The sequence below is a fragment of the Sciurus vulgaris genome (genome assembly GCF_902686455.1).
Source record: "Sciurus vulgaris genome assembly, chromosome: 12".
In the NCBI taxonomy this organism is placed as follows: domain Eukaryota; kingdom Metazoa; phylum Chordata; class Mammalia; order Rodentia; family Sciuridae; genus Sciurus; species Sciurus vulgaris.
Window position 1 is genome coordinate 261,538 of NC_136473.1, and position 131,700 is coordinate 393,237.

At 54.0% G+C, this 131,700-nt stretch overlaps 3 protein-coding genes and 1 pseudogene across 14 annotated transcripts; 1 reads left to right on the top strand and 3 right to left on the bottom strand.

Moving 5' to 3' along the window:
• Positions 1-6,117: 6,117 nt before the first annotated feature.
• On the bottom strand, positions 6,118-30,982 carry ABCB10 (ATP binding cassette subfamily B member 10). The gene is made up of 13 exons (XM_079107775.1): positions 30,356-30,982; positions 22,580-22,780; positions 21,491-21,693; positions 19,072-19,206; positions 18,261-18,407; positions 17,354-17,489; positions 15,894-15,989; positions 14,767-14,976; positions 12,769-12,848; positions 11,661-11,841; positions 9,445-9,488; positions 7,939-7,973; positions 6,118-7,571 (listed from the first exon to the last, which is right to left on the bottom strand). The coding sequence occupies exons 1-13, from the start codon at positions 30,840-30,842 to the stop codon at positions 7,340-7,342; spliced, it is 2,187 nt and encodes a 728-aa protein (XP_078963901.1). The 5' UTR covers positions 30,843-30,982; the 3' UTR covers positions 6,118-7,339.
• Positions 30,983-48,863: 17,881 nt separating this feature from the next.
• Positions 48,864-67,933, bottom strand: TAF5L (TATA-box binding protein associated factor 5 like). Of its 5 annotated transcripts, XM_079107769.1 has the most exons (6): positions 67,792-67,933; positions 67,122-67,164; positions 60,617-60,761; positions 59,286-59,390; positions 55,407-56,128; positions 48,864-50,736 (listed from the first exon to the last, which is right to left on the bottom strand). In XM_079107769.1, the coding sequence occupies exons 3-6, from the start codon at positions 60,756-60,758 to the stop codon at positions 49,939-49,941; spliced, it is 1,767 nt and encodes a 588-aa protein (XP_078963895.1). In that variant the 5' UTR covers positions 60,759-60,761; positions 67,122-67,164; positions 67,792-67,933; the 3' UTR covers positions 48,864-49,938. The 5 variants fall into 5 exon arrangements, with proteins under 5 accessions (XP_078963895.1, XP_078963893.1, XP_078963894.1 ...); XM_079107767.1 differs by lacking the exon at positions 67,122-67,164 and having other exon boundaries at positions 67,792-67,925; XM_079107768.1 differs by lacking the exons at positions 67,122-67,164; positions 67,792-67,933 and adding an exon at positions 67,582-67,737.
• Positions 67,934-67,987: 54 nt separating this feature from the next.
• Positions 67,988-90,414, top strand: URB2 (URB2 ribosome biogenesis homolog). Of its 7 annotated transcripts, XM_079107766.1 has the most exons (10): positions 68,784-68,896; positions 69,681-69,819; positions 71,277-71,453; positions 73,283-76,604; positions 79,607-79,767; positions 81,161-81,271; positions 82,391-82,633; positions 84,905-84,992; positions 87,353-87,492; positions 89,646-90,414. In XM_079107766.1, exons 2-10 carry the CDS (start codon positions 69,694-69,696, stop codon positions 89,841-89,843), a joined length of 4,566 nt encoding a protein of 1,521 aa, XP_078963892.1. In that variant the 5' UTR covers positions 68,784-68,896; positions 69,681-69,693; the 3' UTR covers positions 89,844-90,414. The 7 variants fall into 7 exon arrangements, with proteins under 7 accessions (XP_078963887.1, XP_078963892.1, XP_078963886.1 ...); XM_079107761.1 differs by lacking the exons at positions 68,784-68,896; positions 81,161-81,271 and adding an exon at positions 67,988-68,105; XM_079107760.1 differs by lacking the exon at positions 81,161-81,271.
• A 2,226-nt stretch (positions 90,415-92,640) lies between these two features.
• LOC306642192 (ORM1-like protein 1) lies at positions 92,641-93,137 on the bottom strand (annotated as a pseudogene). Its single transcript has one exon. The product of its transcript is annotated as an ORM1-like protein 1 (transcript).
• Positions 93,138-131,700: the final 38,563 nt, after the last annotated feature.

The following is a 131,700-nucleotide window of genomic DNA, read 5'->3' on the forward strand; positions in this document are numbered from 1 at the left end:
CAAGAACTATGGGACACCATGAAAAGACCAAATTTAAGAATTATTGGGATTGAGGAAGGCACAGAGATACAAACCAAAGGAATGAACAACCTATTCAATGAAACAACATCAGAAAATTTCCCAAACCTGAAGAATCAAATGGAAAATCAAATGCAAGAGGCTTACAGAACACCAAATTCACAAAATCACAACAGGTCCACGCGAAGGCACATTATAATGAAAATGCCTAACATTCAAAATAAAGATAGGATTTTGAAAGCCGCAAGAGAAAAGCATCAGATTACATATAGGGAGACACTAATACAGATAGCAGCCGACTTCTCAACCCAGACTCTAACAGCTAGAGGGCCTGGAACAACGTATTTCAAGCTCTGAAAGAACATGGTTGCCAACCAAGAATCCTATACCCAGCAAAACTAACCTTCAGATTTGAAGATGAAATAAAATCCTTCCATGATAAACAAAAGTTAAAAGAATTTACAAATAGAAAGCCTGCACTACAGAATGTTCTCAACAAAATATTCCATGAGGAGGAAATGAAAAACAACAACGTAGGTCAGCAAAGGGAGGAACTACCTTAGAGAAAAACCACTCAAAGGAGAAACTGAGCCAAGTTAAAAACCAAAAATAAGCCCAAATGACTGGGAATATGAATCATATCTCAATAATAACCCTGAATGTTAATGACCTAAACTCATCAATCAAAAGACATAGACTGGCAGAATGGATTAAAAAGAAAGACCCAACTATATGCTGCCTGCACGAGACTCATCTCATAGAAAAAGACATCCACAGACTAAAGGTGAAAGGATGGGAAAAAACCTACCATGCACATGGACTCAGTAAAAAAGTGGGGGTTTCCATCCTTATATCAGATAAAGTGGACTTCAAGCCAAAGTTAGTCAGAAGGGATAAAGAAGGACATTTCATACTGCTTACGGGAACCATAATCAGGAAGAGATAACAATAGTAAATATTTATGCCCCAAACAATGGTGCATCCCTGTACGTCAAACAAATCCTTCACAATTTCAGGAATCACATAGACCACAACACAGTAATTCTGGGTGACTTTAACACACTGTTGTCACCACTCGATAGATCTTCCAAACAAAAACCAACCAAAGAAACCATAGAACTCAATAACACAATCAATAACCTAGACTTAATAGATATATATAGAATATTCCATCCATCAAAGAGCAGATTCACTTTCTTCTCACCAACACATGAAACCTTCTCGAAAATAGACCATATGTTAAGCCACAAAGCAGCCCTTAGGAAATGCAAAAAAATAGAGATACTGCCTTGTGTTCTATCAGATCATAATGGACTGAGAGTAGAAATCAATGACAAAATAAAAAATAGAAATTACTCCAACACCTGGAGACTAAATAATATGCTATTGAATGAAACATAGATAACAGAAAACATCAGGAAGAAGATAAAAAAATTCTTAGAGGTCAATGAGAACGACGATACAACATATCAAAATCTCTGGGACACTGCGAAAGCGGTACTAAGAGGAAAATTCATTGCATGGAGCGCATTCCAGAAAAGAATGAAAAGTCAACAACTAAATGACCTAACATTACAGCTCAAAGCCCTAGAAAAAGAAGAACAGAATAACAGCAAAAGTAGTAGAAGACAGGAAACAATTAAAATCAGAGCTGAAATCAATGAAATTGAAACAAACAATTCAAAAAATTGACAAAACAAAAAGTTGGTTCTTTGAAAAAGTGAACAAAATAGACAAACCCTTAGCCACACTAACAAAGAGACAGAGAAAACTCAAATTACTAAAATTCATGATAAAAAGGAAATATCACGACAGACACCACTGAGATACATAACATAATGAGAAGCTATTTTGAAAATCTGTATTCCAACAAAATAGAAACTACCGAAGACATTGACAAATTTCTAGAGACATATGCTCCTTCCAAACTGAACCAGGAGGACATACACAATTTAAACAGATCAATATCAAGCAATGAAATAGAAGAAGCCATTAAAAATGAATAAATAAAGGTATTACATCCATCTACAACTAAGAATATATTTTAAAAATAGTACATGCAGTGATGGGATTCAGGATACTCTTCCCAAAAATGTGGCACCTTGGCATTTAAGAAGACAGCAAGCACCAGGCGCAGTGGCACATGCCTGTAATCCCTACAACTCAGGAGGCTGAGGCAGGAGGATTGCAAGTTGAAGGTCAGCCTCAGCAACTAATCACGGCCCTAATCAACTAAGTGAGACTCTATCTCAAAAAAAGGACTGAGGATGTGGCACAGTGCTTAAGTACCTTAGAGTTCAAAGCACAGTACCAGAAAAGAGAGAACACACGAAGCAAGAAGAGAAGAAGCGGACAGTCACTCTGATCCCTGAGGCAGGTTGGATCCTCTTGTGAGAGGTGCCCTTATGTACCTGAAGAAAAGGATCATCCATATCCCTGAAGACGGGGCACAGGGAAGACTGGACCAAGAGGGCTTGTCGAGCACCCCTGGTCCCCACTTCATTGTGTCCCTTTGCCCAGCATGCTCATCAAACCCAAGCATAAGAACACACAAGTTCCCATGTCTTTGGGTATTTCCTGGGGCTCCCAGGTCACGAAAGTTTGAATTAAATAAACATATATGCTTTTCTCTTGTAAATTGCCGGGGACCAGCCCTAGCAGCAGAGTCCAGGGATCCTCAATGGCCTGAAATGTAAAAGCCCCCGAAAGATTAGGCGGCGCAGCGTCGGCGATGGACAGCAAACCACACGGACTCGGGTCAGTGTTGGAATGCTGACAACTTTATTGAACTCCTTTACAGCTTATATACCCTTGCTCCCACCACCCAAAATATCTTGTGATCAAACATAAAGAAAGCACTTCTTTAGAAGTTTCAATAGATAACAGAAGTTAGGTTGTAAAGTCAGCTAACTGGCGCCATCTGGCATATCTATCTCACTTAACATTTCTCCACAATGGGCTCTTCTTGACCCGAAACCTACAGAACGCACATTTTTCTTTAAAATTTAACCTTTACCCAGTCTCCTGTTACTGTGATAAACCATGACCTCCAGTAACCTTCTACTATGACCCTAATCACATGCCTAAGCTATAGTAAATCACACAATACTATTAAGAGCTAGGCCATTAACTTTAAAACAAAATCTCTATCTTTAAAAGAACTAAGGCTTTTCTATTAGAACTAAATATAGTGTACTTCTATTGAAAGGTTATTACTTTATAGAGGGAACTAAATGTAACAGGTATTTAAATCATAGAGACTAGAGAAAATCACTTACGGGTAACTAGATAATTGGAAGTCTTGTAAAAGCTAACAAAAATATCACAAGACATGTTGCTTCAGAATGTTCACCGTTCCCCATAGGAAAATTAGTGTTTAGTGTAATCAATTGAACTTATTTTGTTGGAAATGATTTGACTCCTGTGAATTGTTTGTGTTCCTACCATCCCTCAACTGAGAAGCTTTATTGAGCATAATCACTCACTGTAGCAAGGTGAGTTTCCATTAGAAAAACAAGAAAGGGAAAAAGTCAATATTTTGAAGAAGGGGCTCCGGCTTTACTCAACTTACGACGAGTCCTTGCCAGCGTCTTCCAGGGAAAGCCTTAGCAGAGCCCAACTTACGACGAGTCCTTGCCAACATCTTCCAGAGGAAGTTTCCAACCTCTGGCATGGACTGTTATCCGCTAGGCACATTCCCTTGGCATGAGTTCTATACGCCAGGCGCCCCCGCAGTAAATCAGTCTTTTTTTATAAGGGCCTCAGCCATGAGCCTAGGATGGGAAGAAAACGTGCAGTCTATGCCACTTTGATTCTATTAAGAGAAATGTGCCTCATCCGTTCAGACAGCCCTGTGTGTGGGCCCAACCTCAGCTTCCATGCAGATGTCCCTCCCCTTTGTGCCTTTGCAATTAAGACCAAACATCGATTCATGTGGCACTGGTCACTGCATCGACAACAAGGACGCAGCCAGAACTGTTTTCTGCAGGCAGGTAGAACTGTCAGGTCCCAGCCTCAGCAGGCTGGTAACAGATGCTGGAATGGAAAGGCAGGAGATCGTCCACGTCCAGATGTTTGCAGGCATTCACCTGACCCTCACTGACTGCAGTAAAACCCAGTGGCTGGATTTCAGTGTGGAAGTCCTTCCAGTAGTGCAGAACACATACTCTCCACTAGGTCTGGGGGCAGCATCTCCACCTGCAGGCCCAACAGTCTCATGGCCACTCCCTTCTGCAATTGTAGGGCAAAAGAGCTGTGAATGACTCCTACATGGACAGGTACAGCTGTGCTCCAGTAAGACTTTACTTATGGGCACTAAAATTTGAATTTCTTATATGTTTAATGTATTGTGAAATATTATTCTTTTGATTTTTTTCAACCTTTCGAAACTAAGATCCATCCTTAATTTGCAGGTCATAAAAACACAGGTGGCAGGGCAGCTTGCTGACCCCAGCTCTGGCTCTGAGAGGTGGGTGCAGGCAGCATGGGGCACAGGCCCAACCAAGGGGGCACTCAGGGTTTGCCAAATGGACTCTCGGTGCCTCAGATGCAGAAGCACACCCCAAAGGAACATAGATATTGTCGTTCTCATAATCCTTCATTTATATACTTAACTGCTTTGTAACATTTACATTTGTTTTTATTTATTTTTTTATCAGCTTGGCATTTTTTGGGAACAAAATAGATTTTCCCAAATGGAGCCCTGCTCTATAAAAAGTCTACCTCCAGGGGTTTGGCTGACTGTATGATGGTCTAACTTGTGATTATTTCCTAGGAACTTGAGGGCCCAAGGTCAGGGGAGAGCCTGCCCAAAGAGATGAGCCCTGGAGGTCGTGCAAGACGCAAGCTCAGCAGGGTGAAATTCTCACTGTGCCTGTCAGAGCTCAGATGACATTCGCTTTCTTTTCTAAACTGGTTCCACGTCCTCCAAGCACTCTGCAAGCATGTGGGATGAAAGGTAAGGCGTCCAGCAGGCTTGAACGCACACGTGGCCAGCTGCTGCTGCTTGGGCACTGTGCGTCCCCATGCTGCCCGAGACTGTGCACTCCTACAACACTACATTGATTCACGGCCTGCCATGCTCGTCTGCCGCTCTGGGATGGGGGACAACAGGCGACCGTCTCACCTGCAGGACTGCCAGAGCGTTGCTTCTGGAGATGTGCATACACCCTGGGGGAAACGTGGTACCCAGGCATTGGTAACTCATCGTGCCCACAGGTCCTGACGGGGCACAGGACTCTCACTGAACTGAAGCAAGTAGACAAAATATTTATAAGTAGCACAGAAGTGACAACATTAACAGTCTTCAGTAAGGAAGGAAGGAAAGGGATTGTGTGTGCTTTCAATTCACATTATGACTTGCCTTTCTACATTTGTTAAATTTTTATTTATTCCTGAATCTCCATAGCAAGTTTTAGTAAGAAACTTCATGCGGTACAAAGTTATAGAAGTGACAGATAAAGTTCACTACATATTTTAATATGATATTAATCATATTAAATGTTACTGAGAGACATGAACAAGGGCTGGGGCTGTGGCTCAGGGGCAGACACTTGCCTAGCATGTGTGAGGCACTGGGTTTGATCCTCAGCACCACATAAAAATAAATAAATAAAACAAAGGTATTGTGTTCGTCTACAACTGAGAAAAAAGAGACATGAACAAGCTAGGTGCAGCAGTGCACCTCTGTATCCACAGGACTTGGAGACAGAGGCAGGAGGATGGCAAGTTTGAAGCCAGCTTCAGCAACTCAGCAAGTCTCTGTCTCAAAATAAAAAATAAAAATCGCTGGTGGTACACCCTGGGTTCAATACAAAAAAAAAAAAAAAAAGTTAAAAAAACGCCAAACATTCTATATTAGAAAGCAAAAATAATCATCAAACTCAATCTTGTAAATACCTATGTGGAGCAAAGAGAGTCCCCCGCACCTGAGCTAGGCTTGTGTTCCGTCTGTCTTCTGGGAACAACACTGAAAAAGCAAACTGCAGAGAATACACACGAAGCTTACTAAATGACTGTCACAGAGGCACTGTTTATTAACTCAAAAACACCACATTCACTCATCCTTTGAATCCACTGTATTCATCATTAAATTCCCTGCCTCTGCTGAAACGGGCAGCTTCTTCTAGGAGGACAGGGACTGAGGCACGTCGGGGCACAGGGAGCTTCCAATTCATGCCAGCTCAACGACTCAGCCTCCACGTCACTGATGCAGCAAAAGCATTTTTTCTTGAGGCAACCACAAGTTACCAGGGCAAATCAGAACATGGCAAACTCGGTGGCTGCTGCTTTGTTTCAGGAACTGAGACATTCCGGTGAACAAAAAACTATGCCCATAAATATGGGAAGCGGACCTGTGGTGTCCTCCCAGGACAGTGCCACCATAGAAGATTCCTGGTTCTGCAGAGCAGCAGGGCTTTCGAACTTTCTTCAAACATCTTACGGCTGAAAATTACAGCCATGTTATTCAGATTTTAGCTGTATTCATGAAATTTCAAAAGTATTATAAAAACTATAAATTTTAGTTTGGGGATCATAAGCTTTTGACAGATAATTTTCAAATGTATGTCTCATCCAACTGAAGTGTGAAGCTCGCCTTCATCCCTCTTCCTTGGTGGTACCCGGCAGGCCGTGCCTTGCCCAAGAGTACTCAGAGAAACGCGTGAACAAAGAACTCGAAGCATTCCCATTCGAGGAACAGCTTCCTTCCCTTCTTAAAACTAGTCAGGCCTCCAGGTGCCAAGATGTTGGAAACCACACACGTGCAGACGTTCACTCCAGGATCACACGTGCGGGAACTCCCGCCTCTGAAGCGGGCCGCCGGCGAGCCTTCCTCTCCTCTCCTCTACCCCACGCTCACCGCCGCTGTCTGCCAGGAGCTCTGCTTCTCTGTTCCAGACACAGTGAAGGCCCAGAGTTTTGCTGCCCTGCCCAGTGAGAGGAGGCCTGGGTCACGGTGTGTTCTAAACTGGTCCACAGTCATGGCTCTTCATTCATAATTCCCTTCAGAAGCCGTCTTTCCCAACGGCATGACTCTAGAAGGCAGGCAAAGGAACACGAGGCGCTGGGTGACCCTGAGCACAGCACCGCGACAGAAGGAGAGTCGGAGCCGGGAGAAGGCCCGGCGTGGTGGACACTGAGAAGGTCACTCACTAAGACGCTGACGAGCAGTCTTGAGGACAGGGACATTTCAAAACAACATTCTACGAACTTTGGGGAAACAGACATACTTCAAGTATCCTGAAGTGCAGGTTGCAGATTTCATCAGTCTCTCGTTCCCTCTGCACAGAGTCCCTGGGCTTGGTGCCCCGGGCGCTGCGTCTCAGGCTGCAGAGAAGCTCTGTCTGTCCATTAGTCTTCTGTACATCCCATTTGGCCTTGAAAGCAGTTCTTCATGCTTCCCATGCTCGGCGATTTTTCCATGGTCAAGAACAGCGACAACATCAGCATTCTTGATGGTAGACAGGCGGTGAGCAATGACTAACACCGTCCTGCCCTCCATCAGTCGATCCAGAGCCTCCTGCACAAGGTGCTCATTCTCTGCATCCAGCGCGCTGGTTCAGGGCAGTGGGAGCAAGTAGAGACGTTAGTGCCATGGGCACACGCAGCCCCGGGGCCCCGGACAGGGAACTTCTACTCTGACCCGAGGACACAGCAGGAGGCGGGCAGGACCCCCCCTCGGGAACCACACCACATCCAAGCAGAACCGTGGCCCCCAGGAGCCGACCACGGGGGCCAGGGCCCAACCCGGGCTGTCTGAGCAGAGTGGGGCGCCCACTCCTGCCTCTCTGCCCTGGCCTCTCGACTGGCATTGCTGGCTCAGACTGTGTCACTTCACGGTGCAGGGTCCCCTCCTGCGGTGGGACAGCCTGGGGTACAGGAATGTGCAGAACACAGCCCCACACATGCATTCATCCTCACCTGGTCGCTTCATCCAGGAGAAGAATTTTGGGGTTCTGAAGGAAAAATATTTAAAAGAAAAGAAAAAATGGTTTTAGTAGAAACTACAAGCTCTCAGTAACAAAACAGAGCCACACCTGACAAGTGCCACAACGTGGGTGGACCTTGGAGCTTCACGCTCAGGAAGGGACCACACTGGCATGGTTCCACCCACGGGCAATGTCCAGGACAGATGCACGGAGGACAGGGGCAGATCAGTGGAGGGAGAGAGGAGGGGTGTGCACAGCGGAGGTGTGAGGAGCACCATCTAGGACAATGAGAAGCTCTAAAATCCACTGTGGTGACAGATGCACAGCTCTGGAAACCACCAAGTCAACTGTAAGTGCATAAACTGGGCAGCATGTGGGCACAGACTCCAGTGTCTGGGTAGCTGGTGACAAGGAAGCTGTAGATCAGCTCAAGCCAGGGCCACGGTCATCACCAGACTGAACTGCCCACACCAGATTTACCCTGCCGGAAACAGAGTGAGGCGGGGGACCCAACATGAGTGAGGTGTGGTCTGCGCTCTCCAGATCCTGCCAGCAGCAGCTAGGAACACCAGCCCACACAGAACAGGCGCGTGAGCAGACCGAGGCACAGCACACGGGGGTCTAGCTTTGCCAAGAGTCTGTCTGCAGGATGGGAAAAGGCAGTGCCACTTGCTACATGACCCAAACTTGCCCAAAGGGGAAAAGACCCCAAGTCAGGTAAGGCAACAGACCAAGCGGGAAAAGACCCCAAATCAGATAGGACAAATCAGAGTTAGCAACAGAAGGGAACCGGCTCTGAATGGGCGACACTGGGAGGGACCTCTCAGTCACTGTGGGTCAAAGCAGCCACGCTGAAGCCACGAGCTCTCTGATGTCATTGTCCTGAATGTCCAGAAGATCAAGTCCAGACACACGGAAGTGGATCCGGGTGTCCGGGGACTGGGGGTGGGCAGGGTGACAGCAGCTGTGCAGCAGGGACTCCCAGTGACAGAAACGCTCTGAAGTGGGCTTTGGTGTTGAACCAACTAAATTTACCAAGTCCCTGAGAAGTACAGTGGGATGGAGATAGTGCTTCAGCGAAGCTGCCTTTAAAACTCGCCATACGCTGAGGAGAATCTGTCCTCCAGGGCAGCTAGCTGAGCTGTAGCCAGCGTGGCCCTTCCCTGTCTGAGGTCACCTGGACCTCAGCTCTGCACCGCTGGACATGGACTCAACATGTGCTGGGTGCCCTGAGTGAGGCTCACTGTGCAGATGCGTCTTGAGGAAGCCATGTGCTGCTCTGCTCTCCCTGACAGCCCCACATCCAGGCCGGCTCCCAGCAGCCAGGAAGCCCATGTTGAGCCTGGACATGGCCTGCTTGCCCTCCATGAGAATGTTCAGCCACATACCCACCCTCCCCATAAGCATAAAAGTAAGGAAGAAAAATGGTGAACCACAAACTGCAAGGTGTACAGTTAAAACCAGCCACCAAAACCCAGTCAGGTGGCTTCAAGCTTACCTTAAGCAGGGCCCGGGCAATAGCAATCCGCTGTTTCTGTCCACCTGGCCCAAAACAAAACAAAACAAAACAAAAAAAATCTTAACAAAAACTCTAAGACTGCACTTTCCTGATGAGGCTGGTGGCTGGGTGGAGGTGACTTCTCCAGCCAGCCGCAGCTGGGGTAGAGGGGAGAAGAGAGACCTGTTTTTAAAATAGCTTGTCTTCCCATCAGTCTCAGGATTACTAGCAATGACTTTTATCACAGCTGTCCCTGAGGACCCCCACCCACCAGGCATCTTCTAAACGCGTCACCTTACAAGGTGGACCCCACGTCACTCCCACTTTACAGAGGAAAGACTGAGGCACAGGTAGGACCAGGTCTCAGGGTCAGTAGGCAGCAGGCCCAGGCCTGACCAGCACAGTGGGGATGGCTCTGCTCCCTAGCAGGACAGGGCTCCAATGGGTGAGGCTTCTGGATGGCACTGGAAATGTCTGCAGTGAAGGGCAGCTGCGCCCCACGGCTCCAGCCGTCACTGGCCCTCACTCTCTGGTCCCTTGGCCTCCCTACCCTCGCACACGTGGGCAGCAGTGGGAGAGGCTGAAGGCTACGTGCCCCTCAAAGTTCAAACTGCACTCAGAGTAGGGTGCACATGGTGGATGTGGGAGGGGTGGGCTGGAGGTCTGGCCATCCCCTGCCTGTCTGCCTTCCTCCAGGACTCCTTCCCACCTGGTGCTCACAAACCCCAGGACTCTCCTCCCGACGTGGGTACTGGCTTTTGGTAACAAGAGCACTCCTTTCTGGCTGACTCTGAGGAGCGGACCACCTCATCCAGAATTTCACCACCAGTAACCGACACCATGGTGGCCCTGGACCCGGCCCCTCATTGAGGCCAGTACTCAAGGACACCAGGATGGCCCTCTCTTGACCAGGGCCAGTCCCTGGAGCAGCTGGCTGTGGGCTACCTGTGCTCGGAGGTGTCCTGGGTACAGTCAGTGTGCAGGTGCCCACTGCTGGGCGTCCCGTCCTCCCAGGACACAGGGTGGGCTGGAGTCAGGGCTTATTGTGTTATAAAGTAGAGCTTAGAACCTGCAGGAGGGATGGTCATGCAGAAGCTGGTCCCAGGAGCAGGTGACTGGTGTGTGGGTCGAGCTTCACATCCCCCTGCTGGGCCACGCCTCCCTGTGCAGCTGAAACTTTTAAACCAGCCCAGGGAAGGTTTCAGAGCCCTGGATGGCAGCTGGTCATTGTCACAAGGCAAGGTGTGATTTTACCCTGGAAAGTCCAAAACCCACCTGCTCACTCGTGCCTTTGGTTACAGGAGTCACGCACGGTACACTGACTTTCATTTTTGGTGCTCTGTGGCCCCTCTTCCAGCCAATGTTTAGAGAAGGACAGGACCACTGCCCTGGCCTAGCCTGAGGCTGCACACCCGGGGGCCTGGGCGCTCCCAGCAGGGAGCTCAGCACTTCTGGAGAAGACTTGCTTGGATATTTGTGATGAGAGGAAAAAAAACTTTTGTTTATCCAAAAACTTTATTGCCCTTTCAGTTGTACTCACGGGTCCTTCTTCTGCATTCTAAAGCAACACAGAACAAATTATCTTTCTCTCCTGGAATGTGGCGCTGACATACCTCGGGGTGCTGGATAGGTCTGGGCCCACAGGGATGGGCCAGCGCTGCCTGCAGGCTGGGGGCTGTCAGGCAGGCCCACAGGCCAGTCTGCACTGGGCCTGTGTTTACACAGCCCTCAGTTGAGTGCTTTTCCAGTTTGAAAAGGGTTATTCAAAAAAGCCAAAGCAGGAAAACATGAACAGGTTGATGTGTAGCCCATGAAACCTGAACCGCTTGCTCTGAGGTCGATTATGGAAGGTTCCTCAGCCCCTGGTCTCATCTCCAGGGCACAAGCTGGGGAGTAAGAGCGCTTCCCATGCCAGCTTTGCATCTCTACGTCTGCGGGCAGACCACCTGCCCACCTCACGGCTGCCCTGCTTCCTGCAGTTCTGAGTCTCCAGCTGCAAACATCTTTTCTCAGATGAGAAGAAAGCTTACGGGGCTGAGCACTGTCCAACTGCTGCTGGGACAACTCCGGGGCACAAGGAGAGGGAGACTGTGAAGTGAGAGGCCACGAGGTTCTGCCCATGGCTCTGAAGAGGCCACCTGGCCCATGACAGTGACGCAGTCTGAGGCCAGGGAGCAGGGCACCTGTGAGGCCAACGCGCAAAACAGCAGGCCCACCTGACAGCAGCACGCCCTTCTCCCCCACCACAGTGTGGAAGGCTTGAGGGAAGTTCCGAATGAAGGACGCAGCATTGGCGGCCTCCGCAGCCCTCTCCACCTGCTCCACCGTCACCAAGGAAGGGCAGTCGGCGCCATAAGCGATGTTCTCAGCGATAGAGCAAGAAAACAAAACTGGCTCCTACAAGTTGGAACAAAGTGTTTGTCACAAATCCCAAGGCAGACTTCAAACACGCCCAAGTGCAGTGGACTCTGCACAGCAGTTAGAGCCAAGGCGTGGCTCTCGGGCACAGAGGACAGGGCTCTCCTCTTGCCCACGTCCTCTTTCTGCTCGAGCTCCCCAGCACTCTGCAAGCTCCCTGAACCGGCCTGACCTGAGCACCTGCAGTCCTCACCATGCTGCAGATGAGACCCCACCACAAGAGCCTGCAGCCGCCATCCCTGGGCCACCCAACCCTGGAGGATCCAGTCCACGCACTCCCAGCTGCTCCCACTGAGGGCAGAGGGGCGCCTCCTCCTCCCAGGAGCACATCCTGGCAGTGAGTGGAGGGGTCCAAAAGAGAGGCTGCCTGTGGCTTCTCTCCAGTGCCCACCACCCGGGCTGGCACCCATCACTGGGCCACCTGCCCCAGCCCAGAGCAGGCAGAAATAGGCACAGGTGCGTCTGTGGAGCCCACGACATGGCACACAACCCCCTTGGCCAAATGTCCCTGTCCCAAACAGCCATGGGAGAAACTCATCCAAGGGGCAATACCACAGTCATGTCTGCTGTGGAACCTGAGCTTCTCACGAGGGGCCTTTGCCTGCTTATCCCGGAAACCCGTCACACAGAGAGACTAGTTGGCGATGACGTGGGGCTTGGGGATGAGCCCCTGAGAGCATCTGCATCACGCTGCATCCTCCAGACTGTGCACGTTCCAGAGAAGCGCCAGCCCACGCCTGGATGAGGCCACTGCTTCAACAGGCCGCGCCCGGGAGGCAGCAGCAAGTGCCGCAGGACGAGCCCGGCAGCCTGGAAGCTTGTCCTCTCTCGAGAGCTGCGAGGTCCAGAAAAAGCGGGGCAGAAGCAGCTTCAAAGGGCGAGGGATGGACAGAGGCCTCTTCTCACCTGACTGACTGTCCCAATCTTGGATCTCAGCCAGGCCGGGTTTAGCTGGCGGATGTCATGGCCATCGAGAAGGACAGCTCCTTGCAGGGGGAGAACAAAGTCACTCAGCAACGGGCAGCCGACGGCTAAAGCACAGATGGTGCCCGGTGGGAGTTCCAGGTGCAGCTTTGCAAAGCTCAACAACAGTCCTGAGTGGAGCCCAACCAGCACGCAAATCTCAGATCTAAGAGGGCCTTCTGGGTGGCCAAGTCTAGGGCTCCCTCCCAGTGGGCAAAGAGCCAGGCCAGTTCACCCTACTGGGCCCACCTGGCCGGTAGCTCCTCCGGGCCTGGTGACTTGAGGCCCCACAATCAGGCACCCAAGGAGGGGCCTTGAGTCAAAAGAGATCTGCAGGGCAGAGGGCAGGCTCGTCCACTGCTGACCCACAGTGAGCAGGGACGCAGTGCTGACAGTAGCGCCTGGTCCCAGAGCCTCCTGACCTGCCAGCACCTGCAGTGGCCTTGAGCCTCCCCTGGTTCTGAGGCAGAGATACCAGAGTCCTGGAAATGCAGCCCAGAATCTGTTCTGCCAGCCCTGCCAGTGACTTTTGAGCTCTTATTGCTTCTTAAAATGTCCCCTCTGCATAAACCTGGTGGAGGGGAATCTGCTGCCACTAAGAGCCTGACCCACACCACAGCAGAGATCTTGCACGATCAGAGGCCCACCCCAGCCCTCACTAGCAGAAGTCACTCCATGCACTGAGGGTGCTCAGTGCTGACTCCTAATGACACGGAACACAGTTCCTCCTCAGTAGAGCTGTGGAGCTTGGGCCAGCTGGAAACCCAGGGGTGCTTGTGCACACGCAGGACAAGGGCTGGGAGAGGCTCAGGCGCAGTTCCCTCAACTGTGATCTATTTACTCTGGCAAGAAACCAGAGCCTCAACCAATTTTGATTTGATTTGCATCTACTTGGCTAGGACTGCTTAAACTCAGAACTTTCTAGCAAGTCAAGAGGGAACCCCAATAGCGGCTCTGGAGGCAAACAGTGCGATTCCCCCAGGGCAGGAGGTGCTTCTCCAGCCAGGATCTGCCCGCCAAGTGTGCACCCAGCACCTCACTGGCTGCACGCAGCTTAAACAAAAGTGCTAGACAAGGAACTCTTGGTGAAGTCGAGAAACTCTTGGTGAGGTCCTGACTCTGCTCACTGACACTCGTTTACTTGTAGACAAACATTTTTTCAATCCAAATCCAAAGAGAAACACACTGATTATTGAATCTGGGAAGGATGTAAAAAAGTAGAATCATGTGCTTTTGCTCTTAAAGATGTTCTAATTCAGTCAAAAGTAAAATTAAAACCAGAATGACAAGCCAGGTATGGTGGCACATGCCTGTAATCCCAGTGGCTCAGGAGGCTGAGGCAGGAGGATCTGGAGTTCAAAGCCAGTCTCAGCAACTTAGTGAGGCCCTAAGAAACTCAGTGAGACCCGGTCTCTAAATAAAAATACAGAAAGGGATGGGGGTGTGGCTCAGTGGTTAAGTGCCACTAAGTTCAATCCCTGGTAACCAAAAACAAACAAAAATCCAATAAGAAAATCCCTCCTAGTTCAAAACATTTCAACAGGGCTGTCAGATGGGTGTGAATCACCGATCGCCAAGCCAAGCCTTTTCCCCTGACCAATGCACACCCACAGGCAGGAGCATCCTGAGGCCTCTGGGGCTCCCTGGGCTCCTGTGCCCAGCACGCATGGAAGAGAAGTGCAGCTGTGAGGGGCGCCTGCAGCCCCCAGGGGTCTTCCCTGGCTGTGGGCACCGCCTCTCCTGCCTCCCCATCTGCTCCTAGGGGAGGGTACATGGGGAGCCGGTGGAGTTCAGGGCTTGAAAAGGGGAAACGAAACCTGGACAACCAAGAATGCCTCCTGCTTGAGGGAGCTCTTGCCTAGAAGGAGCTGCTGGCATGGAGCACCTGGGCCTCTGCATGGTCAGGAGGGTGCCCTTGCCCACTGCACGGTGGCCACTTACCAGAAAGGGGGTCATACAGTCGCAGGAGGAGCGAGACCACGGTCGATTTGCCAGAACCACTTGGGCCAACCAGAGCTGTGACAGAGCCTGCTGGGATGGAAAGGCTGAAGTCCTGAAATATGGGCACCTCTGGACGAGCCGGATAGGCAAAGTGCACATTCTTAAACTGCAAGGCACCTTGGAAGCTCTTCTCATGTAAAGTGACCCCCTCTGAAACACAGGAGGGACACAGGTACTTCAGCAAAACCAAACTTGTCTGAAGATGGACAGGGGATGGGGGACCTTCCACAGCCGCCTGGGGGACACACCCAGGGCACAAAGGTGCAGGCCTGCCTCCAAGGTTGGCCTCATGTCCACCTGCACCAGCTACGAATGTGACCCCATGTGTATATAGGCTCGTTTGATCTATGGCCGAGAGTTCAACTTTTCTGAGGTCTTGGGGCCACACAGGGCAGCCTGCCTGGGCCAGCAGTGTGAGTTGAGATCTAGCGTCTCAGCAGTCTGCTTTAGACCTACTGGCCTTGCCCAGCCTGCTGCTCCTGCTGCACAGTGTCACCTCCACCCTGAATCGACACCCTGCACAACATGGGTCGGAGGTCTGCTCTGCCGGCGACACTAGCCCTGGCGGGGAGACTGGGCTCAGCCTCTCGTGGGGTGCGTGTCTGGCTCTCACACTGGAGAGCACCCGACTTGCTGGACCTGCCCACGCCACGGTGCCCAGGAGCCCACGAGAGTGGAGAGTGATCCTCTGACAAGTCTGCTGAGTCTGTGAGCTGGTCCAGGCCCAAGGCCACAGGAACTGCCCACAAGGAAGGCGGAGGCTCCAGCTGCTCAGAGGCAGGTCCCCAAGAACCAAGAAGTGCGGTCTTTTAAATGTTAGGTCTGGCCTGTTCCCCCAACCCCAGCACTCACGTCCACCTGGTGACCTGTCTGGGGCCCTTCTACTGAGGTCAGCGGCCACACATCCAGGGATGGTGCCCTGCAGTGGCCATCTTTCCTTGTCCCCTGCATATGAAGCCTGACCCTCCCCCTGCTGTGCATAGGGACCGTGTCCTAGTGGTGGTGCTGGACCATCTAAAGCCAGACTGGCTCAACCCCAACAGAGAGCAGGCTGGTTCCACACCCACCGTCAACAGGGAGCTGGGGCCGCCTCTCCAGGAGCTCCCAGAGTCGGCTGCCGGCACCCAGGCCCTTCATCAGCTCCGAGTAGAAAGAGCTCAGACCTGCAGGAGAGAAGCGCCCATCAGCACGGGAGGGCCACTGCTGCTCTGTCCAGGTGAAGCCTGCCACCCCTCCTGGGGCAGGGGTACGGGCCTCCTCACCATCCCCTCACACCAGCTCTCTGGCCTCTCCTCCAGTTTGCTGGTTTCTTTTTCTTTCTTTTTTCTTTTTTCAGTTATTTTATTTCTTATGTGGTGCTGAGTACGGAACCCAGGGCCTCGCGTGTGCCAGGGAGCGCTCTCCACTGAGCCCAGCCCAGCCCTGGCTTCACTGATTTCTAAGACGGATTTAAAGTTTGGTCGGGGATTCACAGATACACCCAGCCACACTAATCACCCCGAGGGGCAGCCCTTGTAGGCAGGGGAACTGCTCCGTCGGACAAGGCTCCAGAGGAACACGAGTTCACCCCACCAGGGGGATGCGAAGCAGGCAGCTTGAAGACAGCCCACAGCCTCACTTCAAGCCTGACAGCTGGAAGGAGTCTCCGCGTGCCCACCATCTTGCCAGTTCCATTTCTAGTCATCTCTGAATCACAACCTAGCTAATGGCTTCAACTCCAAGTTCAGCGGTCTGTGTCGAATATGAGAACGTGTCTTTACAGCCTTTTTCCTCAGTAAGGATGCTGAAAAAATGCAATGTGAATATTCTGCCTGTGGTGTTTGGATGTTTGTGTAAGACACCGGAGGCTGTAACCTTCGGGTGCATTAAAAGTGCACCAGGCCAAAGCAGACCCCACAAGCACAGTTAACCTGTTTGTGAGAAAGAAACTCGGGCCACACGATGCAGACCCAATGGCTGCATGTCACACAGCCTCTTCAGGCAGAAGCCAGGGCAGGGAGAGGCCTCGCACCCTTCTTGAGATCAGAATGAACCACAGACCTAAGTGCAGAATGCAGAATCGGACTCCTAGAAGTATGGGCCCTGCGTGGGGGCTCTGAGGGAGCAGCAAAGGTGCAGGCCACTTCTGCTCTGCCAGGTCACTGCCAGCAGAGTAGGACAAGCTGCAGACTTGGGCGGAAACCCTGTGAAGACTCATGGGACAAAGTACTGTTGTCCAAAACACAGCCTGCCCGACTGAATGACAACTTCACTCAGGGTGCTTTTACGCTGGTGCCAAAGTGACACACGTTCACACACATGCAGGACAGACAGACTGATCTTTTCCTAGGCTAGCAATTTGTGGGATGGTGCTCTCTCCCAAGGCTGGGCAGCAGCAGCCCCCATGGGCAGGCATATAGAGGGGCAATGACCCCACACTGCCGGGTAGTGCCCTAAGGCTGGTGTGACTTGCATCTTAGGGTATTTCCCAGTTTTGGTGAAAGTCTGATTTTCAATTCGTAAATCCCCAATTATTTAACTTACGTACCTCCAATGCTCAGTCCAACCCAGAAGGCATACATGAGGAAGGAAGAGAGCTCCCCCACCGTCATGTGGGCGGCCCCCATCAGCAGTCCTCCCTTGTACAGGACAGACAGCACGATCAGGTTCCCAGACAGCCCTGTCTTCCGGAGGAGGAGACAGAGTCAGGGACAACCAAGGGCTTCTTTGGGAGCCAAAGGCAGGGACCAGGCCTCTGATTCCCTTTCCAGACTTTAAATTTCATCTGGGTTTCAAACAAAACAATGTTTCAAATATGGAAACAATATTGACAACAAAAACCCAGGTGCTGAGTCAGTCACCTGGCTCCCGTTCCACTCCATCTGCTCAGCTTGCCAGGGAAGGCCAAGGACCCCTCCCTCACCCCTGCATCTGATGCAGGGTCTCTGCACTGCGGCTGGCCCTGGTGCTCTGCTTGACCCTCATGCGGTGCGGGCTCTCTGACAAGGGTGGCCTTCTCTGGGCCCTGTTTCCATGTCAACTGTGGCAATCACCAAATCACCCCTGAAGTTCTTTCCAGTTTGGACACACGCCTGGAATGAGTTCATGGCAACTGAGTTCTCACACTTCCTGCTGGAACGGCACTGAGGTTTTCTGGGTCAATCCTTAGTAGATCTCAAATTCACCTGCATCAGAATGACCCGGAGCCTGTTCAAACAGATTGCTGGCCCAGCCCAGGCCCAGGTCTGGAGAATGAGGAGCCACAGAGCAGGGGTGCCTGGGTGGGGCTCACCCTGAGAACCAGCCGGACCTGCCCAGGCCACCTCCTCCTAACAGTATTTACCCGTTTTCCTGATAGTGACTAAATATGTTCTACTGTGTCAAGAGCCACAGAATAAACATCTCTCACAATCCTACCACCTGCCTTCCCACTCCTTCCAGAATGATCCACTTACTGCTCCGAAGAAGCCAGCCCGAGCGAAGGCCTCCTTCCTTGCCAACTGCATGACGCGGTCCACCCTGTGGGAGTATTTCTCCACCTCAGTCAGCTCTTTCCCAAAGGCTCGCACGGTTCTGATGTTGCCAATGCGCTCCTCGGCCAGCTGCAAGGACACAGGCACGTTACAGAGAGAGGGGCACACTGCAGTCTGGAAGCAAACCAAAATGGATTCTCATTTAAACACTATCAACAGGAGTCTTATTTAAAACATCATCACTCATGAAACCCAGCTGGGCCGGGAGAAGACTACAGGACCAAGCACAGAAACCACCCCAGACAGATGGACAGACAGAGCCAGATGACTGACAGGACAGCAGGGCAGCACAGACAGGAAAAGAGACAGACTTCAAAACACTGATGGCATCAACCCTGAAGCAGGGTCACCCACACTTTTCTCTTTCCTCAGTGTATTTTCACATTCTTCCAACGATAAGCAAGCATGGCTTCATAACATGAAAACTTAAGCCATTTTTATTTTTTACAAACATGGTTGTGCACGGCACTGCAGAGCTAGCTTATTGACTTAATGAAGTGTATGGTGTCATCTAGAAACTATTTCCAGAACACGACTAGCTTTTTGGTCCTGTCAGGGACACCAATGGCAAGACGTGAGAGGCTCAGCAGCGTCAGGTCAAGCTGGACACTTCAACGTTGGGGGGTGACCACAGAGGCCGATGGCTATATCTGGGACGGGGTCTGACGTGAGGAAAGGAAGAGCTCTGCCCTCTGGCTCCTTGCTGGACACCACAGCATGGGCAGGCCATTACCTGTGTGGCTTGCGCCAGAGAGTCCTGTGTGGCTTTGGACAGGCTCCTCAGGTATCGCCCATAAGCCACCGCAAGGATGGACATCGGAGGCACCACGCTCAGGACAAAGGTGGCCAGGGCAGGCGAGACGAAAAACTGGGGAAATGCAGGAGATGCCTGTTAGGCGCAGCCACAGTCCTCTCCCCGACCCTGTGCCAGGGAAGCCGCTTGACTGCTGGCCCCAGGCCGGCCACCTGTTTGGGGAGAGCTTTGCAGACATCTTTAATCTTCATGAAGCCCCACGAATGTCACACAGAAGTGATGTGGCAGAGAGCTGATGGAGAAAGACAGGAAGCTCATCCTCAGGCCAACCCCAAGCACGTCCACCCAGCAGTGGGGACACGATGGCTGGATCTGCCGTGCACAGCTGTTTTTGCACCCGGAACTCCTAACTCCACCCTCCAACGCCAACTCCTGCTGGGCACCCACACAGCGAGCACCATCCAGCACCGGGCAGACGCCTGGCCGGCAAGGTGGAGCTGGGCGAGGAGGTAGAGGGGCACACGCAGAGGCCACCTGGGCTCAGGAGCCCCACCCACCCAGAGGCGAGCAGGACACAGGCCTTGAGGAGGAGCAGCATGCTCAAGGTCCCCCAGACACCCACAGGCTCGGGAACAGCTCACATCCTGTGTGTCCTCCGGGGGGGGAGGCACAGGCCACAGGAGTCCCCAGGACTGGGGTGAGCCAGGACCACCCTTGGGCCTTGCTCTGCGTCCAGGCTTAATAAATGTCCTGATGACTAACCAGGGTCCCAGCACTGGAAAGGGGCATTTGCCAAGGCAGAGCAGAGAGAAAACGGCAGGGTGATGTGGGCAATATCTGCTCCCATGGGGTGACCTACCTAGGGGACCCCAGTCCCGTTCAGGGGGAACAAAGCCCACTGCTCCTCCAGACCTGAGCACAGATCTGGACAATGCCCTGCGAGAGGCCCACTGAGGTTGGAAGTTTGCGTCCACCCCAAACTCCTGGGTGGGAGCCCTAACCCCCAGGTAGCTGGGTGGGGATGGGGCTTAGGGAAGTAACCAGGCCCGAAGAGGCCTGGGGTGGCGCCCAGGCTGGGGCAGCATGCTTGCTGGGAGGGGCAGCTCTCTCCTGTGAACACATAGCAAGATGCTGGCCACCGAAGGCCCGGGGAAGAAGCCTCAGAATGACCCTGGAATCACAGCTTCCAGACCCTGAGGTTCTAGAAGCTCACTAAGCCTGTGGAGCTCAGCTGTGGCACCCGGGGACCAGTCAGGCCCTTCACGCAGGCCGCTTGCTGCACGGACTCGCCCTCGAGGTTCAGAGCCTCCCCAGCTGCCATCCCCCAGCCCCAGGACTACCCGAGGCACCTGGGAAGGGGCGTCTTACCCAGGTCTGTTTCTCTTTAACTGTAAAACCACGACATTTCAAAGCTGTTTTCCACCCCACAAGTCTGATCTAGCAGGTCGGCTCCAGCAACAGCTCTGACCGCTCCCTGATGCCACGTGGTACAGAAGAAGACCAAAACTGTTCTTTCTGTGATAAAGTGTTACAGGGTGTGGCCCTCAGACCCCCACTGGGGAACTGCCATCAAAGCGAGAGCCTCAGGCGGCACTGGGCTCGTGACCTGCGGCGGGTGTGACGAGGAAACCCAACTGCTGGTTCCACTGAGGGTGACTTGATTTAAGTTATCGGCAAGCTTTCAAGTACGTGTGCAAACCTGGGGCCTGTGAAACTATTTCCATGGCAAGTTTTAGGAAATCTAAAGCTGGATCAGGCATCACCAAGGGAAATTTTGCATCCATATGGAATTGTTCCTTAGGTGTAAAATACACATGGATTTTGGAGTCATAATATGAAAAAAGCAAAATAAAGTTAGTGATTGTGATCTGAACTACATACTGAAGTGATAAGACTCATTCACACTGGGTTAAACAACAAGGTCACAATCCGCCCTATTTCCTTCGGCTTTCTGAGTGAGGCCAGAACACTAAGGCCAGAACACTAAGATCACAGGCGAGGCTTATGCTCGGCCCTCAGGCCAGCAGCACTGGTCTGAGCACAAACTCTGCCTGGCAGCGAGGGGAGCCAGTCACCCAGGGCAGGAAGGCCAGGGTGCAGAGGCCCCTGGCAAGAGCACAGCGGCTCACGTGCAGAAGCCGGGATCTCCCCGTGCCAGTCCCGGCTCCCCTGCCTCCCGCTGCTGGGCTGCCAGGGCTGCCGAGTTCTCAGACAATCCAGCAACATCAAGAGAGGCTGTTCTGCAGATGCTTCTGGAAAGATGCAGGCGGAACCCAGCAGGGAGAGGCATCCCTGCCTCTGCAGCCTCCAGGACAGCTCGCCTCCACCTCCTCGTGCTGGAGAGGCCTGGCCCAGACAAGCCCAACCAGCCAGCAGGTCCCAGGAGGAGCCCACGCACCATCATGCCAACGCCCACCGAGGCCTGGGCTCCAGCCCTGAGCCCGTCCGAGAGGTTTTCCGTCACTGAGCGCCCCAGTAGTGCAGTGTCCGAGGAGAGGCGGTTGATCAACTCTCCTGTTCGAGTCTTGTCAAAGAAAGCAATCTCCTGCCTCAGAACAGAGGAGAACAGCGAGGTGCGCAGCCTGTTCACAATACGCTGACCTGCAAAGCAAGTGAAGGGCTCTCAGCGGTACTGCTGTCGCCAGGAGGGCACTAGCTACGGTGGTGTGCAGGCCTTCACTGACTTCCTCCCAGGACGGGCTGCCGGTGCTGACGAGGGGCAGGGATACCAAGACCACCACAAACAGGAGGCGCATGGTGGTCTCGTGAGGAAGCTCGAGGACGTTGAATTTCTCGCTTTCTCTTATTTATTTTTTGGTACCGATGGTTGAACCCAGGGGCACTTTACCACTGAGCTACGTCCCCATCATTTGAATTTTTTTCATTTTGAGTCAGGGTCTCATTAAGTTGCTGAGGCTGGCCTTGAACTCTCGAGGCTCCTGCCTCGGTCTCCCCAGGTGCTGTGTTTACAGGTGTGCGCCACCAGCCCCAGTGATTACACTGATTTCTGAAAGCTAATTTTGCTCCTTCCTGGCAACCCTTTCCAGAGTTTCCCAGTGTGAGAACTAGTTAATTATCCACGCGGTGTTCTATTAACTGAGCGGAGCAACAGCCCTGGAGGGGGTGCCCTGGCGTCAGTGTTGGGGTGCTTTCCTGCCTGCTAGCAACTTGACTTCTCAGAAGAAATACAGTGAAGTTGCCACCCCAGCTGATACACAGCACAGAGCAGAAGGCAGGGTGCAGTCCTTGAAGCCCAGGGCACCAACCTGCCACCGAGGGCCTTGTCCTCCAGCCTCCTGTAAGACCCCCATGGCGTTTCCCTTCGTGCTGAGCCCAACTAGGCAGAGAGAAGGAGGAGAGCCTGGGGCTCTGGCTGACGCTGGGATCTGCTGCCCGGGGAGGAGGGGGGGACGCTGGCAGAGGGAAGAGCCGGGCTGGCCCGGTGGGCGCCTGGCCTCCTCCGGAAGACACGCTGCCTGCGACCTACCGGAAGCCTGCATGAGGTAGACGCGGACGGCGTTGGCAGCAGCACCACACAGAAACACGCAGGTCAGCCCGAGGCAGAGGTCGGTCAGGCTGGCACTGTGGTCCACGGTGGGGCCGGCATAGATGACGTCAATGACCTTCCCCAGGAAGAAAGGGGCGGACATGGTGACCACGCTGGACACGGCCAGGAACCCAACGGCGGCTGGAAGACAGAAGCTCAGCTCAGCGGGCAGGCTGGCTGCTGGGGCTCCTTCCCAATGTCCAGACTGAGGGCGAGCCCAGGGGCCAGGCTGCTCCCTTTCACCACTTGGCACCGCCTCACAGGAAGGACCAAAAGACTCCAGGCTGAGGACCAGCAAAGCAGCCACAGGGAGCCAGCCATGGGAGCCAGCCACAGAGAGACAGTCATGGGAGGTGGCCACGGGGAACCAGCCATGGGGAGCCAGCCACAGGGGCCAGCCATGGGGAGCCGGCCATGGGGAGCCAGCCACAGGGGCCAGCCATGGGGAGCCAGCCACGGGGAGCCAGCCACGGGGGCCAGCCATGGGAGCCAGTCACAGAGAGACAGTCATGGGAGGCAGCCATGGAGAGCCAGCCACAGGGGCCAGTCATGGGAGCCAGCCATGGGAGCCAGCCATGGGAGCCGGCCATGGGGAGCCAGCCACGGGGAGCCGGCCATGGGGAGCCAACCACGGGGGCCAGCCATGGAGCCAGTCACAGAGAGACAGTCATGGGAGGCGGCCACGGAGAGCCAGCCATGGGAGCCAGCCACAGAGAGTCAGTCATGGGAGGCGGCCACGGAGAGCCAGCCATGGGAGCCAGCCACAGAGAGTCAGTCATGGGAGGCGGCCACGGAGAGCCAGCCATGGGAGCCAGTCACAGAGAGTCAGTCATGGGAGGTGGCCATGGGGAGCTGGCCATGGGGAGTCGGCCACGGAGAGCCAGCCATGTGAGGCAGCCAAGGGGAGCTGGCCATGGGGAGCCGGCCATGGGGAGCCGGCCGGGGAGGCAGCACTGTTCACAGACAGGAGTTTCTGGTCTGCTCCTTCCTTCCTCACCAGGATAGCTGAGAGCCAACCAGGACATGCAGGACACTGTCCTGGCCTCCCCCACCCTGGCCTTTGTGCTCGTCTCAGGCTGTGCTTCTGCTGCAGCTGAGGACGCCTATTTCTTCCTAGGTATCCTCTGTACCTCAGCTAGGGTTGGGGTCTCTCAGGAAGGGCGGTGAAGCCTGGACCAGAGACCTGCCACTGCGGCCAAGGCCAGAGGGCATGCCAGCCAAGCTGGGAGGGGCAGGAGTGAGGCCCTCCCACTGCTGGGAATGCAATTGGCCCGATCTCGATGGACAGGAGCCTGACCTGCAGCCCTCAGAGCGCAAGTGCACTGTGCCTTTGACCCACAATGCCAGCTCTGGGACACACTACACACTACAGACACACTTCCACACTAGGCAAAAAGATGAAGACTCAGCGGTGCAGGGGTGCCTGCCTGAAATCACAGACACTCGGGAGGCCGAGCAAGAGGATGGCAAGCTCGAGGCCAGCCTCAGCAACTTAGTGAGGCTCTAGGTAACTTAGCAAGGCTCTGTCTCAAAAAATAAAAAGGATCAGGGATGCGGCTCAGTGGTGAAGCACCCCTGGTTTCAATCCCCAGGGCCAAAATTAAAAAAAAAAAAAGAAGATTCAAAAGTGTTCACTAAGGCACTGCTCACACCAGCAGAAGAATAAAAACATCCTAATCCTCAGTCAGCGGGGAGCAAATGAGATCTACTTCAGAGCAGTTATCTCATGAATGATGAGTGCAGTGCAGCGGTCAGAGGATGAGGCCTCTTGGCAGGGATGGAGAGGGACCTCCACCGGGATCAGTGCTGGCCGGGCAGGTCCAGGACACAGACGCCCGAGCGTGCGCAGCTCCACCCACGTTCCTCGCTGGTCCTGCAGTTGTACATGACGACGGATCTGTCATGACACAGTCACACACACGTACAGCTTTTTCACTTCTCCACCTTTCAAGTTCACACGCAGGACGCCGCAGAAGGGTAGTATGGAACAGCCTCCAGGTTCCATCCAAGAGCAGCCCTTGGCAGGTGGGTGCGGGGGGGGCTTCCTGTCCGCCGGTGCCTCAGGCTTGGCGCTCCGCGTGCACGTCACCCTTAAGGAACCTACTAGGGCCTGCGGGTCCCTGGCAAGAATGCTGGTGGACACAGAGCCACAGGGCCCTGGGAAGAGGAGCCCAAGCACCCAGCTGACGTTGCTGGCTGGCAGCTGGTGCTCACGGGTCACAGGGCTCATGGAGAGTGGTGGGCAGACCCCGGGCAGCTGGTGTGCAGGAAAAATTCGTGCCTCTGAAGCAGGGCGCCCTGGCCCAGGGATGTCACCTAAGGTCCCCTCCGCGGGCCTGCTCTGCTGCCCCACTGCTGCCTCCTCCTGCCTCTGGTCCCCACGTCTGCCCCCTGCTGGCGTTCTGAGTGTGCCCTGGCTTGCTGTCCGTCCACCAGGACATAACAACTTTGGCCTGTCCTGCACCCCGCTATCCCTGCCCCCACTGCAGGGACGGGCACAAAACGAAAGCTCACCAACACCTGTTGAGTGAATGAGCCAACTGACCTTTGGCAAAGGAGGCAGCGAACTCTCATCAGACCGAAGTTGTCCTGCGCCTCGCCAAAAACATGAGGACTGGTTTAAAAACCAGCCGCAGTCTAGCTGGCTGCCGTGATGCTGGCCAAGGCCGGTTCACCTTGACATAAGGCCAGGTGTCCTTTCAAAGCACCACGCACCTGGCAACAGTGCCCAGCAGGGCTACAAGTGCAAAGAGCAGGCCTACCTTGGCCCAGCCTGGGAAGAGCCGTCCTGGAGCCCAGGACCAGTGCAGAACCCCCCAGAACTACCGCACGGTGCCACCAAGGTCAGTCTCCCCCACCACTCTGGCTTCTCACTTGCAGTGAGCATCTGCACTTCCTGAATGGAGTGCCCGGGGCTGGACTGAGTTCTCCCTGTCGTGGGTCAACACAGAGGAAGGAGAGAGGCTGAAGTCAAGCCCACTGGAGGGTCGCACACCCTCAGGCTTGCTTTTGATTCATTTGAAAAGATCTCTTTGGTGTGTGTGATCAGCTTGAGATCAGGCCTCACTATGCTGCCCAGGCTGGTCCTGCACTCCTGGGTTCCAGCCATCCTCCTGCCTCAGCCCTCCGAGTGACCAGGACCACAGGAGCATGCCACGCACCGGGCCTGGAATACGCAGCAGCACCCGTCACTGCTGCCTGCCTCGTTCTATCACAAGTCAAACGTAAGGGAAGTGAAAGATTTCTCCAGCTTTGGGCTGGCGGGATCCTGTGATGGTGGCAGGGTGTCACTGTCTCCGACACTGACAATCTAACTGGCATCCCAGGCCCTTGTGAAACTCCTCCATTGGCCTCTCCTTCCCCAGCCCTGCCTGAGAGAGCTCCTGCCTCTCCCAGGGTGCCCCTGGGGTCCTCTCCTGTTCCCTCTGCAGCACGGCATTCGAAGACAAAAGGAAAGAGCCTTCGGGACAGAGGGGGAAGCAGCGTGGACGCAGGCGGACCCAGCTCTCAGGAGAACAGGATTTGGAGCCAGGGAGGGTCAGCAGGATCCCGGACCTGGCTCTCCCCTGAGTCATCCGACTCTGCACCGGCCGCTCAACTCCTCTGTGCCTCAGTTTCTCTTTCTGTAAACGGCAATACAAATAACACCTTCCCGGGAACTGCTGAGAGGAACAGTCTAGACAGATTTGGGAAGCCTCTGGCCCAGGGCGCGGCCTCCAGCAAACAAACTGGGCTATTACCTTTAGCAGTGTCAGAGCAAGAATGGCCCCACCAGGCCTGGGCCTGGCACACGGCAGTGCCCGGCTGAGACCGGGCTGGCGGGGAGGGCAGCTGGGGAGGGAGCCACTCTGGTTTTCAGGCTGTTGGGAGACTGCGTGGACGGGGTGAGTATGGAGGAGCACAGGGTGGAAGCCAGGGTCCTGCCTGCGGGAGGGAAGGGAAGGCACGAGGGGCCAGAGGACAGACAGCAGGTGAGCGGAGGCCTCAGCAGACTCCGCAGGTTCCTGGAGGGATCTGCAGATGAGCCCCGGTGCGCCTGCTGCCTGTGCCCATGCTGATGTCCTGCTCACAGAGGACAGACCTGCCCCAAGAACAGCATGGGGCCACCAGGCAGACCATGGGAGCATCCGCATAACAGTTTCCTAGTCGCAATTAAAAAAAGGAATAGGATGTGCATCTGTAATTCTGGTGGCTCCGGAGGCTGAGGCAGGAGGATCATGAGTTCAAAGCCAGACTCAGCAACCTAGGGAGACCCTAAACAAGTTACCGAAACCCTGTCTCAAAAGAAAAAATACAAAGGGCTGGGGATGTGGCTCAGTGGTAAAGTTCTCCACGGTTCAACTCCTAGCACCCCGCCCCTCCAAAAAGAGAAACAGGGCCAGGGCCACAGCTCTGGGCTCCATCCCCAGCACCATAGAATAATAATGATATCTAAAAATAGATAAAGTCAAATAGCACTTCAGTTAACCCAATATATGTAAAACATCATTTGCATGCAATTGACGTAAACAATTAGTGAGATGCTTTACGATCTTCTCTGTCCTTTCAGAACCTGACAGGTATTTTACACTTTGGTCAACGCCAGTCACATAGCTCACAGCTCTGCTATGGAAGACCAGCATTTTCTCTGAAATGGGTTTCTGTGACCCTGGAAGGTGCCCCATGTGGATGGCTCGCCCTCCCTGTCCTCGAGCCCTGTCCTGGGTGGAACCTGCCCTGTCTGGACTCCAGGAAGCAGTGCCCTGAGCACTCCCTGTCCTCCCCTGGCTCCATGCCCAGTGGCGTGGCCAGTGTTCACTGTGCTCGCTGCAGCAGTGGCTCACCAGTGGCCCCCTCTCCCACCTCACAGCCCCTTATAATTCAGGGAGAAGTGGCCCTGAGCTCTCCAGACAGGCACCACCTGAACACACAGGGGCCACCAGGAGCGTGTCCCCGAGGGAGGCAGGTGGTCTCCAAGGGCAGAGGCTGCACAGGAAGCCCTCCAGGCCAGAAGTGCCTCTGGCAGCACAGCACCCGAGGCCACACTCACCGCAGGACTGAGCCGGGGCTCCCCATCTGCCAGGCATGCAGGAGGCCCCTATCTGGTAGCACACAGCCTCTCCTCCTGGGCTCCACGCCCCCCGAAGCTCCTTGTGGCCAAGGCGATAACAGGAAGAGTTATCAGTGCAGAAGGCTCAGCACCTCTCTGCCAAGTGACAGAGATGGCAGCAGCAGAGCAAGTCAGGGGCCAGCAGTTCCCCTGGAGGAGTAGAGACAGCTAACCCTGCCCAGCAAGCACCTGCAACCATCTCGGGGGCAGGCCCTGGTGCTCCAGCTCCTGACACAAACGGCTAGCACCAAAGCCTCCTTACCACACAGCAGAAGCAAGCTGGGCAAGCTGCTGAAGGTGCCTGGCAGGGTTTCTACGCAAATACGAACCGACTTCTGGTGTGCGTGGTGCTGGGATGGAACCCAGGGCTTGAATGCGTGAGGCAGGCACTCTGCTACTGAGCTTCAGTCCCAGTCAAACCTACACTTTTGAATAGGGATTTTTAATTTTTTCCCCTAAAATTAAGAAATTCACATCGGAATTCCTTCTTTTCATCTTGGCTTGCTTGTTCTCTCAACTTGAAGACCATAACTGCTCCACACCCAAGGTACTCAGATGGCCTACATCCCAGGGTGTGCTTAGGGAAATCAGCAAGCCCCACTGACCCCAAACACCAACCGCAGATGGGCCCAGACACGTTAGGGCTGGCACTGTCTGAGGAAACCCTGCGGTCTAACGAGGGCTTCCCATGATTCCTCATGACGTAAAACAGGCTGTTTGAGAACACTGGTGTGCAGACCACGGGTTACTTCTGAGATCGCCCGTTCAGCATTTCAGCAAGGCCAACCACAAGGCTCTTACAGGAAGGAGGCGGCCCTTGCTTCTCCACAGCACTCCTCACAACTTGCCAGCAGACAGGTGGGGACCGTGGGAGTGACAGGGCGGTCACAGGACAGACAGGGCTGGCCCAGGGGGCACCAGCACACTCCATACTTGAAAACCCCGACAACTGATGTTTTGGAAATAGAGCAAAACTGGATTTCCCTACTTACCCTCAGCTGCTTACAGGAGCTCTGGGCAGACCCAGGGACCCTCGCGTTTCTGATGCCCCAAGGGGCCTGGGTCATTTGGTCCTCCATTTGGTCCTAAGGTGCTGCTTCTTGGCCCAACATGATAAGAGCTGAACACAGCTGCCTGTGGGACAGCTCAGCCCAGAGAGACCTCCTGTCTCAAAACTCATTTAAAACTGGGCATGGTGGGCATGCCTGTAATCCCAGAGGCTGGGAAGGCTGAGGTAGGAGGATGGTGAGTTCAAAGCCAGTCTCGCAAAAATGAGGTGCTAAGCAACTCAGTGAGACCCAGTCTCTAAATAAAATACAAAACAGGGCTGGGGATGTGGCTATGTGGTCAAGTACCCCTGCATTTAATCCTCAGTATCAAAAAAAAAGAAGGCTCTTTTCCATCAAATTCTACAACAATCAACTGAACTCTGAAATAACTCTTCATACTTAAGCACACCAAGAACCCTCTAGACGTTCAAGTGGGTGGCAGATGAGAGGTGGCACCTGCCTGCTCCCTTCTAGTGCAAGTCTGACCTGAACCCCAACTCTGCCCCCAGGAGGGCACTTTTCACAGCAAGGAACTGCCAGAAAGGAATTTTGTGGCAGGGACAACCTCACAGGCCCTTCTCTCCGATCATGAAGATGTCCTCCCCTGTCTCTTCCCACTAAGCTGGAAGTCCCAGCAGGGGCAGGGCCCTCCATCTCTGCCTGCCAGTTGTGTCTAGACATCCCTCTAACCATGGCTATAAAGGAGCCACAGAGAACTGTTAACACAAGCGGAGGCTGATCAGTAATCTCAGCCACTCCAGAGGCTGAGGAAGGAGGGAGGCTGAGGCAGGAGGACAGAAGTTTAATGCCAGCCTGGGCAACTTGGTGAGACCCTGTCTCAAAATTAAAATAAAAAGGGCTGGCGATGTACTTCAGCAAAAGAGCACCTCTGGGTTCAATCCTCACCTCCACAAAAATAAATGATAAATTAAATGTCAATTTGCATGTTGTTTCTAAAACCATTAACTTTTGATTTCTGTTTGTTTTTTTTTAAACCGCTGGATCTCAGTTCAGTGGAATAAGGTCCAGTTTCTCGGCCAGAGTCACCTGGGAATCCTGGCCAGGTGGTCACCACTCACCACTCAGGGCGACCCCGAGGTGTGTGGGGTTCCCTGGGCTGAGTGCGTGCTAAGCAAGTCCAGTCCGGGTCACGTTTTCAAAATGCTAAAAATGCTGCTAGTACAAAGCAGGTATATTTTTGGCAGAATTATTTTATTAAATTCTTTCTTCTAATACTTTTTAGTTGTAAATGGACACAATACCTGTTATTTTTATGCGGTGCTGGGATCGAACCCAGTGCCTCACACGTGCTAGGAAAGCGCGCTACCACTGAGCCACAGCTCCAGCTCCAGAATTAACTTTTTAAAAAGAGGGAAACCCCAGCTCTTTTGGAGAAGGTACCAAAGAAGAAGCTTCCAAGAAGTCGGTGGCGGAGAGGGCGCGCCAGGCCGCGGAGAGCCCAGAGCAAGCCCTCCAACAGGCGCCGCCACCTGCGAGGCTCCGCCGCCCCGACGGAGTCCCGCCCAGCCGGCCGGTCCCCGAACGAGCGCAGCGGCCCCTCCTGGCGCGGCTCCCTACCTGCCAGCCTCCCGCGCTCCGGGCGCACCAGCCCCACCAGCTTCCGGATCTCCGAGCGCCCGGTCACAGCGGGACGCGTCCGCCAGTCGTCCCCCGGGCTCTCCGCCGGTCGGTGCCGCCCAGCTTCGGCCCTTGCTGGTGCCGCCGCTGCGGGGCCGCCCTGGAGCCCGGCGCCCTGGGAGCCGGCCCAGCGCCCCGGGACCCGAGTAAGGCCCGCTCCGCCCGGCAGCCCCGGCCGCGCCGACAGGAGACCAGGGGCGCGGGCGGCCTGGGTCCGCTCCTGGGCCGACGACGTCCATGCGCGCGCGGCCGGGGTCCACACGCGGGCAGCCCGGGTCCACTCATGGGCCGACGCTGTCCAGGTGCCTGCGGCCGGGGTCCACGCCCGGGCGGCCCGGGTCCACTGGTGGGCCGATGACGTCCGCGCGCGGGCGGCCGGGCCCCGCCGCGTGAGCAGCAGCAGCGGCCAGGCAAGGGGGCCACGCATGGCGCCGCGTCCGACCCGAGTGCCTCACTCGCCCGCCCCGCCGCGCGCCGGAGGACCCCTCCGGCCGGAGCGAAGGGCGTGGACGCGGCGCCGCCCGCCCCTCCCCGGCCGCTGTCACCCGCCCCATCGGGCCGGCGCCCCCAGGCCGCGCCTGCCTCCGCCTCCGCTGCCGCAGCACGGCCCACCCCCGGGCGGCCCCGGCCCGAGTCACCCCGAGCGCCCCCGCTGGGCAGCCAGCGCCGCGCACCGGCCGCGCGACTGGGCGCCTGCGCCTGCGCACTACAAGGAACCCCCGTCGCGCCTCCGCGTCCTTCGCGTGTGGCCCCGGGGCGGCGCGGGCTCGTTTTTAGGCCAGCGACCTGGGGAGCGCACAGGCGAGGCGCACGCTGCCCTGCGTTGGGGTCTGGCGGAGCGGGACAGGGGACGTGGCGGGGAACCGAGGCGTGAGCAGGCGGCTCACCCTGAGCGGTGCAGAGCCCTGACGGAGGCGCGGAAGCCGCCGGGAGGACGCGGCTTGGGCGGCGTGGAGGAGTGAAACTGGGATGACCTGGCCGAGGGTCACTGAGCCGCCTGAAAACCGTCGGTAGGTCCCACGCGCTCAGAGAGGAGGTGCCCTGGAGACTTTGCGGGCTTCTGCCCCAGCACCGCCGGCGACCTTCTGGCCCTGTCGTGGGAGCGGACGGAGTCGGGGCAGTGCAGAGTTCTGTGGACTCCTCGGTATTTTCACTGGACGGATGAAGTACAGGTGAAGGAGGGAGGACTCTCCTCAGTTGGCTCACAAACCAAAAGCACGCAAAAACTTCAATAATCAAGGTAAATATTTTAGTGCAATATTTTAAGAAATCAAAAGAAATGCAAAAAATGTCCATAATGAACAAAAGTTCGAAATTTCAAATATAGGACCCAACCCCATTCACTTTCCCATCTCTTGCTACCCTAATCCCAGCCCTGGAAGCTTCACTTACAAAAACAGGTAATTAGCAGCTGACCTGTAATCTGCCATCTGATATTTTAAAACTTTGCATTAAAATAATTTTTGCATTGCTTGATTACTGAGATACAAGGGGTGGAAGAGGGAAGGGGCAGTAATAGGAAGGCAGTGTGGGCTTAGGGATTAAGTCTTGGCTTGAACTTCCTATCAAGGGGGAAGTAAAGTCCTCTGAAATCCAGTCCCTCAGACCCAGGGGGTTGCAGAGTCCTCCCCTGTGGCTACAACTTAGGCTAGGCTCTCAGGGGTGCAGAAATCCTAGAATCCAGGACTTGAGGTGAAGTTGACTCCTCTGATCTGTGAGGAGGCAGTTCCTGCTGAGGTTGATTTTACATCCTGCCTCCTTCAGCCCTCCCAGAGGGAGAGAAAGTGGCCACCTCAGCCCTAGTCCAAGTTTCCTCTTTCTCTTTCCCACTTTTCAGAAAACACCTGCTGCAGAGGGCCAGGGAATGAGGGCCTGGCCTCAGACTCCTGCCTTCCCCAACCTGGAGTCGGCCCTGCCTTCTCAGCCAGTGCCCACTGGGACCTGGACTGCAAGGAAAGTAGTCCAGTATAGCTGATTAACAACACAAAGCGCTCCGTGTTGTTCACATTTCTAAAACTTAGTTGGGGACGTAATCTGAACACAGTTATCCCCAACGAAAATGTCAGGCTTAAAAAAAAAATCCCAGCCAGCTAGCCATATGAACATACAAAGCCGGCATTCCTTAGTAGCACAGAATACCGGAAATGTCCCTGGTTTTTTAGAAAGTAGTGGGAGTGCAGCAGAGAATGCGTGCAGCAGAAGGGGGCCCTGGACCTGTCCCCAGCACTCCCAGGGGCAGGCACACCCTACCTACACACTGGTCAGAGTGCATGGGCCTCTGCAAAGGCAAGAATGCCCAGGTGCATGGGGAAGACCACACTGCTTAGAGGTGGGTTGCTGATAGCACTCAACACAGCCACTGGAGCTAAAGTCCAGCTCCTGACCTCAGGACAAGGGCACGTGGTGGAGGTGTGGCTGACCTGAGACAAAATCTGACCCTCAGTGAACAGGTTCAGGAGGCGTAGTGCCTGACAGGTATGAATTCAGAAGGGAGCTCTTCTGAGGAAATCCGACAGGATTACTTCAAGGGCAGACCTCCAGGGTGCCTGCCACCACAGAGGACAGCAAAGTGGAAGCCCAAGTGGACAGCGGGAGCTGACCCTCGGGCGCTGGAAGCCTAAAGCTGCTCCCTAGCTTGCAGACTGACCATGGGTCATGTGATCCTGCCCAGTGCATTTCTTTGCCCATAACTCAAGCTCTCTGTGTGTGGCAGGCAGGGTGGCAGGGCGTTGCCTGGCAGAGGACTCAGCGTGGTACACCCCAGCAATGGTGTGAACCCACTCTGCCTGGTGCGCTTGTGGGATGCCGTGGCTGCAGGATCGCCCCTCGGTGCTGCTGCAGGAGGCCGGCGCAGTTTGTGGGAGGGTTCAGCATCATTAGCTTTCAGTATCCCCCGCCTCCGCTGGGTCCTGGAAGTTAAACCCAGGGGCTCCACCACTGAGCTGCATCCCCTGCCCTTCTTTTGTTTTTGCAAAGCTGGGGATCAAACCCAGACCCTCACGCACGCTAGACAAGCACTCTTCTGCTGAGCAACATCCCCAGTCCTTTTCATTTTTTGTTTTGAGAACAAGTCTCACTAAGTAGCCGAGGCTGGTCTCAAACTTGGCATACTCCCGCGTCAGCCTCCTTAGTCGCCAGGATTACAGGTGCGCACCACGGTGCCCAGTGCTTTTACGTTCTTTTTCTCACTTCCCCAAAGAAATGTCGTTATGGATTGACATACATATTTGTATCCCTCAGATATGTATGTTGAAGTTCTGACCCCCAGCGCCTCTGAATGTGACCTTTCTTGGGCCACTGCAGGCGTCATTGGTTAACTTAAGATGAAGTCACATTAGTGTCCTTGTAAGAAGACAGCTGTGTGAAGACAGAAACGCGGGGAGATTCCACGGGCTGACAAAGGCAGAGCTGCAAGTCACCCCGCTGCAAGCCAAGGGCAGCTGACAACAGCCAGTGAATGGAGGGACCCCCTGTGGGATCCAGAGGGACGCAGCCCTGCGTACCAGCCTGCAGAATTCTGAGACAGTGACTACTGTTAAAAGCCACCCAGGTGGTGATACTTTGTCATGACTGTGTGCAGCAGCGTATGCCCACAAGTTCAAGGCCAGCCTGGGCCGTCCCACAAGACCCTGTCTCTAAAACCAAAAGCAGCGTAAATGAGATGAGACGGAATCTGATTCTCAACTTTTTACGACGTTGAGGTGCAGCATTTTTTATTGACAGCCTGGGGTTAGACAGAGTTGCAAGGAAAGATTATCCATACCATGTCACTCTTTGGTTTTTTAGTTAAAGTTACTTGAGCTGGGTGCTTGCTATGTTGCCCAGGCTGGTTTCAAACTCCTGGGATCAACCCATCTGCCCTCCTCAGCCTCCTGGGTACTGGCATCACACCCAGCTAATGCTGTTTTTAACTGACAGGTTTTGATGGTGTGTGTTCACGGGCGCAGTGTGATGTTCTGACAGACGTGAGCAGTGTGAACTGGCTGAATCAAGCTGATTAACATCAATAGGCTCCCTTACTTTTGTGGCTAGACATTTGAAACTCTCTTGGCTGTTTGGAAAAACATGATACATCATTGTCACTCTGCTGAGCAATAGTATTCAGAAACTCCTTCCTCCTTAGCTAGAACCCTGTGCCCTGTGACCAGCATCTCTAAGCCCTGGCTCCTACCCATCCCGGCCATGGTCAACAACATTCAGTTCTCTGCATTCGACTTTCAGGTCCACACAGAGGTGGAACCACGCCATATTCCTGCAACTCCTCCAGCTGCTTCGTCTGTTGTAGTCAAGAACAGAGTTTTCTCCTGTCTTCGGGCTGAAGAGAGCTGTGTTGTGAGCATGCAACCACACTTTCTCATCTGTCCACCCGGGCACGGAGGAGCATGGCAGCGTGTGGACTCGCACTCCTGGGGCACACCCAGGTAGCGCCCTGTCACCTCTCTGTTCGGATTTTGCCTCCACCCGGAGATGCAAGGTTGACCCTGAAGTCTACATCAACTCTATTTGACCCCTTGGTTTGACAGAGAATTTCAACGCTTGTTCCCAGCCCCATGCGTGTTTTTCTAACTATGAAAGTATGTGCTTCATCTTGACTTTCCCACACGTGTGTCAAAATATCTGGTACTCCTGGGGCTGGAGAGATAGCTCAGTCGGTAGAGTGCTTGCCTTGTAAACACAAGGCCCTGGGTTCAATCCCAGCCCCCCCCCCCCCCCAAAAAAATCACGTACTCCAAAACTAAGTATAATTATTATGATTGTCAATTAGGAATAAAAATGTGTGCAGACCCCATAGAAAATGTGCAAAACCAAAACAAAACAAAAACGCAGTTCACCCTGAAGCAACTCAAAGTCTCAAACGTATTAAAAGGAAAAAAAAAAAAAAAGAGTTGTTCTAACTTATAGCAGGAAGCCTGCAAGTTAGATCACACGCTGACATCTTTCCCTCTGCTGGTGTGGCAGGATGAAGGCCGGCTGCGGCCTGTGGGTGGGGAAGAGTGTAAAACCAGCTCCGCAGACAACCACGTGAACAGTGCAGTCCTGGTGGCCAGCTGACCTGCAGTGTCACTTCTAGAATTCTCTTCGTAGACTGCCTTCAGAGTAGTTTTAGGTTCACAGAAAAAATGAGAGAGAAGAACCAGGAGTTCCCACACAGCCCTGCCCCTCCCTCACCCTCTCAGCTCCCTGTCCCAGTGTGGCCCACAGCCCATGCTCCAGTCCCTGGTGCGCGGAGGGAGGGTTCGCGCTGTTCTGTTTGTTTTTGGAAAGTGCTGATGGCATCCGGGGCTTTTGGAGCAGTATGCCCAGCCTGGGGTCCGCTCCTGGTCCTGACAGCTGACCATAGCTTCAGGGTAGTGCAGTTCCTGTGACCCTAATGTTCACTGGTCTTTTCCAAACAGTCTCCAAAAACAAAGAACGTCTCTCTTTAAATTAAAAGAAAAAAAAGGCTGCGTGTGGTGGCCACACCTGTAACCTCAGCGACTCAGGAGGCTGAGGCAGGAGGATTACAAGCTCATGGCCAGCCTCAGCAACTTAGGGAGGCCCTGTCTCAAAATAAAACACAAAAAGTGCTGGGGTCGTGGCTCAGAGGTTAAGCACCCCTGGGTTCAGTCTTCAGTACCAACCAACCAACCATCAACTAAAACCACCCTTACATAGGTGTATTCTACTTTACTTAATAAAGAATGTTGGCTCTTTGTGAAAAGAAAGGTAACCTAGCATCACCGAACACTGAGACTTTATTTCCGGAGTACCCCCTTTCCCTCTGATCCAATTGCCTTGGTGTTACCACTTCATTTTCTAGACATCTCCAAAACCATAAAGTTACATGTTAAAATATAATCCTAAAAATGAGGAGAATCAATATAGTATTAATTCTAGAATCATAAACCTCATTTATTGAATAATCCCACTGCTAATGTGATGTCAAATCCTGGCTTTTAAATTGTTTTGTTTATATAACAAGGCTATGTGATTGATTCATTTAGAATCTCACTTTCTGTCAGATTGCTCCAAATACCTCACACACACACATGCAGCACACACACACACGCAGCACGCACAGTTCAGACTGGACTGGTGAGACCCTCGGCCTCCGCTGCCCTCCCCTCCGATGTGTGTGGAGGGAGGGGTAAGCCCAGTTCTCAAATGCATGTCCAAAGCAAGAGTGTGAATGAGGCACCAAGTTCTGAATCCACTACCTCAAAGTCATCAAGATGATCGGTGAACTAACTACACACGCACCTTGAAAAATATATTCATGATGACATTTTTTAAATGCACAAAGTTACAGTTTTTACACGAAAGTAAGCAAGATACCAGCGACCACTGAATTTCTTACTGCTCGTGTTTAGGTGTAAGGAAATAAATGAACATTACAATTCAAGAGTGACTGTATGGTCATTTCCTAAAAACTTGATTATTGCTGTTGTTATGACCAAGATATTTATCGACAGCGACAGTCTAAAGGGTCAAGCAACTGTAATTGTGCTCGAATCACCCAAATTTGGATATGATCTCAATAAACATGAGTTAACATGGATTTGAATGTAAAAATATTTTCACATATTTAAAACTTAGGTTCTCAAATTTCAAATTTCTCTATTAAAATTAAAATATAAATTATGAATTTATACTGAAATTTAAAACAAAATTTTTGCTGGGGAGATAGCTCAGTTGGTAGAGGGCTTGCCTTGCAAGCACTAAATAAAGCCCTGGGTTCGATCCCCAGCACAGCAAAAAAAAAAAAAAAACAAAAAAAACCTTTTAATGAATTCTTAAAAACCTTACTATTCCTACATGTGCAGTGCTGTGCCTGCCACCAGCTCAGTGCGGACACACCCAGCAAGTGAGTTAAGAGTCCTGTCTGCCTCAGGCAAACAGAAAATCCAGAGGTGACAAGATTGACCTGCAGGCCTTGACTGGCAGGTGGACGGGCAGGAGGGGACTGCTCAAGGGGCAGGGGAGGGGCAGGAGTCACGGCTGATTGGGAGGAATGTGGCACCAAAGACACAAAGCTGGCTGATTCCCACAGGAGCAGATGGGATGGCCTGTGAAGTCACCTCTAAGACAAGTGCCCCTTCTCTCTCCTCCAGCCCCTCTCCCTCGAGCTGTGAATGCCCTGATCAGCAACACCAGCAGGCAGGCGGGCAGAGGCCCCCATCAAGCCTGCAAGATGGAGTCCCCCAGACAGCTCCCAGCAGCCCTCTGCCCGTCTCCCAGCTGAGGGCAGTTCTTAGAAAGAGCAGGTTGGGCAGGTTTACCTGCCCGCGTCCTTGGAGAGCAGGTCGCTGTGCATGCTGCTAGCTCTTGAACACTCGGAGCTCAGTTTTGTGTCGGCCCTGCTCCCGGGGTTGGCTGAGCTGGGAGCCTCTCCCCTCTCCTGGCAGAGACACATGCAGGCGCAGGCTGTATCAGCTGTGGTCCTACGTTGGCACCAAATCTCGGCCCCTGTCTCTGCCACTGTTTCTCCTGCCCTCCCGTCCCCACTGTGGCCCAGGGCTGGAGAGCAGGAGCAGGAGGCGTTGCAGCAGAAAGGCTCCTGCCTGAGCTGGTGCTGCCTGCAGCTGTACTCCCAGCTGGGCGGACGTCCAGAACTGGCTCGCCAGATGTCTTGGGTACCTGGGGATCGTGGAGAGTCCAGCCAGGATCTAGGCGGTGCGCCCACACTCAGGACACCTCCTGGGCCCTCTTTCTGGCCACCAGGAAGCCAGTTTTGGCCTTCAGCATCTTGCAAGTGGGTCTGCTCCAGCTCTCCTGGTGTCTGTACGGCCGGCCACCACCACACATGGCAGGGTCCTCTCCACTCACCGCAGCACTGCTGCTCCTTGCCCTGCACTCTGCCAGTGCAGGCCGAGCCCAGCACAGCCACCACTGCCTGAGCACACAGCCTTTGACACCTCAGAGGAGGGGCAGGGCTGCTCTCCCCATCACCCCATGCACAGCAGGCTTCCTGGGTCAGTGCAGATGGACTGCAGCTGCCTCCAGAGCCCACTAAGGCTTCCTGGCAAGGGACTTACCTGCTCCTTGGCAGGAGTACCCCAGGCAGCTCCGGCAGCTCCCCCAAACACTGTCCTGATGAGGCAAGTTCCTGATCTCTGGACCTCCACAGCACCTGCTGCACAGAGGCCAGTGTGGGCTACACATCTTCACCTGCCTTCCCCGTCTCTCTCTCCTCCACCTGCCTCCCCCATCTCCCTCCCCCATGTCCCTCCCCCACCTCCCTCTACCTCCTCCCCCCTGAAATGGTCTTATGATGTTAAGGGTCTTGCTTTAAACAAACTTGTTGGCTTTTCCATGTTATAGAAGAGATGCTGGGCAACTCTGGTAGCACCAGCTGACGGTTGAAAGGTAACCCCTCCAGTGCTCCTTCAATTCCCCACTTCCTCTGAATTTAAATCCAGCCCCAAGCACCAGGGACTGACCCAGGGCCTTGGCGTGCTAGGCAAGCACTCTGCCACTGAGCTACATCCCAGTCCTTTTAAATTTTTCTTTTGAGACAGGGTCTCACTGAACTGCAGAACTTGAAATCCTCCTACCTCGGTCTCCTGAGTTGCTGGGATGACGGACGTGCACCACCGTGCCCAGCTGAATACACTAGGGAGGCAGAGGAAGGTCGTTTTGTTCTTTTTAAAATAAATTTTCACTGTGAAATATAAAATATAACACAAAATTGACTATTTTAACCATTTTTCCTTATTTTTATTTCCAATGCCAGCGATTGAACCCAGGGCCTCGTCCATTTTTCCTGTGAACATGTTACTTTGTTTCATGTCTCGTGCGGTTTCTCAGATGCCTCCTCCTTCTCCCACTCCGAGGAGTGGTTTCCACATCAAGGGATGGGAAGGGTGAACGGATGGAGGCCCAGCTCAGGCAGAGACCAGACCTGGTCTGCCCTGAGTTGTGTCCAGAGTGCCTGATGTGTGCTGCTCTGGTTCAGCTGACGGGCAGCGGGGATAGACAGGCAGGAGGGACTCCAATGCCCAGCAGGCTGCACTTCCTCCTGCATTGCTCCAGGGTGGCCTTGATGGGCAGCAGGCGCACAAGGGCTCAGCGTGGCCATTGTGGGCTGCACACCTCAGGCCATCGATTTTGCCAGCAAACCCGCAGACAGGTGCATGTCCACTTTCACCAACAGCCAACTTAGATCCAGGCACACCTGGGACTAGAGTCAAGAGCACCTGCTCTCCAGGCCTGGCCTCTGCCCTCTGCAGACAAATGGAGGGCCTCACCCGCACCAACCTGCGTGCAGCAAGCCAGTTAAAGTGCTCAGCCTTCCCCCAGTCTCCAGAGTTCTTTCTTGCAGGCGTGTGCATTTCATGAAGTCCAAACTGAGTGTCTGTGCGCTGCAGAGAGACAACTGCATCCAGCTCCTCCTGGAACCAGGAGGGCAGGTGGTGGGAACATCAGCCCCAAGCTGAGGGCTCGAAAGTACTGTGATGTTCCACAGTGGCACCAGCTGAGCGCTCCGGAGACCCTAGGCTTGGGAAGGCTGTTGTTAAAGCTGAGTGCTGTAAACCAAGTCCAAGGAGCAAATGCTAATCCAGGTGAACCAAAGACAATACTGGGTCAAGTCGTCTTTCTGCCTGACCGCTCAGGCCCTCCCTTTCCTTCTTCCTGCTGGTGGCACTAGCAAGGGCCCCGGCCACCCCCAGATGTCAGACACAGCCCCCTCCCTGGCCATCATCCTCAGCCAGCTCCTGTACCACACTGGAACATGGACACTTGCTGGCATTCAGAAGGGCTTCGTGGCACTTGGCACCTGCGGAGGAGGGTCTCGTTAGTGGCCACAAAACTGAGCAGGGAGTGACCAATGTTAAATGACACACGCCGCAGGCAGGTGTAGCTCAGTGCAGAGTGTGTGCCCAGCACAGGTGAGGCTCAGCAGATAGACAAATGAAACTTTTAAAGAAGTCACACATCACCCAGAAATGCTGTCAGTTTTTACCTTTGCAGAGGCTCAGATGATCTAAAACATTTTGCTGGGTGGGGTGGCCCACGCCTGTAATCCAGTCGCTTGGGAAGCTGAGTCAGGAGGATTGCAGGTTCGAAGCCAGCAACTTAGCGAGACCATCAGCAACCCAATGAGACCCTGTCTCAAAATAAAATAAAAAAGGGCTGGTGTGTGGCTCAGTGGTCAAGAGCCCTCAGATTCAATCCCTGGGGATTACCCCCCTTTGGCATTCCTGGATGGCCAGCGTCAGCGCCTTACCAGGGTGGCTGTGGTGTGACATGGTTTCTAGTGGAGGTGGCAGCCAGCGCCACTGCCACGCCTGCACAGGAGCAGAACACCCGGGCTCAGGCTGAGGGAGTGAGGCCTGTGTTGCAGAGCCAGCAGGACACCTGCTGTGGGACACCAGCACAGGGATCTCACTTCATTGTGAAACCCTGTATGTGATTCTGAGACAGCTGCCAGCATGAGGCAAAGCTAAGCAAGCAGGAAGCATCCTCACCTTCTGAGCCTCTTCTGGGAAGACGGCACATACATGACAACCTATCTCCTGATCAAAGGCAGCTGTTGGCAAGACACGCATGTGCACCGGCACCAGGGACGGGCACCATTCCAGGCCGAGGTCCCTGGTCCAAGACGTGCCTTGGAACAGAGCCACCAAGACTGCAGGTGTGGGCTGCTCCTCCTGCGCGCTGGGACTGACACAGGCCTCCACCGTGGGGAGGCCCTGCCCAGGCCCCACCCACCACAATCCTTCCTTCTATTTCTTCTTTTTATTTTTTAGAATTTTGTGTGTGGTGCTGGGGATGAACCCAGAAATACACCACCACTGAGCCACGTCCTCGGCTCCTTAACAGGCACGTTATCGGTTCATTATAATATTTATGTCAGGTCCCACATGACATGGTCCATACCTGCATGTAACGCCATCTAGTCAATTCCACCCGTGACCTCCTCCCCTGCCCTGCACAGGGGTGCTTCACCCACGCTCTTTTTTTATTCTTCATTTTTCTTTTTAAATCTGAAGTGCACTTTTTTATTTAGAATATTACAAAAATGTAGTTGCTTATTTAAAAAGTTCAGTGATTATTTCAGACTAAAAGTATGTCATAAATTGAATTAATTTTCATATATATAGAATCAATATATAAAGAATAGCATATTTATAACATTTAAGGTTCTTTTGCATTTTAGGGTATAGATCATGTGTTTTTGAAAAACAAAATTAGCCATTATAAATACAAACTGTAAGACCCAAGTGGACCTGGAGGATCAAGAACTTAAATCTAGAAATCTCAAATTTGATTCATACTTATTCTCAGAAAAAGAAGCAAAGTTTCAAATTAACATTTAGTATTTTGTTTTGCTAATGTATACATTTTGACAATATGGAAGTAATATGATCACTTTTTTTCCTAAAACAGTAAGGTAAAACAAAATTACATACAACTAATGATTGAACTTGTACTGGTGTCCCTAGGTTAAGGCTATAAAACCAATGGATTTATATTAAAGGAAATGAATTTAAAAACCTCTCTTCTTGCTCTTTTGAAATATATAACATATTTGATTTATGATGTTAGTGTCATGCCAGATTTCTTAGCAAACTTACAGAATCGATGTACCTTAAATAACATATTCTTCATTTTGAGGCAGGGTTTCGCTAAGTTGCTGAGGCTGGTCTCAAAGTTGCAATCCTCCTGCCTCAGCCTCCCATGCTGATGGAATTACAGGTGTCTGCCGCCATGCCAGGCCATCTGTATTTCTCCTTTTGAGAAATGTCTGTTTAGTTCATTTGTCCATTTATTGATTGGGTTATTTGTTTTTCCTGATCTTAAGTTTTTTGAGTTCTTTACATATTCTGGATATTAATCCTCTGCTGGAATAGTAGCTGTCAAAGATTTTTTTTAGAATTGACTTTATAGCATGTAATGAGGTGGGTTCAAGCTCATTTTTTCCCTTACAGATAACTAGTTATCTTAGCGACTGTCCTTAACAAGTCTGACCTTTTTCTCCTTTCTGAAGGGGTCTCACTGGGCTGGCCAGGCTGGCCTCGAACTCCTGGGTTCCCTGGGCTCTGCCTCAAGGGACTTGGAACAAAGTCATCTCCTGTGCTACTGTGTCACCTGTCACAAATGACGTGTCTGTGCTGGGGGTGCCATTGCCTTTCCACTTGCCCACCCAGCCCAGGACTCGCCCCACTCTCCACTGCAGATGGCCAGTCCCAGATTCAAGGGACACTCCTGTCCCCCTCAGGTGCATGCTGAGCAGAGCAGCCCAGGACAAGGCTGGCTGAAGTGCAGCTCCGACTTCCTTCCTTGTAGCCTGCCCCTTCTCACCCCTGCAACTTGGAAGTCTTCCGGAACAGCCAGGGTCGCCTCACCCCTGCACCTTGGAGAGATTCCAACACAGGCTCACCTCACCCCTACACCTTGGGGATATTCCAGCACAGCCAGGCTCGCCTCACCCCTGCACCTTGGAGAGCTTCCAGCACAGCCAGGCTCACCTCACCCCTGCACCTAGGAGAGATTCCAGCACAGCCAGGCTCACCTCACCCCTACACCTTGGAGAGATTCCAGCAGAGCCAGGCTCACCTCACCCCTACACCTTGGAGAGATTCCAGCATAGCCAGGCTCGCCTCACCCCTAACCTTGGAGAGATTCCAACACAGGCTCGCCTCACCCCTGCACCTTGGAGAGATTCCAGCACAGGCTCACCTCACCCCTGTACCTTGGAGAGCTTCCAGCACAGCCAGGCTCACCTCACCCCTGCACCTTGGAGAGATTCCTAAACAGCCAGGCTCACCTCACCTCTACACCTTGGAGAGCTTCCCGAACAGCCAGGCTCTCCTCACCCCTACACCTTGGAGAGCTTCCAGCACAGCCAGGCTCACCTCACCCTGCACCTTGGAGAGATTCCAACACAGGCTCACCCCACCCCTGCACCTTGGAGAGATTCCAGCACAGCCAGGCTCGCCTCACCCCTGCACCTTGGAGAGAATCCAGCAGAGCCAGGCTGGCCTCACCCCTGCACCTTGGAGAGATTCCAAAACAGCCAGGCTCACCTCACCCCTGCACCTTGGAGAGATTCCAGCACAGCCAGGCTCACCTCACCCCTGCACCTTGGAGAGCTTCCAGCAGAGCCAGGCTGGCCTCACCCCTGCACCTTGGAGAGATTCCAGCACAGTCAGGCTCACCTCACCCCTACACCTTGGAGAGCTTCCAGAACAGCCAGGCTCTACTCACCCCTACACCTTGGAGAGCTTCCAGCACAGCCAGGCTCGCCTCACCCCTGCACCTTGGTGAGATTCCAGCACAGCCAGGCTCACCTGATCCCTGCACCTTGGAGAGATTCCAAAACAGCCAGGCTCACCTCACCCCTGCACCTTGGAGAGCTTCCAGCACAGCCAGGCTCACCTCACCCCTGCACCTAGGAGAGATTCCAGCACAGCCAGGCTCACCTCACCCCTACACCTTGGAGAGATTCCAGCAGAGCCAGGCTCACCTCACCCCTACACCTTGGAGAGATTCCAGCATAGCCAGGCTCGCCTCACCCCTAACCTTGGAGAGATTCCAACACAGGCTCGCCTCACCCCTGCACCTTGGAGAGATTCCAGCACAGGCTCACCTCACCCCTGTACCTTGGAGAGCTTCCAGCACAGCCAGGCTCACCTCACCCCTGCACCTTGGAGAGATTCCAACACAGGCTCACCTCACCCCTACACCTTGGAGAGCTTCCCGAACAGCCAGGCTCTCCTCACCCCTACACCTTGGAGAGCTTCCAGCACAGCCAGGCTCACCTCACCCTGCACCTTGGAGAGATTCCAACACAGGCTCACCCCACCCCTGCACCTTGGAGAGATTCCAGCACAGCCAGGCTCGCCTCACCCCTGCACCTTGGAGAGAATCCAGCAGAGCCAGGCTGGCCTCACCCCTGCACCTTGGAGAGATTCCAAAACAGCCAGGCTCACCTCACCCCTGCACCTTGGAGAGATTCCAGCACAGCCAGGCTCACCTCACCCCTGCACCTTGGAGAGCTTCCAGCAGAGCCAGGCTGGCCTCACCCCTGCACCTTGGAGAGATTCCAAAACAGTCAGGCTCACCTCACCCCTACACCTTGGAGAGCTTCCAGAACAGCCAGGCTCTACTCACCCCTACACCTTGGAGAGCTTCCAGCACAGCCAGGCTCGCCTCACCCCTGCACCTTGGTGAGATTCCAGCACAGCCAGGCTCACCTGATCCCTGCACCTTGGAGAGATTCCAAAACAGCCAGGCTCACCTCACCCCTGCACCTTGGAGAGCTTCCAGCACAGCCAGGCTCACCTCACCCCTGCACCTAGGAGAGATTCCAGCACAGCCAGGCTCACCTCAACCCTGCACCTTGGAGAGATTCCAGCAGAACCAGGCTCGCCTCACCCCTGCACCTTGGAGAGATTCCAGCACAGCCAGGCTCGCCTCACCCCTGCATTTTGGAGACATTCCAACACAGGCTCACCCCACCCCTGCACCTTGGAGAGCTTCCAGCAGAGCCAGGCTTGCCTCACCCCTGCACCTTGGAGAGATTCCAGCACAGCCAGGCTCACCTCACCCCTGCACCCTGGAGAGCTTCCAGCAGAGCCAGGCTCGCCTCACCCCTGCACCTTGGAGAGCTTATGCACAGCCAGGCTCACCTCACCCCTCCACCTTGCAGAGCTTCCAGCACTGCCATGCTCACCTCACCTCTGCACCTTGGAGAGATTCTCGCACAGCTAGGCTCACCTGACCCCTGCACCTTGGAGAGCTTCCAGCACAGACAGGTCACCTCACCCTGCACCTTGGAGAGATTCCAGCACAGACTCACCTGACCCATGCTCTTATCATCAGTCACATTCATTTACAAGGCTTCCAAATCCAAGGGCTTCCGGCACCTCTGTAGCGACTCACTCTTCACCTTCCCAACTAGGCCATCACTGCTTCTGGGCGGCTCTGATGGGCAGGCCTAAATTGCAGGAGCCTGAGTATCTTTGGGAGGTGCTCTGGGCTCCAGGAGCGAGGAAGGGGATGGCAGTGCCCATTGGCACTGGCCATGGGGAAGGGTGTCTTCCTGAGGTGGTCCCAGGTGCCCTCTTGCGACTGTGGGCCAAGCCAGCCACAGAGCACAGAGCTACTGCAGAACAGGAGAGCCCTGGAAACCATCTTGGCTGCCAGACTTGCCATTACGTGACCAGTAACATCCCCCTTGGAGCTGGGTTCCATCCGGCCTCCTGAAGCTCCAGGCACCTCTACCCAGCTGCTCGTGGGATGTTTGCTACGTTCTCTCCCAAGTTCCTCCAGTGGAGGAGGCCAAGACTGACTCGGCTGGACCCAGTGCAACGCACCTGCAGAACCAGCCACCTGCCAGGACGAGGTGGAGGGGCTCTCAGACACGTGAAGTGGGCTGGAGCGTGGTCTGTGGTAAAGCACCAGGGCCAGCCCCCAGGACAGACGGACGAAACCCCAGACAAACACCCCGCCAGAGAACCCCCCACCAAACACACCACCGGACTCTGGACTCTTCCCGAAGTCCTCTTCCTCTCCCTCTAGCGCACGTCGGACAAGGGGTACAGGGTGCAGCCTAGTGGAGTGCTCAGCACACACAGGCCCTGTCTCCACCACTGGCCTCAAAACCGAACACAGATGGGGGCTCGTCCAGTCCACGGTTCCTCTTCCTCCCCCCCTGCTGTCGTGTACACCAGGTCCAATAAGCCTGTCCCTGGAGTGTGGGTCCATCGTGGGTCTACTGTGGTCGGCCACCTGTTGGCACCCCCTGCCCTCCACCTAGGTCCCTTACAGCAGAGATTTCAGACAAGCATCAACCCTTTTATTTCCTGGAGAGTGGCCGTGAGGCAGGGTGGGTGGGGCGTTGTGCACTGTAGCAGGAGTCACCCCAAAGCTCTGTGGCCTGACAGTCCTCAGCTCAGTCTCTCTGGGCAGGAGCTGGGCCCTCTGCTCAGTCCGCCTCAAGGCCCCTCTTGGGCTACGGAGGCAGCCAGGGTCTCAGGCTTGCTGGAGGCTCCCTGGGTAGCACCCACACCCGTGCCTCCCTGGGCTGCAGGATTCTCTTTGTGGGCTGTTGGTCGGACCCCTACCAGCTGTGCGGAGGGCTTGGTTCTGCCGGGCTTAGGTACACTCGCGAGCCATCCCCATGCTGCAGCAGGATCCCAGTGCTCAACATGCTGCTCTCTGGCCTTGCCAGGGTGGAGACTGGACAGCACTAGGCCCTGTCCCACACCGTGGCAGCCTCGTCCCAAGGACAACAGGCAGACTCCTTCTCCTGGCCTGCACTTGGCTTGCTCCCAGCTGCCCTCGGCCCCCCGCCAACTGTGCCTCCCCGAGGCCTCTCCAGATCCGTGGTCTTCTGGTCAGCTCGCACTCAAGGAGCCAGGTTCCTGCGGGCACTGCAAGCACAGGCCACCTGGCTTGGCTGACCTCTGCATGGCTGGCAGAAACTCACAACCACACAGCCCGTTCTCTGAGGAAACGTCACCCACAGTAACAGCTAAGCTGTCTTCAGCGAGTCACCCAGACAAGGAACAGGCGCATTCCATGTTCTGCGATGGAAACCTGACTCCCACCATCGGTTTCGGTTGTCAGGGACACGGGTGTTGAGGAGGCTGCCTGGTGGGTCCCACAGGGAGGCCTCTGGAGCAGAGCCGTGGCCGGCACCGATGTGCCTGTGAATCTCCACGCGTAGGAAGGAGAGGGCACAAGAGGTCACGCCTGTGCCTCTCGCCCCCCGACGCCGGTTCCTCGTGGGCAGTCTTCTGCTCGGTTAAAGCAGCACTCCGAGTTTGTCATCCTGACACTGCTGGCACACACTGCAGAGCTGCGTCACATTGACAGGTGAACTCTCTTCGCAGTGCTTTCAAGTTTCATTTGTTCCTCCTGGGGATTGAACCCAAGAGTACTCGACCACTGCATCTCCAGCCCTTTTTGTTTTTTGAGACAGGTACTTACTAAGTTGCTGAGGCTGGCCTCGAACTTGCAATCCTCCTGCCTCAGCCTCCTAAGGCTCTGGGATCACAGGCTTGGGCCATCACACCCAGCTTAAAGAGCTTGTATTTCTACCTCCCAAGCTATCCTCCTTAGATCACCACAACAGGATATAACATAATCATAACAGCTCTTGAGCGCTTCTCCCAGGGTGCTGCTCTGAGGGAGAGGGCAAGCTCCGGAGGGTGACCTTGTGTAGGCACCCAAGGTTGCAGACACAACACATACCCTTTGAATACTGGAACAAGTGTGGGGAAGTTATGATGGGCAGTCTGTAAAGCCAATCACCTGTGACACCCTAAGACGAGTTCACTGGACAAGGGAACCAGGCTGACTCTGCAGGTCCCAAGAACCCACACCGATCGCAGGACCGGCAGTGCTGGCGACAAGAAGCCCGACCAGCCCAGTGGCTGCCATGCTTGACCGGGGGATCAGCATTGGTAACATCATGCACAACCTTCCCAAATCCTCCCAGAGCCATACCTCACCTCTGGGGGTAATTCAGCACAGACACTCTTGAGCTCCGTCACCCAGCCTGCTGGAGCTGGAGGCACTCCCCGCAGAGCACACGAGAGCGACCTGCAGGCTGGGCTGTCAGAAAGCTCGCTGTGTCTCAGACAGACCTGCTTCAGGAGTGAGAGCACTTCCGGTTGTTAGCACTGCAGGCTCAGATTAAAAAACAGGAGTAACATTCTAGTGTTCCCACTTGACTTTTTGACAATTCTTAGTGTTGGTGCCAGAAAACTGTTTCAAAGTACACTACTTTTATAAAAAATGAAAACAGCCTTCCAGTTTTACTTATCTGTGCTTGTCTTTTAAAAAGCATTCTCTTGGGCTGGGATCGTGGCTCAGTGGTAGAGTGCTCGTCTCGCACATACGAGGCACTGGGTTCGATCCTCAGCACCACATTAAAAAAAAAAAAAAAAAAAAAAAAAAAAGGCGTTCTCTTTTAGACCTTTGTTTACTTTTACGTGGTGCTGAGGATCGAACCCAGTGCCTCACACGTGCGAGGCCTGAGCCCCAGCACAGCCCCTTATCTGTGCTATTTTATGACGGTTTCAACGTAGGAATCCTGTCTCCAGGTACGCCATCGTTCTCTACCAAATGAGGGTGCTGATTTAAGAGACAACTCTAGGCAACAGATCTCCAGCCTCTGACCACGGGGAATCTGCTCCACCATGCCTTACTGGCATCGGTTCTAATTTGGGCATCATTTAGAAACCTCCGAGTCCACAGTTTTAGTATATGAAATAACCCAGTTCTTGTGCTCCTTACAGATCTTCAGTGGGACCAGACTCCACAGGTGGCAGAATATTTGTCTGCCTCCCGGCATGTGGACAATATGGAATGCCACCAGCAATCCAGGCGAATGCCAAGAGCAATCACAACCTGAAGTACATCTGACAGAACCCAAGAACATGAAATCAAGTCCTGGGGTCGTCCTGGCTACGGCCTTGGAGAGCGACCGGAGGAGACGCAGATGCCATGCGGACACTGCTTGTTGAAACTAAATACATTTTAATAGAAAACAAAATACAAAATAACTCTTTTCAGAAAACAGAAATATTTAACCCTTTTCCCAGAACTTGCTCTGCCCTCAGCACAGCTGGACACAGTGTGCCCACGGAGCGGGCGCTGCAGGAGGAAGACGCTGAGGGCTACTGCCACAGACAGTCCTTTGGAGACTCCACGTCTTGTGACTTATTCCAAGTTATCTTTTGTCATAATCTTTTTAAATTTGGTGCTGGGGACTGAACCCAGGGCCTTGCGCCTGCTAGGCAAGCGGTCTGCAGCCGGGTCACACCCAGCCCACCATAATCTTCTCTTCAGGGGAGAGAATCACTGACAAAGTGCAGCCGAGAAAAGACGTGCCCTCCCAGGGCCTCCGGAGCCAGTGCCCAGTGCCCCCACCCGCGTCCAGGAACAGCCTGGCACATCAGGCTGCGGAGACTTCCCTTCTCCCGACACTGTGCTGCCACCTTCTCTGAGTTCCCTGAACCTTAAAAATTCCCAGTATCAGCCTGTGCCAGGAGCCAAACCTGAAAGATAAAAGCAGAGAAGGTCCCTCTGCCAGTGCTCGTTTCCTCTTCTCAATAATAATAATAATAATTATAATAACAATAATAAAAATCCTGGTTCTCTGTCATCAAGGAAAAGGAAAGACTGCCAGGATCACCCTCTTTCCCAGGCCCCATCCCCCACCCCTCCACCAAGAGGAGCTCCCTGTGAGGGTGGCCCAGCAACACTGTCCCCGGCTGCTGCAGGGCACTCTGGGACCGTCCTCAGGCAAGGAGGAGAAGGCAGGCCAGACAGGAAGGCGAGGGCAGCAGGCGGTCCAGAGGGTGCTCGGAACCGACAGCCGACCTGGGGACGGGCCGTTCTTAGCTCTCATGCAGGCACCAGGGCTCTGCCTGCCCCACGAGCCCCACGGGCCTGCAGCAGAGTTGGGGCCCAGCAGGGAGGGAGGGGCTCTTTCACAGTCCATCAGTGATTCGGTCTCCACGTGTCCAGGACTGTAGCAAGAGGCCTTCTGCCACGGCCCAGTTCACTTCAACCAAGGTAAGAACTTAGTGCTCCTGATTCTCCTGCGTGATCCCTGTCACCAGGAGGAGGTTGCAGGCCATGAACTGCACACCCAGAACGCTGCTCATGGGCCCCGTGTACACACCCACCAGCTCGCTGGAGGAGCCGTCCGCGGGTGCACTGCTGCAGGCGCTCCTGATGTCCCAGACGCGCACCGAGTTGTCCATGGAGGCCGAGGCGACCAGGCCGCTGTCCGGGCTGAAGGCGAGGCTGGTGATGCTGTCCGTGTGGCCTCTCAGCTCCTTGAACAGGGTCCCGGAGGCCAGGTCCCACAGCTTCAGCCGCTGGTCCTCACCCGCAGAGGCCAGGTACTTCCCACTGGGCGAGAAGGCGAGGGCCAGCACCGGGCCGCGGTGGCCCGTGAAGAGCCGCACCGAGTTGCCCTGCTGGGCACTCCACAGCCGCACAGTCTTGTCGGTCGAGCCCGTGGCCAAGTAGTTAGAATTCGGGTGGAACTTGACGCAGTCCACGTCTGCCAGGTGACCCGCGTATATCCTCAGCGGGTACGTCCGATCCAGCGACCACAGCCTGGCGGTGCGGTCGTGGGACCCGCTGGCAAAGTAGAGGCTGTACGGGCTGACGTCCAAGTCCCACACAGGGTAGGCGTGCCCCTGGTACAACACGGTGTTACTGAAACTGCCCAGGTCCCAGTACCGGATGGACATGTCTTCCGAGCAGGAGAGCAGCCCTGAGCCGTCCGCGAGGAACCGCGTGCTGTACACGGGTCCACAGTGTCCCCGCAGCGTCTTCATCTCTGTGCCGGCGCTGTCGTCCTCGGCATCCTGGGGGCGGGGGTGGGGAAGGAAACACATCAGAGGGCGATCAGTGGTGTCGCAGGGCACCGGTCAGGATGGGAAAGGCAGAGGGCAGGGCCTCCTGGGAAAGGCAATGTGACCCTGGAGGGCAGCCAGGGAACAGGACAGTGGGCTGCTCTCACCACGCACCACCTGCTTCCCTTAATTGGTCTTGTAGCCAGAGTGCAGGTCCCTGGGTGAGGGCAGTGGCCACTTCAGTGCCCAATCCAGAGGCAGCCTGTGGCAGCGCACATGGCTGACGGAAGGATCACTGGTGCATTCAGGTGAGCCCACAGGTCTCCTCCATGCACAGCCTCCCCAGCAGCCCTGGGGGCTTCACGCCCCACCCTCCACGTCCTGCTTCCACTGGAGTCAGTGACCAGGCAGCGACCAGGAGCTGGCCAGGCCTTGCTTCAGCGCTCACACACAACTCAGGAGGCTTTAGCCCAAATGGAGCCTGGCCGTGTGAGGCAGCAGAGGTCAGCGGCCAGCATCAGGCCCTCCTCTGACCCCCCACAGCCAGTGGCTCAGGAGAAACCAAGGCGGGGTCTGACACCCACTTCCTGGAAGGCCCCCCAAGAGACCGCCTGGCACAGCCCAGCACCTGGACTCCTGGCTCACGGACGGAGGAGACGGCCACCCTGATGCTCAGGAGGACAGTCCGCCCTCCTCAAGCACGACTGCATCTGTCCTGGAACTCCTGACCCCAGTGGACTCTTAACTGACCAAAGGCGAGACGGGAACACCAGCCAGTTGGCTCTGGCTCCTGGGTAGGAGAGGCATGTTTTTTTTTTTTTTCTCAGAAGGCTCTTTTTCCTACTTGAAAGTGAAAGTAAATGTCTCCAACGTGTACAATTTTATGGAGTTAAAAGAAAACACTGGTGTCCGAGAATGCTCCAAATAGCGACTGTACACATGCCACATTAAAAACACACCAGCTTTTGGAAGCTCAGCGTTTTACCAAGGGCTGCCCAGAATATCAGCAATCTTCCTCTCTAAAGCAGTCACAGCAACACTTAAAAGTTCCAAGCTCGACTCACTGCCCTGCACTGGGAAGTCACTAAGGACCACAGAAGCACTGGCCCTGGGCACGGGAACAAAGATCCAGCAAAACTGACCCCGGGCATGTGAACAAAGAAACAGCAAAACTAACCCCGGGCATGTGAACGAAGAAACAGCAAAACTGACCCCGGGCACGTGAACAAAGGTCCTTGGGCATGGGCTGAAGGCTGTCTGAGCACAGGGACCTCACCTTCCCAGCACTGAGCATCTGCCTGGAGGAGAGAGAGGCAGTGCACAGGCCTGGTCAGCCCTCCCAGCCGTTCTGAGCTGTCCCAGGCCTGGAGAAGTGTCCGCCTGACTGCAGAGCTCAGGAACTGGGGCACCAGAACACTCCTGCTGGCTGTCACCATTGGCCCTCTGCCAGGACCACAGCCCCAGGGCTCTCGCTCCATCCATGCTGACACGGGACCCCACGGTGACTGGCATGCATCCTGGACACCAAGGTCGGCTGGTGAGCTACCCACACAATCATCAGCTATGCTGTGCACACCGGGCACACATAGCAGATGGAGAAGGGACCACGTGGGGTGGGGCCTCACACTGTCTCAGGGTCTGGGGCGGGGGTCGCTGCGGTGTGCTAGTCCCACCTGGGCCACGGGGTCCCCCAAGCTCCAGCTGCCAAGGCTGCCTGCTCCTCCACTGGCAGTGGGCTGTGGCTTACACACTTCTCCCAGGGCCAGAGGCACTCCGGGGTCTGCCCTGCAGCTGGCAGTGTCACCTGTGGTGGGGCCTGCAGGGTCGAGACAGGGCAAGCCCCACCCAGGGAGAGTCCACAGCTGCCCGACCCGAGGCACCACGCACCTGCGGGTGCCCGTGGCTTCAGGCTTCTGAGGCTTAGGATGGGAGGAGACTCACTGTTACTTTGATGCTCATATGATGAGAGGATGACATTCTGTCCACACTGCATCACATGGAACACACTGTTAAAACTGATTCTGACGTTTCCGCCCTTTTCTGAAGTGGCTACTAGAAAGTTTAACTTAGGTATGGGGCTCACATCGTGCCCACTGCAGACTCTTTACTTTTCAAATCCAAGGACCGTGGGCTGGGACAGGAGTCACCAGGCCTGAACAGATTGGCCACAGGGAGGGCCGGCAGCCAAGAGCACGGATGGAGGGGAGGTCTGACCCTCAGCACCTGGCCCTGGGGGAGCAGGCACTGCCTGGCCGATCAGTCTCACCGTCTGCCTCTCCCGGCATTGCTGGGCAGGAAACGATGGAACAGGACAGCACTGAAGTCCTCGGCCAGACCTTGCTGGCCTAGCTCAGAGACAATTTTACACCCACGTAGGACCTTTTGGTTACTGTCTTCTGCGCTGATCACTATTTAAAATTTTCTTGTGGTACTAGGGTTTGAAGCCAGGGCCTTCCACTTATTGGGCAGGCACCTGGCACCAGGCCATACCCGGGCCCTGCTATCATCTTCTACACTGAGATGAAACTCACAGACTGTCGGAGCCACACTTCTGAGGGACAGAGCGCCAGGTCAGTGCACATGCTGTGCCTCATCGCCACTGTCTGCCAAGACCACCACGGCCTCACCTAGAACCCACCCAGCAGGGTCACCGCATGCTGTGAGTGCCAGCAGCCCTGGGCAACATCTCTGGTGCGATTACTAAGCTCCAAACGCCCATCACAGGGAGGTGGGAATGTGCTTCTCCCCATAGACCGCTCTTGCACACAGCCTGAGTTTTCTAGGCTGATTGTGTTGGTGGACGCCGTGCCCTGGCTTCCCTGCGCTAAGGGCAGGCCAGTTTGTGTTTGACGACGTTCAGGCTGCGGTCTCCTTTCTGGGCCGCCGTGAACAATGCTGTGAAGGTTCTTATGCCAGTTCTCCTGGGGACTTACGTCGTCACCTCTCCTGGCACACACAGAAGTGGAATTGCTGGGCTGTTGTCAGAACCTTGAGTTGGCTGATTTACGTAATGACCGCTTCAGAAGAGTGAAGCAGCAGCTGCACGCTGGCCCTTTCACTTGGCTTCCGTGCTCCTCCCTTGCCTCCTATCACCTGCCTGCAGCGCCCAGGGCTTCACCTTGACTTTCATCTGTTGGCATCCCAGGACAAGTGAGCTGGTGGCCCTGGCAGTAAGAGCCTCCCTTTAGCTGTAAATTCTACAGGGAAAAATCCAAGTCCAAGTTCTCACCAGAGAACACTAAAAACCAACTACTGGGCTGGGGAGACGGCTCAGCCGGTAGAGTGCTTGCCTCACATGCACAGGGCCTTGGGTTCAACCCCAGCACCACCAAAACAACAACAAATAAAACACCAACTATCAGAATAAAATCATTCTTGGCTTCTCCCAAGATGCTCCTTGTTAGAAACCAGAGACACTTCCCCAAACCAAAACTCCAACAGGAAGTCCCTCAGCAACCAGGGCCTCAGTGTCAGCTCTCGGGCAGGAGCAGCATCCGCAGCACCTTCAGGATGGGGACATGGGCAGTGTGTCCACTGTGTCCCCCCTGCCTCGCCTATCACCTGACCACCGGGCTCTGCTCCACGCCACCTTTCTGTGGTTGCTGCCTGGTCGAAGCTACCAGGACTCGGGAGGGACGTGGCCATTCCTGCTCCTGATCTCCCAGCTGCAGCCATGCGCCAGGCCTGTCTGTTTCTGGAGTCCCTCGTGCTAACCCTAAACCCAGACCTCAGACACACCTCCACTGACACCTAAGAATCACCCGCCATCACCCTTCAGTTAATTTCCAACACCAGCCTCTCTTCAAAGCCGGCGTCACCTGCTAACAGGCTCTCAGGAATGTTTTTCCTTCTCCATTACAGAAAACAGAGTCACGGAGGGCAGTGGCCTCGGCCTAGGGGAGCAGCAGCTGGAATCGCTCCGGCTCGGAGAGAGGCTTGAGAATTCAAACTCGAGCACAGAAAGCAAGGAGAGGGCTGCAGAGGCAGGAAGCAGCGTGGCGAGCACCTCCAGGGCGAGGCCTGGTGCGGCCGCAGGACCTCCGGGTGGCGGGGCTCGGGCAGAGAAGCAGCCCGGCCCCTGGGCACCTGCGGGGCTCAGAGTGACTTCCCTCCCACATTTTGCCACTCTGTGCAAGCGCCCACCCCAGACACCTCAAGGCTGCGTCCCCTGGGTGTCAGAGGTGACAGGACAAGAACACCCTGTCCCATACTCTACTGAGGCGTAACGCTGGTTACCAGGACCCTGGCGCCAGGCCCTTCACTGCCAACCCACTGCAGTCACAGGTTGGCCACGGCTGCCACCCTGACTGAGGGGCACGAGACTGCCTGGGTCAGAGGGCAGACCCCTCACGCCCGGTCCTGCTGCGCTGGCCCGCAGCTCACAGCTCAGGGCCCACTGCACCTTCACACACCTGGGGTCACCTGGCCAAGCCGACTGTGAGGGCAGTCTTCAGGGACACTCAGCGCTGGTAACGACCTTCTGGACTGGGGTAGGTACTGACCTTGGTTAGCAGAGCTAAGCAATGCTGTGAGAAACAGCTTCCAACCCTGGGCTGGGCATGGCGCAGGACGCAGCAGCTAAGGCACGCAGCATGACTGGCTCTGGGGCCCCGGGGGAGCTCTGCCAGGTGTGGGAGGGCAGCTAGTGGTTGGGAAGGATGCTGGGGCAGTGGCACGCCTACCTCCTCCTCCAGAGTGTCACAAGCCAGGCGGATGCGCGATGTGTCCACCTGGTGGGGCTCCGACCTCAGCTTCTTGGACCGCAGGCTCCAGAGCTTGACGCAGGAGTTGTCAAAGCCAGCGGCCAGCAGCCTGCTGTCGGGCGAGACCTCCGCCGTGTTGAGCAGCTGCTCCGTGTTGTAGAAGGCATAGAAGCAGATGGTAGTGAGGGAGGGAGGCCCGTCCTTCACGCGCTTGATGCTGTCTTGCAGGACCTCCAGGGCTGCCTCGTTCTGCAGCAGTGGGCTGGGCACGTCGGGGGGCTCCAGGCCGCCGCTCTCGCCGCGGGAGCCGCTGCTGGCATAGAGCTGGTAGTCGGTCCTCTTGGCGGGCTGCACGTCCAGGTGGATGTGCACGGCCAGCACCCTGCAGAGGGCGGCGTTGTTGTCGCTCTGCAGGTAGCGCACCAGGTAGTTGTAGCTGTCCTCCTGCAGGCGCACCACGTACTTGTTGTCCAGGAAGGCACGGAGCCTGAAGTTGGACAGGATGTCCTGCACCGTCTGTGTGGTCTGCAGCTGCTCCACAACGTCCTTCTGGCCCGCATTCTGCAGGAACATGCCATGGAAGCGGCTGTAGAAACTCTCCACCGTGCTCTTGGGGCTGTTCTGGACCAGGTTGAGGTGGAGGTAGACGAAGAGGGGGTAGAGGAGGGGCATCACCTCGTGGCTATGCTGGGAGTCGGAATCTGCAACGAGAGGGGAGGGGCTTCAGGAAGCGGTGCTCGGGACAAGGCGGCGGCTGGGAGGCCTGCCACACAGCGCTCCTCCGCCCTCGGACTCCAGAGTCTTTCTGTGGAGGAAGGAAAGCATGTGCCCTGGGCCTGGCCCAGCCAAGAGCGTGAGGACGTGCCTGGCCAGGCACGTCCCCCAGAGGCCAGCATCTCTGAGAGAAACTCCAGGTGTGAGGGCCCTGAAGGTATTGTGGGAGACGGAATTCTAACTGGATGGCGACCACCTTAAAAGCAACGAACGCAAGGACACCCAACACTCGTGTGGCTATGTGGCGAGCAGTTCTGATCCTCTTCCCCAAGCACCTGGCTGCACCAGCTGCATGAGCCAGAGCTCACCCAGTGGGTGACCAGCATGCCCACTGTCTGGGCGCAGGTGTTCCAACACTGAACTGACAACCCACACCCCAAACTGCCTGCCCGCATCCTCACATAGACTCTGTGGGTTAAAAATGTCGTTTTCCTTTTTTTTTCTTTGGCACTAGGAATTGAACCCAGGGTGCTTGAGCCCAGCCCTTTTTATTTATTTTGAGACAAGGTCTCACTAAGATGCTGAGGCTGCCTTTGAACTCGCAATCCTCCTGCCCAGCCTCCGGAGTCACTGGGATGTGTGCCACAAACTATAAAACTTCTGCAGTGACAATTTACAAACGAGACGCTCTGGTGCCAGTTAAACCACACTAGCAATCTGAGACTTTACTACTGGGACACTTTGTGACAAACAATATTAAAGAAACTTTCCAGCTTTAATTGTCACAGGTTAATGAGACGGAAAGTGTGAGACACCTCAGTGCTTGTGCTGGCCTCCAGGACACTGTGCAGTGCTGGGTGTACTCTGAGCTCTGCTGACTCCCTGGCTCCTCATCCTCATCTGCGGTGTGCTTGGGTTTGCACGGACACAGGTAGCACGAGGGTCACGGGTGGCACAGCATCTGCACGTGTTTCAACAGGTCACACAGGGCTCCAGAGCAGGAGGACCTGCCTCCTCACACAGACAGCCGTCCCTGTCCACAGGAGCCGCTCTGCCATCTGGGCGAGACGCCTGGACCACCACGGGTGCTTGCACCAGCCTCTGGCTGGTCGAGGACAGCCCCACTGCCCAGGGTAGCCGGACAGCTGCTCCGCCTGGGCAAGGAAGAGTGCGTGGCTTATCGTGGCTCTGTGTCTCAGTGCGGCGTCCAAGAGCCCACGAGAACCAACCCAGGCAGGCGGGCGCGTGCTTGGCCAGGCCCTCTAGGGGGCAGCCAGCTGCAGGTGTGTGGCCGTCACTGCCCCCAGTCCTCCCTACTTGGCTCTGAGTAGGGAGGAGAGTGTGTGGAGGCCACCCACAGGACACAGGTGAAAGGTGGAGTGCGTGCTGCCCTCACCCGTGTGAGGCAAGGGGGGAAGGAGGGGCTGAAGGACAGGTGACGAGGTGGTTCAGCCCATGACTGATTCTGTGTGTCCAACTGGCTGAGCCATGGCACCTAGATGTTTGTTTGGTCAGAGTGATTCTAGATGTGGCTGTGGAGGTATTCTTCGCATGCAAGTAGCATCTAAGTCAGCTGGCTTAACGGTTCCCCAGACTTGAAGCAACGGCCCTCCACAATGCGGCAGGCCTCGTTCAATCAGTTGAAGGTCTCAACAGAAAAAGACCCAGGTGCTCAAGGAAGGAATTCTGACCCCAGCGCTGCCCAAGACAACTCCTCAGACCTCTCACACTCCGTTGGGTCTACTACTCTGGGAACCCAGGTGGAGCAGACTCTGATGCGTCTTTAAATATCGTGATTTGCTGGACGATTGCTAAATAACAGTTTCAGAAACAGAAGGATGAACCCTGCCCAGACTCCCAGCACTTCCTGTGGGGATGCAGGCTGTTGCCTCCAGAGAATCCTAGTTTCAGGCTTACTTTCAAACAAGAGGGGACGGACGACCTAGTTGCCACCACTGACACGCACTGCTGCCTCTGTTCCCTCTGGACACAAGCACGTGCTCAGACACACCACCCCCCAGGGCCTGGAGGAGCGTGGGCCTCACGCTGCTCCTGCAGCCTCACTCCAAAGCGCCCCTCAGCAGGGGGTTCCCACCCCGACCAGCCTGTACTTCTTTCCATCTCTCCACAGAGGAGGCTGCTGACTGCAGAGGCCAGGTTGGGCCCATGGCAGGCATGTGGGGACAGAAGGTGCTTAGTTGGGGTCATCAGAGGAGCCTGCCCAGGGCAGGTGGCATTCACACCAGCATCCACAGGACACGCCAAGGAGGAGGTGGAGCTTTGGGACAAGAGAGCATGGGGCATGGGGGCAGAGGTGGTGGCCAGCTATGCTGGCCCCAGGGCTTCAGGGCCACAGGTAAGTGGACCAAAAAACGAGGATAATCTTAGGTGTGTGTATGTCTGGGAATATTTTTTATCTGCTGGTCTCCTCAAATGCACCTTACCATTAAAAATCATTAACCTGTGGATCGTTCAAACGAAAATAAAAGAATCTCTGAGTTTTACACCGAGGGCTTCCCACCAGGAGCTCTGCACAGAGGGCATGCAGCAGGCGGTGTGCACAGCTCGTCGCCCACTTTCCCTGCTGCCGCCTCTCCCAGCACCTCCACTGCAATGAGGCACCAAGGCTGTGGGGGACGGTGGGTTCAGCCTTCGACAGCCTTCACCCGGACACCAGGACCCTAGGCCCCAGAGAGGTTAAGTGACTTGTTTTTCACCAGCGATGCACTGAGTGAGCCTCACAGTAATAAAGGAGAGGGTGGAATGCATTTCAGCGGTCATTTGTCCTCGTGAGTGTCCAGCCTCTGCTAATCCAGGAGACTGAAGTCTCCCACTTTTGGAACACAAGGCAGAGACTACCTTGGGATGTGCTGTGACTGGCAAGAAACGGAGGGGCGTCTTCACATGCTGTCCTGCTTCCATCTACTCAGTGCACATCACATCCCTGTGCTGAAGGCCGTGGCAGGAGAGAATGAGCCCAGGGCTCTCTTCTGGCCTGTGCACTTTAACCTCACAATTTAACTCTCCCGCCAATTCCATGAGGCCTGTCTGCACACAGTCCCAACACTGTGCCCAGGATACAACAAGCACCAAGGGAATTTGCATTGCTCTAGCTTAGAAAAAGTTCCAGCACTGAGTACTCACCAGTGAGAAAATTGCGCAGTCGTCCAAACTGTACTTCGTACTGCTGGGGCTCTGCCTGGCAGGGGGCTGCAGACACTATGTTGGCACAACCAGATTCCGACTGGACTGAGGAGAAAGAGAGAGAAAGGTGGGAAGGCAATCAATAGCAGGATGGGGGAGGGCCGGGGGAGGGTGTGGGCTGCCCCAGCGGCATGGACAGTGCACGAGTGGTCACGTGTGCTCTGCCTCTCCCTCCTGACACGCTAACGCCAGGGCAGAGGAGTGGAAAGGCAGGAAGCACGGACCTGCGAGGCAGACAAGGACAGTCTGTCACCCTGCCACACCACTAAGGCACATCTAGAAGCACTGGCCCTGAGGTCCCTGTGCTACAGCACGTAGCGGTGCAGGCACAGAGAAAGGCCGACTGTCCAAGACACCCCCACAGTGCTTTTCCCGGGGGGATCCTGTGAGACCCCCATGCTCCACGTCTCGGGCTTGCTGCGCTCCGGAAGGTTGCTGGGACTCGCACTCCTCCTCACTACCACGTGTTTCGTTCTCTACTCTCTCCCCAAACGGCATTCTCTTCTCATCTCAAGGCTAGAATGGCGCTGAACTTTCTGCTCCTCTTCACCTGCCTTGCACAAGAGACATGTTCCTTCAAGGGCCCAATGCACAGCTACGGGCCAGGGCAGCTCAGGAGCGGCTCCAGGAGACAAAGCACGTTCACTATGCCACGCCAGCACCTGGCCTTGTCCTGCCCAGGACGGCAGTCTGAAGGTCCCCGTGCCTGCAGGGCCTCAGGAGCCGGAGCCTGTGGAGGGTGTGCTTGGGCTGCACCATCCCACCTCCTTCCGGCAGCAGTTAACCCGCCCTCGCAGCAGGGAGGGCCCCAGACGCTGATGGCAGTGTGAGGGAGCAGGAGACTGGGATGGCGGGGGGCGGGTGTGTGGCAGAGCAGCAGCTCAGGAACAGGGAGGAGAAGGCGCCAGCAGGGCCGAGCCCCACCTCCACGCAGACACGGGCCCTGGCGCGCACATGAGCACTGCAGAGACTCAGCCAAGAAAGGCCCGTCCCAGAGAGGCCTGGACTCAGAACGGCTGAGGAATGACCACTTGCTATTCCAGATGGAGGACAGACAGGTTTTTCCACAGAACCTACCTTCAAAACAGTGACAACAGAAAATAACTTTAAAACACCAGTCTTCTCAGAGTCTCATTCACCCTGCAAACCCGGCCTCCATGGCGAGGTTTCTTGCCAGCCAAGGGGACCTGCCCCTCAGAATCTTGGGGGGCGAAGATGCTGCAGGGACTACCAGGTACAGATAAGACAAGAGGCTGAGGAGCCAGTGTTACCTGAGAGGTTGGCCGCCATCTCCTCGGCACTCTGTGACAGCCGCAGGCCCTGCTTCAGGGGGCCATCGGAGTCCACGTACTGCCGGCGTTTGAGGTAGCACGACACTGCCGTCTGGAGCTGCTCCGTGCGCACACGTTTCATGACCTGCAGAGAGGAAGCACAGGAGGGGCCGTAAGGGCGACAGGTGGCTGCAGCAGAGGCCAGCCAAGGCCAGGAAGACTGGCTGTGCCGCACATGAGCAGCCCAGGCCGACTGCTTGCCGCCCACCACAGGCTTGTCCACCTCATCTGGCTCCCATGACCACAACGTGGAAGTGGGAACAGCACGCACAACAGACCTGCAGGCCACCCCAAACACCAAGACACCAGCCAGCAGGCTGGCCAGGCCAGGGCAGGTTTCCTTCCCTTCCCGCCGAGAGGCGTTCATCAGCGGCAAACCCATCAACATGTGGGCAGAGGCCGCGCAGAACCCAAGACCCAAAACCTGTAAACTGGGAACCAGGACCCCGCGGAGCCGCCAGCTCCACAGCATGTGTTCCTGAAAAGGGGTCGTTTCTGTGCAGATGGCTGGAGCCATAGGCACAGAAGAGTACCCAGCACTGAGGGCAACGAGCGTGCTGCAAGGGTCTCCTCAGGCAGAGAAGTGGCAGCAAACGAACCAACGGGACAGGCTGTTTTTAACGATTCAAACTAATTCCAGGGTTCACAAACACACACAAAATAAAGACAGGAGAGGAATCATTTCCCTTCAGCAGTAAATCCACCATCAAGAGGGAAAGGAAACTCCAGCATTGCCGTGGCCACAAATGCTCCTTGGAGAGAAGTGGAGAAACCACCGTGCCCACGACCCCTGAGAACAGGCCAGCTCCCCAGGTTCACCGTCAGAGCTGCCTCCTCCCAGGACCAGAGCGTGGGCCACTGCAGTGCCCCACAGCGGGCTCCTGGGAAGGGGCTGCAGGAGCGCACGGACGGCCTGAGCCATGCCCTGGGTTCAGCCTCCAGGCGAGCTGCAGCAGTCTTCTCCCAAGTGCTCCAGGACTGGGAGATCTAAAACCCTACCTCTTCCAAAAGTTGCCATTTCCTAGTGCATGGCTTGTGGCAAATAGCCAAGGCTGTACCTGGCTCCCCAGGTCCCCTGGGACACTTCCCTCCCTCCACGGTGGCTGGGCAGGGCAGAGGCTGGAGACACGCCTGCACCCGGTCTGTGCAGCATGAGGACAGTGCCACCTGGCACTCCACCTCCAGACCACAAGGAACACAAACCACGTTAGAGAGGAGCAGCATGCAGCCAGGGGCTGGGCTCACAGCACAGGAGACGGATGAAGTGCAGAGGCCTTCCCATCGTGGGGCTCGCCCTTCTGCCCAAAAGGGTGCCACTCTGCTGCTGTGCCAATGCCCACTTGACACCAATGTTCCTTCTAACTACTGACAAGGGGGTCTGACGCCCTTGGAGTGACCTGCTCCCAGCGTCACCTGTCCACCATGAAGACAGAGTGCTAGTTGCTACGCCTGGATGCGCGATGCTGCTGCGTCAGGGTCGGTGCCTGTGGTTCTCCACGGCTCCTTCGCGGCTGTGTAAGCCTCCTGGAGCGTGAGCGCCAGCGAGGCCAGCCCTGACCGGGACTCTGACTTGGAGTCACGTGGGACCTGCGGGTGCTGCTCTCCAGCTGTCCACACCAGCCCGCTGCTGACACCCAGCTTTGTCCCCGAGCACTCCAGTCAGACCCCTGGGCAGGAAAAATCTGCCGTGAGAGATGCAGCAAGGACCAACCAGTGGGAGGCCAGACCCTGCAAGGACACAGCATCGATGTGGCGTGACATGGGACCTCTGAGGAGGAGGAAGGCCAGAGGTTCTCAAGGTGCAACAGAAGCCCCGCCATCGCACAGCCTGGCTGCATTCAGGACTGCACGGAGTCAGTGTGCAACTCCGATCCTTGTGAACACACCCACCAACTGCCCCAAGGGCACCCCGCCCAACCACACCGGGACCCGGGATGAGGATCCTCTCTGTGGTGGCATGGCTCCTCACACCCGGAGCCCAGGGCCCAGGAGCAGCCGCCTCAGCTGGTGTGATGTCCAGGCCATAGCTAGACAGCAATGAATGAGAAGGTTCCTCAGAGAACAGCCCCGGCTGAGGTCCACAGGGGGTGCCCGCAGATGAGAACCTCCTTACAACACCTGCCACCTGAGACTCAGAACCAGACCAGCGCTGTGCTCTCCACACTGTCCACCTCTTGCTTCCTGGAGCCATGGACCCTTTCAGTGGACATGAAGTTTGGACATAACTACACCCTCCTTGTTAAAATTTCAAATTTCTTATATTTTCAATTTATATAAGTACCGTAATCCTTAAAGGCAAAACGTAGGTCAAGACCTGTCTCTTCAGGTGTTTCCCATTTCTGGAAATCAGACACACGTCTCTTTCTCCTACTGCTCCACCTACACTCCACACTGCCCCAGGGCGCTCCAGCACGATGACCTCACTGAAGCAATGGCTGGCTCTGAGCCACCTCCACAGAGACGGGGCGCAGAATCCTGGACCCAGGCCGGCCACACACGGCATGCCAACCCCTCCTACCAGGTCCACATGCGAGTGGCTGACGGAAGGGGTCTGGGAGGAACCACCAGGCAGTCCCTGAAATGCAAAACGATGTCACGTGGGGACCTGTCCTTCACAAACGATGTCACATGGGGACCTGTCCTTCACAAGGCGGCAGCTTTGAGCAGGGTGAGTCTGTAGTAAACCCAGCAAACCTCACCACACAACCCTCAACTCAGCTCCCCAGGAGTCTCTGACCATCAGCTAGTGGGTGTTTTTTCTGTTGTTGTTGAGTAAATATATTTCCCAACTGTAAATTTATGCTTAAAAACAGATGAAAAGTTGCTTTGTACTTGTGCTGGATGAAATGTGAAGTGCCTGCGAGGTGCTCAACACTGGTTCTCTACTGAGTAGTCTGCCCAGCGGCATTCTAGGTAGGACCTGAGCATGGAGCTCTGTGCTGTGGCTGGAGGAAGTGTGTTCACCTAGCTAAACACCACCGCTGAGGCAAGGACCCCTTCTGCCAGGTGACAGCCACAACTGACCGGCGAACTGTGCTCCTATTCACTGCGTACATGGGCAAAGGCAGAGAACCACAGCAGCTGCTGCTAGAAACCCACTGGCTGGGACTGCCATGATGCTCTGCACCACACCCCAGCTGCTCTGAACAGCTGCCAGTGACCTCACCTGGCTGATGGCCCCGCCTGGCTGCAGGGGACTGCTGACTGAGATTCTGACTCCTTGACTCTCGGCCAACCCAAGTCACCTTTCAGCAGTGTCCTGTCTTTGGTGGTCTCGAGGCTGACAGGACTGCTGGGCACATCTCCTCCCTCAAACTCTCCTGGTCACTCCCTCCGAGCTTGTCCTCTGTTGTCCGCCTCCATTCCTCACATTCCCGCATCACACCACCCTCAGGGGTCTTCAGTCAGGCCCCCTCCTGAGCAAGAGTTCCATGTGGATGATGCAGATGCAGACTCACAGGCACCCACAGCACATCCTCCCTTCAGACCTCCCTGCCCAGAGCTCCACGAGCAGAGCCTGGCTGGCGTCCCGCCTTCTCTTCCTTCCCTCCCTCACTTCTAAGGTAACCCACGCGTCTTCTGCCTCCCCGCTCTCTGCCAACAGCACAGGCCCTTCCCAACTGGGTGACCCTGGTGTTCTCCCACCCTGAGTCTCCTCTGGGGCATCCCAGTGAACACCAGTGCCATCTCTGCCCCACCCCTGGCAGCCACTCTTGCCCCGCCTGCTCTTCCCTCTCCCTGAGCAGGCGGAGCACCCTGGGGACAGGTTCTTCTCCCCCTAATACTACCAGAGCACATCCAGCTTCTGCTGGGAATTCCTGACAGCTCATTTTAGCTTGTGGTCTTTGGGGATTTCTGTAAACTGAGAAGGCCGCGTATTTTTTATTCCTCCTTTAATATCAATTCCACAGCACAGAAAAGCTGACCCATACAAAGCCTCGTTACCACAGTGGCCAGCAAGGTCTGCGCAGGGCATCTGTACACCTCTGCCTACGTTCTGCCACAGAATGAAATGCTTATGTGTGCTGTTACCGCTGCAGGCAGGAGAAACAGGATGCTGGGCTCTCCGAGAACAGGGCAGCGTGCTTCCTGTGCTCACCACTGCTCCCAAAGCCAAATTAAATGCCGCATGTGTGGTTTCAGAGGACTTGGTGACATTAGGACGTCCACAAGAGTGAGCCTCAGAACAGGATGGTCCTCAGGTGTTCATCCTCAGTCCACACAGGTCATCACAGCAGGCGCCAGCCACACGGGTTCTGAGCAAGCATGGCCACTGCAGCTGAGGAGCTGTGTCTGAATTGCAGCAGCCACATATGGCTGACCACCGCCCTCCAGGCCAGCAAGCTCTGAGGCACCCACTTTGTGAAACAAAAGCATCACATCAGAGCTTGAACGTGCAGGCTCACAAGGTTCCACACAACACTTCTAATTGCAAAATTTCTCAAAGTTGGCATTTTGATTGTAAAAACAGAGCTATCTTTACCCTTGCTGAACACCACGGGGTCATTAAGACAGAAACTTCAACATGTCTAACAGGAAGGACACCCAGGCAAAAGGCAGGCTCAACCTACGTTACTCTTACAAACAGGAAGTGGACAAGAAATCTCTATAGTCTACTGAAAATATAGTAATAAGAGCTTTATGAATTGTAGATGAAGAATAAATACCTAGTCTTTGTCTCTAATTTACTAGCTTACATGTATTTAAAAATACCGATGGCAACATACTAACTCATAAGAAACTTTTACTGTAACCATTCACAAGCATCTCAAGCACTACAACCAGTGAAGCCACTTTGAACACCAAATTCCACTTTTCAAAGCACCTCACCTTCATAGGCACCAAATCACTTACCACAGAAACTTCCTGAATCCACACATGATGCTCTTACTGGAAATCTTGACCCAAGCCATCAAACCCACAGGTTCCTGGAACAAACTGCTGCTGCATGCAGCATGTCACTGAGTGTCTCCTACACTACCAAGAGCTCACACTTATTGAATACACAACACTGGTGTTTTGCAGACCATCTCCTCTATGCTTGTGACAACTCTACGAGGCAGGCAACCTTCTTCAGATGGAAAGCTGAGGTCCAAAGAACTCAGAAAATTTGCCCAAGGCCACTCAGTTCCTACATGGCCACTCAGTTCCTACACGGGTGGACAGAACTTTTCTCGTTTATCACTTACTGTATCGATCCCCTTGCACCCCATCTGTACAAGCTGTCCAATGGCACCTAACACTTGCGCTGTGAGACACAAAGCAGCAATCACTGAACCCTCCCTGGTTCTTTCTTCACACCACTGATTGGGTAAGACTGAATAACTGAGCCCCCAATCTGGGGCGGCGTCCTCTTCGGAGGGGGACTTCTGTGGGCAGTCATCAGGCAGGCATGACATGCACCAGAATGTACTCTTCGGGAGGAGAGGCTGCCTGGATCACCAGCAATTGCTCTGTGCCTTCTGTTAGTGCTCTCTAAGCTTCCAGATGGTTTCAAAAGCCCGACTATGGAGGCTGTCATTTCCTCTCAGACTCATAGACAGATGCAAAGCTGCCAGAACAAGTAACTGTGGTCTTCACCACTTCCAACCCAAGGCCAAGCTACTGTAGGCACTACCTTTCTGAAAGGTTAATCTCCACTGCAGCGGAGAATAAGAAATCCTGTTTTGACTGAGTCATTTCAGGCTCTACCCTCATGGATAGACCCTTAGTTCTCTCTCTAGGAGGCCCACACATCTTCTCATTCTAGAGGTCCAGGGACCTTCACACTGGCACTCCAACTGGGTTAAGTCCTACTGAGGTGTAACAGTTAAGCCTAGCCACCTTTTCTCTACACACTTATTGAATACACAACACTGGTGTTTTGCAGATCATCTCCTCTAAGCTTGTGACAACTCTACGAGGCAGGCAACCTTCTTCAGATGGAAAGCTGAGGCCCAAAGAACTCAGAAAATTTGCCCAAGGCCACTCAGTTCCTACACGGGCACTGGGACTACCTGGCTGCAGGGTCTGGGCCCCAGCCCTTTGCAAAACCCTGCAGCTCCACAGATCTCACATGGGACCATAGGCTTCCTGGGAGAGCAAGACTGAGGAACGCACAGCAGATGATTGCTAAGAGAGCAGCACAATCCTACAGGGGCTTTTAATGTGACAGCCAGTACCGTGCACTGGACAGGCTAGCTCAACATCTGACTCCTAGGCTCCTCCCAGCCAATGCCAATCAAGAAGAAATGACTTTCTCCTGAAATGTCTTCACAGGTGGGAAACACCGACTACAGAAACAAAATCACCTACCAAGTAGTCAGGAGAGGCCTCTACCTAACTTCACAACGACAGACCACACCCAAACCTCACGGTCAGAGGCAGGGACATGGCAAGAACGAGGCCTTCCCGAGATACCTAACCCAGTCTTTGATGGCAAAGAAGAACGCTCACGTGAGCCCACCTTTTGGTGTCCTGGGTTAACAGTGACGTTCAAGGCAGGACGGCTTCATAATAAACAGAAAGGAAAAAAAAAGTCAGCATGTTTGACATTCAACACAAGAAAATCAAGCCTACCAGGAACCTAGAAGGTACTTAGCCAAAAAGGAAGTCACAGCAGCTCCTAAGAGTGCTTCTGCGCGCCAGGCATTTTCGCGTGCACCCTCTTCTGGGTACCTTCGAAAGGTCCAGGCGAGTTACCGTCCTGGTTCACACAGGAGGAAACCAGGACCGGGAGAGGCTACGCCACCGCCTGCCGGCTACAAGGTTGCAATCCCGGTGCCCGGGTCCGTCCGCCACCGGGGCCTCCCGGGCTTCTCGGCGCAGAGCGTGGCCGGAGCTCGCCCGCGGCCCGTGCCCCTGTTCCGCGCACGTGTCGCCGGCCGAGCGCGGCGGCCGCGGCCCTCGCCCGCCCCGGGACTCACCTCCCGCCGCCGGAACCTCCGCGCCCGCGAGGTCCGCGCCGCCGCCCACTTCCGCCGGCCGAGCGCGGCCCAGCGCGCAGCCGCCTCCCGCCGCGCCCCGGTGCCCGCCGCCCGCGCCGCGCAGGCGCCCCGCCGCCACGTGCGGCCCCCGCCGCGGGGACCCGGCCGCGCAGGTGCCGCCCCGGGAGCCCGCCCCCCGCCCGCGCTCACTGAGCATGCCAGGCGGCCGCGGCTGCCCCGCTGCCCGCGACCGGCCGCCTCCGCCGCAGCGCCTCGCTCCGCCGCCGCTAGCCCGGGCCACGCGCCACGCGCCCCGCCGCGCCTGCGGCTCTGCGCGGCCGCCCCATGACCGCCGGAGGGAGCGGGCGCGCCGGGCTGGGCCGCCGACGCCGCGGCCAGGGCGCACTCGGCGCTCTGCTGGCGATGCCTGCGCGCCCGCTAGCCCCGCCCCGCGCCGTCGGCGTCGCGTCAGCGTCGGCCGGAAGCTCCCGCCGCGCGTGGGGCGCGGAGCGGCGGAGAGTCAGGTGAGCGCCTCGCGGCTGCCGGCCGACCCGGGCTGGCCCTGCGGATGGGGCGGGGCGACTGGGCTCGGGGAGCCCGGCCCGCGATGAGCCCCCCAAGGGATGAGCCCCTGGCCAGGGCTACGGGGTGCGCCCCGCCTTGATGAACCCCCCAAGGCTGCACCTCCCCCGGGGTAGCCCCCCAAGGGATGAGTCCCGGGCCAGGGCCACGGGGTGCGCCCCGCCTTGATGAACCCCCGAAGGCTGCACCTCCCCCGGAGTAGCCCCCAAAGGGATGAGTCCCGGGCCAGGGCCACGGGGTGCGCCCCGCCTTGATGAACCCCTCAAGGCTGAACCTCCCCCGGGATAGCCCCCCAAGGGATGAGTCCCGGGCCAGGGCCACGGGGTGCGCCCCGCCTTGATGAGCCCCCCAAGGCTGAACCTCCCCCAGGGATGAGACCCCCAAGGGATGAACTTCTCCCAGGGATGTGCCCCGCCAAGGAAAGAGCCCTGCCTTGATGATAGCCCCAAGGGATGAACCTCCCCCAGGGATGAGCCCGCAAGGAATGAATTTCCCCAAGCCATGAGTTCCCTAAGGAACTCATGGGGGATAGCTATCTATCCCCCATGAAGCCCCTAAAGGGTGAACTCCCTTGCCCCGTTTGAGTCTTCACCCAGGGCTGGGCCCCATCAGGGGGAGCACCCCCCTTCAGGGGGAGCACTGATGCAGGGAGCATCACCTGCACTCCTTCCTTCTGCCCTTGGGCCAGCTTGGAGGCTGGGAGGTGCCACAACTGTGAGGGAAGCTGCAGCAGGTATCTTGGTCCTCAGGGTAGATGTTTCTTTGCTTTGACCCAAAGTTAAAAGTCCCTGCAATCTTTTTTCAGTTCTTGTGTTAGTCTGTTTTGTTTTTATTTATGACAACTATTTGTGTGGTTTATTGGAAGCATTTTTTTTAGCTTAGTTGATCATTTTTTTAATGATGAAAACGACTTAGCATTTTAATTATGACTTAAGAAACCCTAAGCTGCTTGCCTCAGTTTTGTATTAACCCTGGTTGTATCTTTTGTAGTCTTTTCTGCATGTGTGTATGAGTGTGTGGGAGGGGAAAAGTTTCTACATGAGTAAGTACTAGCTTTAGAGTGGGGAGTTACTGTTGCAGCAGAAATAACAGTGTTTCTGTTGGGATGAGTTAATGCTCTCTCTTTTCCCTGGAGAAACATTACGTTTTCTAAATACCGTATTGCATATTTCTTTCTTTGCCTGTTTAATAGAACTCATGCTAGCAGGTGATATATATTATGCTTTAGAGCTGGGTGAAGAAAGGATGACTCTTTCCCCCAGTGATCTAAGCAGGGATTTTTTTGCCTTGTTGAGTACTTGCACACTCACCTCTGGGGAATGTGTTCACAGCAAAAAATGTTTGCAATCCATCTCCTGCACACTTTTGTCTGAATTTCCCCTAGAAAATTCATTGTTGGTGTGTTTTTATTCATTAGAATGTTTAGTAATACACAATAAGACACCTGCTGTTCCTTGTCTGGTGCCTGTTCAGTTTGATGTTATCATAATACAACTTTGCATTGTTTTTGATTGTAGATAACGTGGGGCAATGGCTGCCATATATTCTGGAATTTCCCTTAAGCTTAAAAGCAAGAAGACTTCCTGGGAAGATAAACTAAAACTTGCTCACTTTGCTTGGGTTTCCCATCAGTGCTTCCTTCCAAATAAAGAACAAGTAAGTCTAATATGAAACTTATAGTTTTATGATTTAAACTAAATACTATACAACGTGCATATTGATATTTATTTAAGAAAAAAGATCAGAAAAGTTGGGAAAGAAACTTTGTTGGAGATTAAAAGTAATGTCAGTGAAAAAAGTAGTCAGATCTTTTTGACTTCTTTTAGGTTGAAGGTTGGGAAATGGAGAAGTGTTGGTATTAAGCCATTCGAGAAGGGGTGGAGATATAGCTTAGTGGCAGAGTGCTTGCCTAGTACTGGGTTTAATCTCCATTACTGCTGGTGGGGGGTGCTGGGAGCTGTGCTAGAAAGAGTTTGGCCCTAAGGACATTGCTTTTTGCTTATTTGGCTAAAAATGGGTTAACAGTAGGATGACAGGCTCAAGAAATTGGATTGACACACATCTGATACTGGTGCTAAAGGAGGCGGCGTGAGACATCAGAGATGGATCATGTTATGGAGCACCTGTCCTGCCTACACCTGGCTAAACATGGAATCATCCTCGCAGCTTGGTGGTCGCCTGGCCAGCACTGCCCAGAGTGGCCTGGCAGCTGGTGATCTTACCTTTGCTGTCCTTACCTTGAGAGTTTTTCCCTTTTGGCATGTGCCCCTCCTCCTCCTCTTGCTGACTGCTGTGAGAGTTCTGGCACACAGAGCAGAGGCCTCTCCGCAGTCATGGCGGCACACATGCGCATCCCTTCTTGTCCAGCCCTATGTCTCAGTCCACTCCACTGTCTCCGGCTGTGCTGCAGGTGGGCTGGGAGGTTCTGACTCCTCTTGCCCTTGTCTTAGTGTGTGATTCACCCATGGCTGCCTTCCACACAGTCATGCCTCTACCTCTTGAAACGCAGATGACATGGCACAGCTTGGGAAAGAGGGTACTGTTTTAGAGTGTCACCTGGAACCTTATGTTTGTGGGGGGGGGCACACTGGGGATTGAACCAGGCGCACTCGGCCACTGAGCCATGTCCCCAGCCTTGTTTTGTATTTTATTTAGAGACAGGGTCTCACTGTGAACTTGTGATCCTCCTGCCTCAGCCTCCCAAGCTGCTGGGTCACCTGGAATTTCTAATTGGTCCCAGGTAAAGACAAAGTTGGCAGTTTTTCCCTTTTTTTTTTGCTCTTTGTGTTTTGGACCCAGGTACACTTTAACACTGAGCTATATCTTCAGATCCTTGTTTTTTGATGTTTTGAGACTGTTTTCAAAGTTGGGATCCCCCTACCTCAGTTCCCTAGACACTGGGATGTCAGGCATGAACCATCAGGCCTGGCCCTTTTTATTCTTTTAAGACCCTCCAACGTTTACATGATGCAATTTTACCATAGGTTACTTCTAGGAAAGTGCTGTCCTTGCCACTGTATTTGGTCTCAGTTGGATGTCCCCATAATGCTCAACCTCTTCTTCTCTTGTAGAAGAAATTCATTTATATGAGAGTATGTTTCCTCCAAATCCAGGTTTTACTTGATTGGGCAAGACAGTCGTTGGTTGCATTCTATAAGAAAAAGCTTGAGCTGACAGAAGGTGTTGTGGAACGGCTTTGGGCCTATATAGGTGACATTCTGCATAGCAAGAAATTGCAGTCTCTTCTCAAGAATGGAAAAACGATCGATCTTCAGACTTCCCTTGTCAAGGTAAGTATCCTTTGTGAAGACACAGAAAGTCGAGTGACTTACTGATTTATTTCAAGTGGTCTACACTGCTGATAATCTTTTTATAATATGTAATATTAAAGAAGAGTTTAGGCCAGGTTCTGTAGTGCACACCTATAATCCTAGTTGTTCAGGAGCCTGAGGCAGGAGAATCACAAATTCAAAGCCAGCCTCAGCAGCTCAGCGAGACCTTGTCTCTCTAAATAAAAATATTAAAAAGGGCTGTGTCTGTAACTCAGTGGTTAAGCACCCTTGGGTTCAATCCCCAGTATCAATCAATCAATCAATAAATAAATAAGAGATAAGAACTATTTCAGAACAGATTTCAATTACCTTTTCAGTTGGAAAAAGTAACTAGCAAATTATGCTAGTCTTAATATTTGCCACCAATACCAAGGATTGAACCCAGGGACACTCAACCACTGAGCTACATCCCAGCACTTTTTAATTTTTTATTTTGAGACACAGTCTCATTAAATTGCCAGGCTGGCCTGGAACTTGTGATCTTCCTGCCTTGGCCTCCTAAGTAGCTAAGATTACAGGTTTTTGCTACCACCTCTGGCCCTCAAAGGTTTTTGACTGAAAGTGATTTTGAAAGCTGAGGTCAGAGGTATGAATTTCATGGTCAAAACAGTATTTTGAAATACCATAAGAATAGCTAATTACAATAAAGATCACAACTAAAGAGTTTTTTGTGTGGGACAGGCTTAAAAAGGTTGCAGAACTTGCCTCTTGTCACATGGGTAGGGCGAGGCAGAGTTGGGGTCTGAACCAGATGGAGCTGATAGCAAAGCCTGCCGTCAGACCTGAGCCTCGCCTCCTGGGGGCACGGGCAGGAGGAGGTCAGTGGAGGGGAGTGCGGTGAGCTGCGGGTGGTTCTGGAGGTGCGGCCTCCTCTGTGTGCTTTTAAGTAACAGCTGGTCATTCTGAAATAGTCCTTTGGAGCAGAGAAGGAATATTTAGGACATCTCCAAGTTCAAGAAACCACACCTACTAAATCTAAAATTTTACATTTTTAGTCATGTAAAACATGAGTATTGTAGTATGTGTGGGTAGCTTGTAAATGAGTTACACCTAGGGGTGTAAAGTGGGAGAACCCTGGAGCCCCTGGGGCACATTGGGGCCCAAGCACTCTACATGTCTGCTGCAGCTTTCCAGAGCAGTCCAAAAGGCCCGAGCCAGTACTCGCTAGGTGGGAGTGAGGGTGTTTCTCCTAAGTAGCGAGCATCCTGGCAGATTTGATTCTTAACCTGCCATAAGGAGCCAGTTACTCTCCTTGTCAGTGAATTTAGGAATCTGCTTGGCTTTCATATCTGTGCATTTTGGACTTTTGAGAGCAACAGATAGTGGGTCTGCTGTGTAGTAGTGAGCAGTAACTGGCAATTTGCTTTTGTTTATAGAGTGCCCCCCCCCATTTTTTTTTAAGAAGGAAAAATATAATTGACTGTAAAAACATGTTAGATCACAGGGTTATGACCCAAGTGCCACTGTCCACCTATCTGGTAATATCAGAGGTAAGTTAACAGATTCAGGGTCTGAGAAGAAGTGAGTTTTTAAAAATGACTAGTAAATCTACAAAGGTGTAATCCTTGGAGTTGATACTAGCAAAAGGTGGATGTGTGAATGGATCAAAGCAGGCACTTTGCTGCCTTTCGATGCTCTAAGCAAATGTCAAGTTCCCATAGATTTGATAGCCTGGGCATGTCTTACCAAGATGTGTGAGAGGAACAAGTTGATTGATTCTCTTGTACTTTTTTGTATATGTGTGAGTTTAGGGAAGTAATGAGCTTTCTTTCTTTCTTAATCCTCAGATCATAAATGAGAGAGTAGCTGAGTTCTCTCTTTCAGGATCCCAGAAAAACATCTGTGCTGTCCTGAGCTGCTGTCAGGCCATCCTCTCCATACCTGCCCTGGCTGTCATCTACACAGCCAAACAAGAGCTGCTGGTGGCCTTGCTGAGCCAGCTGTGCTGGTCTGCCTGCAGGCAGCCAGAGGGGGCCGTGGCAGCCCTACTGCTCGAGGTCACTCACCTGGCCCTGGGCCAGTACCTCTCCATCCAGCAGCAGCAGGTCAACCCCAGACGTGTCTTTGGGGATGTGACTGGGCACCTGCTGCAGCCCTGTCTGGTCCTGAGGCACCTGCTCTCTGGAGGCACATGGACGCATCCTGGGCAGGGCCAGGTTCCCCCAGTGCTCAGCCGGGAAATCAGGAGTCAGCTTGAGGCCGTCCTTCAAGGGGGGGTTTTTCGGCCTGATATGCTCTCCTCCTACACAGAGGAGCTCCTGGGCCAGCAGCAAAGAGACACAAAGATTGGGACCCCAAAGAGCCTCCTCACTCCTCTGGACACAGTGGTGACCAGGCTGCTGGATGCTGGCCACTGTGAACCGCACCTTCATGCCACTGTTGTGGCCAACTCGGTTGCTGTGTTGTATAGGCTCTTTATAGATTCTTACCTCAAGGAGGGAAACCAGTTTCTCTGCTTCCAGGCTCTCCCCAGGCTGTTTGGCTGCCTGCGAATTTCACACCTGCAGGAGGAGCAGGGGAAAACCTGGGCCACACTAGATTGGACCACGGAGCTTCTGGTGGTGGAGCAGCTGCTCAGCTCAGTGGCCAGCAGCAACATCTACAACGTGGCCGCCGACAGGATCCGGCACGGGGAGGCGCAGTTCCACTTCTACCGCAGTTTGGCTGAGCTGCTGATAAACCACCTACAAGCGCCTGTGCCAGCCTGGTTCCGCTGCCTCAAGATTTTGATATCTCTGAATCATTTGATTCTGGAGCCAGATCTGGATGACCTGTTGTCCTCAGCTTGGATTGACGCCGAAGTCACAGAGGTTCGAACCAAAAAAGCCCAGGAGGTGCTCATTCACACCCTCTTCCAGACACACGCCAAGCTGCGGCAGGTGCCACGGTTGTTCGAAGAGCTTCTGGGGGTGATCTGCCGCCCAGCTGCTGAGGCACTGAGGCAGCCTGTGCTGGCCTCGGGCCCCTCCGCCGCACTGTGTGCGTGCCTCCTGGAGCTGCCGCCAGGTCAGATCCTGGACATGTGGTCCCTGGTGCTGGACAAGTTCCAGTCTCTAATCCTTCCCTGTTTGAAGAGTGATGTTGACATGGCCCTGAAGTCCCTGTCCCTCAGCTCACTGCTGCACTGCATCATGTTCAACATGCCCAGCCTGGACAGTAGCACGCCCCTGCCTGTCGTCCGACGGACACAGTGCATGATGGAGAGAGTTCTGGGGGAGCTCGTGAAGCCCCTTCTGGCCCTTCTCCTGGACACCCCAAGCCCAGAATCTGAGCTATGGCTCCAGAAGGTGAGTGACGCTGCACTCCTGCTCTCTCATACCTGGGCCCAGGTGGATGCCATGCTCCGTTTGAACTGTTGCCAGTATCGCTCTGTGGCTGGGACCCTGATGGGCAATGCTCTGGAGCTCTCCAGTTTCCCTTCATTGCTCCCAGGTGTGGAACCCCAGCTTTGGAAGAAGGTGGAGAAGTTGACAGCCCAGTCCAGCTCTCTTGGTAGATACTGCTTGGAACAGCTGCACCTGCAGAGGATGAGGAGGACACTGATGCAGACTAGCTCCCAGGCCGAGCAGGTCCTCCCGACCTTGAAGAGGGATGCTGCCTACATTCTTGATTCTGGCAGGAGCAGCTTGAGTTTAAGGACGACGGCTTCCTGGGACGGGCAGGTGGGAACAGTGAGTGCACCTACGTATCCTGTAGCACACTGGCACTTGTTAGTGTCAAACCTCCCGATTTTAATACCCTACTTATGTCTAGAAGACATCAAATACCTGGCTAGCATCCTGTTAAGAACTTTACCAACCAGCAAAGCTCAGGAAACCTCTGCAGATGAAGAACCGTATGTCACACTCCAGAGAGTGTCCATGGCTCTCCTTCGTAGCCCTCTCTTTCCAGAGATTCAGGCCCTCCATTCCGCCTTCCTGATGTGTGTAGCTGCACGCTGCTCCAGTATTCTGTGCTCCGGTTCCCAAAGTGGCCCAGGTCCTCTCAGACAGCAGGTACCCTGGCTTTTTGAAAAGGACCACACTCTTGTGGCTCACTGGGAATCTAGATTTGCAAAAGTTGGACCTGAAAGTGTAGAACCAAGAGGAGAAATTGCCCAGAACTTTCTGTCCCTGGTCAAGAGTGACTTTCCCATCCAGCTGGAGGATGAGCAGTTAGGAGACCTCCTGGGGCTTCTGAACATCATTTCTGCTCTGCACCTGGACAGCCTTTTGCCACACCATCACCTGCATTACTTTCTTCTGCTACTGACCATGGCCGTCAGCACGCAGGGGCATTCCTGTCCCCCCCGGGCCCTCCAGTTCCTGACGACTTGCTACCGGCTTCTCAGTTGCCTGCAGAGGGGAAGGAGCGCCCGCTGTGTGTTCAGGGTCATGTACGTCAGTGACATTTTTGAGATTGTGCTGACCTCATTGTTACGAGCCAGTGGTGGACTCTGCGTTGAGGTGGATGACCCCTCTTGGCTGGAATTCCTCCAGGAGGTGGGGTCATTCTTGGAGCAGCTAATGGCAATGCTCATCCAGAGCAGACTGAGTTTGGTGCTCAATTTTGGGAAAATCACTGCGTTCCTCTCAAGGTGTAAATTGCACACTGAGGCAGCTTTCAGCAAGCAGTTGGGAAACCAGAGCCCTCTGGGCAGACAGCTGCTTCTGGTGTGTCTGACCAAGTTGTGCCAAGTCTTGGGGCCTCTTGTCAAGGACCGGAGGCAGCCGCAGGAGGCACCAGCAGCGCTGCCAGAGTTGCTGCAGCAGGCCATGCTACAGATGGCTGCTGGACTGCAGCTGTGCTCAGCACAGGGGACCCCACACCACCACCTGCCCGCAGTGCTCCTCTCGCCTGTCGCCACGCTCTTGGAAGTGGACCTGAGCCAGCACCCAGGTGGGGTTGGGATTGCCCAAGGGACGGACAGAGCAGTGCCCTCCAATGCTTCCCTCTACCAGGGTGTTTACTCCCAACTGCTGTCAGAGTTACCAACCCTGGCAGGGGACACCCGGTCTTTCCAGGCAGCCTTGCGGTTCTTAGCTCTGTTCTTTTCGGCTTCTACGCTCCATCCACCAGAAGGACCTGTTTTTGTCTCCATGCTTCAAGCCATGAGGACAGTTCTTGCAGGTAAGACGCCTCCTCCCGAGCAGAGACTTGGGCAGCTGGAGTCCTGCTGCCAGCGCACCTCTCCTTCTGGTCAGGGAGCAAGCAACACCTGCTGTCTTGGCAAGGTGCCACACAGGGACAGTGGGAAGCCAGGTGGCTTCCTTTTCTCCTTAACGTCAGTTTCTGGCTCTCCTGCGCGTGGGGCGGCCTCGCGGGTGTGCCCCTCAGTGCCAGTTCCTCTCTGACTCGAGAGGGACCTGCACGTGTGGTGTTTTTTTCCCCCAGTACTGGGTACTGAACCCAGGGCTTCTCACGAGTACCCTGGGGACCCTCATGTACATTTTGAAATCTAGCCACCCTTTGTGTTTTGGCCTTAACTTGCCCTAGCTGTGGATACTGGGCATAGTTAATTTCACTTGTATTAGACTCTAAGGGCTATAACTTAATTTTTAAAAGATGTAAAATCTGCCATCTTAAAAAAAATTGCAAATGGCTCAATTTGTAGGGGTCTCCTAGGGCTCCTCGAGGGCAGAGCCAGGGAGCAAGCAACACCTGCTGTCTTGGCAAGGTGCCACACAGGGACAGTGGGAAGCCAGGTCCTGCTCAGCGTGGCTTACTGCAGGCTGTTAGTGGAGGTCGCCCTTGGGCCCGCTAACCCGGACCTCAGCAGCTCAGTAGCAGCTCAGTGAAAGAGCTGTCGACTCCCTGCTGTCCCAGCGCTGAGGTTAGTGGGTCACTGCAGCCCTGCAGTGATAATTACAGGCTCTTCAGAACTAGTGAGCAAGTATCAGTGTGAAGCAAGAGTCCCACAACATAAAGAGCAGAATATGCTGTGATCACAACTACAGAGAGCGCACATGCCGTGTGTGAGGGCTGGAGGCACGTGCAGAGGTTTAAATGCCGGGGTTCGGTGTGCGGGTGCTGTGCTCTTGCCATCCCCGCACTGTGTTGTACTAGTGGGTTAATAGTTTTTCCTGTGACATAATGTACCATAAGCAAGGGCTAGGTTAGTGTTTTTGAGTACCTCATTTAAAAATGGGTAGATTATCCAATGAAAGTCATGGAGATATATTACCCCCACTCGTACACAAAATGACATACACTTCTACTTCTCTCCAAAGGCTCACAAAGGTCAGCAGATCGTTGTCCTGCTCTAAGAAGCTCACCGCAGTTGGCATAGGGCTTTCTTTTTTGTTGCAGTCATTGGTAAGGGACTGGGCTGGGAGTTAGGACAGTCTTGTCTTTATGTTTATGGTGCTGGGGACTCAACCCTGTGTGCTCTACCACTAGCAACACCCCCAGCCCTTTTGGTTTTGTTTTGAGACAACTTTGCTAAGTTGCTGATGCTGGCCTTCAACCTGCAATCCTCCTGCCCCAGCCTCCTCCTCATTGGCTGATATTGCAGTCGTGACCACCGCACCCACCTAGGACAGTCTTTTGAGGTGAAGCTGGGGAGTTGGGCCCAGCCTGACCCTCAGCATGTGCTGAGCTCTCTTTCCCACAGAGAAGCTGTGAGGGTCAATGGGGCCTTGGAGGAAGTGAAGCCACCTGGCTTTCCTGGGTCCGCGCCAGGCCGGAGGGTGGTCTGAACAAGGCTGCCGTTGTCCCCTCAGTGCCTTCTCCTCCAGCTGGACTGTGGGTCAGCTAAAGAGTTGGACCCGGAGCCGAATCTTCCTGTCAGCACGTCTTCTTATGGGGGCTGAGACCCAGCCTTCCATTCTGACCATCCTAAGTGAGCTTCCCAGGCAACAGCAGCTGGCGATCTGCAGCCCTGGCCGCTCTCTTTCTGTGTTAACAGAGGGCCTTGTCCCCATCCCCTGCCCATCCTGGTGAGGTGAGGCAGTCTTTAAACCCTGCCTCTCATGTCCCTGGGCATACATGCCTGACCCCAGGGACAGAGCCTCAGCTGTGGTGAGGCCAGCCCTCACACCTAAACCACGTGACTGTCCAGGGAATGGCAGAGTGGTGAGCCATCTAGGAGAGATGCCTTGCAAGGAGTGGCTCAAGGCACTGGGGAGGGACAGGGAATGCAAAGGTGGCCCCAGAGAACTGGAGAGTGGCCACACAGGTGACCCACAGGGAGGTCCCTGTGTCCTTGGTGGCTCAGAGATGGCTTTCAGCATGGACCTGTGAGCCTTTGTGAAGAATGCTTTCTGGCAGTGAACACACCGCCTCTCTGGGGTCACAGAAACCAGTTTTAGCATTGGTTGTCCTAGGAGTAGGCCTCCTGCTCTGGAGCAGGGGGCTGCTGGCTTTGACCTGAAAAATGACAACGCCTGCATGGATCACAGGGGAGAGGCCTTGAGATACTGGGCACCCAGCCAGAACTCGGGGATTGGGCATGAGGGTGCACACAGCCAAGCCCAGCTGTGTGAGGGTGGTGGGCAGGTGGAGGTGGGGGTGCACAGGAGGGCTGTCCATGAGTGTCCTCTCTGCTGGCCACAGGAGTCAGTGCTGTAGTGCCACTGCAGATGAGGGGAATGAGGCCCAGAGGCCATGAGTCTAGGGTCCATGGCTTGTAGGAGACTTAGACTTACTTCCCTCTCCCGGAGAACTTGTGGTCCCGTCCCCAGTACTGTGAGTAATGGGTACAGACTGGGAAGTGGAAGGAATTCTGGCAACACAGGGTGGTCAGTTAGCTGGAGGAGCAAGCTGGGCCAGAGACAGAGGGCCAGATGACTCACCTGACATTCCTGGGGGTAGGCTTCTTTTGCTCTTTTCAACGTTCCTGTCTACTTAAAAGGACACTCCCACTCCTGCCCCACTACTGAATTTCCACGACTCACTAAGGACACAGGCACCAGTTGCCAGTCTACTGTGGGCAGAGTACGCTGTCCCCGAGCCTGCTGTTGCCAAGGGCGCTTTCCTAAGCGTGACTCGGGGGCACATGTCGCCTGGCCGGGCTGTGTTCCCTGCTGTGCTCAGCAGCACTCCTGTGCTCGCTAGTCTGCATGGCTGCACACTGCCCCCTGCGGCTACTCTGGCTCACATCGCATCTTGTGCCTTGGTTTCTTTTCCTGCAGATCCTGACATCCCTGTTCTGGCTGCCCAGGATATTGAGCCTCACTTGGGAGCCCTGCTCACCCGGATGTTGGAGGCTGGGACTATGGAGGACTTTGGGCTGGTGGTCCGGTCTATTCTTCAGGGCCTCGATGTCCGTCACGTGTGGATGGCAGATCTGCAGGCAGGTAGCCTCCCTCTGCCTGTGTGGTAGGCCCAGTGGGAGAGCTTGTTTGAGATTCTGCTCATCCTTGAACTAAGTGAGCAAATCCACTCAGAACAGGAGGGAGGCAGGAGCTCGGCCTTGGGAGGAGCCCTTGATTTCAAAGGGGAGTTGTCCAGATTACCAGTTGCCTTCTTACTGTGCAGAAGCCAGGGTGACACACACCCAGTGCTGACCTGTTCTCCACATGTCCATGAAAAGGGCCTGATATGGGCACATAGCCCACAGGCCAGCATTGAAGTGTGTGGGCCTGCAGCCCAGTGCAGGTCCTGTGCCATTCCTAAGAAAGCCTTGGTGGCACTGCCCACAGGCACCGACACACACACACACAGTACAGGGGTGTTGGAATCAGCTCTTTTGGTTGTCCCAGGCACTGACAGGTCAGACGCCTTATCACTTGGGGCTGACAGTTGATAGGCCAGGAATGTAGCCATGGCCTCTGGTCCAGCTGACTTCACTCCTGGTCCCTGTTAACACCCTGTGACCAGTTTTGATTGGGTGGGAGGAGGGCTGGAGCAGGCAATTTGGGAACTTGGGGAGGATGGAGAGTGCAGGGATAGCACAGGACTCTCTTGGTGAGCACAGGGCTCTGCCCAGCCCCTCCCCTGCCTATGCGCTCTCCCATCTCTGGGACCTGGACTGTGTTTCTGTGACACAGCTGGGCCTTTGTACCTCTGGGCTTCCTTCAGTGAGCCTCCAGGTTTCTGTGTAGACCAGCCAGTCAGAGGTCTTCAGGGGGAGGGGGCCTTGCACTGAGGGTTGAAGGATGGCAGGATTTGGAGGGGCGGGCAGGTGGGCACATTGAGGGCAGGGTGCTGCTGGTCACCAGAGCAGAGGGTGGTGAGTGAGCAAGTGAGCGCGGGAGCACGTGGGCTTTGAGGCACTGCCAGAGGGAGGTAAGCAGGCTGAGGCCAGGGTATGGGGCTGCACAGTGTTAGGGACCAAGTGGCTGTTGTGAGGCCAGAACCCAAGGTGTGACATGCTCGGTGGGCAGTAGGTAGGTACCTGTCCACTCATGCCCTGGCTTGAAGCCATTGCCTGGGACCATGGCACCTCATTCAGGTCTTTTTCCAGCCCTTCCTGTTTGTAAAGCAGTGTTCCTGCTCTGAGCCACAGCCAGTGTCCTCTCCCCAGTCCTGGTGAGAGGGCTGAGCTTGCTGTCCTGGCCCCTCTGCAAGCCTGACTGAGAGGTCCTGAGAGGCCCTGCTCACCAGAGCTGTGCCACCTCCCCTGCCTCTGGGTGCCGCGCCCTCACCATAGGCCTCCCCGCTGCCCCCAGCGTGGCTCTCCAGGGCTGCTGTGTCTCCTGCAGGTGGGGGGCAGTGAGTCTGTGCTGAACCCCCCTTCGTTTCAGGCTGTTTTGTCTGCTGTCAGATTGCTCAAGCTGCTACTAAGCTGCCCGCTCAGTGGAGAGAAAGCAGGCCTGCTGTGGCGCGCCTGTCCCCAGATAATCTCCGCTCTGACGGTGAGTGGCCCCTTCCCTGAAGACGGCCAGTGCCTGCTCTGGCTTGGGGCCTGTTTCTGGGGCTACCTCCTGGAGGTGACTGTGAGCTGCAACCCAGTTTGTGTGTCCCGTCTGCAGCACTGGCATGGGATGCGGAAGGGCATCAGGAGCACTGGGGGTCATGCCTGGGGGGTGTGCCAGGCGGCTGGACGCAGGGAGGAGAGGCTGGGGCTCGCTTCTTCCCCCAGAGCTGTGCTCTGTGCAGAGCATGCATGCGGGTGAGGGGGTGCCCTTGGAGTGGACGCTCGTGTCCTCCTACCCGGGACCTGTGTCCAGCCATCTCTTGACTTTGCTTCACTTGAACAGTCCTAGTTCATCTTGGGCCAGGCTTGGCACCTCCGCCCCAGATGAGCCTGACCCGAGCCTCCTGGCTGTGGTGCCCAGGGCAGCATCTGCTCACCATTGTCCCTAGTCCTGTCTGGCCCCGCCGCCTGAGGAAACTGCTCTGGGTCAGCGTAGGCCCAGAGAGACAGGCTCCGGAAAGCGAACTTCACCTCCCACGTTCCCCAAGTGCACTGTGGCCAAAGCGGGTCGTGGCCACGCTGTGCGTTGTGCGTCCCAAGCAGAGGGCCATTTGGGCAGGGGCAGGGTGGTGAGGGCATGTGGATGACCCCATGCCACGCAGGCTGGAAGCTCTTCACTTCCTCTTGTGCGTGTGGCCTGTCCTTCACACAACCAGGGCTCTCGGTGTCAGCCTGAGTACTGGGAGGGTTCAAGCCGCTGCTCTCTCCAGCCGGAAACAATGACTGGACGTCTGTAGATGTGATTTAAAGAAGTTTAACCAGTTGTGTTTGGTCACAGACCTGTGGAGAAAATATTGCCACGTATGTCTGACATCTAGTTTTCTCGTGAGAAGTTGGATGTATCAGCTGCTTGTGAAGATCGCTTCTCTGTGCAGTACATGAGTCCAACAGGAAGGGTCCGGGTCCACAGCAGGTCCCTTGGGTGTGGACTTTTGCCGCCTCTCCCTTCACTAGTTCATTTTGGAGCATGGATAGTCGCATCTGCTTGCCAGTGCTCAGCATTTGTGTTTCTTAGAGAATCACTTTTGCTTTCTTCTTTACCCTTCTGACCCTGTAGCTGCAAAACCGAGAGGCTTGTCAGGAGCGGCCTGTGGTGCTCACAGTGGTCGAACCCATTCTAGATGTCCTGGCTGCCCTGCTGCGGCAGGGCGAGGAGGCCATCAGCAACCCCCACCATGTCAGTCTGGCCTTCAGCATCCTCTTGACGGTCCCCCTGGATCACCTGAGGCCTCCGGAGTATGGCAGAGTCTTCTTAGGGCTGCACAGTGTGCTCTTCTCCATCCTGCAGTGTCATCCGAAGGTGAGAAGGGGCAAGGCTGCCGCAGCCTCCAGCGTGGGCAGGGGGACGCCAGCCTTCAGGAAGGCAGTCCGTGGTGTCTGTAGAACATGACCAGGTGCTTTGCTAAGCAAACTGCTCGGCTCTAGTAAGCTCCAGGGCTGTGGCTTCTCTGAGCACAGAGCTGCTCGTCCCTAGCACTGAGCCACTCGTCCCTAGCACTGAGCCACGTGCGTTCTCTCTGGGTCTAGCACATCACATGGTACTTGTTACTGGAACTCAGGGGGCTCATGTTTGAATAGACCACTGCCTTGCTGGAGTCTATTGGGTTCAAGTTAAGTGGTGGAGGGACTGAGGCCCCTGGTCCAGTTTCAGAGTAGACTGCCTTTGGTGCTTCACAGCGCAAAGTGCAGTCAGCTGACAGTCACTGCATGTGTGCTTCCTCACCGTTGCTGCCCGTGAGGGGGGCGCTCACCCCACTGGTGGTGAGGCAACAGAGGCACAGCACTGCTGGGCAGGGCTGGTGTCCTGGGCCAGGGTTCTGGGGAGCACTGGGTGCAGTGGGGACCCATGCACATGAAGTACACACATCTTCATAAATACAGGGTTCTCCAGGGTCGGCTGTTCTGGGGAGGGAGGCCTGCTGGCAATGCAGTTTTTCAGACAAATGGTCTCTGGCAAGCTAAGCACTCTTCAAGTTGGGTTCACTCTAGAACCTTCCCCAGCCATCCATTGCCTGTGGCCCTGCCTCTCCTGTCAGTGTCCTGTCGGTTGTTTGATGCCTGCAGTGCACCTACAGCACAAGTCAGGCACAGTCCAAGACTGCAGAGTTTTGCAAAAAGTTGGAGGATTTCGTGAAGCGATGAAATGTGAGGAAGCTCTGTGGCTCTCCTACAAAACCACCATCACGTGAGCATTTCGTGAAACCAGACATGAACACAGGAGCACTTAGTGGAACCAGGTGTGAGCATGTGAGTGTTAGCGGAACCGGGCGTGAACACATGAGTGTTAGCGGAACCGGGCGTGAACACGTGAGTGTTAGCGGAACCGGGCGTGAACACGTGAGCAGTTAGTGGAACCGGGCGTGAACACGTGAGTCTTAGCGGAACCGGGCGTGAACACGTGAGCAGTTAGTGGAACCGTGCACGGATACGTGAGCGTTAGTGGAACCAGGCACGAACACATGAGTGTTTTAGACATGTCTCAGCGATTGGAGAGAACGGATGAACATGCGCCATGACCCATACTCACCTGGTGCTGCTGTGGCCAGTGGAGAGGGTGCATAGGTGACCATAGTGAGTTCACATTGGCACAGATGCCCATGAGCCTCTGGGACACTTGAGAGTGCAGCGGGAGGCCAGTGGCCCTTGTGTCGTCTCAGTCCTGTGAGAGCCCGTCATTGTTTCTGTTCTGTGAGGAAGAAGCTGAGGCACACACACAGAGGCAGGTGACTTGTCCCAGCCACATAAGGAGGCCATGTGGAGGGTCTGCCCTGGATTTGTGGACTTTCCATCATGAGACAGCAGAGGGCGAGGGGAGGCCTGGGAGTGGTGGAGCTCTGGGACCCTTGCAGAGTCCACCTCTCTGAACATGCCAGTGATCAGTCCTCTGCAGTGCTGCCCAGAGCGTTGCTGCATGCACACGGCAGAGCGAAGCTGTCCAGTAAAGTGCTCAGTGGCCTCTGTATTGTCCAATGCAGTGACCGCTGGCCTGCTGACAGCCTGGCTGTGGGTGGCCGGCATGGCTGGTGTGACTCGGAGCTGCACACCTAGCTGTGATGGGTGTGTACTGGTTTAATGTGAACTTCGCACCACGCGGCTGCCTGGTTGGACCGTGTGTGGCATGACCCAGCGGAGGGCTGAGTGTTGGGAGGTTTGTCATTTTGGTCACGTGTTGGGACAGAGCCCCAGCAACCTTTTCATCCCTGAACGAGAAGGCTTGCCTCATTCTGATTGCTCGTGAGGCCCTTTTCCTAGCACCAGTTCTCCCTGGATAAGTTGGATTTTGCTACCTCTTTCCAGGAGGGTCAGAACCAGCTTAGAGAAAAGCACAGCTTCAGTGGTCTCTGGACCAGGGTTGTCCACCAGCTTCTAGAAGTTGCACAGCATGGAACCTGTACCCCAGATGGTGGAGGCAAGTGTTAAGGAGCCGAGTGCACAGTGGGCGAGCCGTCACACCAGAGATGAGGCCGGAGGAGCCTGCCTGGGTGCACCTGTTCTGAGCATCCTGCGAGGCAAGGTGAAGAAGGAAGCAGGTGGACGCTTGCTCACTCTGGTCTCTTGTCTGTCATTGCAGGTAATGCTGAAGGCCATCCCATCTTTCTTGAACTCCTTCAATAGACTGGTGTTTTCAGTTATGCATGAAGGGCGGCAGAAAGACAAAGGTAATTCAGAATAGCAGCCTCAGAGAGACAATTCCAAGTGTATTTATCACGTGGTATGTCTGGCCACAGGTGTGACTGGAATAAAAGTACTCAGCTGAGTTCAAATGAGAGAACTGTTCAGATCATCAAATGAATACTCAAGATATTAAAGAAAAAATAAAACTCATTTTTCCATATTCAAAACAATGGACACATTTAGCATCTCTAATTGAAACAATTCTTTTTTTGGAAAGAAAAGTATCTAGATTTAGGAAACTTTTCTTTGTAGTTGTAATGACAGCATGGCGTTATTTTATTTTATTTTTATGTGGTGCCGAGGATCAAGCTCAGTGCCTCACACATGCGAGGCAAGTGCTCTGCCACTGAGCTATTAGAAAATTTTTATTGACCACATAGCTTATACAGGAGATATAAAAACGACTACAGCCAGTTCAGAAGGCTGAGACAGGAGGATTGCAAATTTCAGGCCAGCCTCAGCAACTTAGTAAGACCCTGTCTCAGTGTGACTCAGTGGTAAAGTGCTCCCGTACCAAAGGAGAGAGGCACAGACAGAGACGACAACTGTGTTCCTGCCCTTGAGTTCATGGTTTGCGGGAGGCAGAAGGAGCAGGGTGCACAGCTTTCCTGATGGCAGCTTGGCAGAGGGAAGACCCTGCACCTTCACTCCGTCCTGAACCGGATGTGTTGTGCCTCGTTCCCTGGGAATCACTCTGCTGCGTGGCAGTACCTGGGACCGTGTCTGGGTCTCAGCTCTGAAGCTGTGAGCGCTGTCTGCATTTTGGATCTGGGGAAGTTCTCATTGGGAAGGGTTGTACTCAAGTAGGACTTGCTGTTTATGTCATGGTTTTGAAGTCAAGTCTCAGTGCTCAAGCGTGGGGACCAGGTGTGGTAGGATGCACTGGTCAGACAGGAGTTATGGGTCCCCTCGGGTTCAGGGAGCCCAGCCCAGCAGTCTGGGCTGACCGGAGCAGGCGTTCATGGGTCCCACGTGTGCTCCAAGCTGCGCAGTAAGCACAGGCCCTTCCTGCGCTGGAGGAGGGCAGAGTGCAGCTGCCCTGCCTGCTGGGGCCCCGCAGCGGCACAGTGAGCTGTGTAGCCTTCTGTGCTCAGTGGGGGAGCAGGTGGAAGCCAGGTCCCCTCCCTGCCCCAGCCCGGCCCTGTAGGTGGAGGCTCCTGTGGTTCTGTCCCCACAGATGACTCCTTTGCAGTGCCTAAGAGTGCTGTTCTGATGGTGCCATCTGCCTGGCTGCAGCCTGCCCCTCGTGTCCTTTGTCACATGTCCTGCTGTGCACGTGCATTGGCCAGCCCAGTCGTCCATGTCTGATTGTTCATCCTCCTCCTATTGTGTCTGAGGCGCTCTTAAGTGGCCTGCGTGAAGTCATGGCAGAATGGCCCATGCTCGTGAACAGTGTGGCGAGCTGCTGAGGAGAGGAGATGGTGGGTGTGAGAGCAGCTCGGGCTGCTGCACGTGCCGCTGAAGCGCTTCCTGACTGCTGCCGTTTTCCAGCTTCATAGGAATCACACTCAAAAACTGCACCCATTAGAAACGCTTGTCTGCTCTTTCAGGGTTTCCAAAGCGTGTTGCGTGTCCTAAGAGTCAGGCTTACTGAGGTCCAGCATCTGTGTGACAGACCACCTCTGCTTGGAGTGCAGGACTGTCATCCTGACAGCCGCAGCAGCGGCTGGCCAGGGCAGTCCATCCCTGCCTCCTCTGGCTGCCCCGAGGCCCTGCCCTCTTGGCCCAGCCCCGGACAGCTGTGGCTAATCTGCCCTGCGTCACTACATTTGCTAGTGTTTTTCAGACTTACAGAACTGGGCTTGCTGCCTACTAAGCCTAGCAGGGAAGGCATAGGCTACGGGAGGGGAGTTCTCGGGACCAAGTCAGGGCCTGGGGTCCTGCAGGGTTGCAGGAAAGTGGGTCCCAGTAGATGGGAGGCTGCGTGGTGACAATGTCAAGTCCCTGATCCATCTGTCCATCACACGAAAATCTCACACAACCATGTAATATCAGTATACCATTATTTTTTTGTAAGACATTATTTTCCATTTTAGTCTGCCTTATAGAAATCTGTTTCCTATTAAAATGCAATAGCAATTCTAGGTGCCATCCTGAAAGTCTTGGATTTCTGGTGGGACTTTTAAACATCCCATGTGCTCTTGAGTGTTGTGAACATTCTCCCTTTGTTATGTAAGTAAATATTTGGACATATCTTTTTTCCCTTCTCCATCAAAGTAAGCCAATCAGAGAGCCTGGAAAATGTGGAGACTTGAGGTGTCTCTGTTTGCGGCAGAGGCAGGACCAGAGGAGCTGGTCTCACTGTGCCGTGTTTGGAGCTGACGGTCGACCCTTGCGTCTGTAGGAGGTGCGGACGGCCTGCCGGTGGTCCTGGAGTGTGCACGCCTGGTGCAGCGGATGTACAGCCACATCGCTGCGCGGCCCGAGGACTTTACCACATCGTCCCCCTTCCTGGTGGCCCAGTATGTGACGGAGGCACAGAAGGTGAGGTCCAGGCTGAGTGTCTCCCTGGGGTCCTCTTCTATTTGTTGGAAATGGGGAATGAACCCAGGGCACTCAACCACTGAGCCACCTCCCCAGCCCTTTTTGTTTTGAGACAAAACAGGTTCTTGCTGAGTTGCTTAGGGCCTTGTTAAATTGCCGAGGCTGGCTTTGAACTTGGTATCCTCCTGCCCCAGCTTCCTGAGCTGCTGGGATTACCGGCCTATGCCACTGTGCCCAGCCCCCAGGGTCTTTTTTAATAGCCCTTGAGTGCTTCTCCCCTGAAAGGCAAGTGGCTCTGAGCCCACTGTCCTGTGCCTGGCAAGGTGTACATGGTGTTGCTGTGGGGCAGCCGTAAGGCCTGAGCGGAGCCTCACCTGGGAGGTGCCAGGCCTCCCTGGTCCTCTGTTATTCTAGCACAAACTTGGCACTGGTTTGGTTTGTCCCCTGAGTGATCTGACAGTTGATATGCCACTCAGAGGTAAGAAGAAGAACTGTTGTGGGACCAGACTAAGGAGAAAGGGGCCTGAGGCCTGGATCCCTCTGCAGCATGAGCTGGATCTTAGCTCTTGGGGTCGCCATTTGTGAGTTCCAGCAGCCTGCAGACACTCAAAGCAGATGGCAAGGTAGAGAGGCAGGCAGATTTGGTCAGGTTATTCTGACTCTGACTCCATGTTCTGGCTCACACATTCCTGGCTTGAGCCATCTCACATTGGGATGTCCTTACCTATTTTTGAAAGTCTGTGGTACCCTATGTACATTTGCTGCAGGACTAAAACCTGGGCTGCGTGACCTACTTGTTGAAATGACCCTAGGTGGAAGCACACAGCAGGCCAGGACAGCACTCCAGGGGGAGCTCCTGGGTGTCCGTCTGCTGTGCATTGCACACACAGCACACTGTGAAGGAGCCAGCCTCCCCTGCAGGGGTGCTGTGCACAGTAGTGAACAGGGCGTGGTAAGCAAGTCAGGATGCGTGCACGGGGCGTCTGGAACATAGGTCTCCTTTCTCCAGGGGTGTCTGACTGAGTGGGCCCCTCAGCACACCTCCCTGCCCCTGCTTCAGGCAAGTCTAACTGCTGAACGATGATCTAACCCACCCTGTGCTGGCCCTGCCAGTGGTCCCGTCCATCTTCTGTGTGGGCAGTGGGCTGGGCACCACCTGGCCGTATGTGGGTGGCTGGGTCCTCGCCTGGTGGAGTGCAGAGTGCCAGAGGTCCCTGAGTGGCCCTTGCACCCGTCGTTTGGCGACGGCAGTTGTGTACATTTGTGTGAATTGTGGTATTTCCTAAGCACTGAGTCATAAATATGCAAACTTAATGAGAGAAAAACCGGCATCATGTTCTTTTACTGAAGAATAAAATGAGGCAGTGAGATCAGTTCGCTAAGGGCCGAGAAAGCAAGCTGCAGCCCTGGGTCACCGTGATTTCGATGCCTGTTCAGGAAAGGCCTCTGATCTCCTGGCCTCAGGCCTAGTGCTCGCTTACCCACTGTGTTGTTTTAGCGCAGTGTACGCCATAGCCCTCCTGGTGTTTGGATCCCGTAGTGAAGAGAGGCTCCCTCCCCGGGCGCCGGAGCTTCTCCTGAGAGCGCTGCCAGTCCCTGCAGTCAGTGCCCACGGCAAGAGCAGCGTGGCAGACTGCACCCTTGGCTTCCGCAGGAGGACCTTCCCGAGAGGCAGGCTGCAGGGTGGGGCGGGCGCGTGCCCAGTGGGGCCTCCTCAGCCCTGTCCCACCCGTGGCCTGCGCCTCAGCGGGAACAGGTGGGCTCCTGCAGCCGCCTTCACCCTGGCCCACCTCGGCACGGCCACGCCTCCGTGTTGCGGGCTTGGGGTGAGCGGTTTGAACGCCCGTCTATCCCAGGCACCATGCAGCCATGCGGCGGTGTTTTATGTGTTGGCCAGTGATCTTACATTTTACAGGTTGACCTTTACTTGTCTTAAAAATTAGCCATCTGGACTGGGTTGTGGCTCAGTGGTAGAGTGCTTGCCTAGCATGTGTGAGGCACTGGGTTCAATTCTCAGCACCACATATAAATAAATGAATAAAATAAAGGTCTATCAACATCTCAAAAACAAAAATTTTTTAAAAATTCACCATCCAAAACCCTGAGACTGTGGTGCTGCCAGTCCAGGCCCAGAGCTCCGCCTTGCTTCCCAGGTGACCTTGTACCCCGCGGTGAAGGACCTGCTGCAGGAGGGCATCTACCTCATCCTGGACCTCTGCATCGAGCCCGATGTCCAGTTCCTTCGCGCCTCACTGCAGCCAGGGGCCAGAGACGTCTTTAAAGAACTGTACAGTGACTACCGCAAGTACCACAAAGCCAAGCATGAAGGAGAGAAAAGATATGCAGCCTAGACCTGTGGCACAGCACCTAGGGAACCCAGGCGGCGGCCTTGGCCTTGCAGCCCAAGCAGCGGGAGGGTGAGGGTCCTGAGTGTCCTTGTGCTGTGTTGATGGCGTTTTTAAAGGTACATCTTGTGTGCTGTTTTGTCTGATTTGTGTCTTCCTCTTCATTTTCGGTGCTGGTGATTGCATCCAGGGCCTTGCGCGTGCTAAGCACACACTCTTCGCTGAGCTCCACCCCTGGCCCCAGAGTGTCTTGCTGTCCGTATGTGTTGCATTAGAATCCTGGAGGTGGACCCTGGAGTGAGACTGCTTCAGTAGAGGCGTTGTTGTTCTCAGGACTGTACTATATGTAGTGCTTGTCTTGGCTCAGTGGGTTCTTCCCCCTCCCCTGGGTAGCAGCTCTGAGGAACTGGGTTTTTGCTTCTGGTGTGTGGGTTTGTAATTGAGTCTTGTTTAAATACCTCTGCCTTTTAAATTCAAGCCCAAAGAAATGTGCCTTCCTGATGCCACTCTTCTGTCTTGCCTCCGAGAACCCTTCTGATGACCCTGGGGAGACAACTCCCTTGTCTACTGAGACAGCAGCAGGCACCTGGAGGCCCCTGGCACCTGTTGGGCGGGTGACGGCACCTAGCAAGTGCTCCTACTTGCTCTTTCTGCTTTGCTCTGTGAATTCATTTTGGAATTTATTTTTTCCATTCAGTTTAATAAAGTAGTTTGGTTTTTATTACCTAATTGTTATGGTTTGGGTATGAAGTATCTCAAGCTCATGCATTAGGCATGTAGGAATGTTCAGAGTGAAATGATTAGATATCGAGAGCCGAGATCTCACGGTGCATTGATCCATGGGGTGGATCAATAATGCAAATGGACCACTGTGGGAACTGGGCAGGTGGGGCGTGACTGAAGGAGTGGGTCCCTGGGGTTGCCTTGGGCACTGTGTGTGTGTGTGTGTCCCTGGCTGACAGCTTCCTCTGCCTCGGGCCCACAGCAGTGAGTAAGCCCACTGTGGACTGGACCTCTGAAACCGTGAGCTGCAATAAACCCCTCCCCTGAGTGGTCCTTCCAGGCATTTGGTCTTAGATGAAAAGCTGAGTAACTTGCTAAGCAACACATCTTCATTTGAGCAACCTGAGAAAAAGAAGAGGGAAGAGGGCTTGAAAACTCACTCGTGGTACCACGTGCCCAGACAAGGTGCACCCTGCCCTGAGTGCCTCGTCACCCTGTGTGTGGATGCAGACGTAGAGGGACGTGTAAACACACGTAGCTAAGCTGATGGAAGTGCACTTGTATCTTTTATTTATTTATTTATTTATTTTTACACCAAGGAAAAATTTTTATTAAAGTATAGATTACCAGTTATTTAAAAATACATGGGAAAGACAAAATACAAAGGCAGTATCATACAACTGATTTCTAAACTCAATACTTTTTAAATACAAAACAATGATCACTACCCCAAAAAGTCAGTTTGTTGACAGAAATTGATTTTTAACTTGGTCTACAACTCCTTTTACTCAATTTTGTTTAAATATGTTACTCAGTTTTTAAGTTTCATCTTATATCAGAACTTTTTTTTTTTAAATGTGATTACTTCTGAAGTAGTGTATAGATTTTTCTTGCAATTAATATTAACAACTATAGGTAGCTTTCCTAGCTCACAAGAATTCAATATAATCACTACTCTAAATAGTTACTATTTGGGGTTACCTATACTAAGGCTCACAAGTTTAAAGGCAAAATATTAATAAGCAAACTGGGAGTTGAGAGCAGGACTAAGGAAAGACAATCTTATCTTTCACTATAGACCTGCTAAAACAAAATATCCTTTACTTACTTTCATACTATGGCTAGAGAAGCAGTTACTGCTACACCACAGGTAGCTATGCAGCTGCCCACTTTATATTCCTTTTCTAAGGAATGACAGACTTTACCAATTAAGTTGTTTAACCAAAACAGCAGACACCTATAAACTACCCTGTACTTCAACTGCTTGAAATAAATTATTTTCCTAATTGGTTTATTAGCAGCCTTGTGTCTGGAAAACCATGTAAAATCTATTTTGTTCCAAACTTGGAATGCTGACTCAGAAGCTATCTGTTAGATACCTGGCTCTCTTCCAGCATCAGTCATAAAAGTGGACCTTCATGAACTATGTAATGTAATAAATGCAAAAATAATTTCATCTATCAACACATAATACTGAGCCAGCAAAAAAAAAAAACCCAAAAAACAAAAACAAAACAAAACACCACATACTCATAAGAACAGAAACTGGCTTGTATGAAACAAGAAGGTATATATCCTCTTACATATAAGAGAAATATATATAATAATAAAAAGAATCTATAATAAACTTATAGAGATGATTCTGATTTATGTTAGGTCTGCCTAAACTGTCACTGAATGACTGGAAATTTTCTTTTCCTCATGTCATGCCCATCATTATATTTAAGCTGGTCCTAGTTTCTTACAAATTATCGTACTCCCTTGGATTTATCTACTACATCCTCACTGTACTGCCATTAACTTATAAGCTGGGCCTGCCCAGCCAGCCTAAAAAGCCTTTCTTCAAAAATATACCAGATGTATTAAACAGAAGTATCATTTAGTAGAATTCTGCACTTCAAGACAGCATATGAAGAACCAGCAATTGGTCCTCTGATGTAGGTACCTCTCATTTCACATTATCACAGAAACAGTGAAGTTTACTAACTACTCCTTCCTTACAGGAAACCCAGTAGCTGTAAAAATTTTGTTCAGTTTTAAAACATTTCAATACTTATTAATTCCAAAGATCTGAACACTGTTATTTGGGAGTAAGCACACTCAGAAGAGAAGCTGTGTTTAGAATGAAGTGAGTTGGATCATACTTGCCAACTCGTATAGAAACTTGCCAGAAAATATAGCATTATTGGAGAAATTGTGAAAAACTTCCATGAAGATGTAAACTGTACTCCATAGTCCAGTTGTTCCCGATGAGTTAGGAGCCTTGCTTTACCTTGGCCAGGAGTTTCAAAGGTGTTCCTTTCACTGCATGCAAAAATACATACATCCCCAGATTATGTATGAGATTTGTTAAGGTCCAAGCAACTGGAACACTGAAGAAGGGAATGCTGAGTAAGACAATGTGAAGCAAGCCAACTCCCAACGCAGGTGTCAGCCACACCCCGGCTGTTCATTACCCGGGTATCTGGATTCACTTCACTGTGGGCAACTCCAACATTCATGTTTGCTGCTCAGAAAGCCAGTGATCTGCCCTAGCGCAGCGCCCTGTGTCGCCGCCCTATTTATTTGTTTTTAATATTTTTTTAGATGTTGATAGATCCTTATTTTTATTCTTTAAGTTATATGTGGTGCTGAGAATTGAACCCAGTGCCTCATGTGCTTGGCAAGTGCTCTAGCCCCAGTCCCCAAAAAAGTGCACTTTTAAAAGCTGCTTAAGAGTCTTGTTTGCGACAGTTGGGTGGCCCCTGGACCAGTGAAGACGTCTGACATAGCTCCTGTGCCGCTCGGTGGTCCACTGAGCAGAGCCAGCTGCCGGTTTGCTGGGCCTTCTAGTTAGATGTTTGGGTCTTTCCCATCTCCTTTTGTGACTGACTCCTGTGGCTGAGTCTGCAGGACCAGGTCCCATGAGCTGTCAGAAAACCGTGTCAGGCAAAAAAGACTTCCCTGAGTGTTGCCAGGTTGCCCTCTAGACAGACACGGGCTTATTTTGCCCTGGTCAGTAAGCATCGCTGGTTTGTCTCCTTAACAGGAGTGCTTGGCATTTCTCTAAAAGATGAAGTGCTGTGGGGTTACCATGCTTGTTTCGTTTGAATGGTGTACATGCTGTCCTTGTGCCGTCTCATCTGGGATGTCTGCCTCTCTGAGCCCTGTCTCCGTGAAAGTCTGCTGCAGTGCACCCTTCTGCACCCTGGGAGGATGGCTCCGTTGACTTTCTTACCGGTTTTTTGAAGTGCGTGTGTCTGGAGCAGGCAACGTGGAACACCTTTGAATATCAAAGAGGAAGAGCCGGAGCCGCGCCCAAGTCTGTTTTCCCTCCTGCACTGGTTGGATGTGGAAGGCGACATGCCTCTGCATCTGCCTGTTTGGGCCTTCTCCACCTTTCCCCCATACTCTTCCTGGAGCATTATAATGACAGGTAAGGTGAGATTCGTTGTTACAGGTGTACACCTGCACAGGATGTAACGATGAAATCAGTCAGCTTCATTCCCGTTGGCCCCACCTGTTCCCCTGCTGGTCTCTGTCACAGGAATGTCCCCCCATGCCCCTCCCACCCTACCTTTTCCTTTTTCCTCTCAGGCTCTTGCAGGGGGAGAACTTGACCCTCTACCCTCTGGCGTGGCCCCCTTCGCTGAACAATCCCTCTCGTGCCTTCTGCTCATGCTTTGTGTTACAGTTTACTACCCTGTGGAGTTCCCTGCAGGAACCTCCCAGGGCCACCTGGAGACCCAGCTGGCCACCTTTCAGGGACCTCTAAACAGTAGGAACTTGACCCTGTCTCCTGGGTTGGGCCTGGAGGCTGGACTCAGGGACAGGTAGGGTGACTGGGCCTGGCCATGCTGGCCGTGGGCTGACCTGCACAGGCACAGGCGGGTAGCAGGTGCAGCACAGGAGCGCCACGGGGTGGGGGAATAGGTGGAGCACAGGTGGGTGCCGCTGCCCAGCAGGCCGGGCTCAGGTCGAAACTTCTTCCAGACGGCGCGGCAGTTCCACATGTGTCCTGGAGGTGGCGCTGTGGGGCCGCAGAGGGCCCATCAGATGACCTTGGCCTTGGAGGTGCGGTTTCCAGCCCTCCTGCGTGGAGAGCCCCGCCGAGGGGTCAGGGCCCCGCTGGCGATTCGGTCAGCTCTGGACCCCACAGGAAGGGTCGCTTTCAACTGGTAGGAGGGCTCAGGATCCTGTCTCTAGGTGGCGCTGCGGGAGGCTGTGCAGGGCTCCAGCCTGCAGGTGGGAGAGGCCTCCACCCCATCCCATGCAGAGGCTAAGCCTCTGAGACCTGTCCCTCCTGCCCCACCCTGCTGTGACTCCCCGCCTGGCACCTTGGCACCGTGGTGCTACCTTGAGGCTGGAGTCCGGTCACAGTCCTGGTTCTGGGAGCTCGCTCTAGTTGGCATGCTGGCAGGGGTATGGGCGAGCCAGACAGCAAGAGGGGCTGGGGGTGGAGGCAGCCTTGCTGTGGGGAGGCCACCATGGAGGCACTGGGTGGTGACACTGCACCAGGCCATGGCCTGGGTCTGCCCAGGGGTGTGTCAGGGGCGAGAGTGTTTGGCATGCAGGCGCAGCCTTGGGACGGTAGCGTGAGGTGACCTGTAAGAGGATGGCAGCAGCCGCCTGCAGCCAGCCCCCCACCCAGCTTCTTCCAGTCGCTTCCTGAGTGAGGCCGCAGGGGCTGCCGGGGCGGCTGGTTCCCAGCAGAGCTGCTTGGCCTTTCTTCCGCAGTGCTCCACCACGGAGCTTCACCTTCAGCCCTTTTTTATTGTTTTTCACTTTTTAAATTTTGAGACTGGGCCTCACTAAGTTCCCACACTGACCTTGAACTTGTGACCCTCCTGCCTCCGCCCCCTGAGTTGCTGGATGCCAGGCCTGTGCCATCTGGTTGGGCTGCACCAGCATCTCTGGTGTGGTGAGCTGGCTGTCCAATTCGAGTCCCATCAGCCCCTGTGGAGGCCTGGGCTGCAGCTCTGTTCCTCCTGCCCTCCAGCTTGGGCACGAAGCTGCAAGGAGCACCCACAGGGAACAAGAGGCAGACTGGGCATGGCGGAGCCACCACAGGAAGGGAGGCTAGGAGCTGGAGCCCACATGGAAGAACCAGCGGGCAGTAGAGCACAGGCAGACCAGGGCTAAGGAAGAGCAGCAACGTCCCCGAGAGACGCGCTGGGTGCAGGCTGGGAGGAGGGGAGGAGGAACAGAGCTGCAGCCCAGGCCTCCATGCCCAAACCCAGCATCGCCACCTCTGGTCTCCTGCTGCTCAGTGCTGGGAGGCCTCGTACTGGAGCCTCTTCCTCTGAGCCTCTGTCCCGTCTCTGGCTGCCTCGCCCCCCCCCCCCCCCCCCCAGCCTGCCCTCTGTGGCCCTCGGATTGTCTACCCTTTCCTCCGTAGGGGCCAGCACTGCCACCAGGGAAAGCAGACGCCATGGTGGCAGATTCTCCAGGAAACTGCTTCTTCTCAGCTCAGCTGCTCTCAGCAGAAAAATCTACTCGTCAGAGAGGAGTGTCCAGGCTCCCGGCTCGTGGCCACTGGGTTCTGGTGGTAGTCCTGGTGTGAGGTTGTGGTTGACGGTGGCACCGAGTTGTGTGAAGGGAAAGGCCTGTGTGGGAGTGTGACAGGAGCTGCAGCTCAGGAGAACAACCCCCTGGCTGTGAGACACACTCTAGAGATGGGCGGCCCAGAGGGCAGGGTGCCCAGGCAGAGGCGCCCAAGGGCACGTGTGGTGAGATGGCACCCCTCTGGAACCCAGGGCACTGGGTCACCTCCAGGATGGGCCTCCAAGCAGACGCTTCTCCCCCTGGGTCAGTTGGTCCCGAGTGCCCAGCCCTGGCGCTTGCTCCCTTCCTGTGTGGGGGGAGCAGGTGCAGCCGGGGTGGCCACGCCAGGAGCCCTCGCACGGGTGGGAGCCTGCTGCGTGAGGAGCTGCTCCTGCTGGGGGGCTTCTGGACTGTGGAAGGTTTTGTCCCAGAGCCTCTGCTTACCTTCCGAGTAATACCTGTGCTCCCTGCTGAGCTGCCCCAGGCTGCTGGGGAGGGATTAGGTGGGCAGAGGTCAGTAACGAGCTGATGCTGGTTGAGAGCCAGAGCAGTTGGGCACAAGTTCTGCCTGGACTCTGGTCAAGTGTCCAAACCCGACCTGCTCCATGGCTGCCACTAGCCACGTGTGATCCCAGAGCATCTGAACCAAGATGTGCACCAAGATTTAAAGCCTAGTGTGAGGGAATAGTGTGGAATACCTCCCAGATGATTTTGGAATATGAAGTGCTGGAGTCACATAGTGCCTAGTGAGTTAGATACAAAGCCATAGCTATTGAAATCAACATCACCTGCTTTAAATTGCATGAAGTGTCACAATTAGAAAGTGTGAGAGGACGTGTGTCTCACGAGGTGTTTCTGTTGGATGCTGCTCTGGATCTGGTGTGCAGAACTTGAAGAATGGAGAGACAAGACAGGTGGCCTCACGAGGGAACCACCGCGCAAAACCAGAAGACGGGACATTCCACCAGACTCCAAAGAGTCAGTGCCAGGAAGAAAAGAAACAGGAGAGGAGGTTGCTTACACTGAGACACATGTAGCCAGCACAGCTAATCTGGGTTGGATCCAAACAAGCCGCCAGCCCTTCCTCCCCAAGCTACTGAACTAAGGCCCTAGCCAACCCCGGCAGAGAGGCAAGGGACTGGGGCATGGCTCTGTGGGGACAGCAGGTGCCTTGAGGGGGTTTGTGGCCAGGCATGTTTTTTCTCCCAGAGGCGTTGGTTAGAGAGTAGGTACTGATGCTTTCTGGAGATTCAGGTGGCCAGATCCCATTGCCCGGACCCCTGGCAGAGGCTCAGGAGGAGGAGGCTCAAGGGAGTCGCTGCACAGCTGAGAGATGTGGCTACAGGTGTCTCTGACCCCTGGCTGCCCTCAAGTTGGAAGCTGGGTGCTAGCAACCCGTGGTGGGAGAGCACCTGCTGATGTTCAGGAAGGCCTTGCCATGTTACCACTGCCCCTACCCCAGATCCGTGCACTCCAGCTGCTGTGTATGGCTCAGGCAGAGGTACTTTAAAAAGGGGCGATGTTTTGAGTTCCCAGTGTGGAACTATGATGCCCCCCACACCGGATAGGTGGGCGAAGCATCTCTGTTGTGTCCGCGAGATTGGCAGGTGTCCCCTCTTTCTTTGCCCCCTCTTGGAAACAGCTGTTTCCTGGAGGTTCGAGATCACTTCTGCTCTATTTTGTTTCAGAAACATCTGAAAATCAACTTGTAGAGATGAGTTTTATGCCAGCTCTGGGCTTTTCTCCATCCAAATTACACATTTATTGAGAAGAGCTATGTAATTTCTGCAGAACATGAAAAGATCATTTAAGGAAACCAGTAAGCAAGGCACTCTGCTCCTTGTACTATATTTGCAAAGTAGTTCTGATTTGGGCTTTTTGTAAAATTTCATTATTTTATTTCCACTGTACCAGTTTGGGAAGAGATCTGTTCCTTTTTCCCTCCACTTGCAAATGAGCCTCAAGTCAGAGCTGTAGATCAGAAGTACTGAAGTTGTCCTCCTGTGCATGTGTGCACTGGCATGTGCCAGGAAGGGTCTGGCGTTCTCATGCCTGGTGGCCTCATCGTTTCTGGGTCTTGGTGACTTGAGTGGCATTTCCCACCCCACAGGGACAGCTGCGCCAGTGTGACTGCCCCCGTCATAATGCACTTCCATTGGAAATCATGCTGGTGCAAGCATTTTCAGGCTAGAGGTTGCATGCTAGCAGAGTGACTTGGGCTGGGATTCCCTGACAGAAACACTCAGGCCACTGCTGAGGCAGGGCACAGGTGCGAGATCCCTAATGCAGTTCTGTGTTTTGGGGACTAGATTCAGCTAGGCAGCTCCAGAAACTCCACTGTATCAGGAAACCCAGCAACAGCAAGGTTCTCAGGGCTAACTCAGGATGCGTGGTCACCAAGCCACAAGGTTTGCTGAGGACAAGGCTCCCTGACGGGCCGCCGTGCCAGAGCTGCTCACGCACGGTTGCTCTACCCACCCATCATGGGGCTTTGCTTGCAGGGACGAGGTGTGCAGGGGGCTGCATGGTCCTGCGAGGTGTCCTGCAGGGTCCCCCACACTGCCCTCACCTTCCTGGAGGTGCTACTTGCAGCACCATCCATCCTCTTCCAAAACCTGTCAAAATGAAGAACAGCGAGAGACGTAGAAATCGAAACTGCCAAAACCATTCACAAACTGTGGTAATTTAGCTTTTATTGATACCAGGGTCCCTGGAATATACTCTTCAGATGAACTCAGCACAGTCCTATGTGCTGTCCCAGTACCTGCCCTTCCCTTCCGCAGTGACAGTAGACCCACGTGAAGACCACATTTCCTACCCTGCTTTGCAGCTGGTGGCCCTCTAGCCAGTGGATGTGAGCCCAAATGTGTGCATCCATAGGGCTGTGCCCTTAAAAGGAAGGAAATGTATGTGTTCCTGCTTCCTGGATGCAGCCGTGTTGAGCCGTGCAGGTGAGGCAGATGTCTTGGGGAGGGCCAGTCAGCATGGGGATAGAGACTGCCACCATGCCTTGTGTGCTTCAGCTGCTGGGAAGAGACAGGGACCACAGTTCCCCAAGCATCTTGGAGCTCCCAGCTCCATCCATTCATCTGCTCACCCATCCATCCATCCATTCATCCTCCCATCCACCTATCTGCACATCCATCCTTCCATCTATATATCCATCGTCCCATCTACCTATCATCCATCCATCCATCCATCCACCCATCTACTCATCCACCCACCCATCCATCCACCCATCACCCCATCCACCTATCCATCTATCCATCCTCCCATCCACCTATCTACTCATCCATCCATCTACCCATCCATCCATCCATCCTCCCACCAATCCATCTACTCATCTATCCATCCATTCGTCCACCCATCCACTTATCTACTCATCCATCCATCTACCCTTCTATCTATCTACTCATCCATCCATCCATCTTATCCATCCATCCATCTTCCCATCCACCTATCTACTTATCCATCCACCCATCCATCTGCTTGCTCACCTACCCATTCACTGTACTCTTCTATCCATCCATCCAACAGGAAAAATATTCTGCCCTCATGAAACTTACTCTTTTTTACTAGCTTGGAAGTCAGAGAAATAGAACATTCTCAATCTCATGTTCCCCATTTCCCAGGTCCCCACTCTTTTATGTATCTTTTCCCAGCAACATGTGAAAAATCAAGCTTCTCTTTTCTTGGTTGTAACCATACTCACACTGTGAGGCCCCAGAACTATGCTGAGTCTCGATTTATCAGCCTACCCTCTCAGACCTCTTCATCCTCACCCCAGAGCAGTCTTCCTGGTTGTGTTTACAGATGATTGTTGTCTTTTTGTCTGTGTCAGTTTCATGCTCAGAGGGTAACATTTTTTGTAAGTTCCAAGGATATCTTATTTTGCATCCAAAGAACATCTCTGTAGAAAATTCACTCATTCATTGAACACATTCTGTGCCACAGTTATGTACTGACTGCTAGGTGCTGGGCACAGTAGTAGAGCGCCCAGGACCTGCATCTAAGGACACACCAGGTCGAAGAGCCATTCAGCTACGCTTACAAAGAATCATGTCAATGAGGCAATAAGAAAGAGTATTTTGACCAAATTATTTTAATTCTAGGCAAATCAAGAAATCTGCCTAAAATCAGATCACAGCTTAAACATCAATCCTTAACGTCTTTAGTATATATCACAGCCGAAGAAAACGGAGCTAAACTGTTGGTACAGGCCCGTACTTTCCTGGGTGAACGGATCCCGTTCCTTGTGCTGATCTCAGGAAAAGACGTGGTTCTCGGCAGCGCCCACATTCTCCTTAGGGTGGGCACTGCGGACGCTCGCTTCGGCAGAGGGCTTGGGTCTCACCTGCAGGCCTCCAACTCGTGTTCCCAGGACAGTTCCCTGAGCAGAAGTGTCCTGAGGACCTAGGATGGATTCACAGTCTGGCTTTTGTGCTGAAACCCACGAACACTGTTTGATGAGCTGAATTGCAGATTCTCCACTCTTTGGCAGTCAGCATATTTGTTTTTTCATTTTATTTCTGGCTTAAATAGAAACATCTGAGTGTTTTGTTCTGTACTTTGAGCTGCATGGCGACCATCTGCGGGCCAATCCGGGTAGTATTTTGCCTTTGTGTGTTTTGGTGCACATTGGCTAATTCTTCCTTACCAACCCCCACATCCCGTGTTCCTCTTGAGCTCACTGCTTCCCCTCAATGCCTCATAAAAGCCCTCATTCCCAGGCATTCATTTCTACCGTGAAGAAGAGAAGGAAGCCTTTCAAGCACAAAGCTGTCCCCTCGGGGAACGCCTCTTTTGCTCCTGCCTAATCCACTTGTAAGACCGGTCAATATTTATTAGATTAAACTGTGTTCTGTTTACAATTAAACACTAAGAGTCACCATTTTATTTTCAAAACAATGGGAAGAACTCCAAGTAGCACTGGCATATAAATTTACATTTCACACGTTGTTCTTAAAGTAGGTCAGGATGGTGCAGTTGTTTCGAGATGGCTTCGCTGTGTCAAAGGTTCTTGTGCAGACAGCGTGGTCCCTGTGTGGCAGTGGGAGGAGACTAGGTCACAGAGACGCTGTCAGGAGGGAGTAGTGCTGGTCTTGTGGGAAGTCCAGGGTGAGTCCCTCGGCTGGTGTGAGGCAGCTAGAGGCCCTCAGAGAGTTAAGTTGGTGCTGGAATCATACCTTTGGGCCTCCAGAACTGCGGCTCAAAGAAGCCTCTCTTCTGTATAAACTATCAAGCCTTGGGCATTTTGTTATAGCAACAGAAAATAAACTGAGACAAATGGGTTAGAATTTTGCTTATTGATATTTAAAAATAACATTTATGAGATTTTAACTCATAATGATGAAAACCAAATTATTCCATTTAGGTAGCTGACCAGATCTTGGTTAGGTCCTTAATTTTAACCTCCATCTCTATGGGGCTCTGTTTTCAATCAGCAACATAGTCTATCTGCATGCAGGTTCAACTCAGAAATCATAGTAGGACTGTATAATTCTTAAAATAGCCATGGTGGTTCCCTGGATAAGTCTGTTCATTCTTACACACACACACACACACACACACACCACACAGAACCAAAATAGGTTGTCCAGGGAGCTGTGGGTTAGGCTGCGATGGCCCCACACATAATGTTCTCAATGAATGTGCAATCTGCTTCACACTGCTTGCAAGTAAGTATGTCAATTGCAAGAGTCTGAGTCTCCAAGGTGTTTATTGTAAAGATGTCAAGGGCATCATCTGTGTACCACACAGAATTCACTTTATATTCCAATAAATTGGAAAACCAGAAGAAATGGATACATTTCTAGACACATGACCTGCCAAAATTGAAACAAGAAAACATAGAAAACCTAAATAGACCAACGACTAGCAATGAAATAGAAGCAGAAATCAAAGCCTTCCAATAGAGAAAAAACCAGGATGAGGGAGATTCTCAGTTGAATTCTACCAAACCTTCAGAGAAGATCTGATTCCAATGCTCCTTAAATCAGTCCACAAAATAAAAAGGATGGAACATTCCAGACCATTTTATGAGGCCAATATCACACTCATACCAAACCAGATAAGGACACATCAAGGAAAGAAAACTACAGCCCAAAGTCCCTGATTAACTTAGATGCAAAAATTCTTAATAAACTAGGGCTGGGTTGAGGCTCAGTGGTAGCGTACTGGCCCAGCACGTGTGAGGCACTGGTTTTGATCCTCCACATAAAATAAGGAAAATAAAATAAAGGTGCTGTATATGTTTTAGTTTTAGATGGAGACCGCACCTTTATTTTTTTTATTAGCAAGGCATACTCACCAACACTCTAGGGAGATGGCACACCACTACAAGCTGGTTTTATTCCAGAGATGCAAGGATGGCTTGATATATGCAAATCAATAAATGAAATTCATCACCTAAATAGATGTAAGGACAAAAATCAGTCATCTCAGCAGGTGTAGAGAATGCCGTTAACGAAAGTCAACACCCGTTCATAACAGGGAAGAAACTAGGGACAGAGGGAGCCTCCTTCAACACCATGACGGCTGTGGATGCAAACCTGAAGCACAGTCGATGGAGAAGGCCTGAAAGCACATCCTGCAAAATCTGGGACGAGATCCCGACATCTACTCTAACCACTCCACTTAATGTAGTGCTGAAATTCTAGCCAGGACAATTAGGCAAGAGAAGGAAATAAAGGGGTAAAAGTAGGAAAGGAAGAAGTCAAATTATCAGTGTTGGCGGATGATGTGATTCTGTACCTACAATATCCAGAACACTCTACTGCTAGGGCTAATAAACTCAGCAAAGCAGGAGGTTACAAAATCAACATACGCCAATGATGGATCTGCCAAGGAAGAAGTTGGGAAAATAATTCCATTCACAATAGCCTAAAAAAAAATACCCAGGAATAAATCTAACCAAGGAGGTGAAAGGCCTCTATAATGAAAACTACAGAACACTGAAGAAAGAAATTGAAGCCTGGGCATGGGGCACCTGCCTGTAATCTCAGTTATATGGGTGGCTGAGGCAGGAGGATCACAAGTTCTAGGCCAGCATCAACTTAGTGAGGCCCTAAGCAACTTAATGATACTGTATCTCAAAATGAAAAACAAAAAGGGCTGGGGATGTGGCTCATTGGTTAAGTTCTCCTGGGTTCAATTCCTGATGCTGACAAACAAACAAAAAACAAAAACAACCAAACAAAAACTAAGAAGATGGAAAGACCTCCTGTGTTCATAGACAGGGAGAATTAATATTGTTAAAATGGTCATACTACCAAAAGCAATATACAGATTCAGTAAAATCCTTATCAAAATACCAACGACAGTTTTTGCAGAACTAGAAAAAACAGTCCTAAAATCCATTTGGAAAAATAAAAGACCCAGAATAGCATAAGTAATTCTAAGCCAAAAAGGCAATTCCAGAGGCCAATAGACCCATGGTACAGAATGGAAGACAGAGACCAAGCCACACAGATACGGCCATCTCATCCTTGATAAAGGTGCTAAAACATACACTGGAGAAAAGAGGCTTTTTAACAAATGGTGTGGGAAAACTGTATGTAGAAGAATGAGTCTAGTTATTTATCTCTCATCTCTCTTCTGGCACAGAAGTCAGCTCAGTGAATGGAAGACGTAGGAATTAGACCAGAAACTCTGCAGCTCCTAGAAGGAAGCGTAGGGCCAGCGCTCCAGCACAGAGGTTCAGGCAACAGTTTCTCCAGTAGGAACCCTAAAGCTCAGGAAGTAGGACCAAGAGTTAGCAAGTGGGAAGGCCTCAGTTAAAGTTTCTGCACGCAAAGAGAATGATTCAGAATGCAAAGAGAACCCACAGAAGGGAGAAGATCTTTGCTAGTTACTTTCTGGTAGAGAATTGATATCCAGAATACATAAAGAACACAAAAAGCTTAACACCCAAAAAACCAAATAACCCAATTAACAAATAGGCAAATGAACTCATCAGACACTTCTCAAAAGAAGAAATGCAGATGCCAACAAATACCTGAAAAAGTGTTCAACATTAGCAATCAGGGGAGTGCAAATCAAAATGACACAGATTCCATTTGCACCACTCAGAATGGCAGTCTTCAAGAATACAAACAGTGACAGATGCTGGAGAGGACGTGAGAAAAGGAGCTCTTTCACACTGTTGGTGGGGCTGCAAATGAGTACGAGCATCTGGGAGTCAGTATGGAGGCACCTGGACAGACGAGGCCTGGAACCACCACATGACGCGCCCTACTGCTCCTGGGTGTTTATCCTGAAGAATTAAAGTCATCTTACTACAGTGACACTTGGAGACCCATGTTTACAGCAGCACAATCCACGATGGGCAAGCTACGGAACCAGCCCAGGTGTCCACCAGTGGATGAATGCACAAAGAAAATGTGGTGTGTACACACAGCGGAGTTTTACTCAGCCACAGAGAAAGATAAAACTGCGGCGTCTGCAGGGAAGTGGGTGCAACTGGAGACCGTCATGTTCAGGACATAAACCAAACTCAGAAGGTCAGGGTCACGTGTTTTCTTTCATATGTGGAAGCTGGAGAGGAAAGAGGAAGAGAAAGGTGGGTGGACCTCATGGAAATCACAGGGAGACCAGCAGAGCAGGGAGGGCGGGGGGAGAGAGCACTCGTTGCTCTATAGTGTGCCTGTGTGAATACGTAACGACATCCGCCATCGCGAGACACGGGAAAAGACTTGTGTGATACTGTGAGAGGTCAGAAAAATTGGGACTATCCTAAATTCATTTTATCTTGAAGATATTTCAATTCTTACTAGTTTTCTCCATTTTTATATCAACGGCTAGGGATCTATAATTTTTATTCAATCCTGGTTCCTATTAGGACCATGTGGGATACGGTTCTGCACGATGACCAGGCTACAAGTCCTCCTTCTCCTCCCTCCTCCCCTGCTTTCTTTCCAGTGCTGGGGGTCAAACCCAGGGCCTCGTGCATGCCAGGAAGTGCTCTGCCACCGAGCCACCCCCGGCCCAGGCTGCAGTGCTCAGACACACTTCTTCATCGCGGTCTCTCAGGTGCTGAGCCTGAGGCTCTGGACTCAGCCCTGCCGGCTCTGTCCTGGCCACCACCAGCTGGCTGCGTCACTCTGTGAAGGGCCTGAAGTCCTAGGTTCTGTGTTTGGTGCTCGGCTGCGTTAGATCCACTCTATGTGGGGTGGGGCAGGTTCGACTCTTCCTTCCACATTGGCAGGCGCATTCGCAGCGCACATTGCAGAGAACCTGCTTCATCTATGTGTCCCTGGCAAGATGGTCTGACCTTACACAGAGGGGTTATTTCTGGGCTCCCTCTTCTGTTACATGGGTACACAGGTCTGTCTTTTTTTTTTTTTGGCACTGGGGTTTGAACCACTGAGGAGCATTTTACCACTGAGACACATTCCCAGCCCTTTTTAAATTTTTTTCTTTTTCTTTTGAGGCAGGTCTCACTAACTCACTTATGGCCTCACTAGGTTGCTGAGGCTGGCCTCAAACTTTCTATCCTCTTGCTTCAGCCTCCAGAGCTGCTGGGATTACAGCTGCCCCACTGCACCTGGCTGCACGTCTCTTTGTGCTACTTCCGTGCTATTTTGATCCACTTCCGCTTTGTACGTATATTGAAGTCAGAAGTATCAGTTCTCCAGTTTTGTCTTCTTCCTTACTATTGTTCGGGCTATTCAGGGTTCTTTGAGATTCCACATGGTTATTCCATTTCTGCAAAAAAAAAAATCATGATGATTTCACAGGGATTGCACTGAATCTGTAGATGGCTTTGACCATCTTATTCTAAACACCATTGTGTCTTCTGATTCATGCACACAGGATGTCTCTCCATCTATTTATGTGTGTTAATCCCCTTTAGCAATACTTTATTTACAGTTTTCAGTGTACAAGTGTTCACCTCATTGGTTAAATTTATTCCTAAGCATTTTGTTCTTTCTGATAAAATTTCAAATGGAATTGTTTTCTTACTTTCCTTTTTGGGTTGTTCATTGTGAGAGTATAGAAATGCAACTGATTTTTTAGTACTGATTTTTCATCCTGTACTTTATGAAATTCACTTAAAATTTTAAAATTTCTTCCCTTTGGTACTGGGGATTGAGCCCAGGGGCACTTTACCATCCAGTCACGTCCCAGCCCTTTTTATCTTTTATTTTGAGACAGGGTCTCACTAAGTTGCTCAGAACCTTGCTAAGTTGCTGAGGCTGGCCTTGAACTTGGGATCCTCCTACCTCAGCCTCCTGAGTTGCTGGGATCACAGGTGTGGTCACCATGCTCAGCTTTAGTTTTCTTCTTGAGTGGACTCTTTGGTGGCTTCTCTACATGAGCTCATACCATCTGTAAGCAGAATGTCACTCTTTCTTTCCATTTGATGGTTTGGATTTTTCTTTTTCTTTTCTTTTTGCCTAATTTCCCCTGACTGCGTGATTGGAAGCGATGGAAGTGAGCATCCCTGTTTTGTTTCTGACCTGAGAGGGAAGAGCTCTCAGTCTCCCACCACTGAGTAGACATTAGCGGTGGTCTTCTCCCACGTGGCCGTGGCTGTGTTGAGGAAGTTCCTTTCGCCATGCTCTTCTGACCCACGAAGGTGCACGCGAGGTCCCTTTGGGCTTCAGCGTGGCATTGCCGTGGTTGGCACTCAGATGCTGAACCAAACTTTTTTTTTTTAATTTTTTATCTGTAGATGGACACGATGTCTTAATTTATTTATGTGGCGCTGAGGCTTGAACCCAGTGCCCCACACATGTGAGGCAAGCACTCTACCGCTGGGCCACAACCCCAGCCCCTGAACCAACTGGTTCCAGGACTACACCCCACCTGGTCCTGATGTACAGTCCTTCTAATACGCTGCTGGGTTTGACTTGGTGCTGCTCTGCTTGAGATCTGACATCAACTCAGAGGTTACTGAGTTTCCTCCTCCTACAATACCTTTGTTTGGCTGTGAGGTTATGGTGGGCCTCATAGGATGGGTTAGAAAGGATGCTCTCCTCATCCATTCTCTGGCAGGGTTTGGGAAAGCCTGATGTGAGCTATCCTGTAAGTGTTTGATAGAAGCCACCAATGAAGCCCTCAGATTCTGGGTTTGTCTTTTGGGGAGGTTTTTAGCTTCTAATTTAATCACTATACTTGTTATAGGTTCATGCAGAATTTCTCTCACATCTTGAGTCTGTACAGGTAATTTGCACATTTCCAGGACTCCGTTCATTCCATTAAGGTTATCTAATTTGTTGGTAAGCAATTGTTCGCAGCACTGAGATGCTGTTAGTTTCTTTTTAGACAGCCGATGTTTGGTTTTGTTGGTTCTGTGGCTTTTCTGTCCTCTCGTTCATTTACCTACACACTCGCTCTAGTGCCTCCTCCTTTCAGTTGCTGTCACTCTGCTTTTGCTCAGCACATTCTACAGATGTGCTGGTGGATTAGGGGGAGATGCTGAGGTCCTCGGGTGTGCCCGTAGATCAGGGGGAGACACCCGGTCCTCGGGTGTGCCTATAGATCAGGGGGAGACACCCGGTCCTCGGGTGTGCCTATAGATGGGGACTGATGGGGACTGCACCGTGACTTTGCTCTTCTCAACTCCTCCCGGGGGAGGACAAGCCGTCCCTGTTCAGGACACAGGCAGAGGACCCTGGAGAGGAGGGCTTGACAGGGCCAACTCCTGGTTTTGCCTCCGACCAGCCAGTGACCAAGGACAGGCTCTGTAACCGCCATGGTCTGGCTTTGCGCTGGTCAGCAGGGGTACAGGGAGATCTTGCTGGGCTTGTTAGGGCTGCTTATGCGCCTGATGTGGTCAGGGAGCAGGGGGCCCTGGCACAGAGGCCACCTCCTTCCCACAGGCCCTGGCCCACACATTTGTCACAGGAAGCTGAGGTGACACTGTGCATGTGGGCAGTACCCGTGGACCCTGGCGCGTTGCAGAAGGAGAAGCTCCTTTCGCCTTTCTGCCGTGCCTGCTTCTCTGGCTCTGTCCTCAGGACAGGCACCACCATGAACCACAGCCAAGTCCTCATGGTAGACACAAGTTGCCTGTCCAGCCGTGGGGCGGGTGGCGCTGTGGTGTGGAGGCAGAGGGTGAGTCCCGGGACCTTTGTCCCACTGTGCTACCCCTAGGAGAAGGAGCACCAGGCACCCCTCACCCTGCTCGCTAGAGGGCATCTAAGAAGCCCGCCGCCCAAGGGCCTGTGGAAGTTTTGGCCGGAGCCGGTCTTTGCACCTTGGCTTTTGTTTTTATTCACGAGGTAAACCGTGAGAAGCTCTGGGTCGGATCTCTCCCAGTTGCTTGTTTGTGGCCAGTTCTCCGTGGTGAGCAGCAGCGGCCCTGCTCCTCCCACCCTCTGGCTCCTGGCTTTCTCTGATTCTTTTACTAAGGATTAAGTGGAATTACCATTGCTGCACTGGGCACAGGAACAAGCCAGTCCCCCACAAACAGGAAAAACCCAGATGATCTACCAGGCTTCATAGGACTAAGCTGTGCGGCAGCTTCATAGGACTAAGCTGAGGGACTGAGTTCCTTGCTAAGCCCAAGGAGCGGCCACACAGCCCTAGCTAGGCCCTCAGACAGATCAGAAGGTCAGGGTGTTCCATCACACGCATGGCTTTGCAGAGACAAGGGTCTTGAGAGGGGACACAAACCTGAGTCATCCATCTAGGCTCACGCACCTGTTACACGAGGCTGGGGGCAGGGCCATTTCCCCACTGCAGAGGACTCCAAATGGCAGCATCAGCCTGTGTTGCTGGAGTTGAGGTGATGCACTCTCCTGAGGACAAGGCATGCTGGGATAAGAGCACGTGAAGAACAGGGGCAGAGGGACGCAGGATGGTTGTGTTAATACAAAGAAGTTCCCAGTCCAGTGATTTCACCAGGGATGAGGAGAGACTTTCCACAGGATGAAAAGTCCATTCCTCAAGAAGATGTAACAATCCTAACATGTATGCACCTACAAACAGCTCCAAAACACACAAAGCAAAAAACAACAGAAAAAAGAGGAGAAGCAGACAAGTCCACACTGGCCAAAGAGGCCAGCCTTTCTCTCAGTCAGCGACAGGACACACTGACAAGGAGACTCAGCAAGGGAACAGGAAGTGGCAACAGGCTTGCGGAAGCCCACAAGCACCTTCCGACGCTCGTGCCCGTGTGCAGGGCTCTATGTGTTGCATTGGACCTCCCTTCAAAAACCCTATTCTTTTTGTGGTATGGGAGTGCCATACCCCACTCCTAGTCCCTTTTAGTTTTTATTTTGAGACTCTTGATAAGTTTCTTGGGGTCTCAATTTGGGATCCTCCTGCCTCAGTCTCTTGAGTGGCTCGGATCACTGTGTGGCCACTGCACTCACCATGTTTTTCTGTTTTGTTCTAAGCCACTTTCTTTAGATTCACTGGTTGTTCCCACATCTGCAGCCCATCTGCTTCTAAACCAAAATTCAATATTGAATTTGGAGCTTCTGAGCTCCAAATTCATATATTGTTTTTGTTTTCCAGATCTTGATCATGACAAATTTTTATTCTTTAAACATTTTACATATATTCTGTTAAATGCTGCATGTGATCCAGATTTCCATGGTTTTGTGACTCTTACTCTAGCATATGCTGCTTTTCCTGGACCTGGCTTGTTTCCTTGCTATTCAATGAAGTGTTTTTATTTTTGACTTTGACTTCATATTTGTTGGAAGTGTATCTCTGGGAAGTCTTTGGGCTTCTCTTTGAAGGTGTTTTTCCTCTGGAAGGATTTGGGATTTGCCTCTCTCTGGGGGCACTGTTAACGCAGCACCTGATCTCTTCTTTTCCAGGAGACAGTGTCTGGGCTGTTGCCCAGGCTGTCCTAGAACTCCTGGGTTGGAGGACCCTCATGCCTTGGGCTCCTGAGCAGGTGGACTACAGGTGTGCACAACTGTTCCAGGTCCAGGACCTAGCTTCTAGAAAGCCTGTCTAGCGCCTCACTTGCAGGAAGCTGGCCAGGCCTTTGCTCTTCTTAGGAGCAGCCACTGAAGTCTCTGCTTGCCTGAACTGGTGGTCAGCAGAGAGGTCCCCAGATGCCATTTCTTCTCTTCTTGCTGACTCCATGTGTGTGTTGGGGTACCACCAAGAATGCCAGCTGGGCATTGCACCCTCCCATGGGCTTCACTTACTCCCTGGACAGAACCTGAAGGTCAGCAGCAAGGAGAAACTGGGGCTTCTCAGGCCCACGTGGACTTCTGGGCCCCAGGGTTGTGTGGGGAGAGTGTCGCTGTCCTGCAGACATCTCTCCCTGGTCTTCCTTCCCATTTCTGTTCAGCCTCGAGTTGGCTCAGCTGCTAAGGCTATGTCAAGCCTCTGACTGTTTCTGACCAGTGTCCTGGGGAGAAGGTTGCTCTGTCCTGACCAGGTAAGCACGAGGCCTGAGAATGGGCTCTTTGGTGAGTCACCAGACATCTCAGTGGTAATGGGTTCTCTGGGGTGGGGGTTGGGAGCTCAGGACCCTCCACTGGCTGCTTGGCCACTGAGGTTATGAGCTGTGTTTTTCACGGCTGCTGTGCACCTGGAGGGGTAGATTGGGACAAACTGAAGGAGCCCACAGCTCATTGTTCTTAGTTATTCAGCTCTTTTCTTGAATCAATGTTCCTTGTTCTTCATGAGCCCCGAACTTCCTGAGTCTTGAAGTGTTGATTTTGCTAAGTACTGCCAGTTGGCATTTAGCTGCTTCTTCAGGAGCAGTTAGGACCTCTGTGGTCACCTTAGAAAGTTACCTTGACACAAGAAAGGAGCCACAAACCAAACCTTTGTTCTTCACGTAGAGGTGCTAAGGACTCTTCATGGCAGGACTTCACTAGGAAGGTAGGCAGATATCTGGGGTTCAAGTGTACAGGCCCAGTCTTCTAGAGAAGCCTGGGAACTCAGAGGTGACAGGTTGCTTCTGGGGTTGGGCCCACGCTGACCAGCCACAGCAGCAGTCTGGATGCCTTTTGCCCTGGGCTCTGTGGGGGCACTGACTGTTTTCCCGGGTCTTCCCCAGACAGGGTGAGACAAGCCACAGGAGTCCAGCTGAGTGTCCCAAGCGTGAGACCAGAGGGTATGAGACCAGAGACAGGACAAACCCTCAGTGCTGGTTCGTTCACGGCACAGTCACAGGTACTTATCCTGGCCTAAGTCAAGTCTCGCACCGACATCCCGGTGCTCGCCATGGGACGTGTCCTAAGGCTGGCTGCGCAGCGAGTCCATCCGACCGGGAGGGCACTCGGAGAATTCGCCGCAGGGGGAAGTGGAGGCTGGTGTCTCTCTTCTCTGTCGTCTGGTCGGGCTCTCGTCTCAGCTCTCTGTCATCCTATCCCGCTCTCTGGTCGGTCTTCTTATAGTTCTTCTTTGCTTCTGTCGAGGCTTGATAAGGAGGGCAGCACTGGGTGTGGTTGTTCTACAGTGAATCTGATTGGTTACGCCTCTCGTACACTACCTCTGATTGGTTACGCCTCTCGTACACTTCCTCTGATTGGTTACGCCTCTCGTACACTGCCTCTGATTGGTTACGCCTCTTGTACACTTCCTCTGGTTACGCCTCTCATACACTGCCTCTGATTGGTTATGCCTCTTGTACACTGCCTCTGATTGGTTACGCCTCTCGTACACTGCCTCTGATTGGTTATGCCTCTCGTATACTGCCTCTGATTGGTTACGCCTCTCGTACACTGCCTCTGATTGGTTATGCCTCTTGTACACTGCCTCTGATTGGTTACGCCTCTCGTACACTGCCTCTGATTGGTTACGCCTCGTATACTGCCTCTGATTGGTTATGCCTCTTGTACACTGCCTCTGATTGGTTGCACCTCTTTTATACTGTCTGGTTACACCTCTTTTTTGGGTTACATCATTAGTTTTTCTCATAGTTACATCATTTGAGCTGCACATCACACATGACATTCCGTACAGCATAGAATATCACTCATCACACTTAGTCTCCAGGTGCCCTCAGATAACTGACTGGTAAGGGCGTCTCTGTGCAGCCTGTTGGATATTTCTGTCCATAAGCGCCTACCCCTGCCCTGCCACCCTGACGCCTGCCACCGCATCCTGGGGCTCTCCGCAGTGGTTTTCTGTCGGGGGAGCCCAGTCTCCTGTGGTCTTGCTCGGGCAACTTGCTCCACTGGGACATACAGCATCCCCAGAGGCTCCAGCTGGACCAGCTGCCGACTTCTCTCTGGTCTGACTACAACTTGAGAACCCTGGGAACTCAACCATGGACTCAAGAGAAGCAGCCCAGCTCTTCTGGAAGCGGTAGCTTCGTTTGCAGAAGCCAGGCCGATTCAGAAGGCGCCCATCACGCGGTCAAGCCTCCAGCACCCATGGCCAGGGCTGGCGCACACAGCCCCCTGTGCGGGCGGCGCCTGCGCCTGGGGGCTCTTGGTTTTCTCATGAACCCGCACTCTGTAGCTGTGAGGACTTTGGAGCCTCTGGGTTCCTTGCTGGCGACTCCAGGGCTGCTCCTCACGTTCCCTGGCTGTGATGTGCTTCTGAGCAAGAGAAGCAGCTCTGCAGAAGCAGATGTGCTGCTCCCTCTGCCACACTCTCCACATCTGCGTCTGTGCAGCCCGATGGTCCGCTGTGCAGATGACGACTGAGGCCCAGTACAGGGCATGGAGGAGCCCTGCAGAGGGGAGCAGAGTCATCAGTCAGGGCTCAGGAGTGCAGATGAGGCTCACAGGAGCTTCTGAACCCAAGGAAGGCTCATATTTTTCCAGCTTAGCTGCTCTCCTCTGGGAAATGGTGGGAGAGGCGTCCTGGGCAGCCACCTGACCTAATCTCACAGTCAGCAACACAAAGCCATGGCCCACTGTTCCTGGGCACTGAACACATGCTCACACACCCTGAACGCAGGAAAGCAGCCATGGCTGGCCACACGGGGAACAAAGGCCCAGTCGCTGGCCTTACACTGGAACACCTGGGGGCTGTGCCGGGCTGCAGTTGGGAGGTCCTCTGAGGCGGGCCTTTCCTGCTGTTCCCACATCTTGCAGCCACTGTCCCAGAGTCATCCTGACACCTGTCTTGGAGTCGGGAACAGGTCCTTGTTCCTGGTGTTGAAGATTAAACACCTGAGAAACACCAAGGCACATGCAGAAAGCAAGATTTATTTAAGAAAGAGATGAGGACAGCAGACTCCTCTGAAGAGAAGCCCATGGCAGGGAGTCTGCTGGAGGGGTGGGTCTGGCTCTTTTCTAGGCCCCAGACCCTCCTGCAGTCACCTGCTCTTTCTCCTCCATGTGCATACCTGACTGTTAGCACCCCGATGCCAGGAGCAGGACCATGGAGGTCAATGCCCACTGTCCTCCATGCTTGATGACCAGTGATGACCAGTCCTCCTCCTCTCTCCACCCCATCACTCATCACCTATGTGGACTGCCTGTCCTTTGCCCTGCCTCAGTTTACTGAGGAATGTGACATATCCTGTCCCCTCAGGCCAAGTGGGGCTGCAGGCAGATCCCTTTTTGGCAAAAAAAGTTTGTGGAGGTCAGCATAGCCCTGCTGTGGGGCTTGTCTCCTGACCTCATGTTCCCACCCATCTGTCTGTCCCTGACATTCCTGGGGAAGGCACCCTGCCCTGGGGTCCCTCCAGGAGGGAAGGCAGGGAGAGCGGGGCAGCCGGGGCTTGTAGGGCGCCTCTCGGCCTCAAGCCCTGGCCAGATCCCCGTACTCCCGCCTGTTGCTCTGCTCCACCAGGATGGGGAGGGCATGTGCAGCGGGCCTTGGCAACTGGAGAAGATGTGAACAGTTCAGGCAGTGAGGCAGGGAGGCAGGGAGGCAGGGCTGCTCTCAGCAGGGGAACCCAGAGAACGAGATGCATAGGAGGGACTGCACCGTTCACAGGCTGGCCCACAGGGAAGGGCACCCGTAGGCCAGAGCACAGCATGCAGGTGCACAGGCCGCTGGCAGAGGCTCCAGCTTGGCCACAGGCAGACGTCCCTAGCAGAGGCACCACCACGTTCAGGAGCATGAGTTCTTGGGAAGGAGCCAAACCGAAGCCCTGTGGCCCGAGCACGGTGCAAGCCCTCTGCCGGTGTTTGCTGCCAGTGGGCAGTTACTGTCCGCCCTTCTAAGAGCAGAAAACCTTGGATCCTGCTCAGAGGCCCAGGAGGTGAGCGATGTCCCGGAGGGCCATCGCCACTGGAGAGCATGCAAGGCGGGTGCTCTCGTGTGAAAGCTGGAGGACTGAGGAGGAGTCTCTGCACCGCCCCCTCCCCAGCCCGCGGGCTCTGACAAGCATGGGTGGGGCGAGGGAAATGTCCTGGGCCTCCACTCCCAAGGTCAAGTACACGTTTTCTGCAAAGAACACTGGCTGAGGGCAACATGAAGACACTCGGGTGGTGTGTGCGCACCAAGGAGCGTTAGGGACAGAATGGCCTCTGGGTGTGAGACTAAATTGCACTCTGAAGTGGGTGGGGTGGGTGCCAAGCCAGGCTGTGACGGCCTGCATCCAGCGGGAGTGGAGCTGGCACGCTGGTCTGTCACACAGTGGCTGAAGTGCAGGGGCACCCCCGTCAGCGTCCCCTTCACCCTGGACACGAATCTGCACATGTCTTTGTCCCTCTGTTGATGAGAGGCCAGACCTGCTCTTGGAGGACGGGTCCCTCAGCTTCCAAACTGTTCTTGCATAGACCACGTCTGCGACCCACCCAGTGGGAGCTCCAGCAGGGCCCCTAGTGGAGCGGGAGTTGGCTCATGGGCGGGGCACGGAGCCGTCCCGATGCGCCCCTCCCCCACGCCGCACGCTGTGGCACTTCCTCTCGGCATCTGAGCCGATGGAGATGTGTTCTGAGGACTGGCCTGTATGGAAAGCACTCAAGTCACCCTTCCCAGGAACAACAGTGCTCTCCTCTCGTCTCTGCTCGCTACTCAGGAGGCTGAGGTGGGAGGACGGCTTGAGCCCACAAGGTCAAGCCCAGCCTGGGCCACCTAGGGGATCCAATTTCAACAAAACAAAACATTTTAACCATTGTAAGTGAACTACTTGGTGGCATTAAGGCATCCACCAGGTGTGAGACCCTCGCTGCCTCCATCTTCTCTGCACAGGGCTCCCACCTGCTCCTGCCCCCTGGAGCACCCTCCACCCTACTGGGTCCTGGAGGCCGACTGCAGGTGGTTCTGTGGATCTGCCGTGTGGTGCAGGTGCTTCTTGTCTCATGGCTTGTTTCACCTGCATCACTGAACTTGCAGTATTCGCTCGTGATCCTTTTTTTCCTCTGAAGGAAGAGTGACATTTCTTCTTTTATTTCTGGTTTGATGATTTGAATCACCCTCTTTTCTGGTGAATCTGGCTGAAGTCTTGTCAGTTCTGCAGATCTTTCCACAACCTGCCTTGCTTCATTGCCTCCTCTGCTGCTTTGCTGTTTGCTGCTTCGTGATTCAAGTCTCTGCCATGGCTTTGGGTCCTTCCTTCTGCAGTGCTTTCTTTTCTACGTTGTTTAGGTGCATGTTCAGGCGCCTGGTTGGACCTTTCTTCCTCAACGCGTGCATCCACAGCCCTGTTTTCCTGGTAGCACTGCAGTTGCTGTGCCCCTAGGTTCTGGTATTGCGCTTCCATTTCCCCATCTGTCTGTTGTTATGCCTGCTGTTGACTCTGGGTGTTGAAGTATTCAACCACGGTATAGCTCTCATTTTAGATGTTTACAACATTCTATCTTCTTGACATAGCAGAACTTTATTGATATTTAACGACCATTGTTTCCTGTAACTTTTTAATTTAAAGTCTGTTTTGCCCACCAATAAATAAAGCCACCCAGCTAACATGCTATTACTACTCATATGAAGTGTCTTTTCCACCCTTTAACTTTCAACCTGTTTGTACTCTTTCATCTAAAGTAACTCTCATAAATAGTACATCAATGGAACCTGTGTTTGATTTTTCAGCAACCTGCTGATCCCTGTCTTCTAACCAGAGTTTAGTCCATTTACATCTATTGTGATCATTGGTAGGAAGAGCTCACCTTTAATGTCTGTTTGTTTTCTGTACAACATAGTTTTGGCCCTCTCTTGTTCCATTACTAGTGTCTAAAAATCTTGTCGATTTTTATCATTGTAGAATTTGGATTCCCGTTGTTCACTCTGTGTGCTTTAGGAGTTTTCTTAGTGGTTGTGTTGGAGATCACAATCAACCTTATGCTTACAGAAACTGGACGGTGCCAGCTGGGTGTCACTGGCCTGCAGTGTGCTCGCACACGTTGCTGCCACAGGTTACCCGTTTACAGACAGCTCTGTGCTCCTGACTTAAGGCATTTGGTAGATGTCCTGCAGGTGAATGGGAGAAGGTCAGAAGCAACCAAGGCATCGGTCCTGGTCTCACAAACTTGCATGGTCACCTCTGCCACTGTCCAGTGCCCCTTCAGTTAGGCCTGAAGGACTTCCTTCAGGATTCCTGCAGGCAGGGCTACTGGTACTGAACCCCTCCATTTTTGCTGGACATGTCTTGATTTCTCTTTTATTCTTGAGAGTTTTTGCTGCTCTAGTTTCTGGTTGAGAGTTCTTTTCTTTGGGAGTCTGAACTTGTCCTTTTTGCTGCTTCTGGCCTTGGCAATTCCTGAGAAGCCAGCTGCTAGTCCTACTGAGGACTGCTTGTTTGCTACCCTTGTTTTTTCTCATGCTGTTTTTAAGATTCCCTCTTCCTCCCTGGGTCTCGCGATGCTTGCCTAGGCTGACCTAGTTAGTCCCTCCTAGTTCAAGTGGCCTTTGATGGGAGCCAGCCTGGAAGCAGCCTCTTCTCCCCAGGGGCTTCTGTGCCCTGCACTGGCTGGTGTCCCTCCTGACTTTCAAGAAGCTCACACCTCCTCAAAGGGTCTGCCCTGAAGCCCCTTTGTTCCCTCAGATGACTCAGCCATACCGATGGGCCCTAGGTTCAAAAGGGCCCCGCCAGGTGGCCACAGCAGCCCCAGGCAGTGGCCTGTCTCAGTTGAATATGTATGTATTCATATATGTATGCAAGTCTTTGCTTGCATTTCCCCCTATGATTTTATAATCATGAAAGCAAAATGAAAATGCCAATAACTGTGATAAGAATCTAGGTCTTACAGACTTGCCTTGGCTGCAGGGAGGGACCATGTAGGTCTTTAGGTCTGCCCATGACCGGACATTCTTTGGAATTCAGTCAGTGCGGTGCGGGTTCCATTAGGAAAGAAAAGATCAAAATTGAAGAATGCTGAGAATATGTCACCAAATAGCAGGTCAAAATGCCTGGCATAGGGAGGGATACTCAGCTTTGTCACTCTTTGGAAAATAACCCTCCCCTCTGGTAACATGGAAAGGCACTTGAAATTCTCTCTTCTACCTGAGCAGTTTTTTAAGGATGAGGAACGTTGCAAGAAGAGGCCTTGGATCTTCGAGTTAGGCTCCTTCACGTTTCTCAAGATATTAAGGGAAGATCTTCGCGTCCGCCCCTGTTCAGCCATGGGCTTAGTAAAGCCGAGTGTGTGTGCCCTACACTGCGCTGGGTCTGAAGTCTGAGAGTGAAGATAACGGAATGATGACCCTGCTTAGGCTGGACGCCATGCAAGGAGGGCTGAGGGACTAGGGCTGGGGGCAGGCCTGGGCCGGAGGGAGGAGCCTAGCCGGAGGGTGGGGCCTGGGCAGGGGCGGAGCCCGGGCAGGGGCGGGGCCAAGCCTCCCCACCCGGCCACTCGGCAGTCTGACTGCAGTAGGTCGCAGCATCTGCTCCTCTCCACTGAGGCGACGAATGAGACCTGGTGAGACCTGGTTCTACCATCCTGCCCTTTTTGTTTGACCCCACTTCGTTCTCTTTTTGCTCTTTCACTGTTCCTGCCCCTTTCGCATTGGTCGTTATGGCGCGGGACTCCACGTCGTCTCCCCTATGGACTTATGAGCTCTTGACGGCTTTGCGGTGGTTGCTGCCTAGACTTAAAACGCGAATCTGAGCGCACCCGAACCGCTGTCCAGACAGTGCAGCAGAGCCTGGAGCGCAGGAGGACATCTGCCTGGCCTCTGCCCTCTGCTGCAGACCCCGGGAGGCAGGCCGTTACCGTGCTTCACACAGTTACCCTTTACGGGATTAAAAGTAAGAACATGCTCTCGTCCGAGCTCAGGCTAGCGAGTGTGGCACTCTCATTTCTTGGTGGATCCAGTCATGTGTGGCTTCCCTCCGGAAGGGTGTCCTGAGGAAAAGCATCTCCACCCTGGAGACCCTCTGGACTTGCAATGTGACCTCGCCACACCCCTGCGGAGGAAGAAGGGTCGCCTCAGACGCCAGCAGACCCCACACCTCTGGACTCCCCTTGGACGTCACTGTGTGGAAGCCAATCCGTTGGAAGCTGACTGCGAAGCAGAGGCCCAATGGTGAGCGTCCCTCTCTACCCAAGAGCAAGAAGGAGCTCCCAGTCTCGGGATGAAAACAGGACACTCCACCACAGATTGCCACCGCAGCAGGCCTGAAATGGGCCGACCTTCCCATGCAACCCGTCAGTGTCCAGTGCTGGCCACCTGTGATCCACACCCCATTAGGACTGACGTGGCCCAGGGTGCCCCCAGGACAGCCAGCAGCTGAGAGCACTCCAGGACTGTGTGGTGCACACAGCGAGGCCCCCCATTGGCCCTGTGGGCAGACCCGGGTGTGCCCGTGCTTCCTGGGCAGTAGCCCCGTGAATGAAGCAGCACCAGGCAGAGTTCACTTCTGGATCAGGCTGAGGCAGGAGCTGTGAGGTCCAGTTGGAGTTCCAGCCGGGGGTGTTGAACCTGGTCTTCCCGTTTGCCGTGGACCTGTCCTGGCCCTGGGGTGTGACAGAACTATCCCGTGTCTTCCCCGAGCAGCAGCCACCAGGGCACTGATGTCCTGGTGGCTGCTCTCTGAGCCAGTCTGGAGTGCCCTTCAGAAACGGTTGCCAGCAGGACTCCTGGTTCTGCGAGGCGCTGGGCTTGCACCACAGGCCGGGAACACTTGGTGGTGAAGGGAGAGGCCTTCCTTCTCCTCCCAGGAAACTGCCTTTCCCTGATTGCCACCCTGGTACTGCTGCTGTGGCCCAGGACAGTACACTCTGCTGCCCATGACACTGCAGCAGAGGCCTGGAGGGGCCACGCCAAGGCCGACCTGCAGCAAGACCCCCTGCTCAGACTCTTCATAATCAGGCCTCGTTCGAAGGCCTTGGGTCCTTACAAGACGGCGTGAGCAGCTTGTAGTGCATAGTGAAGATGTGGGCCAGCTCTGTTGCTTGACTCATGGAAAGGTGGGTGCTTTATGGCCCTGCAGCTCCCCAGAGGACAGGAGCGGCCCACCCAGAATGGCTGGCTGCCACTGATAAGCACCATGGCTGTGCCCACTAGCAGAGAGCAGGCCCCAGCTTGTGTGAGACAGATCCTGTGGACTGCCAGGACCCCACCTGCAGCCACCATGCCCTAGCGGTGGCTGAGGCTGAGTCTCCTGCCTAGCAACAGGCTCTTTCCTGGCCCTGTCTGTAGTGGCTGCAGAGAGCATGGCGTTTGCTCTTACTGTCTCTGCATTCCTGCTCTCTGCACAGGGGCCTCTCAGAGGAAAACCACACTCTTCCTCATCTTAGAATTCAGAACCTTGTCTCCCAGCTGGTGCTCTGTGTGCCTTGTACGCAGTGAGGACACAAGAGTTGGAGCAGGTTCCTGACCACAGCCTGCAGCCTGGTGGGGCACCGTGCTCCCCACGACATGGGAGGGTGCCTCTCACGTTGCCACCATGACCACCTCTAACTCACATGTGCTCTGACCATGTGCTTAGATGGATGAGAGAAGCTTGGGTTCTGGTGAACAGCTGGGATTCTGGGCTTCAGGACAGTGATATACCAGCTGGGTGTGAGAGAGGCCTACTCATTGTAATTTGAATAAGCTGGAGGCTCACTTTTCTCTTGTATAAGAGACTGAGGTTCACCCATCCACATCTGGTCAGGTGGTCCCACAGCCTAGGACCTAGACTTCTTATTCTTCATGTCTTCTACCATCTGTTCCATCATCCTAGCATCTGTCCTCACAATGCAGAGCGGCTGCCTAAGCAATGGGTGCCACGCTCCTGTTTAGGAGGGAAGAAAGAGGAGTAAGAAGGGCACGTCTTCGTTCCTTTTCAGCAGGCTCCCTGGAGTGCCTCAACCCTCCTCTGCACACCACTGGCCAGAGCTTAGTACTCTTATCCTGGGGACAGCAGGCTGAGCTGATGCTAGGATTTGGTCATAAAGGAGAAAAGGGAGGCTGACCACCAAGCCCACCTAACATCCTGGCTAGGCAAAGACCATGGTTGTGTGACTGTGCCCCTAGGGCCAGCTCTAGGCCCTCTCCACAGCCCATCCTCACTCACGTCCATAACTACAGCACCACAGCATGTGACTGTGCCCCTAGGGCCAGCTCTAGACCCTCTTCACAGCCCATCCTCACTCACGTCCATCACTGTGCTGCACCACAGCATGTGACTGTGCCCCTAGGGCCAGCTCTAGACCCTCTCCACAGCCCATCCTCACTCACGTCCATCACTGTGCTGCACCACAGCATGTGACTGTGCCCCTAGGGCTAGCTCTAGACCCTCTCCACAGCCCATCCTCACTCACGTCCATCACTGTGCTGCACCACAGCATGTGACTGTGCACCTAGGGCCAGCTCTAGGCCCTCTCCACAGCCCATCCTCACTCCCGTCCATCACTGTGCTGCACCACAGCATGTGACTGTGCCCCTAGGGCCAGCTCTAGACCCTCTCCACAGCCCATCCTCACTCCCGTCCATCACTGTGCTGCACCACAGCATGTGACTGTGCCCCTAGGGCCAGCTCTAGACCCTCTCCACAGCCCATCCTCACTCACGTCCATCACTGTGCTGCACCACAGCATGTGACTGTGCCCCTAGGGCTAGCTCTAGACCCTCTCCACAGCCCATCCTCACTCACGTCCATCACTGTGCTGCACCACAGCATGTGACTGTGCACCTAGGGCCAGCTCTAGGCCCTCTCCACAGCCCATCCTCACTCCCGTCCATCACTGTGCTGCACCACAGCATGTGACTGTGCCCCTAGGGCCAGCTCTAGACCCTCTCCACAGCCCATCCTCACTCACGTCCATCGCTGTGCTGCACCACAGCATGTGACTGTGCCCCTAGGGCTAGCTCTAGACCCTCTCCACAGCCCATCCTCACTCACGTCCATCGCTGTGCTGCACCACAGCATGTGACTGTGCCCCTAGGGCTAGCTCTAGACCCTCTCCACAGCCCATCCTCACTCACGTCCATCACTGTGCTGCACCACAGCATGTGACTGTGCCCCTAGGGCCAGCTCTAGACCCTCTCCACAGCCCATCCTCACTCACGTCCATCACTGTGCTGCACCACAGCATGTGACTGTGCACCTAGGGCCAGCTCTAGACCCTCTCCACAGCCCATCCTCACTCACGTCCATCGCTGTGCTGCACCACAGCATGTGACTGTGCCCCTAGGGCTAGCTCTAGACCCTCTCCACAGCCCATCCTCACTCACGTCCATCGCTGTGCTGCACCACAGCATGTGACTGTGCCCCTAGGGCTAGCTCTAGACCCTCTCCACAGCCCATCCTCACTCACGTCCATCACTGTGCTGCACCACAGCATGTGACTGTGCCCCTAGGGCTAGCTCTAGACCCTCTCCACAGCCCATCCTCACTCACGTCCATCACTGTGCTGCACCACAGCATGTGACTGTGCCCCGAGGGCTAGCTCTAGACCCTCTCCACAGCCCATCCTCACTCACGTCCATAACTGCAGCACCACAGCATGTGACTGTGCCCCTAGGGCCAGCTCTAGACCCTCTCCACAGTCCATCCTCACTCACGTCCATCGCTGTGCTGCACCACAGCTTGTGACTGTGCCCCTAGGGCCAGCTCTAGACCCTCTCCACATTCCTTCCTTGCTCGTGTTCTTAATATGTGGCCACAGCATGTATTGTATGCATGGGAAAAGACTGTCAGATAGCAAGGCCAACAATATTTCTAAGGATGGAAAATAGGGTGGTTATTGGTAGAGTGGTACTGCGGAGCCCGCTTGGGAGTTGAAGGGGATATCAGAGATGGAAGATGACCCAGTCCTCAGCCTGGGGAAGCACAGCATCCCTCAGAAAGCCTGAACAAGAGGAGGGCTGGGGTGCTCGAGGCTGTCACATGGTTGTTAGATCCCCCACACCCCAACAGCCTGGCACCTCTGCCTCCTCGGGGGGTGTGAGGACGGTCTCCAGGAAGGCCGACTGAGGAGAGGCAGCTGTGGCCGCTGACTGTGCTGAGTGCGGGCGCAGCTCCAACGGCAGAACCTCACACGGGTCCTTCTAGAAGGCCACAGTCAGAGGCGCAGGCTACTCCCGGAGCCCATCCATCAGTAGAAGACAGAAGGCCCTCTCCACTCAGGCAGTCCTGACCTCAGGCGCCCCCCCACCAGGAAGGAACACGTGCTGGCTGAGACCCCCACCTCCAGGTGAACAGCCACGACCCACTTTAGCTGTCTGAATTTTTAACATGAGCAAATATCTGAAGGAAGCTGTCAATATCAAAGACAGAGATGAATGAAAATAAGTAGAAGAAAGGAGTCCAGAGGAAACAGATAAAGCCGCAAGCAGGAGAAGAGAAGCAGACTCTCTCCTAATAGCTTCAGGGAATATGAAAGACCCCTTGGAAAACAGGCTCTGCAGAGTACAGTGTGAGGCAGACAGACACCAGCAGGAGCAGAGGATGGAGCGGGGAGCTTTCCAGAGAGCGGGAGTCACACACGGCCCCCAGGAGGGGGGGGGGGAGAGGGAGGGGGAGGGGGAGGGCAGGAAGGGAGGACCCCTTGGTGAAGACCCACAGAAGGCACAGACCCTCAGCGGGGCAAGGGGTGCAGCCCTGGACTCACTGAATCTTCAGAGTGAAGGGCGCAGACCGAAGGAGGGCCCAGAGTAGACACAGCCACAGAGGACACAGCAACAAGCATTCTCATCTTGGATTCCCAGGGAGAAACTCGGAGGAGCTTCCGAGCGGCAGGTGCGGGCAGGACACGTGACGGGTGAAAGTTGGAATGGCCCTGGAATTCCTGACAGTCAGACGGCAGCTGGAGTAGGAAGACCTGGCCTCAGCACCCAGTGACTTTCAGCAGGTTCCCAGAGTGGCACAGAGCCATACAGGGACAGGAGGGACAGCAGGAAGCCACCTCCTGGGACTTCTGTGGGAAGACAGCCTCAGCAACAGCAAGAAGCAAGGCGAGAGGCGCGGGTCACCCACGCCGCTAGGGCGGATGGTTTACCAAGGGGCCCAGTGCAGTACTCAGCCACCAGCCAGCTCAGAAACTGCCGGAAGGAGAACGTCCATTTGGTGAATGACCCAAAAGTTCCTCAGATGCGACATGGATTGACGGCCGGTGGGAAGTGGGGGCAAGACGCAGGCCATGGCAGCTGTGGCACTCAGTGACATGTGTTGAATGGACCCTGGAGAAAGACAGAAAGCAGGCCAGGAGGGCACAGAGGCAGGCATCTTCAGAGCCCCTGGGTGGGCGGGAGCTGCCGTGGAAGCCGCTGCCCCTCACGGGCTGGCAGGCCTCTGCACAGCGTCAGATCTGAGCTGTGGATGCCAGCCCCAGCTGACTGGGTAAAGAGCAGTTCAGCTGCAGGAACTTCTCTTACTCCATAGAGAAGTCGATGGACATTCCAACTTGGCATGAAGACAGAAAGAAGATGCCTGGTTGCTGGTTTTGTCTGTTTAACAAAGACAGTTGGTTCTCCACATCCACAGGGTCTGCATCTGCATTCAACCTCCTGCAGGTCGTAAGTATTTGGAAAAAAATTCCAGAGAGTTCCACACTGTCCTCATGGGTGCATCTGGGGGGACACCAGCATGAAGACCAGGGCAGACCCGTGCAATGAGCATGCGTGGCAGACCTGGGTCACTGCTCCCTCCTCACCAGCAGCAACCGCAGGGGCACAACCCCAGAATGTCTCCAGATATTTCTGAGTGCCCTGGTAGAAAGCAGCTTCTCCTGGATCCCTCCTTCCTCTCCTCCCATCCAAGGGCCACTGGCTTTGGGAAATGAAGTCCAGGAGAATACACATCTGAAACATTTTTTAAAATCTATCTCAAAAGTGTGGTCTTGGCAAGGACCCCGGGCCATCTTGTGGCTCAGAAGAGCTGTCTTCCTCTGCTGTTCCCACCGGGGATGGAGTCAGCTCTGCAAGAGAGGCCTGGAAGCAGGATGCCCCTGCAGCTGTGGGGCTGGCCAGGGGCAGGGCCCCCAAGGCAGAGTCCTCCGATCTGGTTCACTGGTGCTTTGCGTAAGGTCTGTGCTATCAGCAAGGAGGAGGTCCACGTTCTAGTCTTGTTTTTTCCACAGGTGTTTGGAAGAGTTATGGTTAGTGCATCTGCTTATTTTCTGAATTTATACAATGCATACCGATTTGTGTGTTCCGAACGGTGTTCCCTGCAGGGCCTGGTATGTGGGGCACTCAATGGGTGCTCTGAGCTGACCAAGGAGAATTCCCCTGGAGACTTGGCCCCGGGGAAGAGGATTTGCTGTCGCCTCTGGTCCTGCTGACAGGCAGACCTGTGCTGGGATCCATGAGGAAGTAGATTCCTGTTGAGGAGCCTGGGCCCCTAAGCACCTGGCTGCCTCCCACAGGGCCCTCGTGAATGGAGGGAAGCAGGCCGGGTCGGTGCGCAGGCGGGGTGCTGTGGGAGCCGCACCCTCCAAACGGTGGGCTTCTGCTCCAGGGCAGGGCAACACAGTGCTAGCCCTCACCCTGTGCGGCCCCGACGTCTGGTGGCTTATGGAACTCCACCTCGGGAATGGCACTTTCACAAGTCCTGCCAGTCCTTCTAGTGGGTTTCAGACCTGAGTGACATGTGGGAACCCCAAATCACAGCCACTGGTCTGAGCAGGTGGCTCCTGAGCCCTGCTGCTGGCCCCAAGGGGCAGACCACAGACAGAGCCTGTGCTGTGGGGTCCACACCAACTCAGAGCAGTTGGCATAGAGCTGACTTATAGGCCCCCTGGGAATGTTGCTGGACTGCATGGGCACATGGGGCCACTGCCTCTTTTTGATGGGCAGCTGCCAGGCTCTGGCCCTTCTCTCCAATCAGACCTTTGAGAGCAGCCTAGTTCTCTGGTAGAAGACAGGGTAGACAAGCAGTGGACCTCCTCAGTGAAGAGTCAAGACCCTCAGCTCGGTCGCTGGTGATGTTCTGCCCCAGTGTCTGCACCGCTGTGCAGTGTGGACCCTGCTCCAAACCAGACAGACCGTCCTGTCTCTCCCTCCAGCTGTCATTTTCAAAGGTGAGCTGGCTGAGCGCAAAACTGAACAGCTTGAGGGTTCCTCGGAGCCCTGCTCCCCAGTGCGCCTCGACTGCCAGGAAGCAGTCCTGCTCTGCTTCTCTAGCTGCAGCCGATCAGCCAAGGCTCCCAAGACGGCTCAAGCTCGGGCCACCTTCCCTCCATCGTCCCTCACTGGAACATTTATTTTCAGACCTAATTCCTAAGACCCCAAATAAAGCTCTTGTGTTTTTCAGCTTCCTAATTGACCATTGATTGACACTAGGATGGCCAGCTCCTGGTGCGCCTGGGATTCTCCTGGATTCCAGCACAGGTATCCTGGGAAGCCCTGGGTCCTGGGCAGAAGGGGACTGCAGCTGTCACCCTCCCACCAGGACACCTGGGGGTCCCTGGGGACAGTCGTCCAGCCCGCTGCCCATGCTCATTCCTCCCTGAGGAAGAGCCGCAGCCTGCCTGGCCCTGGGGTGACTCCCTGTCTCCCAGCCACCTGATCTGTGAACTGACTCACAACTGCATGGACAGGAAGCCACAAGCAGAGGAAGCTATCATGGGGCAGCCCCAAGAGTGAAACCAGTGGGTTCCGCAGTTGGGTCCAGGCTCTGGCAGATCACCCCTAACCAGCACGTGCAGATCTTAGTGGACTTGAGAACTCAGCAGGGTGGGGCCCGCTAAGTGCATCCCCTGGGTGCTGTCTCGGGAACTCTGATACACTACCTTGGGATAAGGACAAGGACTCCACATTCTTAGCTAGACCCGCTGCCCCTGGTGCTGGGTCTGGGGAACACAGTTTGAGAGTCGTGGTCTTAAACTGGAAAGTTTCAATTTTTCAGTTCTCCCTCTCTCACTTTATTAATGACATCTATGACCTTCTAGAATTTAATCAATTTGATTTAATTAATTTAAATAGCAGCAGCTATTAAAATTATAGTTGTATTTTAATCTCTGTCCCTTTGAGATTTTTCTGCTGAATGAATTCCTCAGTCAGCATTCTGTATCAGAGTCTTCAATCCTTCTTTTGAATTGGAGAATAGGTCTGTGACCTCCGAGGAATAGAAGGCTCCGGGCCAGGTCTGTGTTGTAGCTCCTGCCTGGTGCCCCATCGCCTGCCTGGGGGGCCTGTCCTGCTGTGCAGGGCACCTCGTGTGGGGTTGGAGAGCAGCCAGCAGCAGGGCACAGAGCACTTCCCACTCCCCTGTGCATGGTCTGAACCTCCTCTGCCCTCTTCCTCCCCTGAGAGGGAGCCCATGGAAGTGGCCGCACAGAACCCTAACAGTCCGGGTCAGGTTGTGGTGGGATTCACGCTCCAGGCGCTTATGCTTGAATTCCTCCCAGAAGCTCCTGGCAACTGCTCCCCGGCTCCCGAGCCAGGCACCAGGCACTGTGGAGCGTTTGCTGGGGAGCCCTTATTAGAGAAGAGGAGCTCGGTCTGCCTCCTGCAGAGCACTTCAGCACTGGGAGGCCTTGGCCCGCCTCCATTTCTTCAGAACATGACGCAGTGCCCCTTCCTGAAGAAGGGGAGCATCTGGGCTCTGGAGAGAGGCTGGAGGCCAAGGCCAGAGGAGCTCCCTGGCCCCTCCCCAGAGCTGAAGGTGCATCTGTGTTCCCTTGGTTCTGTAAGAGTGCCAGGAACGTGAAGACCTGAGGACATGCGCGTGCCCTTCCCGCAACCTTCCTGAGATCCGGTGGCAGGTTGGTACAGAGCAGGACCTTCCAAGAAACAGGGCGGTGTGAAGAGCCCCCCTTAAACCTCATTTTTCAGAAAGATTTCAGACATGTTGCTCAGAGTAACAGGCCTGGGTTTGTTGAAGGGATGAGAAAAGGGAAAGGGGACACTCTCGAGGGGAGAGTGGTCCTCTCAGAGGGGATGGACACTATGCCCCTCCTGCTGTCCAGTTTTATTGGGGATCCGAGAAGTTTCCAGAGTCCTGCCCAGGTCCACCTCTTGACTTCTGACTGACAGCAGGGGGACATCAGACTTTGAAGTCCCTGCTGCCATGGGTCACCTTGGTCACGCTGACCCGTTCTCATTGAATTCTTAACCATACGCTGTGTCAGATCTAATTGTCAGGAGGAGTTATCCTTATCTCCCTGAGTTCAAGAACTGGCCAGTCTCTGGTCCTTCCCCCGGGCCTTACCTTAGGCCTGCATTTCTCCTGCAGTGCACATGGAGTTTGCTGAGGAATGTGACCTGCCCTGTCCACGTAGGTGGCCAGGGCTGCAGGCAAATTGCTTTTTGAAGGAGAAAGCATGTGGGGGCAGCACTGTGGGCCCGCCTGTGTTCCCACCATCCTCCTCTGTCTGCCCCAACAATGGGGCTGATTCTGGTTGGTGGTCAGTGAGCAGAGGAGGCCAGTGTCACTTCAGGCTGAGGCACAGGATGCTTGCATGCCCCTCGGGCTCCTCTGGAGTGTGGGCACACGCCCGGCAGGTCGCCTCTGGCGTGCCAGGTCTGCTGGTGTCCCTTTCTCTTGTGAAGCACCATCTGCCCTGTGGTGGTCGTGGCTGTATGGGCAGCGCTGTCCGGCGTCCACCTGCCAGCTCTCGGGCTGTCCCTTTTGAACCTCGCGCTCCTGCCCTCGAACCTGCTGTTTTGCCGTCTGCGGAGGGAGCTGTAGCCCCGTAGGCAAGCGGGCCTGTTCTGGGGCTCTGTGATTTGATGCCCAGCCTCCCAGGTACCCTGCCCGCCTCTCTCCCCTCCCAACACCCTGCTTCTTCCTCAACGCACTGCCCCCCCCTGTGATAGAGCTGGTGGCCCTGGCCCTAGACGAGGACGTGACCCTCTGTGCTGGCCCCGGGCACCTGCAGAGCCCCCGGTCTCCTTCCATGCCCTGGCTCCCGGCACCGGGCACACCCTCCTTCAGCCTCCTCACAGGCGCGCCGACCTCTGCCCTCAGCCTCTTTGTCCCTGTGGGAGGTGCCCCAGGACCCATGGGGCTGTGTGGCCAAGGCGAGCCTCCAATGCTGGCCTCTGTGGGTGAGACCGGGACTGAGGCCTGGGTGGCCCCACCTGTGTGCAGAGGGCAGGGCACTCCTTGGAGAGCACAGGTGGCCCCTGGGGCCATCTTGTCCGTGTGAAGAGGCAGCAGCCTCCTTCACTCACATTTCCCAAGTCTCTATGAGCAAAAAGAGCAGCCTGCCCGCTGCTGAGGCCACGCCTTGCCAGGGTGGAGTGAGGCACCCCAGACCCTCCGAGTCGCCCGCCCACCTGGCCGGGGCTCTGCGGACAGCGGCTTCGCTGGCCAGGTTCCTTATGGAGCTCTGGGCTTGATTCTGCTGGACAACGGACCACCCTGTGTTTTGCGGTGGTCACCACGATTTTCCTAAAACATGTCAGGTCAAACCAGTGCCCCAGAGGGGCAGTAGGTGCAGGCACGGCTCTGCAGGGGCTGAGGTCAGTGCCACATGCCCCTGGGCATAGTGTCCCACTGGGGGCAGAGGTAGCAGGAAGGCCTGGGAGTTGGGAGCTTGGACTTCTGTGTGGCTCTGCTGCCCTTGCTTGGCCTCTCTGGGCTTTGGTCTGCTCATCTACATAGTAGAAGGGCCCTTCTTGCTCTGCACGGCCCTGCTTGCTCTTAGCGACCTGGGAAGAATCTTCTGTCAGAACCAGACACTTGGCTTCTTTTTAGAATATGGGCCGCAGGCGCCAGGGTCAGGAGGCCACAGCCTGTCTGCCCTCCCTCCTCAGGCCTCGCCAGCCTCTGGCCATGGGAAACAGGGCGAGAGGAAGCGTGTGCTCTGGACTCTCCTCGGAGCCAGGCCAGCGTGGGCGAGGCTCTGGACGTGGGCAGCCTTGCTTGGCAGGGATGAACAGAAGCTGTGTCATCAAATACCTGGCCCAAGGAGCACGTCCGCGCAAATTGCAAGTTTCCGCCAGACGGTAAGTGCCGGTGTCCGCAGACTCCCTGGCGAGGCAGGCGCCTGCGTTCCTCCTGGCAGGCCGACACCCTGCACCCACCCACGTTCCGTGTTCACATGCGTGTGCCCTGGACGTGTTGCTGTCTGTCTGTTTGGGAAAACGAAGAGCAGGGCCTGCTGGCAGCACCACCACTGGAGGCCGCAGCTCTGCTGCAGCCTTGGAGCCCCGGGCTCAGCACCAGGGGACCCACAGCACCTGGTTCCCTTTCCGTCCTTTGCTGTGCATTGTAATTACACGTAATGGTGGGATTCGCCCCACATATTCAGACACCCCACAGTACAACAGTATAATTTGGCAAATATCCTTCCCAGCACTTTCCCTTTCAGAGGAATCTCATTTCCATGAGATCCCCACACACCGTTCCTTCCCTTTTTCCTCTCTAGCTTCCACATCTGAGAAAAAACATACAACCCTTGACCTTCTGAGTCTGGCTTATTTTGCTTAACATCATAGTCTCTAGTTCCTCCTTTTTCCTGTAAATGCCATGATTTCATTTTTCTTTATGACTAAATAAAACTCCATTGTGCATACATACCACATTTTCTTTATCCATTCCTCGGTTGAGGGACCCCTAAGCTGGTTCCCTAGATTGGCTCTTGTGAAGTGTACTGGTATAAACACCGGTGTGCATGTATCACTAATGTGATGATTTCAGTCTTCAGGATACTTACTGAGGAGTGGCACAGCTGGGTTGGATGGTGGCTCCGTGCCTGGTCTTCTGAGGACCCTCCACACTGACGTCCTTAGCCACTTGGTTCTTAGACATACAGTGGAGGGTAGTTTCCTTGACCCGAGCCTTTGACCTATCTAACATATTTAGGTAGAAAATGTTCTGCATCTTTGATAGAAGATGTGCACAAGCGGGGGGTCTTTGGCCTCTTTCTTTGCCACCCTGGTGTCCTGGTTGTATGGCTGCCTGGTGTCTCCAAGCAGGACGTAGCCACCAATCATGGCAAATGGAGTTACGGTAATTAAGTGTGTAATCTGAGCCTTTCAAGTGAGGTTGCACAGACAGGGCATTGTGAACTGGAGATGCGTAGACCTATGGAGTCTGTCACGAGTCCCCACCCACACCCCACACTCGGTTCCTGCGTGAGAACATGGTTTCCAAGTGTGCCAGGATTCATGGCCCAGGGCTGTGTCTCTGACAGGCATGCTGTGTGCCCTTCCTTGTGAGGGAGCCTGGGCCGTCCACGGAGAGCAGCAGGGACCCACAGGGCGGTAGGAAGCTGCGTTCAAGGGGCTAGAGACACCTGGTCACAGAGCCTGCCCTGGCCTGGGCAGTGGGGCAGAGTGGGGGCCAGGGAAAGGAGGCCAACCCTGGGGTCCTGGCAGGCCTGACTCAGGGCGCTGCCCAGGAAGCAGGTGGAAATGCAGGATCACCCCCACCCGGCCAGGCCCTAGCAGGCTGCTGCTTCAGGGGCTCAGGGAAGGGCCAGCGTGAGCAGGATGTCCCAAAGGGTGTCCGTGGCACAGCTGGAGGGTGGCTGTAGGCCAGCAGAGGGAAGCAGCTGGGCTGAGTCCAGGCCCACCAGGGCAGTGGGTGACTCCTCGTGGCCAGCAATGCAGCCCTGTGCTGGCTCCCAGAGAAGCCCATGCCTTAGGGACACCCAGCTGCTCTGGATCCTTCCAGGCTGATCCAGGGGAGGCTGTTTACCAGGAGTCCAGAGACTTGTGCGTTCCAAAAAGTCCTGTGCCAAAGCCTGGGGGGCGGGAGCTGACCTCCGCAGAGCCAGGAGGACTCCAGCCAGAGTGTGCCTTCTGGGGAGGTCAAGAAGGATCTGCACATGGGGGTGGTGAGCACTGCCGGCAGGCTCCCTGTGGGTGTCCAGGTCTCTCCCTGAGACTGGCACAGGATTTCGTGCCCTAGGCTTAGGTAGATTGTGTCCTGCCTGCCCTACGGTCCTCCCATTTTCACACAGCTATGAATTCACACTGCCTGGCCTGAACCACAGCAGTGGCCCTTGTGGGGTCTCAACTCCACTACTGGCCCTATGGTTCACTTCAGATCAAGGCCAGAGGACCCTGGCCAAAAACCATCTGACCCTGTCACTGCTCTGCTCAAAGCTCACTGTCACTTGGGTCCCTTGGGATGCACCGTCTGGCCAGTTACCACCCAGGTCCCCCACCAGGTCCCCCTGCCCCAGAGATTCTCCCAGGGCCGCCTCTCCAGATGGGCTTCTCTGGCCCTCTACCTGGGAAGTGCCTCCTGTGTTCTGGGCTTCAGCGTCCCTCAGGGCTGCCCTTGGGCCTTACCATCCCTCTGGATCTTGGGTCTACGCTCCCTGCACTCAGGGAACTTGGAGCAGAGCTGGGGGAGGCAGCTGCCTCAGCCTACCTTCCCGGAGAGTGTCCACTGCTCATCTGCTGGCTACTGCTCTGTGCCCTGGTGGGCGATTGTTAGGTGGGTGGACAGGCCAGCAATGGTACTACTCAGCAATGGAAAGGAGTGACCTCCTGCATGTGCCTGTGGCAGAGCCAGAGGACATGGGTG

Coding starts and splice junctions, on each gene's coding strand:
- TAF5L (XM_079107769.1), bottom strand. CDS start 60,758: ATGAAACGTGTGCGCACGGAGCAGCTCCAGACGGCAGTGTCGTGCTAC. Junction 59,391..60,616: donor GATGGCGGCCAACCTCTCAG/GTAACACTGGCT, acceptor CTTTCTCCTCAG/TCCAGTCGGAATCTGGTTGT. Junction 56,129..59,285: donor ACTGCGCAATTTTCTCACTG/GTGAGTACTCAG, acceptor CTCTCGTTGCAG/ATTCCGACTCCCAGCATAGC.
- URB2 (XM_079107766.1), top strand. CDS start 69,694: ATGGCTGCCATATATTCTGGAATTTCCCTTAAGCTTAAAAGCAAGAAG. Junction 81,272..82,390: donor AGATAATCTCCGCTCTGACG/GTGAGTGGCCCC, acceptor CTGACCCTGTAG/CTGCAAAACCGAGAGGCTTG. Junction 82,634..84,904: donor TCCTGCAGTGTCATCCGAAG/GTGAGAAGGGGC, acceptor CTGTCATTGCAG/GTAATGCTGAAGGCCATCCC.
- ABCB10 (XM_079107775.1), bottom strand. CDS start 30,842: ATGCGTGGCCCCCTTGCCTGGCCGCTGCTGCTGCTCACGCGGCGGGGC. Junction 17,490..18,260: donor GGGCTGGCTTCTTCGGAGCA/GTAAGTGGATCA, acceptor CTCCTCCGGAAG/ACAGGGCTGTCTGGGAACCT. Junction 15,990..17,353: donor GGTTGGACTGAGCATTGGAG/GTACGTAAGTTA, acceptor TCTCTCCTGCAG/GTCTGAGCTCTTTCTACTCG.